General features: G+C 37.4%; 1 protein-coding gene, 1 long non-coding RNA gene and 1 pseudogene across 2 annotated transcripts; 1 reads left to right on the forward strand and 2 right to left on the reverse strand.

Moving 5' to 3' along the window:
• The first annotated feature begins 33,696 nt into the window (after positions 1-33,696).
• CLVS2 (clavesin 2) lies at positions 33,697-93,788 on the forward strand. Its single transcript, XM_036414765.2, has 5 exons — positions 33,697-34,549; positions 46,367-46,541; positions 81,931-82,041; positions 86,444-86,664; positions 93,348-93,788. Exons 1-5 carry the CDS (start codon positions 34,161-34,163, stop codon positions 93,433-93,435), a joined length of 984 nt encoding a protein of 327 aa, XP_036270658.1. The 5' UTR covers positions 33,697-34,160; the 3' UTR covers positions 93,436-93,788.
• LOC118705724 lies at positions 66,356-67,968 on the reverse strand (annotated as a pseudogene).
• A 3,333-nt stretch (positions 93,789-97,121) lies between the features above and the next one.
• Positions 97,122-100,161, reverse strand: LOC123651388. Its single transcript, XR_006740064.1, has 2 exons — positions 97,454-100,161; positions 97,122-97,235 (listed from the first exon to the last, which is right to left on the reverse strand). It is a non-coding gene; the product is annotated as an uncharacterized LOC123651388 (long non-coding RNA).
• Between the last annotated feature and the right edge of the window lie 19,918 nt (positions 100,162-120,079).

A 120,079-nucleotide genomic window follows, 5' to 3' on the forward strand; every position in this document is an offset into this window, starting at 1 on the left:
CCCTTTCATGCTAGCTTTTTACTGTATGTTTCAATGGAAGAAAAAGGATCAGAAGACAGGAAACAAGTGCTGTCATTTTTATTCAATGTGAGGATGTCTATGAAATTAGAGTTGCCTTAGTGAAAAGACTTATGAATATATAACTGTGTGCTAAGAATTTTAAATGACCAATTATCTTGTGACAATACATGTACTACTATGCTCCTGAATACAGTGTGTAATACTTCGATATTAGCTAGTCCAGTGGTTGGCAAACCGTGGCTTGTGAGCCACATGTGGCTCTTTGGCCCCTTGAGTGTGGCTCTTCCACAAGATACCATGGCCTGGGCGAGTCTAGTTTGAAGAAGTGGCATTATAAGAAGTTTAAGTTTAGAAAATTTGGCTCTCAAAAGAAATTTCAATCGTCGTACTGTTGATATTTGGCTCTGTGGACTAATGAGTTTGCCGACCACTGAGCTAGTCTGTCTCTAAAAAAATGTGAGGTACAGCAAGTTGAAACCTTAGCACAAAGAGACAACTGCAACTCAGGAGGGGGAAGGAGCCAAGAGAACAGATGGGCAGAAGCAGCATCAAGGTGAGCAACCATTTCTGTGATGGTGAGGCTTCTGCAAGCGATGCTACCAAGAATGCTTGCCACCGAGAAAGGGCGGCGTTAGGGTATATTAAGGTTAGTTCTTGAGGTTATATGTCACATCACCATAAATGATCTAGTTCTACCATTATTCATTTTACTTGGAATGCCTGAATTTAACTTAAGAAATTTAATACTAGGGAACTTTCTAAGCCATGAACAATACTCAGAGAAATGCTTTATTGAGCGAATTATTCGATTACCCAAGGTGCATGCACGTCCTATGTGAACCTGGCATATGGAAGAGGAATAGTTCTTGTGGTATTCGCTAAAGAGAGTTCAAGATGTCTAGAAGTGAAACAGCAGAGGGAGAGCCTACTTTGAGACCTGGCATCTCTGGCAGAAGCCTCACCGTCACAGAAATGGTGCTCACCTCATTGCCTCGTCTGCCCATCTTCTCTGGGCTCCTTCCCCCTCCAGCTCCTGAGGTGCAGTTGTCTCTTTGTGCTAAGGTTTCAACTTGCTGTACCTCACATTTTCTTAGAGACGGACTAGCTGATACCAAAGCATTACACATTGTATTCAGGATCCTAATAGTACATGCATTGTCACAAGGTAATTGGTCATTTAAAAATCTTAGCACACATTAGTTACATATGCATGATCCTTTTCACTAATGAAACTCTAACTCCATAGGCATCTCATAGACAATCTCACACTGAATAAAAATGACAGTACTCAACACCCAAAAAACAAACAATCCAATTAATGGACAAAGGCCCTAAATAGACAGTTCTCCAATGAGAACGTATAGATGGCCAATGGATGTATGAAAACATCTCAACATCACTCATTATCAGAGAAATTCAAATTAAAAAAACACAGGGAGATGTCACGTCACACCTATCAGAAAGGCTATGGTCAATAACTGAACAAACAGGAAGTGTTGGCTAGGTTTCAAAGAAAAAGGAACCTTGTGCACTATCGGAAATACGGATTGGTGCAGCCATTGTGGAAATCAGTATGGCATTACCTCAGAAAATTAAAAATGGAACTGCCGTTTGTCCTAGCTATTCCACTTCTGGCAATTTATTTGACGAAACCAGAAACACTACTTTGAAAGACTATATGTGCCCCTATGATCATTGCAGCATTATTTATAATAGCCAAGATTTGAAAGCAGACCAAGTGTCCATCAGTAGATGAGCAGATAAAAAAGGAAATTTTACCCTTTGCGACAGCATGGATGGACTTTGAGAGCATTATGTTAAGTTAAATAAGCTAGTCAGAGAAAGACATATGATTTCATTCATATGTGGAATCTAAAGGAGGCATTGCAAATTTAAAGACAGTATCAAATACAAGCAAAACCACATTTAAAGTCATATACTATATGACTTGAAATCATAGGTTTTAGAAAGGAAAAAATCCTAGGGGATCATTTGACCCAACCATTTGTTTAGTGATGGAATTTCCTCTATTTATAATGCTGTTCCTAATCGATGACCACCTGGTCTTAGTGTAAATACTTCTAATAAATTATTCTGTGTAAGGCAGCTTATTCCACATCTGAAGGGCACTGTTTGAAAGTCTTTCTTAACATAAACCAAGATCTATTTCATCATAATTTCTAGTGTCTAGTTCCTGCAATTCTTCCCTGAGAGCTATCTCTAATAATTTGTGTTTTTTGATCACAAAACCTCCCTTTAAAGTATTTGAAGACAAGTAACAATTCTAGATAAAGCAGAGGAAATCTAATGATGTAAAACAAGGAGATGCTTCATATTAATGTTTAGAGGGAAACAAGGGCATTAGTTGACCAACCAAGAGAAAGAAAGGGCCGAAGCCGGTTTGGCTCAGTGGTGGAGCGTCGGTCTGCGGACTGAGGGGTCCTGGGTTCGATTCCGGTCAGGGGCATGTACGTTGGTTGCGGGCGCGTCCCCGGTGGGGGGTGTGCAGGAGCCAGCTGGTTAATGTTTCTCTCTCATCGACGTTTCTGGCTCTCTATCTCTCTCCCTTCCTCTCTGTAAAAAATCAATAAAAATATATATAAAAGAAAGAAAGAAAGAAAGAAAGAAAGAAAGAAAGAAAGAAAGAAAGAAAGAAAGAAATGAATGAAACTCAGCACAAGTAAAGGCAGATATGCTCGGATACCCTGGAACCAGTGAATATGTGGTAGTTCTTAAATTCACAGAATGATACTTGGCCTTTAGGAAGAGCACTTGTGCGGAGCTCCGCAGAGCTAATTGGGATATTGAAGGGGAAGCAAAAGCAATCAGGAGGTTAACAACTAGAGCAGAGTGATATAGAGAGGCGGGGCTGCTGCTTTGGCAATGCAAGACAGTTTTGTTTAACAAGAAGAGATGTGCTGTACTGTAGTCTCCCAAACATGTAGAGGCAATTACATGATCACCCAATGCAACCATAAGGCAGTGTTCCTTCCTCTTTTTAAAGCATGTATTATATGTGACTAGAGGCCCAGTGCATGAATTCATGAACAGGTGGGCTCCCTTGGCCTGGCCGGCAATTGAGGCTTATAAGGGGGGTCTGGCCAACCAGGGGGAGGGGCTGCAGGGACTTTCTTTCTTCCAGCTGGGAAGGGGGAGGGCCCATGGGAAGTTGGCTGTCTTCCCTCCTACCCCCTCCCCCCCTTCCCCCCCCACCAATTGGGGCCAATGGGGAGGGGATGCAGGAGTTTGGCTGGCCATGAGAGGTTGGTTGTGGGAGCGCACTGACCACTAGAGGGCAGCTCCTGTATTGAGTGTCTGCCCCCTTGTGGTCAGTGTGCATCATAGCAACTAGTCAATCAGTCGTTCTGTTGGAAGCCGGCCATTGTCCTCACTAGCAGAAAGATGTGGACAAGGAACCCAGAAGGCTGGTCAACCTTGAAGCTCTGAAAGGTCAGAGCCAAGCACCCACTTTTTAGATGAGACAATGGTAGCTAAAGCCACTTCCACCTTTTAGTTTTATGTAAATCCTTGTTGGTTATTATTGGAATTGCCTGCCTAAAGACTAGGGGTATATCCCATAGTCTTAATAAAAGGGATATGCAAGTATCCTACTACGTTGGGCTGCCAGTTGTGAGTACCCCAGGTTGGGCACCAGTTGCGAGTGTCCCCTTTCTGGTTGTCCCAGTCCTTCAGTCACAATGGTCGCTTAGGCTTTATATATATATATATATATATATATATATATATATATAACTATATATATATATATATAGATGAGAACATATCCTCATAGAGAAAATATACTGGCTGATAGAAGATTGAATAGAATGTTTCCCTTTGCCTGGGATCTGTGGCAAGTATACGTTGGTGATATTGTACATTCTTTATGTCACAACCAAGTTAGCCAGGCAATGTGACAGGCCACACCACTCCATATGTCTACATGTGTGACTTTTTTCTCCCTAAGATATCTTCTTAAGAACACTTTCTCTGTTTCCTTGACTTTGGCAGCCAGCAACTTTGTACAACTGTAGTCTGCTTTATCCCTGGAAGTGGGCTAAGGGCTGGAAGAAACTAAGGACTTCTATTTTAAAAGTGGTCAGAGGTCCCTGAAGGATCAGAGAGTATTTAATTTAGGGTGTACTTAGTAATAGGTGGTCTAGATGCTTAGAGTAGAATGAATAATGGCCCCTCAGAGACGTTCACATCTTAAATGTCAATGGTACCTTATATGTCAAAAGGGACTTAGAAAATGTGGTTGAGAATCTTGAGGTGAGGAGATTATTCTGGATTGTTGTAAAGTAATTACAAAGAGATCAGAGTTAGTAGTAGGAAATGGGAGGAAGGAAGCAAGATATTTAAATGGTGTGGCCACTAGACAAGGGATGCAGACAGCCTCGAGAAATGGGAAGAGGCCAGGAATGGCTTTTTCCCTGGGGCTTCCAGAAGAAATAGAGTCTTTCATCACCTTGGTTTTAGCCCCATAAGACTCCTTTTGAATTGCTATAACATTACCAACTGTAAGAGAATAAATTTGTGTTGTTTTAAGTTACTCTGTTCATGGTAATTTGTTACAGCAGCAATGAGAAACAAACACAGTATCTTGCATGTTTTCTATCAATTTAACTTCCTATTAATACAGAATAAGAGCATGCCCTTCTATCGCCATTCCCTGTGAGAAGAAGGCAGGTTGGTAGAGTAGACACTCAACCAAGCAATATAGTACCAGAAACTAAATTGTATCAGTCAAGGTTCGTTAGTGCAAGGATCAGAAAACAACTCTGACAGATTTAAGCAGAAAATCGATTTACTGAGAGGCTCCTGGGAACATGACTGACTGTAGGTTGGAAAGCTCAGAACAAGGAAGCTAGGCATCAGCTGAGACCAGGCTAATAGTGCACCCCCATGAGTCCTGCTGGGATGCTGCTGCTGCTGCTCCTGGTGCTGACACGGACTCTCCTGGCAGTTATTAAGGCACCAGACCCCAAGCACCACTCTGCTTGGCTGTCCCTGATGTCTCAGGAAACCTAATGTTTTTGCTGCTGTTGCCATTCCCTGCCACGGGAATGGAGTTTGCAAGATTCCCGCATCTTTGAATCACTAACTCTTGTTTATAGTCTAAGTTTGGTAAATCTAATGGATCAATCCTGGACCACATTTGGCACATCCCAGCTGCAAAAGAAGCTGGGAGATAAGCTTTCAGCTTCATCAGAGACATTGCTCTGTCTCTCATTAGGACTGATAAGATATGAATTCCCAAATTGTAAGAGTTGAGCTCCTAAATTAATGTTTGACTTGTATTTTACTCTGGACATATTAATCTTTCTACTTGATTCCTTTTTCTTTTCTTTTTTTTCTAAAACCATACACCATATCCTGGTTGATAAACCCATGCGCAGGTGTTCTTGTAACCTTGAGTTAGCTATCATCTCTTTTTCAGTTCATGTCTTCTGCTCTCCATTTCTCTAAAACACCCTCTTCTTTACCCTTCGTATATTTCTTCTCTTTTTATTTTTTAAACAATTCTCAAATTGTTTGTCCTCAATCCTCTTAATAAATGTTCTAACTCTTATTCCAGTAGCCAGAGCTTTTATTTTATTTATTCATATTTTTAAGAAATAATCCTTATTTTAAAAATATATTTTATTGATTTTTTTACAGAGAGGAAGGGAAAGGGATAGAGAGTTAGAAACATTGATAAGAGAGAAACATCAATCAGTTGCCTTCTGCACACCCAGCACTGGGTATGTGCCTGCAACCAAGGTACATGCCTTTGAGAGGAATCAAACCTGAGACCATTGAGTCCCCAGGCCGACACTCTATCCACTGAGCCAAACTGGTTAGGGCAGTAGCCATAGCTTTTAAATAAAACCATCATGTATGTAGTCAATAAACACATGTTGAATGCATGCTATATGTTGCGTGCTGTTAGGCTCTGGATAACTGAATGCATATAATTTACTTCTTTTCCTCCACCTTCTGGCATCATGATTTTTGGCTCAAAATGAACAACATTATCACTATTATTTCATAGATGAGAAAATAAGCTCGGAGAATTTAAGTAATATTTGTCCAAGGTTCCATGGTTATAAGTGTAGAGACAGGATTCAAATTGAGGTCTGAATCCTCAGAATCCACATCAAATTCTCATGGAAGTCTGCATTCCTTTTGTTTGGTGGAGAATTGGGTTAAACTGGCTTCTAGAAATTATTTGGGCAAAGTGATAAGTAAGATATTTTATTAGATTGGCATGTATATGATAATCACAATGAGAATGTAAGGTAATAATATTTGTTTTGTTCTGTTCTTAGAATTTGTAAAAGGCAATTGTAAGAGAAGTTCTAAAAATATCTTGACTACTGATAGCCTTCCTAGTTTTACAAGGTGAAGGCGATTCTAAATGATCACTTTAAAGTATATATACAAGTTCTTTGGTATCAAACAAGATGTCTTATTACTATACCATTAGTTCTGGAAGGTCTTAAGAAGAAATAAGAATCCATTATCCATCATTACCACCTTTGGCCAATTAGTTCATCATATTAATTTCTATTACTTAGGAGCGTGAGTGGACAAAGAGTTTTCAGATATTAAGCAAAAGCATTCTGAAATATAATAGGTTCTACTATAAGTTGGACATAAATGTGCATTTGTGTACTTGGGCCAGTAAAAAAATTAAGATCTATAGTATTTTGAAATATGTTTTAAATATGTTAAGAATTTAGGAAATACATATTTCAAAATATGTATTTCCTAAATTTTGATTTGGGCTTCAAGTCAACCTTTTTTTTAAAATTTTATTTATTTATTTTTTAGATGGCAATGTTCTCAGTAGAAAGAAAATGTGGCCTTTCCTTTTGTAACTCATAAAATTTACATATCCTCATTGTTTGCTCACCATGCCATTCTCAAGGTGCGTTTCTGTCCTTTCAAAATCTTTCCGGATGATCATTTCAAATAAGATAACTGTGTCTCTCCATTCCTGTTTCAAAACACAGACAAATACCATCTGTTCCCTGGGCTGTTCCAGGTACGGTGGCCTCCTATCGCTCTCCATCTGTCAGATGTACATTCATCTATGTTATCTGAGCTGCCAGTAGATTCTATGCTAGAAGACTGTGGCGACAGTTTCCAGCATCTCATTTTATGTTTGTTAGATGTAAAATTTTTGATTTACAAATAAAATATAAAACTATAAAATGATAAATACAGTTTCCTAAGTTGACTTGAAAGATCATTTCAAAAGTTGATTTCCAAAGACATTCGCAGAACCACTGCTATATGCTTAGCCTTTCAAGGGGAATAAATTGGACAATGGCACTCATTTAAATGTTCAGTTTTCATAAGTCAAGCTTTTAAGAAGTAAATCTTTTAATTTGTCATAACATACAGAATTGGATACTATAATAACTGTATTAGATAAAATTAAAGGTAGGCATTTAGTTAATAAAAAATTAGCATCCCCTTTCCAATACAAAGTAACTTTTATTTTGAATCTAGAGGCTTTTTCACACTCTGGGATGTTTGGTTTATTGCTAAAATAATAATTTATCCCCTTAGTTCCTCATTCTCTTTCTCAAATTTTTATTAATTACATAAATTGATCTTCTAAAGTTTTATACCTCCTTTATTTTCTTTCATATTTTCAACTTATTTTAATTGCTCTGATTTCTGAGAGATGGTCTTCATTTTATCATCTAATTCTCAGCTGAATTTTTATTTCAGCAATCATATTTTTAATTATCATGTTCTTTTAAATTTACTCTTATTGCTCCCTTCTCACTGCAGAGCATTCTCTTTCAGTTACAGATGCAATATCTCCACCAGTCTAAACTGCATTTATACTAAAGCCAACTTTCCTCATTTATTACTAATACACAAATGATGTATTTCCTGTAATTCTGAATTGATAAAAGGATTGAAAGGAAACTTTAATGCCTCTATTTCTAGACAGAGATATTGACTTTGAAAAGCTATTACTCATCAGCTGACAAGACTAATTCGGGCGGAGTGGAGAATGATGTATGCAAGGACCAACAACATATGACAGCTGGGATGTTGATGTCAGCGGTGTGGTCAGGGGGACACCATCGGGATTTGTCACTGTCAAAATTGCAAGGATGCTGTATTTGTGTTGAGTGTTCTCCTAGTTCTCTTTCTCTTTCCTATTCCAAATTTTCTCCATTCCCAAGTAGATCACTGCTTTTACATTGTGGCCCCTCTGAGAACCTACTATGACCTTTCTTTTCCTCAAGTTCATCTATTTTACCATTTTTCTTCTATGAAACCTGCTAACCTATAGCAAAAAACCATAAAAATTAATGGGTTAATTTGTGTTTTGAAGTGAATTATTGATGGTTGAAGAAGGACCTAACAGCTCAGTAAACTTTAATTGGCATAACTGAGAGAGAAGATTGTTTTGAGGCTCTTTCTGGGGCCTTTTGCTTTTTCTAGGCAGACTCTCAGAAGTCTGTGCTGTACAAATTAAGACAGTAATCAGCAATGTACTGTGTTAATTCTGAAAGTGCTTTATTAACCTCTACAGTGATTTGTAAATGCATTCATTTGCTATAAACTTTATATACTATATAGATAATCATAACCATACTCTGTGTTTAGGCAGATGAATAGATCTGTCTTTCCATTTTTTTTTTTTTTTTTTAAGATTCAGGTTCAAATTATATCAGTGTATGTGCAATAGAGTTTGCAGAGAAAAAGAGTTAACAGGGATGCCATATACCTTATTTCTTATTTCCTTCCTAAACACATCTAATGTCATTTTGACTACAACTTGATGTTCTTTCTGATATTGACTAAAGGAACGGATTAGCCAGAAGATAAATGAGGGCATTGCATATGCTGTGATGTACTGATTACTGACCTAGGAATGCATTTTGAAGCATACACCTCATTGCTCAGTCTGTTTATTATAAACAAACTTGCAATATATGGACCAGCGCTGCACTGAAGAAAGCTTGTTATGTAACCAGAACAGAGCTCCATGACCTGCATGATAAACACGTGCATAGACTCCAAAGCCAACAGGTTTCCTTTAGTGAAACTTGCCCTCAGATACTCATTATCATGGAACCACAACATATCCCAGTGGGGGAAATGAACTCAGGCATCTGCCTGACAATTCGAGGTCTCTGCTGTATTGATGTTGAATATGTTCCTTCGCTTGCCATATCTTTTCCTAATTGTCAGCAAAGCCTGGAGCTGGATAAGATGTTTTCAGACAGTCTATTTGATGTTCTCAGCCTGTGATCACATAGTTGGTACAGGTACAAATGTCTATTCACAGTGTCTTTATTATTTTTTATTTTTTATTTTTTTTAATATATTTTTATTGATTTCAGAGAGGGAGAAGGGAGAGAGAGATAAAAACATCAATGATGAAAGAGAATCATTGATTGGTTGCCTCCTGCATGCCCGCCCCCTCCTTGAGGATTGAGCCCGCAACCCAGGCATGTGCCCTTGACTGGAATTGAACTTGGGATCCTTGAGTCCGCAGGCCAACGCTCTATCCAAACCAGCTAGGCTCAGTCTTTAAATAAAAATGTATTCAGACAAACACACATCCCATGCTGTAGTTGAATACAAGCACAAAAGAAAGTAATTATTGTGCAAATTAAAGGATAAGAGCTTGGGAGTTAGACCTCAGCTTGAACCTCATTTTCATAATTAGCTAATGTGTACATTTTAGCAAGTTACTTGAATTTTAGTTTCTTTATCAGCAACAAGCAGACATATTAGCAACCTTAATAGACAATGACATCAAACAAGATAATTTACTGATGGTACTTTAGTCTTATCTAATAGTAGATTTTTAAAATACTGAATTTTCTTCTGTTTATTTCTCATAAGTCACACTTGGGAATAGCCTTTTACAGTACAGCTGTTACAGTGTTGCACATGCACATGTACATAGATATACCTAACTATGCACATTCTGACATAAACATGTGTGCTTACATTTATTGGGAATGATTAGGTGAAAAAAAAATATATATATATATATGTATACACGACTTTCTGTCTGACCAGTAGCTTTGATGTGCACTCACCACCAGGGGGAAGACAACGCAGGAGCTGCTGAGCTGTGGTGACTTAGCAGCTGTGGTTCTCAGGTGATGCACCGGAACCAGAGAAGAGGGAGCTCTCCCAATCCAGGACCCCTTGGGGATGTTGGAGAGCTGGTTTCAGCTCAATCCCTGCAGGATAGGCTGAGAGACCTCACCAGTGCATAAATTTGTGCATTGGGCCTCTAGTAATAATGATAACTGAATAGGTAGAAAGATAGAAAAAGGAAGTTTTCTTTACAATGTGAGAATCAACAATGAGCAGTAAAATCAAGTGTCAAAGGCCGACTATTCAATGACTCAAGATTTTCTATTACAATACAGATGTCACTAGGCATGTGTTTTGAAAAGATAGAAATAGGTTTTCATTTTGGCATTATTTTTTTAAAATATATTTTATTGATTTTGTACAGAGAGGAAGGGAAAAAGATAGAGAGTTAGAAACATCGATGAGAGTTATCGATCAGCTGCCTCTTGCACACCCCCTACTGGGGATATGCCCGCAACCAAGGTACATGCCCTTGACTGGAATCGAACCCGGGACCCTTCAGTCCCCAAAGCCGATGCTCTATCCATTGAGCCAAACCAGTCTCGGCCATTTTGGCATTATTTTAAACCATGCAGTCTATCCATTTCCATACATAGCCTATTTGTAGTTTATATGCTAATCTCATGCCTCTGTCTTTCTCTGTATAACCTGGGACAGCCCAGTGTTTGTAATGAGATTTGAAGTGCCTGTCATACAACTATAGTGTGGAGGTATGGAAAGAAAGAAATGTAATGGTTGCTAGTCACAAGAAAAAGGAAATGTCAGTAAAAGATGGAAAAAGTTTTTGTTGTTGGTATTTTGAGAGTACTGGTGTTATTGATGTTTTTGAGATATATATATATATATAATACATCCGGCCTCTAGTGTGTGTGTGTGTGTGTGTGTGTGTGTGTGTATACATGCGTGCACCTGGTGCATGAATTCGATGGAGTCTCTCAGCCTGGCCTGTGGGATTGGGCTGAAACCAGCTTTCCAACATCCCTCAGGGGTCCCAGATTGTGAGAGGGTACAGGCCAGGCCGAGGGACCCCACAGGTGCATGACTGGGAGTTGGCCAGCTGTGGAGGGACCGTAAGAGGGCTTTAGGGCATGTCTGGCCTGTCTCGCTCAGTCCCAATTGGCTAGACTTTAGCAGGAAACTTACTTACCAGTTGGAGCATCTGCTTCCTCGTAGTCAATGCATATCACAGTGAGCAGTTGATTGGCCTTATAATATCATTATAATATTACGCTTTGATTGGTTGAACAGACAAACAGACAACCGGACACTTAGCATATTAAGCTTTTATTATATAGGGTGTATATATACATTTCTTTTCATGCTTATCTGCCTTCTGTTGTATTATTTCTTTGTATTGCTCTATTACTTTAGACAGTTCAATCTGTTCAGTATTAATTTGGCATTATATATATAATAAACTAAATATATATTAACTATTTCAAACAGCCTCATGAGTTACATACTGTTAGTATGATCTTTTTACAGGTAAAGGAAGATGAGTCATAGAGAGATTAAATAATTGGCCTAAAGTCAGTAAAGAACCAGAATTCAACAGGGGCATTTTTGCTGCAGATCCTATTCTCTTCCCAACCACTGGGCTAGATCAGTGCCATGGATTGTGGTGGCTGCAAATACGGAGTCCTTGTGCCTATGACTAAGCAAGGGTTCAGTGATGACAGTGAGCAAACAAGAGGCCAGGCACATTATAGGAAGGACTGCTGTTTTGTTGGAATCCAGCCATACCCATTTGTTTGTGAATTGCAGAACTATGGTGTAGGGTTCCAACAGAGACTGTATGGCTTTCAAAGCCTAAAACATGTCCTACCTGGCTCTTTACAGAAAAAGTTATCAACTTCTGTTCTATTTCAAAACGTTTGTTGAAAGATAAAACAACTCCTTTTGGTACTGTATCATATAATTGTATTATTATAAACAACAAATATATAAAACATATTGTATATTGTAAATGTATACACGTACTATATATGTTTACATATGTAAACTACATATATAAATATAATATTTATTAGATGTATACTAGATGTATATTTAAAGCATGTGATATAATCCATAAATAATATATAATTTCATAACTATATGTACTATACAATTATGTATAATTATATAATAATATATAACTATAGCTCTTTATAACTACATAATACATACATATATGTATGTTATATAAATACATATATGTCTCTACAACTTTTATTCTCTTTTGTCAACTAAATTGTAAAAATAGGAACTGTGGCTTATAATTTCTTTATTACTTTTTCCCCAACTTAGCCTTGCGTTAAAAAATTTAATTAAAAAATTTAATAAATACTCAAGCTAATATAAAATTATTTAAGCTATATTAATTCTTTACCTTCTAACTTATTATAACCATTTGTTCCCAAGTGGCACGCTTATATGAGAAATCTAGAAGACAGGGGTGATACAGAGTAAAATTAGTGACACAAATATAAATCAGTAATTTATTACAGAAACAGCTTTTGCATGCAGGACAAGTACACAGTCCTTTGTGAGTTGCGATTAAGCAGCCTCACAGAGTTAAACTTCTTAAAGTGCCTTATTAGCAATGCACAGTCATTCACAGGGAGCAGCCAGCTCCATCTACTATTGAATCAGAACTGAGTGTGTTAGATTTGTGCGCTTCTTTTCCCCAGGGATTTGGGTCCATTTTAAAAGCTACGGATGTCCATGGATTAGGAAGGAACGTGGTCAATATTGCTTGAAAGCATGTAATCCCAAACTGCATGCTTCATTGAGCTGCTTAAAGTAGTGTAACTTTTGCTTAAATAGAAAATGTAGGTAGGAGAAGTGAAAACAAGTTGCAGGAAGCTAAATCTACAAGTGAAGGTCAATGACGTGTGTTAAATTGGGGGGGGGGTATCTTTATAATGTGTTATGAGTGCAACAATCTATAGTAGAGCTATATTAGAGCTAGCCATCTCTTCAATAGCAATTTGTCAGTAGCTGTGAGGGAGTTTAAACACTTCCTGACAACACACAAAATTAAAAATCTTCTCTATGTTACACAGTAGACATTGTTTGTATTGGTGTCATTTATCCAATGACACCACAAACTACATAAATGATATACTAGTTCATAAATTCACAAATCTTTCTCAAGGGGACATGAACCACTAAACTTGTATCAGCTTAAGTCTTATCTAGTTCCTAGTTTATTACCTAGCATAGTGTCCATCTGATTGATACTCCAAGGTGTCTATGGAAAAAAGATAAAGGTCTAAATCATAATTTGCAAGGAAAAAGTTACTGAGTCAATTGATTCCTTGAATTAGAAACGGTCATCTGCAGGACCTGAAGTCTCCCACTATTTTTTCATATGCAGTTATACACTGAGTGGCCAGATTATTATGATTTTGAATGCATAATAATCTGGCCACTCAGTGATATCCTATATAATAAAAGGCTAATATGCAAATTGTTCCCTTGATGAGGAGTTTGACAAGCAGGTAGGCCGGCCAACCACCCATGTCCCCTTCCCCTGGCTAGGCTGGCCAGACCCCACCCATGCACGAATTCATGCACAGGGCCTCTAATATATATATATTAATCTGGCCACACACTCAGTGTATATTTTTGGCTGACTTAAACCCAGTGGTCTGATCCAGTGCCTACTATACAGTGCCTACTATGTGAGTAACTTTCTCTCTCCCTCTCTCTCTCCCCCCCCCCTCTCTCTTTATGTAAAAACTACTGCCAAAATATAATCTGTGGTGTTTTGTGGGGGAACACTTTGGTCTTAAACATGAATAGTCAGCTCTGGATCCTGTGTTTTGAGACCCAAGTTTTTAAACAACACAATGTACAATAGTTATTTTAATCATGTAAATTTAAAATTTTACAGAAAAATTGGAACTAGGGCATGAGGGTGGGAATTAATAAGGGATTTAGACTAGTCTTGTTACTGGGAACAAAGAAATAACATTTTCCTGGTGGAGAAATTGTATTCTTTCCTCCTGAGAACCATGTGAAATTTATTTGTTTTTACCTTAAGACATAAGAAACAGCAAGCACTTTCCTTGGTAAGTTTAAGGGTATATGGAGAAAGAAATGCTGAGTCTCAGTATACAAGGACAGAGAGGGAACTAAAACTTGTTGAGAGCTGAATTATGTGTCACTGGGTTGCTATAAGGATGCAAAATATAAAGAATGCAAATTGACTTCATAAACCTCAAATAGAAAGTATTAAAGCATCTTTTATTGAGCCTTCAGCATGGTAAGCACCAAATGACTGTGTTAAATAGAAAGACAAGCATGTAAAAAATGAATTAAAGACATCTGTACAAGATTGTGTAACAAATATAAACTTGAGTCACTTCACCAAATATTTTGCTCAACTGACATTGAACTGGTAGCTAGTTAGAAACATTAATAGCTAGTTAGAAACATTAATACCTACTGCCTGGTCAGATGGTCAAATGGTTGCTTAGCGATATATATCTAAGCAACCATTTGACCATCTGACCAGGCAGTAGGTATGATGTGCACTGACCACCAGGGTGCAGAAGCTCAATGCCCAAGCTGCGAGTGGTGATGACTTGGCAGAGAGGAGGAAGCCCAATTCCTGGATATGTCACCCAAGAACTGTGCTCTCGCAATCCGGGATCCCTCAGGGGATGTTGGACAGCTAGTTTTGGCCTGATCCTCACAGGCCAGTCTGAGGGACCTCACCTGCCAGAGGGACCCCACTCACTCTGCAGATACCCTTCGAGCCACGGTGCTGCCCCAGGTGCAGCCAGCCAAGGAGGGACCATAGGAGGTTGGCTCCAGGGAGAGTGTCCAGTCCATCTCTCCCAGTCCTGCCCCTCTGGCCATCTTCCTTCTAATTAATTCCCTTTCAATGTGTACAAATCTATGCACTTGGGCACTAGTCTCTCTCTCTCTCTCTCTCTCTCTCTCTCTCTCTCTCTCTCTCTCATCAGGCATCTTCAAACTACAGCCCGAGGGCCACATGCGGCCCGCAGAGGAGTCTGATCCAGCCGGCCAGGTTTTTTGGGCAGTGAGCGCAGCCGAGGTGTTACAGTAGGAATTAGTAGTTCATATAGTCTGGCCCTCCAGCTCTCTGAGGGACCATGATCTGGCCCCCACTTTAAAAAGTTTGAGGACCCCTGCGAGTCCATATATATATATATATATATATATATATATATATATATATATATATGAAAGGCTAAGTGATGGTCCAGCCATCTGACTGGCCAGCAGTGAAGTGACCACCAGGGGGCAGAGCAGATGCTCATCCCAGGAGTTGCTGAGCTGCAGTGACTTGGCAGTGGCAGTTCTTGGGTGAGCACCCCAGAACCAGAGAGGTTAATTTCCTTTTGATGTGCACAAATCAGTGCATCAGGCCACTAGTAGTGTATATAAAATATACCTTTAGATCACTTGACATTTTAGTCTTTCATCAGTAGAGCACCACATAATTGACAGATAGTTTTATTTTGTAGTAATAGTAAGAAAAGTTCTATGCTTTGCACACTACTGCTTAGGTGAAAGGTCAAATCTTTGCATCTAGTTTACAGCCTGTGTGTTTAAGACACATTGCTGCCTGACAGGGACTACAAGGATCTTCTCCATGGACTTCTGCTGACTATTGGTTATTGATGGTAACCACAGTGATTGACTATAATCATGTTTTCCCCAAATGATTATTTTAGACTGGTTAAGTTAAACTCAGTTCAATTATGCACAAAATATTGTTTTGTCTTTTGGAGAGTTCCAGTGTTTGTTGTTGTTGCTGTGAGAAACGCAAAGATGAAAACGCCATGGGCACTGCCCGTTAAGAGAGTGCAATCCTGTCATAGGCAAAAGCATGCAAAAATGGTCGCGTTAAGAATAAAACAAGTACTTTGAGAGATAAATAAGTGAGGACAGAGGAAAAGATGAGTGGGAAAGAAACCAAAATATGGAACTAGTGGTCTGTAATTTGTATCAAGAGCCTGAAGAATAGAAAAAAGAAACAAGCATCAAGTCTAAAACAATCAACACAGATTTTCCCTTTCTTTTGTTTATCAGTAAGCTCAAAGGAAGACTGATAATATGTGTAGTATTATTATTAATAATATAAAAAATTACAAATAAAAATAAGAGAAAATAAGGTTAGACAGTTGGCAGTTTTTCTAAATGTGCTATTGTTTAATACCTTCAATAATTTCTGTGGGGAAATGGCATAGAATTAGAGTCAGCCTTTTAGTCAAAACAGCCATTTTCATGATTGGGATCCAGTTTAGTGAGTTCACACGCCCCAGAGAGCTGTGTCAGACACCAGGGTGGTTGCTCATTTCATCACACTGCAATACAATATTCAATTGTCTGTGTAAACCATAAAAGGTTTACAGCATCTAATAAATGGAGCCAGCGAGATTTAAGGCCTTTGCTGTCATCATTCTAATGCTATGAAACACACCATGTAGAACCTGATCATTTTTTGTTTGTTTGTTTGTTTTAAAAATGCTACTGGGGAATCTTTGAGTGCCTCATAGTAGCATTGGGTGGGGATACACCAACACCCAGCCCTTTAAAAGTTTGGAGCTCACCGAAACCGGTTTGGCTCAGTGGATAGAGCAACGGCCTGCGGACTGAAAGGTCCCGGGTTCGATTCCGGTCAAGGGCATGTACATTGGTTGTGGGCACATCCCCAGTGGGGGGTGTGCAAGAGGCAGCTGGTTGATGTCATTGACGTCTCTAACTCTCTATCCCTCTCAATTCTTCTCTGTACAAAATCAATAAAATATATTAAAAAAATAAAGTAAATAAAAGCTTGAAGTTCAATCCTTTACCGGAGGAGCACACTCCACCTTGCAATAGTGGGAGAAGGGACCTTTCTGCCCCTCACCCAGGTGCTCCCCTCAGTGCAGACTTCCTCCTCCTCGGAAAAGCCCTGAAACTCCCTGGGGCCAGCACCACAGTGCTCCCCCTCTAGGTGCCTCTCCAGGAAAGCTGCTAGCTAAGGGGGTGGGATGGGGCCTGCACACAGGCCTGTGCCTGGTGGTTCTTTTGGACCATCCTCAGTTTTCCGGAGTTCTAATACAGCGCTGTCAGACACACGGAGCAGGCCACTCTTCCCAACCATCCTCATAGCTCCATTTCTCAAGAAAGTACGGGGAGGACCATGCTTACACTACAGACAGAGTCAATCGATTTCCATTTAGTGTGAGTCATGTTTGCTTTAATTGGTACCTAATCAATGCCCATTCTGGGACAGTCAGGATGCTCAGGTGATGAATGGCTTTTAATTTGGCCCTGACAGTTGGTGGATAGATTCTCAAAGGTGATAGTACCTTGTTCATCTGAAACTGGGAATTTTAGATCTGCAGCCAGATGGCAACGTGCTGACATTAAATCATACCCATTTGAAGAAGTACAAAAGTAACATTTTAAATTCTCCATGCCAGCCTTCACATTGTTCTAATCAAAGAAAGTAATGCATGAAATGGCACTACTAAGATGCACAGAGCCAGAGAAAAGGACCATTCAATTGATAAGTGAATTTCTATCTAAGGTTGAATCATAGTGATTAGAATTGAATCACTAAGAGTAGATTGAAGGATTAGATTGAGGGAATTGCAAGACACAGTTTACAGTCAAGACAGATCGTCTTTCACTTCAATTTTATTTAAGAATTACATTTTCCATTCGGTAGCAAAAATCACAAAAACAAACCAATTTATCAGAAGAGTATGAAAGATATTTAGTCAAGTCCTGATGCTTTATAGAGATATATATTTTTTCCTTTACTCCATTTTACACAACTGAATAGAAGTAAACAAACCATATTGCTAGTTAAATAATGTAGGGAACATTTGTATTTTACATATATTTGATTTACATTTAATGCTATTATCTGAACAGAGAATTTTAAATGTAAAAAAACTGTTAGAAATCATCTAACAATATTTACAAGTGAAGAAAAGTGGTTAAGAGATGTAAAATAGTCTAACCTAACAGCATAGCATGTAAGAAAGACATAACTAATACCCGTATTTTCTGGTGTATAAGACGACCCCCTAATTTTACAGTTAAAACATAGGTTTAGGCCTATATTCGCTGTATAAGACTACCCCCCATTTCAAAGAAAAGACTTACTTTGCTGTCAAGATTTGCAGGTAATTTTTGTGCAATTTTGGTCTTTTGCCCCCGATTTTCAGTTGACTTTTTTTCGTTTCAAAAGTCGTCTTATACGCCGGGAAATACGGTAACTAATATCTTGTCTATTGATGCCTATAAATGCATTTTCTAACATGTAATTCATAAAGTGATTTCTTACATGTGATAGATTGCTGCTATTATAATATTTCTTGATATATTTATTTGAGCTTTTGAATTACTTGAGAAACATGATATACTCTCTAAACAAGAAAACCAAATGCTGTTGTTCACAAACATATATTTGTCACATTCCTACAAGATAAAGCCCTAACTTTACACAACTATGTACACTAGGAAGCAAGATAAAAAAGGATAAAGCAGAAAATGACACTGGGACATGATATATACAATGAGTTATTACATAGTGTTTTCAGAGCATGAATCAATCTTGGACAGAGGTGGGTGGGTTGTATAATGAAGTTGATTACGAGATGATCCCAGAATGATTAGTAGTGGTTACCACTACAGTGAAGAGGGATAGAATAAGAATGTATCAGGGTTAGGGAACAGAGTGTGGAACAGAGGGTGCCAAGCCTTAGTAAGAAGATTGCATGATATTCTTGCTTTTAAAGATGTGTTAAGAGATTTTCTTTTCTGAAGCTGAGTGGATGATGTGAAAAGTGAGTAGAGAAGTAAGCATATGCTAGATAATACTTGGACTTTAAACGGAGGGAGATAGAGATGTATTGAAAGATCTTAAAAAGGAAATATAAAGTTCACTCAGATTGAAAGACAGGGACTAGCATCACTGGACAGCACAATCATCTTATGTGATTTTCTTGCTTTAAATCATGCAATGGCTTCCATTCTCCTTAGTACAGAGTCTAATCACCTTAAAACAGTTTACAGGAATCTGCCTTTATTTCTTTAACCCTGATACCAAATTTCAGCCACACTAGAGCAGAATGCTTCATGCTAAGAAGACAGTGGTTGACCTTCAGGTTTCTGGCTTGTGCAATGGCTGGATGATGGTACCACTCACTGAGAGAGGGAGCCCAAAGACTGATCCATGCTCTGTGCTGAAAACACTATATAATAACTCGTTGTATTATATATTATGTCCCAGTGTCATTTTCTGCTTTCTCCTTTTTGTTTTTTAATCTTGCTTACTAGTGTGCATGAGTTGTGTAAAGTTAGGGCTTTATCTTGTAGGGATGTGACAAATATATGTTGAATTAATGAACAACAGCATTTGGTTTTCTTGTTTAGAGAGTATATCAGGTTTCTTGAGTAATGCAAAAGCTCAAATAAATATATCAAGAAATTTGTAATAGCAGCAATAGAAGTTCAAGACGATGACTTCAGTTTCACTCATGTTGCGTTTTTGGGCCTGAAGGGTCTACAAGTAAAAATATGCTGGAGACTGAGTTAAAGTTAATATCCCCATCTTTCTTGTCTTATTACCCAGTTATCTGTAAATTTCCATAATCTGATGTTTATGGAGTTTCTTTCTTTTGAGCCATTTTCCCTTGATGTTTTACTCTAGCCTATTTTTGCCCATGTCTAATATCTTTATGAAGAGATTATTCGTTGCAGCAATACTTGGAAGGGGGTCTGGAGCTCCTCGGGGTAACTGGCTAGAGAGGTGCGAGTCACTGGCGTGGGAGGGGGAGGGAGGAAGGTGTGTAAAGTAATAGGAAAGACCCGCACCACAACTTGAGAAACAGAAACATTTTAGAATTGGGAGAAGAATAATGAAGCCACTCAGGTGCAGTGAGGGAGTAATAATAGCTAACATTTGTTTTAGGCTCACACAGACAATGCCAAATGCTATATCTTTTCATCAATCTGACAACACAACCAAGGCTATTTTCCTGTATCTCACTTTCTCTTTCATGTTTCACAGCCATCAAAGCAATGTATATTTGTATAAAATGCACAATGATATAAATACACAATTTAGAAACTAACTGTGCTGTGCTATGTAATCCATTCTATGAAACAACCTTTGGCAAAGATTAGTGCATATTCCTCTATCTTTTCTTACTCTCTGCATATTTATTGCTATTGATAATTCTTAAAAAAAAGAAGAAGATTGGGTTACTTTTGTGCAACTTAATATTTTCAGATGATTGCAACCAATTTTCTTTATATTTTAAAACAGCTGCCTGGTATTCCATTGTACGGATACAATCAGCAGTCCAAGTATTGCTGCAACGAATAATCTCTTCATAAAGATATTAGACATGGGCAAAAATAGGCTAGAGTAAAACATCAAGGGAAAATGGCTCAAAAGAAAGAAACCCCATAAACATCAGATTATGGAAATTTACAGATAACTGGGTAATAAGACAAGAAAGATGGGGATATTAACTTTAACTCTAATGGAGCAAGTCAGAGAGCATGGTAGAGGGTGAACAAGAGAAGATAGTGATTCTACTTATTTGCTTTTTGAAAGTTTACTTTATGTTTTGTTAATCCTCACCTGAGGACATTTTAAGAGAATGGAAAGGAAGAAAGGAGGAAAAGGGAAGAGGAAAAGGAGAAAGAGAGAAACATTGATGTGAGAGAGACATATCAACTGGCTGCCTGACAAAGGCCAGGATCAAACCTGCAGCTCAGGTACATGCCCTTGACCGAGAATCAAATCCACCTTTAATGAATGGATCGGTGCTTTAACTATTGAGCCACTCTGGCCAAGGAGTGAACATTTTATTTGTAATTAAAATTTATTTATTTTTCAATCATAGTTGACATACAATGAATTAATTTCAGGTATAAAGCATAGTGATTACATTTGTATATCTTACAAAGTGATCACCTCAATAAGGCTAGTACCAATTTGACAGAATTGATGATTTTAAACAGCTTTTCCAAAAAATTTAAAGGAGAGAAGAAGAAAGAGGGTGATGAAAGATTTATGAGGATGAAGAACCCTACAAGTGATACCATTTTAAAAATCCAAAGCCAGCCGAAACCAGTTTGGCTCAGTGGTAGAGCGTCGGTCTGCAGACTGAAAGGTCCCAGGTTCAATTCTGGTCAGGGGTACGTACGTTGGTTGCACGCACATCCCCGGTAGGTGTGTACATTGGTGTGGAAGAGGCAGCTGGTTGATGTTTCTCTCTCATCGACGTTTCTAGCTCACTATCTCTCACCCTTCCTCTCTGTAAAAAAATCAATAAAATATATATTTTTTAAAATCCAAAGCCATTTTGATAAGATCAAAACATTTTTCTTTGGTTTGTAATTGAATGAATGTAGAAACATCACAGAAGATGGTGATTGAATAACTAAAGACAATATGTATCACATACCTTAACCTATATATGAAGGTCATCAAAGTATGCATGTGATCGAAGCAACATGATTTCTTCTTTCTTAAAAGCCTATTGTGAAACATTTGGGACATAGCAACAGATAGAATATTAGGAGGAAACCATTATATCTACCATACATACTAAAAAATAAGATTGTGTCAAGTTTCCTAAAACCCCACGATATCCCTCTGATGTATCTCTCTGTTTTCACCTGAATAGTTCCCTATACTATATATTTGGTGACTCCTTGCAACAGGTAACATTTCTTCTAAGAATATAATCCCATTTGGTCATTTTCATGGAAGATGACAACTAATAGGGATTAGTATAATGTTGATCTATTATTTAACTCTACCAGAAATGCTCAATTTTGAAACAATTTAAAACATATTCTCATACAAGTGTAGTAAAATAAATTTTAGAAGATAACTTAAGCTGCATCTGCTAGATTAATATTCATGTAACCCAGACAGTCTGGGCATTGTAGTAAAAGATAAAGCTTATGAAATTAGCTAAAGCTTTTGCTTTGACTAATGCCCATTAGCCATGCCATTTCTTATTCTCAGAATATCTTATGCTGAAAATGATGTTTGGGGCTAATCCTCTTAGGCAGAAGCACCAGTCTTCCTTGTGGATTACGCTGGCCCTTTGGAGGGAAAGATGTGCTATTCACACACATGAGTCTCACGGCCATCCATGCCGAGATTTGAGAAGGAAAAGGTGGGGCACTATTCTAGCAACACAGGACCCATTGTTCCTTCACACGGTATTCCTCTCATCCACGACTATAATTGGGATCACATTAACATGCCACAGAGTATAGCTACACATGTTCTGTAAGCCAGGAATGTCTGGTCTTTCACAGAGATGGTTTTCAGTGTTCAAAGTGAAATATTTCAACTCTATATTATCAAAATATTTTTACCAGATGACTTCCCTACGTGTTTAAATTAACTGAATTACATTTTGATTTATTAATCATTTTCGAAACAAAAATATAGTTTAAGAGGCTCAGAAAGGCCCCCTTTTAGAAAATAATATTTTAGTCTCATAACCACAAAAGGTCCAATCAACATACACAGGTAGCTGCTTTGAGACAGGCTTGTCTCAGGTGTTGGGAAGTCAATACTAGTAAAAGTCAGCCCTTTTGTTCAAAAAGCCCCCCCCTCTCCCTGCAGATGCAGTTATACAGTGGGACCTGCTCTGTTTCCTGGTCCTTTGATCGACAGCACATTTCAAAGTCTGGGCTTACCTCCGAGACACCTTTACCTCAAACATCCACTGAGTTTCTCCGAACTTCAACCCTCTGACACCCTGTTCCCTTGCGTAAGACAGAGGAATGTTCTGGAGCCTCTGCTCTACTTCTGTGGGTCAAAGCTATCACACAAGATAGAACAGATAAATCAAACGATAGGTCTCCCCAGGCTGCAGACACCCTTGGGGGTTCTAGAGCAATCCTTCCTGAATCCACTGCTTATATTCCCCATCCCAACCACCTCACAGCCCTGCACTACCTGGTAGACCTTTGATCACCTGACCTGATGATCACCTGACCATTTGATCACCTTCAGATTGGCCTCACTCTCCAACTCCTCCCCCTAGTTCTTCCGGCTTCCATTCTGGTATTGATAAAATAGGTTCTGTTTCTCTACTGTTCACAGTTCTTTCTTACCATTTTCAACCAGGCCTGTCAGATAAAATATAGGATGTTTAGTTAGATTTGAATTTTAAAAAAACTGTGGTATGTCTCAAGCATTTCATGAAACATGCGTATGGTACAACATTTTTATTTGTTGGTGGTCTGAAATTCAAACTTATTGGAGGTTGCCCACCACTCCAACCCTTACTCCCCTCCGCCCCAATTAGGCAACCCTACTTTCATCTGGCCACACCCCAAGTGACCACTGTGTCACTGTTCCTGGGTCCCGGATGTGAAAGCTCTAGCAAGTTTGTAGCTCCCTCTGCTGGGAAGTCTGACCACACCTTGGACTTGAGTTCCACTAAAGGCTGCTGGCAGGAAGTAATGGGTGCCCCAGGAAAATCACCTACAATGATTATAGGGTGTGGTGAGTAAATCCATTTGCATAAAGCAGGGGGTGTTTTGAAGATTTGGGCTGGGAATTGTTTTTTATCTCAGTTTTTTTTAATATTTTAGGAAATCTTACAGCCTTATGAAGAAGTCACTTATTCTTTAATTTTTTTCTTTGAATTAGTAACACCAGTTTTTTTATTTCTCCTGCTCCACAATTGATGCATATCATATTCTTTTGATATTCACTTGTAGCTTGATTTCCAGAAAATTTGAAACTATTTTTGGAGTCCTGTGTTGTGGCTTTTAGAGAATTAGGGGATCAGAAGGCAGAAGTGGAGTATTATTTTCAGTGATTGGTGTTCTAGCCATAGATATTTTGAAAACCCTAATTGGAGAAAATCGCTACTAACGGGTTTTTCTTATCATGAGGTTGTCTTATTATACAATATTTTGCCTCACTGTGACAGCTGTTCTAATATTTTCCCAAAGTAATTTGATAGATATATGGTGCAAAGTTGCTGAGGTATAGAAAAGTATTTATAGTATGTTTCTTAACCTTTGCAATCAAGTAGTGCAAAAATGGACAGCTTAGCAGAACATCCTGGTATATATTTTATGGATATCTTTCCAGCTCGTGGCCAACACCAAACTTTCCATCATTTTTGTTGTTGTTAATCCTCTCCCAAGGATATTTTTCCAATTGATTTTTAGAGAGAGAGAGAAAGGAGGGAAGGAGAGAACATCGCATGTGAGACACATCAATTGGTTGCCTCCCTCACACAGACAACTGGGGTGGTGATCAGACCTGCAACCCAAGTACTTACCCTTGATCTGGAATGTGACTCTTAAATGCTTGGGTCTGATGCTCTAACCACTGGGAAACACTAGCCAGGACTCTCCATTATTTTTTAAAAATGTGAGGGAACCTGGCATAATCTGATGAGTGGCAAGGTGAAGGCCTATTGGCTTCTTTAAGGTTTATCCTCAACTTAAACTGTAATTTTGGTGTACTCAGAAACAATGTTTGTTGGCTAAAGAAAGAAAGATGGAGCCAGAAATATACCATCTGAGATGCTGTTGGGCTCTGGGTATTAATCTGAAGGACCTTATGGAAGCAGTACATAGGGTTTGAGGCCTGGCTGCATGTTTATGGAGACAAGGTGCAGCCTCTAGTCCTCACCTTGGTGGGAAAATACTTAGAGGTCAGAGAGTTCATGGTCATCTTCTGGAGAAATTGTCATTGAGGTCTGGTGCCTAGTTACAAACACAGGCAAAGTTGGAGCTACAAGGAGAGCCACTAGAACCAGCAAATAGAATACCAGGTGGTGAATGTAAAGGCCTGGGACAGACTTTGTAGCTCAGTCCCATGGACTGGACCTTCCGTGGGTCAGATGGAAGAGAGTCCTAAGATGCTGTGACGTAGGGAGTGTACAGATGCTGGCTAAGTCCAGCTTCCAGCACACCATGTTCCAGGGCCTAGGGTAGCTAAAGTGACAGGTCAGGGGAGGTCAGTGGTATAGCACAACCTGGGCATCAAGAAGCTGTAGAAACTGGTTTGGCTCAGTGGATAGAATGTCAGTCGGCCTGTGGACTGAAGATCCCGGGTTCGATTCTGGTCAGGGACATGTGCCTGGGTTGCGGGCACATCCCCAGTGGGAGGTGTGCAAGAGGCGGCTGATTGATGATTCTCTCTCATCGATGTTTCTGGCTCTCATAGATGTTTCTGGCTCTCTATTCCGCTCTGTAAAAAATCAAATATATATATATATATATATATATATATATATATATATATATATATATATGGAAGCTGTAGGGATCCAAAAAATCTCAGGTTTGCAGCATGATAGAGGAATAGTGTGGACAGAACATACAGTATTAGCCAATGCCAAAGGCCGCACACGGGCAGCCCAGCAGATATTTTGATGGCCTTCACATTGTGCCAAAAAAATAAAATAAAATGTCTGGATGCTGAGTATAGTCTCAAGTTTGCCACAGTTATAACACTCCCTGTGGCCTTACACAAGCTGCTTCAAAAATCCTCACCTGAGCATATATTTTTATTGATTTTAGAGAGAGAGAAAGGGAGAGTGAGAGAAAGAAACATTGGTATGAAGGAGAATCATCGGTAGGTTGCTTCCCATATGCACCCTGACTGGAGATTAAGCCCACATCCTAGGTAGATATGTGCCCTGATAGGGAATTACTAGTAAACCTGCAACCTTTTGGTGTAGGGGACATTGCTCTGAACCAACTGAGCCACCCGGCCATGGCAGATTGCTTCACATTTTAAGACACCATGGTGCTGGGTCCCTAATGGCATTGAATTTAGACGCCCTGGTTGACATGTTACTTTTATTGTGATTGATATGGGAAGCTGAGAAGGGTGGAATCTTCAGAAGCAGCCTACTTTGGATCGTTGAGAGGAACGGGTCAATTAGAGGCAGACAAAGTAAGGTAGCTGCTGACATTGCTAAAGAGAAAACTCATCAGACCGAGAAACTAACAAGCCTTCACTTCAATTGATGAAGCCCAGACTGGGAGCTCTTAATTACAGAGAGCCAGCAGACACGCTCTGTAATAGTCAGGTGTGAGGTGTGTCACATCACATGGATATTACTTTGTTTGGAAATTGTTTACCTTCACAAATATAACTGAATTATGTTCCAGGTTGCATTCTTATAACTCACTCTATCTTTCTGAGACTTTCTTAAATGGACGAATATCAGATAAGGCAAACTTTCCAGGAAATGCCAGAACTCAAAGGCCTATCTTATCTATGGGGTTATGGGGCAGTATCTAAAGCTGGTTAAGAAACATGTTTTGGGTGGTTGAGAAAAACTGAGTTGATCCTAAATGGATGTTAAAAGAATACCTTTTTAGTTACAGCATCAACATGAAAAGCCACAGATAATAACTGGTGTCAGTTATTATCCCAAATATTTAAAAAAATATATAGATCTGTTCCCTTCTTAAATGAAAATATGTGACCTTGACAATATAACCCTAAAAATGAGGCACTTGCAAAATTAATCTAACAGTTCAGATCCTTTATCTACAGTGTATTTTGCAGGAATTAGCTAAAAATGAAGCAATGAGAAGAGTTGGTTTACATCATCATTGGTTCTCCATAAATATTTGGTGAACGAACAGTTAATTAGTAAAGGGCTGAAACCCCATTTGCATCTTTAGACAACATTTTCTTCAAACTTCATGTGAGGCTCAGTCTATGACTTGCTAGAATGATTTTTAAAGCACTCTTTGTATCACCAAGAATGACATCCTAATAATCCATCACCCCACATCCAGCTGAACAGATTCAAGGTATTTTCAGTAAGTCAGAGGGTAAACAGTTGGGAAAGGCACATGTGTGTCTGTAACTGTAGCCTGAGAGAAAGCAAACCAATGAAAACGTCAGGGAAACACCTTCAAAGGGTGATTTAGCTGACCCGTGCAAGTTATCATAGAAAACCAATCTATAACCCATTGAGTAAAATGGCAACAATCTACAATATTCCACTTGTATGTTATGTGGACTATTTCAACAGAACAGGATTTTTTTTTACTTCACAAGTTACACCTTTCTCCCACTTTTTCCTTTTGAGTGCTTAATGTGTGTGCTGAGCACTAAGCCTATAAGGAAACGCAAACATGCATTTGGTTTTCATGTTGTAGAAAATGTACTTCTATTGTGAAGTTGATTCAATTGTGCTCTATTAAAACAAATACCTATTAGATGATAATTAACAGATACAAGGCGATAACAGGGTTGTCAATACTTCTGACAACAAAATTATTCTTGAGGAAATGAAAGAGATTCAAGTTCAAGTGGTTGGTATGAAAAAAAAAGTTACTATGGAAATTATATGCCTCACATCAAGAGCGATGAGGCAGAACTAAACTTGTTCTTATCTACTGAGGAGACATCCATCTGCTAAGACCTTCATCACTCTTTTAACCTACACACACACACACACACACACACACACCCTCAAACCTTTTATGGGGTGTTTTTTTTTTCCCATTAGGGTGGTTGTTGATTATTTTAACCTGGTTTTGTTGTATTGCAAATCAGTGAGCTGGAGAAGACACCTTAATCAGCCAGTTAGTTAGGAGTCATCTTTATTGCACGCAGGTTCAGAGCAGACTGCCTCTATCAAATTCTGAACACACACAGGAGAGAGTATTTCCTTTTTATATCCATCTATTAGTTCTTTGTGTAAGATAGCTTGTAACCTTGAATACATATCATATCTAACCAAACACCTGTCATAGCTATACAGACAACTTGTAACTTTTAGTACATATCATATCTATATAGACACCAGTAACCTTGGATGAATAAACACTTGGCAGACTATGTGAATTAATATCAGTATCAGTGTATCAGCCCCTTTAGATGGCTAGCTTGCAAGGTCAGACAGTTAAATTTATCTTTTCTATTATTCAAGCTAAAAGCAGTGTTATATTTTATAGAATAAGAGATTATCTAAAAATAATAGAGTAGTTTAAACAGCAGTTTCAAACAGCAATTTTTTGCAAAGGAGAGACCACCATGCTTCAGTTTCACCTGTACAACTAACTATATTGGAATTACTAAGACATGGAATAAAGCAACATAGTAGATTGCATCATTTTAGGAAATAATTTTAGCCTTTATTAAAAGTATAATGTAACTTTTAAAAACTAAACAAATTAATATAAAATAAATAAAAATTAATATAGATCTTTGATATGATTTAATGCTAAAAAGTTATATATAATATGTGTTCAGATTTTAAATAAAACTTGTTAGACTAATAAGTTGTAATAGAATCTTCAGGATTGCATTTTCTTTTCAGAAAGAAAGAACAATACAATCACCTCCACTATATTTAATAGGGTCTGGGGAAGTGTTTATGTCATCAGGGGAATAACTCGATCAATTTTCTATTACTGGTGTCTGTGAAGGTGTGATATCACAAGACTAAGATGAAGTGAGAATTTGTCAACCATATCTGTAACACCTAGTCAACACAATGTTTTTAAAGGCAATGCCTTAGTTTTAACTTTTAACTTATAGTACTACCTAGACATAAAAATTAAAAAGGAGGAAAACAAACAAAATAAATATTCTGCACACCCCCTACTGGGGAATGAGCCTGGAACTGAGGCATGTGCCCTGACTGGAATTGAACCAGCGACCTCTTAGTGCATTGGACAACACTCAACCAACTGAGCCACACTAGCCAAGCTACAAAACATTATTAAAAGAGATTGTAGAAGACATAAACTGGAAAAATATTCTGTTTTCATGGATTGTAAGAATCAATATAATTAAAATGGCCATATTACCCAAAGCAATATTAAATTAAATTTTATTAAGCAATATTAAATTAAATATAAAATTAAATCAGATTTAATGCAATCCACATAAAAAACTCAATGTCACTTTTAAAGAAATAGAATCAGATTTTAGAAAATCTGATTAAAGAAATTTCATTAGATTTGTATGGAACCACGAAAGACCTTGAATAGCCAAAGCAATTTTGAGAAAAAAGAATGAAGCCAGAGGCATCACACTACCTGACTTTAAATTATACTACAGAGCTATGATAATCAAAACAGCATGATATTGGCAGAAAAACAGACACACAGATCAATGGAATAGAATTGAGAGCCCAAATATAAAACCATATGAACATGGGCAGATAATTTTTAGTTTAGGTGAAAGAGCCAGAAACACACAATGGAGAAAAGCAAGCCTCTTCAAAAAATAGTGCTGGGGAAATTGGAAAGCCACATGCAAAAGAATGAAACTAGATTATAGTCTTAGCCCATGTACAAAATGAATCAAAATGGGTCAAAGACCTAAATATAAGATCTTAAACAATAAATGACATAGAAGAAAATATAGCTACCAAATGTACGGACCTTGGTTGTAGAGAATATGTTACTTCCCAAAGACAAGGGAAGTAAAGGCAAACATAAATGAATGGGACTATATCAAACTAAAAAGCTTCTGCACAGTAAAAGAAAGCGACAACAAAGAGGCAGCTGATGAATGGGTGGTGATATTTGCAAACAATAGCTCTGACAAAGATTAAACACCTAAAACACACAAAGAACTCATGAAACTCAACACTAAACAAACAAACAACCCAATTTAAAAATGGGCAGAGGACCTAAACAGACACCTCTCCCAAGAAGACATACCGCGCAGCCAACAGATATATGAAAATATGTTAACCTTTTTTCTGCCAAGGGCCACTTGGATATTTATAACATCATTCACGGGCCATATAAAATGATCAACTTAAATATTATGTTGCTATGAAAAAAGCTCCTAGATTTATTGAATTTCGAGTCCCACCTGAAATTGCGTTGGCAGGGCCAGACCAAAAGATATGGTCTGTAGGGCCAGACATTCCCACCCCTGAATTATGGAAATGCAAATCAAAACTACAATGAGTTACCACCTCATACCTGTTAGAATGGCTATAATCAACAGGGCAAGTAGTAACAAGTGTTGGAGAGGTTGTGGAGAAAAGGGTTTTGCTCATTACTGGTGGGAATATAAACTGGTACAGCCACTATGGAAAACAGTCCGGTGATTTCTCAAAACATTGAGAATAGAGGTATATATGACTCAGCAATCCTTCTCCTGGGTATATACCTGACAAGCTCGAAAACATGTATCCCCAATGATAGGCACCACTATGTTCATTGCAGCATTATTCACTGGGGCTAAGACCTGGGGACAACCAAAGTGTCCTTCCATAGAGGACTGGATGAAGAAGACGTGGTACATATAAGCAGTGGAATGTTACTCAACCACAAGGAAGGATGAAATACTGCCATTTGTGACAACATAGATGGACCTTAGAGAATATTATGCTAAGTGAAATAAGTCAGTCGGGAAAAGGTAAGAGCCATATGATTTCACTCATGTGAGGGATATAAAACTGAAACTAGTGGACACAAACAGCAATGAGGTGGTTGCCAGAGCAGGGAAAGGGGTGAGGGTGAAGGGAACCTATTATATGTTGATGAAAGATGTTTTGATTTTGGGTGGTGGGCATCCAGTGGTGGGGATACAGATCTTGTATCATAGGAATATATACTTGAAACCTATCTGATCCAATAAACCTAATAACAAAAATATCAGCACTGAATATAGGGAACACCATACCATGAACCAACGAATTTAATTTCGTTCCTTTCTAAAAATTTAGTCTAATGTTTCCATCTCAAAGAACAAATTTAAGCACCTTGAAAAATTAGATATTTGGCCCTATAAGCTAACAAGGCCGGTTTCATAGATGCTGGTAGAAGATACAAAACTCCTGGGTTAGAGTTAAAGACTGTCACTCAGGTGCAACAAGCAGTCTGAGCATCAGCTTGTTCTGTGCTGGTTTCCTGAGCTCCAATTCCCACAAGTGTAAGCGAAGAGGGTCAGGTACTGTTTGCCCATGCAGCGGGTGTTACAGGAGAGTGGCTCCAAGTTGAGGGAACTCAAATAAGCCTGCTTGCCCTTTGCTCAAGAGAGAGGCACCAGCTCTGTCTTCCAAAGCTCTAAGCAAACCTACCCTTTGTTCAGAGGGAAATACTCTAGCTTCCAAGTCTGTTCGCTCTGCAGCCTTGAAAAGGAGTCTGGGAAAAAGACCAGTTGTGCCTGAGAAACACAAGAGATCCAGGGAGAATTGTCTTTCAGTATTGGTGATGGCTGGAACCCCTTTATATAAACAGTACATCTGAGACACATTTTCTTCAATTTTTAGAATACTGGCCCCAAATGAATTTAAAAACATTGAAATGGGAACCAAATTATTTGCTGCATTCAGAATGTTTTGGAGAGTCATAATCACATCGTTCTAGGAGGACCTTAAATATATTTAATGCATATATAACACACACATATTTATAAAGCTTATTTTTACCTTCCCAATTAAAATGTAAATTTTTAGAATAATGACTGTATATATATGTATATATATCATATATATATGATATGTGTGTGTGTGTATTATTCACTTATTCTGATTTCTACATTACTTTGCATTAACTTAATAAAATTATGTAGGTCTGCCCTCCCATTTCTTCCCCCCCCACATTGCTATGAGAACAACAAAAAGTATGTTCCTGTAATTTGAGGGTTCCCATTGCCATGAAAAATGACAATATTTTCTTATCTTCAAGGTCGTTTACCCATAGGATGTAGGACCATGCCCCGCACCTAGCAGAAGTCAGTGTGTATTTTTGTATTGCATCCACTTGAACTCAGGAGCCCATTCTGCACTTTGTCAGCCCAAAGCTGCGCTTGCTCAGTACCCCATGCTGTGCTTTGAAAACAGAGAACGTTTCCTTTTCCTCAAACCTGTATGTAGACAATCATTTCAAGCTTAAAGATTCCTGTTCTTCATGGTGGTTCTAGCATGTAGGCGCACAAAACGAAGTGAAGAATTGGATATGTCCCCAGGAATATTTGTTTTATTAGGAGAAGAGGGGAGTCCAGGAGTGCCTGTTTTTTTTTTCTTCCTCTAAGAACTATCTTTCCCCCCTCCCCCAACCCTGCCCCTGCTCATTCTCATCCTCTTCAATGGGAAGGTAGCAGCCAGACTTTACTGTGGAAATATACTATCCATGCAAGTCCCACCGGAGGCTGACTCATCATCACACACACAATGCTTTGGAAAACACTGCGATCTTCTTTTCTAAGTCACACATTTCAACCAGAAAGTAAATGTTTCCGTCCTCTTTCCGCAGCCGAATCACCTCCTGCAGGAACGAGCCAACGGGTGCCCACGTGCAGGACCATCTGCCACAGCTGCTCCCCGGCCACTCCAGGGTCCTGCACACAAAGGGGGGGAGGGGGCGGGGGAGGCTGCTGGGGGCCAGGGGACTGGAGAATAACGGAGCCACGGGCTGGGGAGCGGGGAGCAGGAGCAGGCTGAACTTGGGGATCGGGATAGAGGAAGAACACAAAAATCGCCTCCTCCCCAAAGACTCAAATAGAGAAGCTGGGAGTGCGTGCGCGAGCCGAGTGCATGCTGACGTCGCCCGAGCTCGGGGCGGGATGATTAGAGAGGAGTTGGCTGCACCAGGTCCCTCCTGAGCAGCGGCAGCTGGAGCCGCAGCGGCGGCGGCAGCAGCATTAGCGGCCGGAGGAGCGCGCCCGCCGCCCGCCCGGGGGCTCCGGACGCACAAAGGCGGCGGCCGCCCACCACCCGCGTGGCCTTCTCCACCCGGGCGGCGGCGTTCAGTCCCCGCTCCCTCCTTCTCTTAGGAAATCCCCAATGGCAGGGCCGGGCGCGGGCCCGGGACAGCGGGGGCCCTGAGCTCTGCACCCCCCCCCCCCTCCGCCGGGAGAGACCGCGGGGCCCGCGATGTGCCCGCGGCGGCTCCGCTGCGCGTCCTCGGCCCGGGTCCCCGCTCCCGCCCCTCCTCTCGGCCGGATCCATCCCGCCCGGAGGAGCTGATGCTGCCGGAGCCGCGGCTGCCGGTGCCGGGAGTGCCGCATTGCCTGGCGTCCCCGCCCGCCCGCCTGCCTCCGGGGCTGCCGGGAGGAGCCGTCTGCTCTTTCTTCTCTCCTGCTCCGGGGTTCCATAGACAAGGTAGAGGCATTTTGCCGTTATTCTCCACTCCCCTTCTCCACCCTCGCACCCCACCCAGCCTTTGCCCTAAGGTACGTTCCCTGGGAGATCCCCCAGCTCCCCCGCGGCAGGCAAGCCCGTGGACATAAAGGGCCGGAGAGAGAGGCAGAAGTTGGGGGTGGGGGTGGGGAGAGCCCCGCTGGGGCCAGCGCCACCCAAAACCCTTCTGGTGCCTGATGAGATCACGGGTGGATCGGTGTAGAGGGGCGGAGGGAGGGAAGGTGAGCCATCTGCAGTCTCCACCTATTGGGATCTTAAGCATCATTTAAAATAAAACCCCACAAATATATCTTTAAAAAAAAATAGATTCGTTGGAAAGCAGAAAGGGAAATAAGCTCCCTTTCCCCTTTCTCTTTCTGTCTTTTTCTTTCTGGTAAAGACGCTCTTCCCGCTGCCCGGAGCTCAGCACTGAAGAGCCAGCTCATTCTTCATCAGGATCCCCGCCGCTGTCCGTTATCCCTGGCTGGAGCATCCTTCCGGAGGCAGCAGGGACCGCAAGAGCATCCTAGGGCTGAGGCTGGGACGCGCGTGGGGGCTGTTGTGGTCACATCTTGGGAGAGCAGAGGACAGCACCAAGACCTGCTGCCGCCCGTGCTGGTGTGATTAGGGGAAATGAGCTTACTTCTTCGGTGACAGAAAGGACAAGAAGAGGAGTGAGGTCCACATCTCTTTGCAGGAAAGGGAAGAGGGAACCCAAGTGGAGGCGCCTTTATAAGAAGTTTATATCCTTCATTGAAAAGCTGTGGGAAGGCGGGAGCAACAGGGTACTTGATTGGACCCCGGAGACAAACCATTTCCTGTGAAGAAGAGGAAGCAGGCGGCTTCCAGGGCTGGAGGCCAGGCCAGGTGTGCTGTGGGACAGTCTCCACCAGAGACAGGGGAGGCCCGGGACCAGCAGAAACCATGACTCACTTACAAGCCGGGCTGTCTCCGGAGACCCTGGAGAAAGCTCGCCTGGAGCTCAATGAGAACCCGGACACCCTGCACCAGGACATCCAGGAGGTGAGGGACATGGTCATCACCAGGCCGGACATCGGCTTTCTGCGCACGGACGACGCCTTCATCCTACGCTTCTTGCGGGCCAGGAAGTTCCACCACTTCGAGGCCTTCCGCCTCCTGGCCCAGTACTTCGAGTACCGGCAGCAGAACCTGGACATGTTCAAAAGCTTCAAGGCCACGGACCCTGGCATCAAGCAGGCGCTGAAGGATGGCTTCCCCGGGGGCCTGGCCAACCTGGACCACTATGGCAGGAAGATTCTGGTCCTCTTTGCTGCCAACTGGGATCAGAGCAGGTAAATCCTAAGTCCCAACTCCTATGAGGGGACACTTTTATTCTCCCATTTCCCAGAATTTACCCTGAGAAGCCATAGCTTGACAGCTTTCATGCTTTTGTTTATTTGGTTGGGGAAAAAAGGAGAAAACGGAACTAAACAAATAAGTTTTTGGTGGGCACTCCTGGGATGCGGGAGGGGCTTGTTTGAAGTCTTTGTAATTCTTACTTCTCTAGCACCCAGCTTCTACTGCAGCTTGAAGTGCTTCCCGCACCTTATGATGGTGCTGCAGTCAAAATAATGTAACTTCTCAATAAATGTGCTATTTTTTTCCACCTCTTAAATAAGTTCAGTGATCTCTGGAGAAATTAGTGTGAGGACAGAGACAACTTTTTCTTCTTCCTTCTGAATAAATTCTTAAACTAGACTCATCATCATCATTATCATGTTCACCATCATCTACATTATCATCATCATCATCATCTTCTTCTCTGTGACTAGTACATTATCTTTTAAGGGCAGCCTAGCATTCAACCGAGACCAGGTAGTTGTATTGCTTGGGAACTTTTCTGCTTGGTGATGTGCAGATGAAGGACTGATATGATGTGTGTCACTTCAGTGCAAAGGCAGAGTTGTATCCTCCGGCACTGAGCATGCCTACCCACGCTGAAATCAAGGGTGGCTGTTGTGGTGCTCCACACCTGTCACTAATCTAAAGGAGATGCTTCCCGTCTGATGTGATTTTTCATCTTTTGGAAGGAAGAGGAAATGTTTAGGTATGTCAGTTGGTAGACTTTTTGAGCTCTCTTGCTTTTTAATGGAGGAGAACTATGTTTATTGTATCTACAGGTGATAGAAAAAGGGAGAGAGTGACTCCTCTACTTCCTCAATCAGAACGATTTCCTCAGACTTACAGAGATAAGAAATGATAAACACTCCGGTATAAGGTAGTTTCAATGAAGTTTAAACTTAAATGTATTTCATGGAACTTAAACATGTTATCAGAACCATGAATCATAAGAAGCTGGTTGTTAAAATATTGGTGTGTTTTTTTTAGTTCTGTGAGTAGGGACTTTTGATGCATCAAGTTAGTTTAAACCATCTCTGGTTCAATTGTCAAAGACTTTTTTTTTTCAGTTATGAGAAATCTTATAGATTTCTTTCAGAGTCTTGGGATCTTAGAATGTAAATGAATAATTTTAACAGGTTTTTACCCTTTAGTTGGTTAGCTTTTCTCTGTGATTCTAGGTTGAGAACTACTCCAATCATTTTTTTTTTAGACAAATATAAAGACAAACTACTACCTGAGGAATCTTAAAATCATAAAACTAAGAAACTAATAAACAGAATTAGCCATCGAGGGGGAATAGAGTCCTGTTACATACTTTGGTTAGTTACAGAGATCCTATTTTACTTTGTATTGGTAGCAAAGTGTAAAGGACCTTGAAATGCCATTCTTTGACCACAATTTTTCTTTAACTTTTTTTTTTTTTTTAAATCTGATAAGTACATTGTAGGGTTATGCAAACCAGTGATTGTGTATATCAAAATAGAAAACTTTTATTTAAGAAAGAACCTACTATTCCAATTGTCAATTAATTAGAACTTTGTTTATTAAGCTACAGTTAAATTAGGAATTGTGGAAATTTTATGCTTAAATATGTTTTAAAGTCTAAAAGATATTAGGCAGTTCACATTTAGGGAAAGATGAATTTATTTATTATTATTCAATGTATATTAATTTTTATTTTTATTGACTTTATTGGGGTTATACTGGTAAATAAAACTATAAAGGTTTCCCATGTACAACTCAGTAAAACATCTGCATCCTACATTATGCATTCACTGACCAAAGGAAAGTCTCTTTCCATCCCCATTATCCTCTCCTTTACCCACTTCCACCTTTTTTCACCCTGCCTCCCAGTCCCCCTTCCCTCTGACAGCTGTTGGTCTGTTCTATGTATCTATCCTTCTGTTTCTGTCTTGTTTATTAGGTTATTTGTTCATTAGATTCCACAGATAAATGAGGTCATATGGTATCTGTCTTTCTCTGACCGGCTTATTTCACTTAGCATGAGACATGCATTTACTTTAGATCCATTTTAATTTATATCTATAAGTGAACTAATATGCACACTGACTTATTATAAACCTAATTAACATGAACATTGCTTAACAGTTCTCATCTATATGGGAAGTTGATTATTCCAGATTACTAAAGAGACTATGTTTTTGTTGTCTATTTCATACTTTTCTATAAAGGATAGGTTATTAGCAATAAAAAATCTATCTCCCTGGAAATCAACAATAGGAGATTTGTTAGTTGGTATATAGAGCTATTTTTTTTTATTAAATCTACATAAAAACTCTATTAAAAAATTTGTACATGTGAAATTAAAAATGAGAATTTTTTAATTTCACATGTACAAATACCCTATCAGGTTCTAAACTAATAATTGTGACTTCTGCTTCTATGGATGTACATGAGTAGACAAAATCATGAAGTTATAGTGCATCAAAGTCAAAAGGTATACAAATTATTTGGAGCTTCACTGAAATTCAGTTGAGTTTCCTCGTCCTACATTGTAAAAAAAAAGTTATTCCTCTCTTCTCCCTGCCTGCCCTCCTTCCCAAACCTACATGCACCCAATAACAAAAACTAGTGGATAAATAGGCCCATTCTCTTGGCGTCCTCTGTAAACCACTGTCATTGGTACATGTGTATAGCAACTGCCCAGAAACCAGCAGGACAGCTGCCTCTCTGGCAATACCAGCGCAACACCAGCCCTTCTCCTACCTTTGGCCTGACCCCCCTTTCTTCTTTGCTGCAGCTGTAAGTCTTACCCAACTTGGCTCGCTCCTATGGAAATTTCTACCACCTTCCTAGATATTTACCTCACTGTTGCTGTGTTAGGTGGAAGGCCATGTGCCACATCCTCATCACCCCCCACCCTGTTCCATGAGTCTGGTGTTCTCACCTTTCTGCTCTGATCCTGTAGCCCAAACAACCTGGGTCTCTTGAGAAGACTGACTGCTCATTTGAACATAACTCGGACCACCTTCCTTGAGTTGATCAGTGATATACCTGGCTTTCAACACCTTACACAGAAGATAGCATTGTTTTAAAGAAACAGTAGGTGGGAATGTCTACAATTACAGAGGGAAATTCCAGAAACCAGTTAGAAATAATGCCCCCCTTTATTTGGAAAACAGGTTATGTTCAACTTCCCAAAGGGAAACAGAAGATTTTTAAAAAATATATATATTTTATTGATTTTGTACAGAGAGGAAGGGAGAGATAGAGAGTTAGAAACATCAATGAGAGAGAGTCATCAATCAGCTGCCTCTTGCACACCCCCTACTGGGGATGTGCCCTCAACCAAGGTACATGCCCTGGACCGGAATCGAACCCGGGACCCTTCAGTCCCCAAGCCGACGCTCTATCCATTGAGCCAAACCGGTCCCTGCAACAGAAGATTTTTAAAATAAGTTTCCAAGAGCTTTGTAAAGACCTCTGAAATAATTAATTTGTATATAAAAAAGACTAAGCCGTATGTTATTATTTTTATAAGAGCACTTGACTTAGAGTTAATGCTTAATACACATTTGTTTAGTTGAATTTGGTTATACATTGAAAAATTAATCCTAAATAGAGAGTTACCTAATACAAACCTTCTCCTATATTAAATTTGTAGGACAGTTTTCTGTGCTTCTCAGGAGACTGGAAATAGTAACTGTGTGTGAGATGATGACTATAAATAAAACAGTGTCTCTTCCTACTGCAATGTAATGCAGGTCAGTTTCAGCATATTGATTTGGGCCATTTCCAAAGCCTTTACAAGAGACATGAGATTTTCAGGAAGGCCAAGGTAGAATAATATTTACAGTGTACCCAATTTCTAATAAATCTTGAAAAAAAAAAAAAAAAGAAATACTGAAATGTCAAAGTGACTTTCAGTTTGATTCGTGGTTCTTTGAAAAAGAACAGAACAGGTTGAGATGACTTATTACACTTATTGAGCAGGATGTCCTTGGAAAATACTCGTGAAACGTAGCCTTCTTTCTTTCAGATCATCTGACCTAATTTCTGAAAGCGAGAGTGAATTCTGCACCTTTAAAAACAATTGAATTATTTCACTGCATCCCTCGGATGTAGTAGCCCTCCATATATTACATTCTGTGTGTCTTTCATGAGTGATAGTGCCCTGCTTAGGACTCAGCAAATCCTTCAAATTTCCACCTGACTTCAACAACAGAATGTGAGGATGATGTACCCTGAAGTTAGAAGAGATTGCAAAGGAAGCTAGAAAACAAAGTTTGGAATAAAACTAGGTCATGATCTACACGTTAGGACGGTGATCGGCAAACTCATTGGTCAACAGAGCGAAATATCAACAGTACAACGATTGAAATTGCTTTTGAGAGCCAAATTTTTTAAACTTAAACTTCTTCTAACGCCACTTCTTCAAAATAGTCTTGCCCAGGCCATGGTATTTTATGGAAGACCCACACTCAAGGGGCCAAAGAGCCGCATGTGGCTCTCGAGCCGCAGTTTGCCGACTACTGCCCTAGGACATGAGAGCAGGTATCTGAGGAGTCATATGTACGTACTGGGAATATTCATGAGTAAATTGTGTCACCTGAAATATAATGATGACACATATTCTGATAGTTGAGTTGTAATTTTCAGCCTTCAAGTTGTACTTTACCTCATTACTGACAAAGTAGTTCTCTATACTTTAGTGCTGCAAACAGTGATTTATTTGGAATCTGGTTAATAATGGCATGAAAACCATTAAGAACAGTTAAATGAAAATAATTCTTAACATAGTGGCAATTCAGAGAGCACTGACCATCTTGCACTCTGTTTGGCTTGTCATAATGAATATTGATCATCGCTTAGAGTATCGAAGCTCTGGAAGGGGTAGATGCCTGACTGGTCAGACCTGCTATGATCCTGAAACTTATCCAGGAATTTGCCTAAACACTGTATTATTGTCAGTTTGTTTAGTTTGTGTGGCTTTTCATTAAAAAATTACAAATGGCAGCTTCAGATTGAATTATGATTATGCTTCCATTTATTAAAATAATGTGACCAACCTCCAAGTTGAAAGATTTATGATGACAATGGATTAAAATTTAAAAAGTAACTATAGACGACACAGATAACTTTTTGGCTTGATTTTTCAACACCTCAACTCAACTGTGTTAAAATATTAAAATATTTCTCTCCTTTGGCTTCACGGTATCATAGATCATGGACAGGGTCAGGAATTTTTACCTTCAAAATCCTGGAAGCACTGCTGTGCTCTATTCTGGGTGGACTTTGAGATTAGGTCAAAGCTGGAAATGGCAGGCGTGGATTCCGTGGGGTTTCTGCCCCAGCAGAGTTTCCGCATCGCTTTCTTATAAAGATGCTCTTTTAACAAAGCTCTGGAAATGGTGGCTTATTCTAAACTATGCCCTTGGTCCATAGCATGGAAAATGGGAAAGAGAAAGATTGTTCTGAAAAATGTTAGTAGAATATTGGAACAAATCTCTAAAAAAAAAAAAAAAAAAATAGGACAGTCTCCAAAAACTAGAGCAATTATGAAGTAATTAGTAAAACAATTCTGAAATAACAGCAAAGACCAAGGGCTAACTCCAGTAGGAAGTTGATTGGGTCTGGACTGAGCCAGGCATGTTTCATCTATGCAACTTTAAACAGAGGTGGAGAGAAGAAAAGGATTTGAGCTTTCTATAGTGTATAGAGAGTGTGACTCAAAAGAAATGTTGAAAGCTATTTCAAAGCATGAGCCAAGTTAATAAAGTAGTAAGTTACTCTTTGTAAATTAATACAATTCCTCCATTCTGGGGAAAAGTTGGAGCACTTTTACCTCACTAGGACAGGTGTGCAGTTCATTAACATAGTAAGTGACACTACTGACATGAGGGAAGGATGTCCTTGTATTTTGGGTCCTTGCAACATCAAGCTGAGCGAATAGTACTCAAGTCAATTAAAAAAGAGAATAGTCTAATGTTTGTTACCTACATAGAAATTTAGCAGTTGCAGGAGGCAAACAAACACACATCACACGTTATTTGTACTAACAAGGGACATACAACATCTGTGGGAAGAAAACACACGAAAAGCTAAATATCCACCAGAGAGTTGTAAGTGCTTAGTGAGGGTACTCTTTGCCAGTGGAGAAGTTCAGGGCAGAGGGGCAGCTGTGAGCTACTGAGTATTTTATGGAGAAAGCATTGCCTACTTGGTTAGCTAAATTCAACCTTTTAGTATTTAATTTTAATTAATTAATTAACTTATTTGTTCATTTTAAATCACTTTTATAGTATGTGTCAGGCACTCTTTTAAGCACTTAAACATGTACTTAATAAAATCTTTAATAGAATCATACAAGGTAGGTCCATTTTGTAGATGAAGAAACTGAGGCACAGAGCAGTGAAGTATTTCACCCATAGCCAGTGAATTGGACAAACTTTTTTTTGCATGTAAAGATAGCCACATAAATCTAGATAAACACACAGAATTTGATGCAATTATATAAAAAAAGGCAATCTATAATCAGTTAAGATTAATCTGTGGCAGTGGTCGGCAAACTCATTAGTCAACAGAGCCAAATAGCAGCAGTACAACGATTGAAATTGCTTTTGAGAGCCAAATTTTTAAACTTCTTTTAACACTACTTCTTCAAAGTAGACTCGCCCAGGCTGTGGTATTTTGTGGAAGAGCCACATTAAAGGGGCCAAAGAGCCGTATGTGGCTCGAGAGCTGCAGTTTGCCAACCACAGATCTATGGTTTAGAAAGTCTTGATTAACTATCCTAATATTGATGATTAGACACAGAAAGTTAAGTTGCTGCAATGAGTATTCTGAGGGATAGACTGCACTAAGCAGGCACTGGCTTGGTGTATCCTGTCCTGACAAGAAGAATTGCCTCTCTGATGTGTTTGCATATTTCCAGCTCAATTCTGTTTTATTTTATTTTGGTGGCAGCGGTGTACACTCTTTAAACCTTTTTTTCAAGGAAAGACATTTTTTTTCTCTGGATGTTTTATTTCCAACAAAACATCTTTTGTTCTCACCTGCATTCCCCTAGCAGCAAGGCCCACACAGATAATCTTCTGTGCTTAGCGATACAAGCCAGACACATCAATATTTCAGAGTTCCTGTTTTTTCCTGGGTTTGTAGACTGAGCCTCTTCTCATCCCAGTTCTTTTGAATGTCTAGTTTCCCTTCCTACACCAAAGCCCCCTGTGGGGGCCAGGTTGGAACATGTCCTGGTACCTGGCATGGCACCATGTTGGTATTGACTTTCTGATCCATCTTCTGACGCATTATGCCACTGAGACATAAAAAACTCTGTTCTAGGTATGAGACAGCTCAGGGAGGGGAGAGAACTGAGGTGTCAGAGCTGGCTTCACTTCTGGGCTGCTGTTTTCCTCCCACGGGGATTCTGGGCAGACTATTGTCATTCTCCGAGACTTCTGTTTTCATCTCTATATTTTGTTGAGACCTCTTCAGCGTCCTCATCTCCAAAATAATAGGATCAAAGCCAGTCCTGAGACTTCGGGCTCATTTTGAGATTAAGATAATGCATTTGAAATTCCTTTGGAAATCTGAAACTATTACATGGATAGAGGCATTATTATTATTCCCCCTCAGTCATATAAAACATGCAGATGGGCTCAACTTTGGCACTAATGACACCTGGAGGCATTAATAAAGGTAATTCTTCTCCTTTGTCTCTCCCCTAGCACCTCTCTAACAGGAAGCGCTTCAGATCTGGCTTAATGAACACTGATGGGCGGGGGCAGCCTTGATGAAGAATTTAATAATGGCTGATTGATGTAGTAACAAAGGGAAATTGCTTGCTGTTGTGATGCCAAGATGCCAGTTCCCCCTGTCAGGCTGAAAGAATGGGTTGAGAAGGAGGAAGGAAATGACCTGTTTGTGATTTAGGTTGCCCTTTGCACCGATTGTATAAACTGGGGGAGAGGATGAGGTGCTTGCTGTGAACTCCAGGAGAGAAGCACAGGACCAGTGGGCACCCAAAGCCTTTCATGATGGAGACAGAAGAACAAGCCCTCTCCCCTGTTCTTTTTAAAAAAATATATATATTTTATTGATTTTTTACAGAGAGGAAGGGAGAAGGATAGAGAGTTAGAAACATGGATGAGAGAGAAATGTTATCGATCAGCTGCCTCCTACACACCTCCCACTTGGGATGTGCCTGCAACCAAGGCACATGACCCTGATCGGAATCGAACCTGGGACCCCTCAGTTCGCAGGCCGAGGGTTTATCCACTGAGTCAAACCAGGTAGGGCGTCCCCCTGTTCTTGATTGCACTGGTAGTAAATAGGAAAAGTGGGTGGCAAAGTCTCCATCTAATGTTTGTGTATTATAGCAACTTTGATCTATTTCAAGAGCATGGCCCACCTAGACTGGTGTCTCACTTAACTGGCGGCATTATTTCTTCTCACTCCATGCTACTCATCTTCCTTTCCAAGTAGATTTCAGATTCAGGCTTTCCTTATGCTGTTTAGGAAGCACAATCAGGGGCCAAGAGCTGTGTAGAGGTGCTAGTCTGTTATCACTGGCCTTTTCCCAGGCTACAAGGGAAGAATAGCCATGGTGGAGCTGCTACAAATTGGGGTATCAACCCCACACAGGGGCTTGTGGACTACTTACTGCACTGGCACTTGATAAATTGTAACAGTACAAAATAATTCCAAAGAGTAGAATCATGGTGGGATTCCTGAAGAGAGAAAATACATAAAATGCTCCATTTCTCTGGAAGATATTTTACAGACTTTAGGATCTCTCTCTTAATAATGCTCTGCTTTGGAGTAGCCTGCTGAGCTGCTAATGGCAGTGAGGTGACATGTTTGACAACAGAGGACTGGAATGTCAAGAGGGGTTTTGACCTGCCCTTTGGATGCAGTCAGCCAGGATGTTTTTTTACAATTCTTTTTTAAAAACTTATACATCGACATTATTTATATAAATATCATTTAATTCTTTTTTTTTTTTTTGGAGCAGGATATAAAATTTTAAAACTCGGTGAGATTTACTCTTGAAAACTTTGCAAACCTGCTTTTGTTCCATTACTGATCCCGAGATCTGTCATATTTTAGTTCTGTTGGAATCATAATGTACATATACATTTCTCTTGAGTTAGACACAGTTTTATAGAACCGTATTTAAAGTGGGTTACTTAAAACAAATTGCCTCTTATTTTCAGCCCTTCCTGGTGTCATGATTTATTCTTTCTATGTACAATGCATCATCCTCCCAAAACTTATTTTCGATTCAAATTTTACTTAATGCTACTTTGGTATTAATGCTCTTTGGTATTTTTATAGGTGACACAGAATGATCATAATGAGAGTAAAGTTCTAAGTTGAACTTTTCTAATTTCTAATTTTTATTACTGTGATATTATTATAAACTTCAGGAATCAAAATGAATATTGCTTAAAGGAGGGTCTATATTTTAACCAGAAATATAGCTTTCTTGTTCCAACTTCCCACCGGCTTTTGGTCATAACATTGTGATAGGTCATTTTATTTAAAAAGAAGGTAGGCCAACCATGAAGTGACAGATTAGGTATTCAGCCACACATGTTTCACAGTTTTATTACAATTTCAGAGAGGAAGGAAGAGAGAGAGAGAGAGAGAGAGAGAGAGAGAGAGAGAGAGAGAGAGAGAGAGAGAACCATCAATGATGAGAGAGAATCATTGATTGGCTGCCTTCTGCATGCTCCCCACTAGGGATTGAGCCTGCAACCCAAGGCATGTGCTCTTGATCAGAATTGAACCGTGGACCCTCAGTCCACAGACTGACGCTTTATCCACTGAGACAAACTAGCTAGGGCCATATTTCACAGTTTTAAAGATGAATTAGTAATAGAGCTCTACAAAGATTTTATTATATATTTAGAAAGTGTTTTAGGATGCCATATCCTTAGGACTATAAATAGTCTATATACCACCCAGAGATTTAAAGAGAACCCACTGATCCTTGCCTTTTACAATAGTAATGAGCTATCTAAAGATCATCATTAAATTTTAAAGTAAAAGATTAAAACAAATATTCTTCAGTTCTGATTATATCCTGCCAAGTATGTCCAGGCTCACACAGCTAATGAGGGACAGGGAAGCAATTCATATTGAAATCTTCTGACACCATGCTGAATGCTTGCTTAAAGCTGAGACCCAAGAGATCATATACCATACTACTGCACTCATTTTTCAGATGAAGAAGGAGGCCCAGAGACAGTGAGAAGTCATCTGAACTTTTGTTGTCAATGATTCCTTCCTTTCTGCAATACTATGCTTTCTCCATTCTCCTCCAAACGTTGTTAGAAGTAAAAATACAACTATTCTCTCATATGTGCTCACTATCTCATACTGTGAGTGAACATTTAGTGAAAGTCAGCTTATCACTTCCACTAAATACCTGTGATTTCACTCCTAATCCATCCCATCTCCTCCTGAGGTCAAGATTTCTTTCTGTAAATTTTATTGAACACCTGAATGTTTGAGGAGAAACACATACACACACACACACACAAAACAAAAAACCTCAAGATGCAGGGTGTTCAAAAATGGAAATGATTAACACATTCCATAATTTTGTTGCTTCCTCTTAAAGTGCTAGAATTCTTTTTTTTTTAGAATAATTATCTCATTTTTCTCTCAGCTCTGGTTGCATTACCTCCTTCTCTTTCTTGAGTTTAGGGATCTGTATGTTTTTGATCCTGGGGATTTTCAACATTGAGCCCTCGAGTTTAGAATCTACTTCTTCAGGTATTTACTTGCTTCATTAAATCTCTGGGTGGTATATAGACTATTTATAGTCCCAAGGATATGGCATCCTTATAGTGTACTACAGGTTCTATTCCAAACTCTTCATTTTCAGCCATCACTACTGCATCTTTTTTTCTTTCTTTCTTTTTTTTTTTTTGCATTATTTATTCAGGCCCTGAAGCTAGAATCTGTGTATCATCCTTTACTTTTCCATCATATTAGTCTCCATATTTAATTGTCAAATTTTTACAAGTTTACTTCTGAAATACTTCTCAAATCTGGCTTCTAATCTCCATCCTTACCTCCACCACCTTCATCAGTCCACAGTACTAGCAGAGTCAACATAAAGAGCATTTATTGGATTTTTACAATGTGCCAGACACAGTACTAAGGTGCAAGTCAGAAAAAGTTAGAGACCCACTCCCTAAATTCGGAAGGCCTGCGTTATCATAGACAGTTAAATTTGTATTCATTGATGTTCCCCCCCCCCCTTTTTTTGTCTATATACCTCTTCTTCTTTCTTTTATTTTTATGAAGCAAACTCAATACAAGTAATTAAAATATGCTGACAATTTTACCCATAGTTGTTCAAATACTAGTACTATTCTTGTTTCTTTTTGAGACTCCTCAAATCTCATTCAGAAAAATTTCAAATATGCACATATGAGATGTCAGTATTACTGAGAGCATCCCTGAGCTATTTAAAAAGGTACCATGTCTAATTCTCAGAGTAGTTAAAATGAAATTTTAGAAAATTATAGGAAGGCCTAGAGGTAAAGTAAATGGCTGTGAAATATGAAGAGAACCGTAGTATATCTCAAAGCATGATCGTTTGTTTTAGTAGAATACATGCTAAATTCGAACATGTTGCCTGAGTGCCACAAAACAAGTTGCTCTGAAAATAAAACTTTTGAACAAAATAATCTCCTTAAGGTTTCTTAGGTATTTTCAGTGTAGTTTTTAGTGTGCTAAAATCTTCCCACAGTGGTTATCCGATGTAATGAGGACTTTTCTGTTGCTTACAGGTACACGCTGGTGGACATTTTGCGTGCCATTTTGCTGTCTTTAGAAGCCATGATTGAAGATCCTGAGCTTCAAGTGAATGGATTTGTTTTGATCATAGACTGGAGTAACTTCACCTTCAAGCAAGCCTCTAAACTTACACCCAGCATGCTGCGATTGGCTATTGAAGGCCTTCAGGTAAAACTTGACAAATTACCCACTTTCTTGGTCTCCCATGTTTGACTTTAATCTGTTAGAATAGCAAAATGTCCTAATAAGGGATAAAAAAAAAATTTATATAGTTTTCAAGCACAGACATTAAAACACTAACTGGACCAAGGATTTTAGGAGAAAAAGGAGTGGGCCTTTTAATAGGTGAGAATTTGTAATACTTGGCATAAGCGCTCACTATGCCTAAACATAAATATGATAACCTAAGATTTTTATCTTGATAATCATAACAAGCAACATCTTTTGGATTTTAATTGTTAACTCTTTAGGCTTGGTTTTTTTTTCCTTTTCTTTTTTCTGTCCTGTGTATATTAATTAATTTGCTTCCTCATTTTGTTTAACCTGGTGAATTTGGAATATGATGGTATATTGCCTAAAAACTGTTGGAAAGTCAATCAACATGTTTTTGATCTCTAAGCTCTGGAACCACTGTTTTGAATTACTTTTCTAGACTTAATTGGGGTTTTGTTCTTTTTTGTGTGTGCAAGGGCTATCGCATTTACATAGGAATAGTGCATCTTCCAGCAAATGACATTGGGAATTATAAGATGGAAAATTAGTTGTTATTTAGTGGTATGTGATAATTAGCTGATGGCGGATTACTCCCTAAAAACGAGCCACTTCTCCAGGTAGCAGAGCAGCTTAACCTGTTTAAATTCACAGTTTGAGTTTTGTCTCTGGAGTGAATAAGGCTCCCTGTTCCCTTTTCTCTGCGGAGGCTTTTTCTGGTACATGTTTCCTTACTTGCTTTTGGTGAGTCACCCTTGCTCCTGTCTTTACCTTGAACGGAACTTTTCTTTTTTTAAAAACTTCATAGAGATAATTAATAAGCTTGGGAGAGGGCACAGGATAATGCCCATTTGAAAATGTGCAGAATGTGCCCTAATGCACATGTGGAATGTGCCCTGTTGCCTGCGGTGTATAAAGTGGTTTTTATCTTATAAAGAAAATTGGTCACCACCAACCATGTTACTTAACACAGGATGGTATCCTAGCCTTTTAGACTTGTTACCACTGTTTAACCTGCATCTTCTCTTTGCACTAGCAGTAGAGTAGACTTTCCACTGCATGAGGGACTGGGGAACTCCTACCATTCCTATGAAACTTAAAAAAAAACACAAAACACTTTAAAGATAGACTCTGCGCTTTGCTATTTGCCAACTTACACACTGTATGAAGCCATTTAGTAGTAAGGCGAGAAGTCCTTGCAGAAGAAACATGGAAAATTCAGACGTGTTTGGGAGCTTCCCCGCTGGCCATGGCCACTCTTGGAACTTCGGTATGTGCCCCGTGGCAGCATGACGGGAGCTGTAGTCAGATGGCACCTCTGTGCTTGTGCTGGAGAGGGAAGCAGCCTCATCTCCATTCCCCATAAATGTTTCCATCTCTTTTCCTTTCTCCCAGGACTGGGATCGAGGAAGCAGGGGTCGTGCTTTCTGGTTGTTGGTTGGGAAGCCACTTACAATAAGTGAACTCTACCTGTCAATGAATTTGACAAGTTATTCACATTTAAACTCAATGTTTTCTTCAGTTCAGATTGGTTTTTTAAAATGCTCTGTATCTATGTCTATATGCATCTCTGTCTCTGTCTGTACTGCATCTAAAATTATAGTGGTAATTCTGAACAGGATGATAAGATGTGCTAAAAATGCCCCATTGTAACATGCATGATTTCATATTTAGTTTTATACAGAAGTTACATTTCCTGACTTTTTTAATCAAGTCTCTGTTTCTTTTGCATTTACCATGTGAGAAATATTATCGTCCATTGAAAGATACTTCACGCAGAGCATGGATAAATTTATTTTTGAGATTGACATAAGATCATAAAACATTTGAATTAAAGATATATACACAATTTTGGTCACTAAACATTACTAATACCATCATCAAGTCAAACAACACCACCACAGCCGAAACCGGTTTGGCTCAGTGGTAGAGCATCGGTCTGTGGACTGAAAGGTCCCAGGTTCGATTCCGGTCAAGGGTATGTACCCGTGTTGCGGGCACATCCCCAGTGGGGGGGGGGTGCAGGAGGCAGCTGGTCGATGTTTCTCTCTCATTGACGTTTCTAGCTCTCTATCTCTCTCCTTCCTCTCTGTAAAAAAATCAATAAAATATATTTAAAACAAAACAAAACAACAACAAAAAAACAAACAAACGACACCACCACAGCAATAAATAACCTCCAATCCCCATGCCAGGGAAATTGAGAGGTGATAATATTTTTATTTATTTTTCCTTTTATGTGTGAGACTATTTTTAACAACTCAGTGATGGCTTATGCCATGTCATAATTCTACTATAATATGTTATTTTTACTTAGGTACACGTAAAATATATTCTAGGAAATTGAACTCAAAATAAGAAAGGCTAAAGATGAACATGCCAGAGAAGAAAGTTACTTGAATGAAGTGCATTATTAATGGGATGTAACCATGTTTTGAAGAGGTCCCATCTCTCTTTCTCTTGAGGTTACTGCACACACAAATTCCTTTGCCTGAAGTGAAAGGGTATTTTGAGTGATTTGGCTAGTGATGGCACTTGATACCTTGGATATGGACACAAACTAGTAGACTGTTGCTAGAAGATTCACCTGTGATCACAGTACCAGTCAACAGAGAGACAGTGTGGAAGGGTGAAAATAAAATGGGCTTTAGGGGCAGACAGACCTGGGTTTGGATGACAACCCTGTCACATATCAAATATTGGGTGAATTCCTAAACTTGTTTGAATCTTTGACCATTTATAGCAAATTTGAAGTATTATGTTTGAAATCATACATCTTGCACCCAGCGGGTGATATCAATGAGCAAAGTAATCAGTGTGCATGAGCTAATTATTTCAGGTGCCATATTGTTCTGCATATGTGCTGATTTTCTCACAATTCAGTGACTACCTAGACTGTGAAGACCTAAAGCTAATTGACTTTGGGAATCTGAATGATCTCATATTTTGCTTTTAATGCTCAGATTGTAGATACACAGATTGCATTTTAAAAAATTACTTCACTGTGTGGTTAAATAGCGTCTAGATATGTTCATGTTAGATGCCAAGTAAAATAATTTTTCATGTTGGAAGCCAAGTAAAATTGAAATGGTTTCATCTAGTGAAAAATCAATCTTTGTTTCTTTTCAGAGAAGCTTCAGGCCCAGTTGAAAAGGGGATGAGTGTGGAGATATCCTTGGTCTTGAGAGTTGAGCTAGAGTTTGCTAAGTTGACTAGGACAGGAAAAGCATTTTGGGCAGGGAAGCTTTTGGGAAGTGCTTTGGAAGGAACATGCAGCTATAAGGGATTGAAAGTACATGATAAATCTGTATTGATCTGGTTAGAGTAACACATGAATTGAGGTGAATGGCCAGAACTGAGTGGGTAAAGCAGGCTGAGCCTTGGATAGACAATGGCATGCTATGTGGATTGGCCCAGGTTCTCAGAAACGAGGAAATTATGGACAAGACAGTGACTTGGACAATCCTCTGCTTTAGGAAGATCTTTTGGGTAGAAGAATGGGCTTGTATTAAAAAAAAAAAAGGTGGGGGGAAGGGGCTAGATCTAGTTTGAGAACCCCCAAACTGTCCTGGCAGCAATTATATTGATTCCATTTTTGTAGGACAGGAAATGAAGCTTCAGAGAGTTTGACACTCAGATTTTCTCAACTGACATCAAGGCTTGAGTCCAGGTTGGCTGACTCCAAAGACCAATGCCTTTCCTGAATCTTGTTTCAATTGTTTCCAGGGCTGTGTTTTTAAAAAAACACACAGATATGCTCAGTTTATTTTTATATTTTAAATACATATATTTTTATTGATTTCAGAGAGAAAGGGAGAGGGAGAGAGAGCTAGAATGATGAGAAAGAATCCTTGATTGGCTGCCTCCTCCTGCACATACCTCAATGGGGATCAAGCCTGCAACCTGGACATATGCCCTGACCGGAAATTGAACTCTGACCTCCTGATTCATAGATCGATGCTCAACCACTGAGCCACCATAGCTAGGTGATAAGCTCAGCTTAGAGAAAACATGTGAAACTCACAACCTGAGGCCTGTATGCCTTGTTTATTTGGCCCATGTCAGCCTTTGAGTTTGAAGTGCTTGGTTTAGAGTAACTTCCTGCCCACATGACAAACTCTCACATGTTAATACAGGTGGAATTTGTTTATTGGGATAAACAAAGCAATGCTAACTGGCCTTGCATATATTTTTGAGACTAAGTCACAGAACCATTTCTTTCCCCTTCATTTTTTTTGGAATAAAATATTCAGGCTTCAATGGAAAGAAAAGAGAAAGAGAAAATTGTCCTGCTAATTACAGAAAGTTAATTGATTAGGGTAGTTATAGTAATAGAAAACATCTTAGAAAATCAATACAAGATTAAGTGGATGTAACACATAGACTCTAAGATATCTGCCTGGGAAACCAATTAAAACATGAAATGTTTGGAAATATCTGGAAAAGTGTAGACTTTTTGGATTTACAGAGAACTGATGTGGTTACAGTTGCTCTATTTTTAAAAATCCTGTAATAATGAAAAACTCAAACTCTCGTATGAATCCAGGATCTCTTATTTGTGAATTTTAAAAAAGTTACTTAAGCCCTATATGTATATACCGTATTTTTCGGACCATAAGACGCTCCGGACCATAAGACACACCAGTTTTTAGAGAAGGGAAATGAAGAAAAAAAGATTCTGAAACAAATAGTGTCCTAAAATATTTTATGTGCATTAAAACCCAACATCACAGTCATAAACACATGTAATCAACCCTGTAAAGTAAACAGCAGCATTTAGAACCATTTTAGAGCCGGGCAAGCACAGAGACCACACAGAGCCGGGCAAGTAAAAAAACTTTTTTTAAAAAGTATATGTGTAGGCTATATTTGGACCATAAGACGCAGGGACTTTCCCCCCCCCCTTCTGGGGGAAAAAAAGTGCGTCTTATGGTCCGAAAAAATACGGTATTTACTATCATTCCCCCTCAGCTCTGTCCTGCCTTGTTTGTGCTTTTGCTTTCACAATCTCACAGGAATCTCCAAACTCTATAAGCTGAAAGGTACACAATGTCGTCAAGATGTGGGTCTGTTGGCAAGGAGTTCAGCTGAAACAGAGATTTGAATAGTTGTTTGAATTGCTACATTGAGACTCAGATGTAGGGCCATCACAAAGTGCCTAAATCCGTGCCAGATATTGTAAGGGCCCTTCATAAAACCAGGACTTGTGAGAGCACAAAGAATATGTAATTAATTCACAGTACTTAATGGGGTCCTTTCTTTTGACTCAAGCAAGGGTTCAGTGTTACAAGCAGCCACCAATCTGCTAGACCTAAGAGCTCTGGTCATTCATGTGGAAGGCAGAAAGTGCTGCTGCTAAAATTCTGGGCTCTGACTGTTCGGAAGCTCAGTCCTTCGTAGGGGATCTTGCCAAAAAACAGAGAACAGACTAATGACTTGGAACATCATTCTCCAAGGCTAGCGGGTGAGGAGCTTCATTAACTTCTCTAGCATTAGCTTTTCAGTCCTCCAAATCCTACTCATAATCTCTGGCAGCTTTGAAATTGCACTCGTGGTGTGTGTGTGTGTGTGTGTGTAGGATGGTTAAGGGAGAATATTAAAGAAGAAGTGTGAGATATTAAGTAAATTGGGGATTCATAATACAACAGAAGGACTCTGTATTCTGCAGCAGTTGTTCTTTGCAATGGTCGTTAACCTGCCAGGAGTTTGCAGACTTAACAATGCTCTGGACAATGTAGTAGAAAGCTTTTGCAAGCAAGCTACATGGTAAACTTAGGGCAGCGTTATGGTGCACTGGTGGGGGAGGGTTGAAACAATGCCTATCTTTTTGGAAAATGAACACACAGACTCAGGAGCTTTAGTCAGTCAGACAGCCTGGAGGTTGGAGCGTTTTAGTCCCACATTTTGTATGCACAGGCAGAACCATATTGAGAAACAGTGACAAAGACAGTGTGTAAAAAAAGTGACATTTTGTTCATCACATGCATAGCTGTCTGAGCTAAGTGTGCTTCCTTTCAGTTGCTACCTAACCTAAAACAAAATGAGTGAAGACTAGAGGATTGCTTTGTTTTATAATGTGAAAATGTGATAGTTTGGAAGTCCTTTAAAAAAATTATTCTTGTTAATCCTTACCCAAGGATATTTTCCCACTGATTTTTAGGGATAGTGGAAGAGAGAGGGAAAGACAGAGAGAAACATCGGGTGAGAGAAACACATTGATTAGTTGCCTCCTGCGTGAGCCTGGACCAGGGCCCCGCCCACGGAAAAGCCTGTAACTGAGGTATGTGTCCTTGACTGGAATTGAACCCCGAACTCTTTGGTTTTCAGGCTGATGCTCTATTCACTGAGCCAAACAACTAGGGCAATTTGGAGATCATTTTAAAAGCTGACAATAGGTATGTAAAAATTATTTCTAATATTTATCAATAGTTTACCAAGCAGGTTAAGGATTGACCTTTGCTAACAGGCTATACTAATATATATATAGGTGTGTGTGTGTGTGTGTGTGTGTGATATAGATACATATGTATGTATATGTCACTATTTTTTCTTAGAATTGTTGTTTATTTCCTTTGATTAGCTGCTAAATGTGTTTAAAATGTCTAGTTATTGGAAGTAGGTGTCAGCCTTGAGAAAACAAAGAGATGAGTGCTTTAGAGTTATTTAACGCATACTCAATTAGAGAATATCAATAATTAGCAATAACATGATATACCGCTACACTTTCAACCACTGTAAAAGAGACTAGTTATCATTTTGCTTCCAGTATCCAGATAATTGAAGCAACAAATGGCAAGAAGCAAATAATCTTTTGGTTTGAGTCATTGAGATAACGACAAATGGATAGAATATAATTATCCATAATGAAAAACCAAGGAATAATATGAGCTATTCTGAATTTCATTTTATTGGCCATGTTTAGACATGTCCTTAACTAAAGAACAACAAAAAAAGGTGAATAATTGCAAGTTCTTTCTCATTCTTTTTAGTAACAATGCAAATGCATTTGACATATTATTTGTTCCCAGCAGAACATCACGGTCTTTGTAATTTGTGGTCTTAATTCTCCATGTATCATAAAGTTGAATGGCCACAAGTACTTTTCATTAAACTTTTCACTTCTACTCGGAGATTATAGTACATTCATATACAGTTGTAAGAAATGAAACACAAATATCTCATATATGTTTTCCTCCATGGTAAAATTTTGCAAAAATATTGTACAATCTTGTAACCAGAATGTTAACATCACTATAACCACAATAAAGCCCTGACTGCCAACTCGGCCTTCTCTGACACCACACATTACAGCATGGTGAGAATGGTACTCTCAGCTCACTTTTTTTTTTTTTTAAAATCCTTACCCAAGGATATTTTCTCATTGATTTTTAGAGAGAGTGGAAGAGAGAGGGAAAGACACACAGATAGAAACATTAATTTGAGAGAGAGAGAGAGAGAGAGAGAGAGAGAGAGAGAGAGAGAGAGAGAGAGAAAGAGAGAGAGATTGATTGATTGATTGATTGGTTGGTTGCCTCCTGCACGCACCCTGACCAGGGCTGGGGCTGGGAAGGAGCCTGCGACCTAGGTATATGCCCTTGACAGGAGTCGAACCCAGGACTCCTCAGTCCTCAGGCCAAAGCTCTATCCACTGAGGCAAATGGGCTAGGGCTCTCAACTCACTTCTTGCTTTTTGTTGAAGTCACATTTTTATTTTTCTTGTGATACGTAGCCAGAGTGTAGTAGTTATTGTCTAGATTTTTTTATATGTTGCTAGTATGCACCTTTTCTGATTCTTTGCCCAGGAGAGAAAGCTTTTGTAGAGGCTTATTTTTTTTTTTTTTAAATTTTTTATTTGTGCTTATTGGAGTTTTCATTTGCCAGTTTCCTGAGTTCTAAATCTGGGATATGTGAGGCAAAATCAAACCCAGGCAACTTGCCATCATGTTATTCTTTGGATCCAAAGGTCCTTACCTGATTTATCATTTTCTCTTCATTTTTCATAGTCTTCTTGTGTCTATTTTATATACTACTGGAGTGGGGGGAGGGTCACTCAGCTTGGCCTGCCCCCTCTCACAATCCAGGAGCCCTCATGGGTGGGAGGTGGCCTGGTGATCAGGGCAAGGGTTTGCCCCCATCACACCTCTGCTGCTGCCAGTGCAAGACTCTGCTGCCCCTGGTTAAGGCAGCCCCTGGTTATGTGAGCCTTTGGTGGCCCTGGGTAGCTGGGCAGCCAACATTCAGGGCTTGCCTGTGCCCCTGGTCAGCCCTGGGCATCTAAAGGGTTAAGGGAACTCTGGAGGCAGGCAGGCAGACTGGCCAGACCAGCCTGGGGGTGGATCCAGTTGTGCTGCATACCTGCTGCTCTGGCAGGGCTCAGAGGACTGGGCATCTTGTAGCTGTGGGCACCATCTCTGAAGGCGTGGCAGTCAATTAGCATATTTCCTCCTTATTAGATAGGATAATGCTCAGGTTTTTAAGTTGTACTTAATGAGAAAAATAGGGGAAAGCAAGACTATGTCATCTTGTTGGAAATGGAAATCAAAAGCACATTTTTCATCTCCCAATATTTTATCAAATGTCTGACATAAGGTTACTCCACCTCATTCAGTTTTCAATGCTGTTGTAAATTTATTATAGGTTTACTGTTTACTGTCACTTACATTTGTGGAAAAAGGTGAGGAAATTGTGCTTATTCAGTCCACCATATTGACTGGGAAGCTCCTTAACACCTTAAAGCCAATCATTATCTACTTTATGATAACAGGACAATAGAAATGAAGATAGAAATGAAGTCATGTATTATCATTTTACTTTTATATGAGACTAAAAAAGAAATTCTTAGGCTCCTATATGGTGATAGTTCTTTAATCTAAATCTCCAGAGATTTTTTTTCTGGAGTGAAATATGAAAAAAGGTATTTCTAAGAAGCAAAATTCCAATGGATATACTCTTTTTTTTTTTTTTTTTTTTTTTTTTTTACCAGAGATCAGCATGAATACTTTTATATACCTGCGGGGAAATAAGCCACAAACTTTAAAGATGAAGTCACTGAGAATATAATAGTAATTTTTAAAAATATATTTTATTGATTTTGTACAGAGAGGAAGGGAGAGAGATAGAGAGCTAGAAACATCGATGAGAGAGAGTCATCGATCAGCTGCCTCTTGCACACCTCCCACTGGGGATATGCCCGCAACCAAAGTACATGCCCTTGACCGGAATCGAACCCAGGACCCTTCAGTCCGCAGGCCGACGCTCTATCCACTGAGCCAAACCAGTTTTGGCATATAATAGGAATTTTAACAAGGATATTTTTATAATTATATCACCATTCCATTTACTTTAAAACACTCATAATTGCAGTGTACAAAGAGCTAGCATTGTTTGTGTGTTTATGACCCACTTAAGAAAGTTCACTTAGGCCAACTTAATGGAGCCTGTATCCTTTGCATACTGATGGACACTATTGGCAAATACTGAGGCCATATTTCCAGATCAAATTGAGCTGGTTTCAGCAGTCATGGAAAGAATGAAAACCCTGGGCAAATTTTCTCTGATGGCTCCAGTAGAGTTGCTGGTGACCCATCTTGTATTCTTTTATACAACAAAGCAAGATGGGGGGCTGATGGGAGGGAGGTATTCTTGCAAATCAGTCTATGAAGATATAACTTAAGTCTAAAAGTATTAGAAGGCCAAGTTTATTTGCAAATGGGTAGTGATTCAGTCACCTTCATTGCCTGGTTTCAGAAGAAGACCTCAAAGAGATGCCTCTGCTCAGCCCATTGTCTCTCCTAAGGTGGCTAAGGAAAGCACATTTTACTCCACTAGGAAAATAGGCTTCCTACAACTGGTAGACATTCAGTGGTGACTGAAGCCTGCTTTTTCAACCTGGGGTAGATGGTCAACATTGTAGTGGGATACTTCTACATGCAGAAATTAGAGATATAATTTAGTCAGTGTAAGGAGAATAAAAACATTCCTTCATAAATAATAAGAGGCTGTCTTCTATTTTCATAAGTAGTTAGATCTGGAAAGGACCTTAACTCAAAGGAGAGCTAACAGGACTTCAACACTGTGGAAACTATCCAAGGAGGCTTTGGCTGACTTGAGCAGCACCATGGAGAGCTCCGCAAATTCCATTGTTGTGGTTTATCTTTGCAGCTTGAGTTTTCTAGTCTAGCCTAAAGTAAGCCCCTCTACTTCTTAAAATAGGTCGCAGTCCTCACAGAAGTCCAAGTTTCCTTCATTATCTCTGAGTCCCATAGCTTATGTGTTTAACTCCCTGCTACATTTTTCACGTGGCCCAAGATTCTCTTTTTGGGACTTCTTTTTTCTCTATTATTAGCTCCTGCTTTGGAATTGTTTACTGGCAGCTCATGTATCAGCACTGAAATTAAAACTGTCCTCTCCCTTTTCTTTCCTCTTGGAGGCATCTCCAAATGAGATTTATAATCTAATTTTAAAACACGAAATGTTCTTAAGGTGAGGGAAGGGACATTGATTTGTATCTCGAGGCCATGTAAGGAAGAAGGAGATCATCTTCTTTGCCCAAACAAACTTCTGGGGAAGAAATGTCTTGATGACCTGTTTTCTTCATAGAGAGTTGTTTGGAGAACAATTATAAAGGATATAGTTGAAAGCAAAATGAGCTTTCCTCTTGACAATTGCAAGATTAGGTCAACGTTTAGATTCAAGCATTCCTGGGTTTACAGCTTGCATCTGCCACATCCAGATTTCAATTTTAGATAAATTACTTCATCGACCCCACTGTTTGTCATCACATCTAAAAACTGGGATTAACACCTTCCACCTGGCATTATTATGAGGATTAAACAAGATAACATACATGGAAGAGATTGGCATGATACATAGAGAAAGCACTTCCCATGCACTTCTTTCCTGCCCTGTGATCAAGAATAGAACCTAAGTAAATGTATAAAGCAAGATCATTCTTTTAGACCAAAATATGATTATTATACAATGCACTGTAATTAATCAGCCTAACTTGGCAGCTCATACAAAACCGACTGACTGAAGCTATGTGGGATGAGAGCTTCCCCCACACACTTTTTGTAAATTATGAAAATATGTAGGCAATTTTCTACTGGAAGTTTGTAGTCCCTGCCTTTGTTCTTCCAGGTTGTAAGATAGTGATTAAATATGGCTATAACAAGTATAGGTGCTCTAAACCATACAGAACGCATTTGTTTAGTCCTAGTATAAGGCTCCTGGGATTTTCACTCTTTGGAATATCACAAATATTTTCTGTTGAAACCGGATTTATAAAGACATGATTCAGGTACACATCTCTCCTCACTGTTCTCAGCTAGATAATAAGCTCCTCAATGGCAAGGACAATATTCACTTCCGCTAAGTAAGTCACCAGCTGGCTGGCAAGGAGGATCATATCACTGGTTGTGGGTGGACTACAGGCATGTCATAGAACTGCAATTCTTATAACTCTCACCTGTGGTGAAATAGGAAGGGTACTCTTGGGAGAGCATACACTGGAGGGTGCAATGTCTCAGGTATTTGAGAGATTCAAGGGAAATAGCCAGTCAGATAAAAACAAGTATCCCATGATCTCACTCTTATGTGGAATCTAATAGACTGATGAATTGCAGAGGGAAGGGGATAGGGAGTACAGGAAGATATTAACCAAAGAATTTATGTGCAAATATGCATAGCATATGGATATAGACAGTAGTGGGGTAGACCTGGGGATATGTGGATGTGTGACGGAGGGAGGTCAAAGGGGGGGGGGAACACATGTAATACTTTCAGTAATAAAGATAAAATTTATAAAAAGGATTATGGGAAAGAGAGGATGTATTAGAAAAAGTCAGTGAAAGGACTTCCTGAGCAATGAGTATGATAAGATTCAGAAATAATGGTCAGGTATGGCATTTAAAAATATGAAATATGTTAAATACAGTTGTTATAATGAGTAGCAATGTAGGAGTGACAGTCATATGGACCTGATTTTCAGGGAGCTATGGATGTCATAATTAAATGGTGTTTCTTTGGGGAAGTTGGATAGGGAAACAATAAGTATTGCTCCAAATATTCAATCTAAAGAAATGAAAAGGATTAGAGGCAGCTATCCCAGTATTGTTAGACTGCCATGCTTGGTTTCCTAATCTGGGCCAGTTCTCAGCCTCAGAATCCGTGAACCATTGGAAAATATAGATCTCCATGAAGCAAAATCTGCAATACCAAATTGTTTCCATGATGGATGATCTTTCAACTGTTAGGAGTAATGTTTGCAAAGAGTTTGTAATAATATGGATAATGGTTATTTATAATGTTAAGTGAAATATGTGTGATATAAATGTAAATGTTACCACATTTATGTTAAAACATGTTAAAAATGAGAAGAGAATACATTGGAGCATAAATAGTGATTTTATGAGAGCAGTTGGGCTATGGTGAAATTTTCTTTTTTCTACTTTTTGCAGTATATGCATTTTACCTTTGGAAACATGATATCCTATATAATAAAAGACTAATATGCAAACTGACCAAACAATGGAATTTCCTGTCGCTATGATGTGCACTGACCACCAGGAGCAGACGCTCAATGTAGGAGCTGCCCCCTGGTGATCAGTGCACTCCCATAGGGGGAGTGCCCATCAGCCAGAAGCCCAGAAGCTAGGCCCATGGCTGGCGAGAGCAGCGGTGGTGGCGGCAGCCTCTCCCACCTCTGCGTCAGTCTGACATCACCTGAGGGCTCCTGTACTGGGAGAGGGCACAGGCTTGGTGGGCTGAGGGACCCCCGAGTGCATGAATTTTGTGCACTAGGGCTCTAGATTTTCTAATCAATAACTTTATTTAAAACATTCATATTATACTGCAGAACATAAAGCCAATTATTTGACAATTAAATATACAATGCACCACATTATAAATGTTAGTGTCTATTTTAAAATAATATTAACATAGTTTGATGAGTAAATTAATAGAATCTGACAGCTGCAGCTGCTCATCTTAAGAAAATTATGCAGTGCTAACACATATAGCTGTGATGGGTCACATTTGGGGACCACAAAGGAAATTTACAGCAAGACCCAGGAAAGCAGAGCCAGTTGAAATGTAAATATGCTTTGGAATAATAAAGCATATAATCCAAAATATTATGCTAATATACTTGGCATGTACTAAACAGTTTTTGGTAGGAGGAAGGAAGTTAAATTCAGTCAGGCAGCCATCAATAAGCCCTATTTAAAAACACATTCTTATGCAAATCTAAATAAAATAGTGATAGATGAATTAAGTAAAAGACAAAGTAGACACAATTGATACCTTGTAAAGACAGTTATGCTTTTAAACAATACATGTTCTGCCTGCCAATTATACCCTTATATTATTAAAATCAATTCAATAAATGACAAAGTAAATTTTACAGAAGGAAATTCAGAAGTTCAGAGGAGGGCTTTATGGTGTATGGAATAAAATGATAGAATGGCTTTATGGGAGAGTTGAATATGTAAAGAGATAAAGGAAAGAGCAGAGCTAAAGATAGAGGTGAAGATTAATAGATGTGAAGTTTTTATATATGGTGACAAGAAAAGTTGAAGAAAACTGACAGGTTGGGGTCAAAATGGAATGAATTTTAAATTTATTCTTTTTTGTTTTTTAAAAATATATTTTACTGATTTTTTACAGAGAGGAAGGGAGAGAGTTAGAGAGCTAGAAACGTCCATGAGAGAGAAACATGGACCAGCTGCCTCCTGCACACCCCCGACCCCCGACCAGGGATGTGCCTGCAACCAATGTACATGCCCTTGACCGGAATCGAACCTGGGACCTCTCAGTCCGCAGACGGACGCTCTACTGCTGAGCCAAACTGGTTTCAGCAGAATGAATTTTAAATTTAAATTACATATTATAAAGAATGGAGATCAATTTATATTTTGAGTAGGAGAACAAATCATAAAAAATGAATGTGATGTTGTTCATCTGTTCATGATTTCATCCTACCAATATCTGTTCAGTGGGATAATTTTAAAGGAAGAAATTGGAAAAATGGGAAGTTAGGAGAGATTTTTATAGCAACCAAGCTCTGAGACTCAGAAAGTCCACATTAGTGGCAGGCTAAGTGATGATAAAAAATATTTTTTTCTACCACATTTTTTTTTCATTTAAATTTTTGCGATCTTTCAATTTGGTTATTTCAAAAGACAAATCAGTGGCCTTGCCTCCAACTGGTACCTTGGACATGGTGGTCACATTGTTTTTCTAAAACATGATCTTGTCACTGACCCATGTCTTTGCTCTCATTGTTTGCTTGTATAGATAGCAAGTAAGGATTCTGTCATGCCACGTAGAACAAAACTCATCATGCTTATTTTAAAAAAACAAGCATGCTTATTTAAAAAAAAAAACAAGTTTTGGAAAGACAATAATTTGAAACCTAAATTAGAATGACATTAAATATATTCTTGAAAAAAATATGTTGTTATGGATGGTAAAATCTCTCTGGAAAAGGTTTTGTTGAAAAGGTTTATGTATTTTCATTTGGTCAAGATCTAATGATAAATTGTATTTATGATATTAATGTACTGTGCATTTATAGATGTTCAGAGGAGGGTTTTATGGTGTATGGACAAAAATGACAGAATGGTCCATACCAGTCTGTTTTAATGAAGTTAATTTTCTTCTAAAATCTGATCAAATGTTGGTAAGTTACAAATGATTAGTTGTATACTATAAATATTTGAGGGTTACAGATATCTGATTTTTTTCTCCTATAGATTTTCTAGACTATTAACCAAGTCCAAGTGAATGGAAAGCTGTATATTAAAATATCAGACAGCATCTTAATATGAACTGTCTAATCTAACAAGGAGGCTGTTTCTTGGTATTTTATGTGATTCTGTATTGAGCTATTGGCCTCAAACAGATATAATCAGTTTTAGCAGCTGCACAATACAGGAGCATATGTTATGTCACATGGTATAATGCAGTGGTCAGCAAACCCATTAGTCAACAGAGCCAAATATCAACAGTACAACAATTGAAATTGCTTTTGAGAGATGAAAACCGACTTTTGCTTATGGGCCACGAAGTTTCAATTGCACTGTATTTGCACGCGTGCATGTGGTATTTCGTGGAAGAGCCACACTCAAGGGGCTAAAGAGCCACATGTGGCTCAAGAGCCGCAGTTTGCTGACCACTGCTATAATCCAAAGCTTAGTGTATACATGGACTCAGAATCTTAGCATTTGAAGGAAACTTAGAGTTTACACACACCATCTTACATAATGCTATTACTATGGTCGCCTTTAGAGATGATAATGTAGTGTCTATCTGTACTCATTCAAAGCCTGCCAGTGCAAGGCTTTATCAGGCAGCCCAGTTAAATCTGAGAGTTTAGCCACAAAGATCTTGCTTAAATTAAGCTAAATTCTGACTTTTGCACCCATCGGTCCTTATACCAACTCTTGAACACAGGATTAATGACATTCCACCAAATACACTGTCTTTCACACAACAGCATTTCAGAAACATAGAATATCTGTTTCCCTGAAAATTGAAGCACTTGGATATAGATATTTTTCATCTTATAGTTTTCTTTTCCATATACCTATGGACTGTCCCTCCATCCTTTTCTCTAAATAGTGTGTCATTTTGGATATCTTCTTCTAAATTCAAAACATTCTGTAAGTTTATCCCCAAGTTAAAAAAAAACAAAAACTTCACATGTGTTTTATTAGTGTGGCAAATATACCCCACTATAAGAAAAGAATATTATTAAATAGCCAAAGGTGATGTTAATTAAAAATTACAAATGCTCTCTAAAAGAGAAAATAAGATACCAAAGGGGAAGAAAGGAGAGAGCAATTATATTTTACCTAGGGAAAGGATTAAGAAAAAATATTCATAGAAGATCATAGGAGGATTTTGAAAGAAGGAAAAGGCATTGTTAAAAGCATTCTAGGTTGGGGAATACTTGGGGAAATATACAGAGATGAATATGAACATGATGCATTTGAGAATTGGCAAATATATTAATTTAGTTATACTTAACACTCATAAAGAAATAAAGTAGGAAGTAAGGTTGCAAAAGTTAGTTGTTGCCTAATAGCAGAAGGCCATGAATGCCCCTCTAACACTGGAATTTGTTCTGTAGGTAATCAGTCAAGTTTTCAGGATAAGTGTATTTTAATAGATAAATCTGGTGGTTCTGTTAGATGGATGAGACAGAGGCAAACATAGCAATACTTGCAACATGCCGTTTGTTTACTTTAAACATGTCATCAACTAAATATAATTCTTTTTTGAAAAATTGAATTTATTGGGGTGACATCTATATTATAAAAGACTAAGTGACCCTGAGGCCGAAAGACCAGAATGACTGGTCACTGTGATGCACACTGACCACCAGGGGGCAGATGCCCAATGCAGGATCAGTGTGCTCCCACAGGGGGAGCACTGCTCAGCCAGATGTCGGCTCACAGCTGCTGAGTGCAGTGGCCATGGCAGGAGCCTCTCCCGCCTCCGCAGCAGCGCTAAGGAGCAGTGAGCTGAGTTGTAAGAAGCAGTGGACAGGCAGGTGGTAAATAGTGAGGGTCCCGGATTGTAAAAGGGCTCAGGCTCAGGCCAAGGGACCCCTCCACCCCAGTGCACAAGTGTGCACTGGGCCTCTAGTTGCTTAATAGAATTATATAGGTTTAAGGTATACAATTCTACAGTACATCATCTGTATATTATATTGTGTGTTTACCACCTTAAGTCAAGTCTCCTTCCATCATTATTTCCCCCTCTTCACCCACTTCTACCTCCCCAACTCCTTCCCTCTGCCTGATGATGGAATTCATAGGTAGCTAGGAAGCTGGTAATGAAACACAGATTGATGAGGTGGCTCTTGTAAAAAAGCACTCTGAGAATACTTTTCATGAATCACCTCACATGGAGACTGTTGTTAGACTTGAAGATGCATTACTCTTCCTTAGTGAGATGCCCATGACCTCTGCACACTGGACGTTTAGCAAGCCATTACAGAGAGAACAGAGTGGAAGCTCTGCCAGACTCTGCAAATGCCAGCTGTCATAAAGGCAGGCAGTTACAGTTAATCACCATCACAGTGTTGTCTTATAATATCCCTATGTCTCCTTTATGTCATTTTCTTCTTATTTCTTTGACATAGGCTTATACATAGGCTGTTAATAATAAAAAAAAAGTGTGCAAGTTTAGTTCTTTTGTAGTTCTGTTCTATCTTCCTGATCTTTGATCTTATCTCTGATCCTATGGAGCTATTATAAGAGACAGATAAGAGACTGGATTCTTTAATTCATTGTGTAATGTTTAATCTGCGGAGTCTCAGTTATCTAAGAACCTTATCTCATATTCTGTTCTAATGTTCTCAATACTATCTAGCAGCCAGAAGCAAGGATGAGTCATTTTAAAGTCAAGCTTTTTTTGGCCTAAAACTACTAGTTCAGACTTATTTACAAATGCTTGAGAACTGCTCACTTCCTGCTGGCTAAGCAATAAGGTCAGCCCTATCTTCAGTAACAAGTTCTCCAGCTCTGCTTCCCTTGTCTCTTTTCATAGCTCCAAAGTGGACTTTGCTGTCCAGGTAATGAATGTTGGAGTGGAGTCAAGCTACGCAGATCCAAATAACAGTCCGTTATTTCTTCTTTAATAGCTGAGATTAAAACTTGCTCTGCTAAGCTACCTGGAGTAAGTCCTAGGGACTTAAATCTTATTTTATTTGCTACATGTTAGGAAGGGGTTGAATATTTTTTGTAAGGAGCCTCTTAATCTTGCCAGAAATGTTATTGTTCAGTTCACAGAGCCAAGGAACGGTGAATTTATGCCGTGTTGGGTGTCTCTCTGAGGCCACCTCTGTTTTCACAAGCAAATAGCAGTTCTAACTCTAGCTCACATATCTGCTAAAGAATCTGATGAACTTATAAGTGACTATTTCCAGGAGAGTGTCAGAGAGCACAACTTCAAATTCTGCTAAAACATCCAAGGATATATTTGCAATCCACTAGTGCCGTGGTCGGCAAACTGAGGCTTGTGAGACACCTGCGGCTTTTTGGCTCCTTGAGTGTGGCTCTTCCACAGAATACCACGGCCTGGGCAGTTGATTTTGAAGAAGTGGCTTTAGAAGAAGTTTAATTTTTAAAAATTTGGCTCTAAAAAGAAATTTCAATCGTTGTACTGTTGATATTTGGCTCTGTTGACTAATGAGTTTGCCGACCACTTCACTAGTACTACATGGTTTTATTGTATTGATCTTATTATTGAGTCTTTTTTTTTTATTTTTATACTGCTCATGCTTCGGAATTTCTTTATTTAGATTGTTGGCTTCTAGGTAGAAGTAACTTAGTTTTATTCCCACAGATTAAGAAGGATAAATGAATATTGGAAATTGATAAGCACTTAAAGAGTATCTTCCAATACATTATGAACACACACAAACTATGGTCAGTAATCAATGCAAGGTGCAAATTTCAGCTCAAGTATATTTTTAATTTATCAAGTTTAAAGTTTGGGGTGAGGAAATACATGCCTGAAAGAAATGGTAGGTGCTCTGTGCACAGTTTCCATCCCATTAAAAAAATACTTCTTGCTTTGTGCCTCTTCTCCCCATTAGTTCACCTACATACTTTTCTTCATCAAATATAAGATGCCATTACTAGACCAATATTTTAGATACTACTAAAAGGCAAAATATTACTGAATAAACTATGACATGCCCTTGATCATAAAATACACCCAGATTACCAAAATGTTAACGTGTCCAAAAAATGCATCTTAGAATCAATGGTATACAAATACACACAATTATGTGGGGCACAATAAAAATCACACCTTCCATTGCATTATACTTTTTCAAAAGCAAACAATGCTCAAATTTGTGAATATAGTTAAACAACATGTTTTTATTTTTACTCAGATTTACTAACAGTGTGGCTTAGAAAATCATAAACACACTCTGATTAACTAATTGATATAGAACATAATTTTCCTCATGACACAATTAAAATATTTTTTCCTGTCACCATTATCCCCTCTATGCCCTCTTCCACTTCCTCCCATCCCCCTCCACCCCTCCAAACCCCCATACCCTGAGCTGTCTGCCTGCTCTCTATGCTCATAACACAATTTTTATATTCTATATCTTGCTTGTAGCTATTTCCTTTAGGGGGGATATAAAGTAAGACCTTAAAAACACCATTTAAAGGAATTTGTTGGGGAGGGGAAAAAAGTAATTTGTTGAAATGCCAACTTTGTACATAGTTTTGCATCAAATTGTCCAGTGGTCAGAAATGTAATAAAAGAATTTTATTTTGCCTTTTATTAGGCTTATTTTCTAACATGGGTGTACTTGGTAAACCTATCATGGCATTAGAGACAGTTCAGTTCATCCATGTAGGTCATCAGTGGGTAAATAGTTCACACTCTATTGGTGAAGGGCTTCTATGGTTTCATTCATTCATTCATTTATTAAATATGTTTTTATTGATTTTAGAGAGGGTGAGAAAGAGAAAGATCAATATTAGAGAGAAACATCAGTTGGTTGCCTCCCTTACACAACCCAACCAGGGGATCAAACCTGAAACCTGGGTATGTGCCCTGGATGGGAAAGGAACCAGTAATCTTTCAGTGCATTGGATGACTCTCAACCAATTGAGCAACACCAGCCAGGGCTGGGTTTCTATGGTTTTATTATAGAAACCAATTTTAATTACTGCATGGAGAGAAAGCCAAAATCCAGTTGAGGTAGGTCTGAACCAACGGATGAGAAACAAGTGATCTTTGCTTTCCAAATTCATTTTATAAAGAGTACACAAAACTAATGTTATGAACCATGACTTGACATAATAGTTCAAAAGAAGACTCAAGAAAAGCTGACATTAGGATTCTAACAAAAGACTATTCACCATATGAACAGGTTTAATGATGTAACATGGAATGCAAAAGATTAGAACCATTAATAACATATCTACTAATATCTGCTTCAACTTAAAAACAAACAAAAAAGGATAGTGAGCAGAATAATATTGATAGTTCTTTTATATGCCAGGATTTGCTAACTCATTGTTTTAAAGTACCTTATATTTGCTCTTACTTTAAATAAATACTATATTTTACACATAACACAGGTGGCACTTTGCCTACATTAGAATTATATAAACATTTAGATGTACATTTACATTGTTTTAATTTGAGTCATCACATTTTATAAGTTAATTTTCATTTCTATTTTAAAAGGTTGGCCAGATTATTTGTCAATACAGCATTAGGATCAACAAAAGTACTGAACTACATGTAGTTATGTCTAATGTATCCAATTTCAAGTAATATATGGGAAATTACATACATTCATTCATATTTAAATGTTTCTTTGAACCAAAAATACTAATTTTAAGAATGTGGTAAATAGCCTTATTCATTGAATGCGTTTCTTAAAATGAGCAGTACAGATAGCAAACTCCTCTCCTATAGTCTACCAAGAAATAAAGCCAAATTTTAGAAAAATACAATGCAAGAAAGATTCAAGTTAAAAATATATTCCTTTGGTTAAAAATTATCCTCTATAATATTTATTTGTAACCTAAATTTACAGCATGTTCCACCAGCCCAAAGTAATCTTCTAAATGTCACATCTGTTGTACTACAATGGTTTTTCAACCCACTATTTGTGGAGGTCACTGGGTTGAAGCAAACTATTTTAACTTTAGGAAGGGTATACAATCTTGTTGCATTAACTCCTTAGACAAATGTCTTTTTAAAAAGATTTTTACTTTAGGAACCTTTGATACATGTAGTTTTCTTCAGATACTGTATATCCAAACTTTTTATAGAAACCAACGTTTTTTGGTAGACATTCAAGGGTAATCTTATAACAGTTCAATTTCTTGCTTAGCAAAGTAAGGGTTGATAATAACAATTTGCCAAGCTGCTTTCCTCTGCATTCATCACTAACGACAACATCTTCTACTCTTCCTCTCTTAGCACAGGAATGGGTGAATTTATGTTCTATTATCAGAGTTGCTGTAGCAACAATCTGCCCTAAAGTCACATCTTCCACCACTGTAACATAATAATCCCCAGATTTCTTCATGTGCTCAAAAGATTTCATAAATTGTTCAGGATTGACAACTCCAGTCTCTGTCAGCTGACCTAGTACCTTAAAAAAAACCTCTATTTAAATCAGTAGTACAAAGAAGCCTCAAAACCAAACCTTCTCCAGGATAAGTTGGGGAAATGGCTGGAGAAAATGTAGCTGTATTTTGGCTCCAGTCCACTTCTTGGAGTAGACGTGGGTCAAACATAGGTGTTTCATCAGGTTTCATTTTTGCAGTAAGATCTGGAGGCCCCGCACTCCGCGCTCCGCTCCGGCTCCGAAGGGCTCTCACCACCTGGGTACACACTTATTATTGAGTCTTTTGGTCTTATTTTTTCTTACTTACAGTTCCATTTGTAAATATTATATCATGTAAGATTTTTATCTCTTCAAAAAATAAGGGCTTATAAATAAAAGTAAAATACCTTGCATGGTTGATGTGGTTCAGTGGCTGAGCATCAACCTATGAACCAGGAGGTCATGGTTTGATTCCCACTCAGGGCACATGCCCAGGTTGTGGGCTCAATTCCCGATGGAGGGCATCCTGGAGGCAGCTGATCAATTATTTTCTTATCATTGATGTTTCTATCTCTCCCTCTTTCTTCCTCTTTGAAATAAATATATATATATTTACAAAAAGCAAAAGGCCCACTAATTACTGTCAATATCTTATAGTTATTTTTCTATAGTATTTACTCATGTTATTCATTCTATTAAAAAAAAAATAAAGCTCATTTATTTTTTAGCCCAGTACTTTCTCTTCTAATTTGTTTAACTGTTTCCATGGCTATCATCCTGTATTGTTTGAAATCTATAGTCTCTTGTTTAATATCTCTACTTCTTTCCCCTATTTTTCATGCTATATTGCTTCTGTTTGACCCATTAGACTTTTATCTTCTCCTAGTCTAAAAATGCTTAAAAAAAAACTTATGTGATGGTGTGTTATTTTTTTCTCTACATCTTTTATTAGTTAGATTTCATTTTCTTTTAAAAAATATTCATTTCCCATTACTTTCAATGAGGCCTGAGGAACAAGGAAGATGAATACATTTGCTTAGTCTGTCATTTTAAATCAGAAAATACTCATCTGCTTATAGATAATTTTATATATAATTGTAAGACACCAAAGTGCTCGCTGGTAAAATACAGAGTATAAAAATTTTATTTCAACTAATTAGCAAAATCTATGGGAGGCAGGGATGTTGTTTTACTCACTCACCTAAGAGGGTGGCAAAAAATGGGGCTTAACAAATGTTTTTTAAGTAAATATATCAACAATGAAATGTGTGTCTAAACTAAGAATGAAGAAAGTGTTACTGCAGTAGGAGAACTGTAGTATTTTCTTAGTTTGATACTTAGCTCTTGTCTAATATACAAATTTTGATCTCTTTCTCAGTAATGAATAAAAAAGTTACACCAAAGTGGACTGAGAGGTAGCTTTGAAACTATAATAGAGTTCATACTCAGCTTGACTAACAATAGCTTGAATTGAGCTTTAATATTTTAAATCCTTACATTTCCTGTGCTCCAGTTTTCTTAGTTATAAAATTATGATCATGCATTAACAGGCTTGTCCAAGAGGTTATGGGCATTCTGTAAATTAAAAACACCAAAGGTCTACTTGTTGAATATTGTTTCTTTATTTATGTCAGAGTGTTTAAAAATTATTTTTAGTTGTATTTTTTCTTACTAATTTTTCTCAATTTTCAGACATGTGTCTTTGACTCATGATTGTGCTTTATCTTTATCATGCTGAAAGAATAATCATTTGTTTTGTTTTGTTTTGAAGGAAACATTTTAAATAACATTTGGCTCATGAAATTGAAAGATTTAAAATGACAGTTAATCATTATACTTTTTTTCTGGGGAAGGAATTGTTTCCTTAAAAATTTTAGCAACTTTTATTTATCGTTCAAAGAGTAACATAGGGTTATGTCTGGGAAACATTTTAAATTTGTATTATTAAAAGAAATATGTTTCTTTTTATGTCAAATCTATTTAGGAACAACAACATTAGAGAGGTAAATATTAGAATGTTGAACTAATAGACAGACAGGCACATAGATCAATGGAAAAGAAGAGAAAACCCAGATATAGCCTTACACAAATATGCCCAAATTATTTTTGACAAAAGTACAAAGCATGTCAATGGAGAAAGTATAGGTTTGTTGTTGTGTTTTTTTTTTTTTTTTTTAACAAATAGGCAAAAAAAAAAAATTAATTCTGCCTTCAAACCTTACTTAATATGGATTATGGAATTAAATTTCCAACACAAAACTATAAAACTTTAGGAAAAAAAAAAAAGGAAGAAAATCTTTAGGGTCTAGGGCCAAAAGCACAATGTATAAAAGAAAATAAGTAAATGGAACCTTATAAAAACAAACAAACAAACAAACAAACAAAAACCCAAAATGCTCTGTGAGACACTTCTTTTAAAGAATGAAAAGAAAGACAGCTACATATATATAATATTATACTTCAGTGTTTAAAATGATGTGCATTGAGCCAGTCAGGTTCAAGGTTATGTAAAACAGATATCTACCAGTTTTGTCACTGGTTCACAATCGCATTCACTAAGGTTTCAAGGGAAGTTGGAGGGTGAGGATATCCAATTGCAAGGAAGAGGGTGAATCTAGGAAGCTCTTAGCTACACAATCACACATCCTTTCATACAGCAGTAGATGAAAACAATATTTATTTATTCAGAAAATCTGAACTTTGTTAATGATTTTATGCAACTTTATGTAGCTGGGCTGGAAATTTTCTATTTGCTGATTGATACGTCATGGTTGAGATTATGGAAAGAAAGACTGCAGATGTGTGTGGTTGCTCTGATTTGAATGCTTGGATAAATAGGGATGCTTGCATATCTTGCTCATGCAAGTTGGCAGACCAAAGGTTAATATGAACTCCCCAATTCCACTTCAAGATTAAGAGTGAATAGAGAACTTGCAAGCATAGTAATGCCACGGAGAGACAGTAAGTGCTGTCATTGACATCCCTTCTCCAGTGAAGGGCATCATGGTCCAACTATTTGTTGACTATGACTTCCTAAGTAGCCTTATTTGTAAGGAGGACTTTGCAGCCATGTGAAGGGAAACTTTTAGGGAATAGGTTTGGGTGATTAATTCTTGCCAATAAAGTGACAAGGGGCAGATTTAAAAAAGGAAAAAAGAATCCGCCCTAGCTGGTTTGGCTCAGTGGATAGAATGCCAACCTGAGGACTGAAGGGTCCCAGGTTAGATTCCAGTGAAGCGTATGTACCTTGGTTGTGGGCACATCCCGAGTAGGGGGTATGCAGGAGGCAGCTGATTGATGTTTCTCTTTCATTGATGTTTCTAACTCTCTCACTTCCTCTCTGTAAAAAATCAACAAAATATATTAAAAAAAAAAAAAAAGAATCCTATATAAGCCACATGAATTTCCTGGTGGTTTAATTAAAATCTTCTGAAGTTAACCAAGATTAATAAATATCTATAAGATTTTACAATAAGCACAAGAAAAGCACAGTCAAGTCTTTGAAGCGTTGAAGTTGAAGTTCTGTTTGTATTCAGAGGTACATTCATTAAGTGTTTTTGGATTTTGGAAAAGAGTGAAAACCCCTCGTTGAACCTTTGCTTCCTTTCTGTTGTCAAACTAACAAGCAAGAGAAAGTAAATATCCCCCGATTAGCTGAACCAAAGCATCCTCCTTCTTACCTCTGTCTTGCAGGAGATGTTCAGAGACTGTGTCAAGTTGGGGCTGCCTGCACCCTGAGCTTAAGTTGTGTTCTTCTTCATGTGTGCTTCTTTGAAGGACACGTGGCTGAACATCTTTAAATCTTCTCAAGCTATCTTTATAACCCACTGCCTCACAACCCATATGGACACCACACAGTCTTGGAAGGAGTTGGGAGAGCTAAAAGGGTTCTGGCAAATGGTGGGAAAACATCACTCTGGCTTCAGTGATCTCTTATCTCCAACTTCTTACTGGAGCCAGATCTTCTCTTCACCTCCTTTCTGGTTAAGAACTTAAATTAAGGAGAAATCTGTGTATTATTATTATTATTTTGAAATATACAGGCATTTTAAAAGTCCTTTCAAGGGATTCATGAATTTTAATTTTTGCACTTTCTGTTTTCCGTGTCTGAACTACTCCAGTCTGAACTATCTAAACATGCACACATCTCCACACAGCCTATAGACACTTGAAATTTAAGATATTGCACTTCCCCTCACTCTCCTCTTTCAATTTCTAGTCTCTCAACTAAGATGAATGAAATGACCTGTTTTCTGCTAGTTTCTTATAAGCCTCCACTTCACCCAATCATTTATTAAATTGTGTATAGCCTCTATGTTCCTCATATTTCTAAAATGTTTGTTTTCCTCCTATTTTTAGCTAACATCTTGATATGACTCAAAGTCAGGCTCTAATTACCTGTATGGTGCTTATAGCTTTAACCACACGTGTCCATCTTTGCTTTCTCTCTACTTGAAATCAAATAAAGTAGTGCATTTTGTAAGGCTTTAGGTAAAAACATAAAATTACTGTTTTTTATTCCAACAAATGTGCACCAGAGATACCTTTGACCCTTTTTTCATCCTATCTCTATCCATTCCCAAGTATGACTTCAGTCCGGCCCCATCCTTAACCGTCACTATTTCATACCTCTTGGCCAGTGATGGGTGGTCAGAATAATAGGCCCTGGTGGGTGGATGTGTGTGTCACACATTACTTGGGTGTCTAAAACAAACAAACAAACAAACAAACAAAAAATTAAGTTAAAACTCTAGTTGTTTTTTATTTTTAAAAAATATTTTATTGATTTTTTACAGAGAGGAAGAGAGAGGGATAGAGAGTTAGAAACATCGATGAGAGAGAATCATCAGTCAGCTGCTTCTTGCACACCCCCTACTGGGGATGTGCCCGCAACCAAGGTACATGCCCTTGACCGGAATCGAACCTGGGACCTTTCAGTCCGCAGGCCGATGCTCTATCTGCTGAGCCAAACCGGTTTTGGCTGTTTTTATTTTTTTATTTTTAATAGAATGTCTCTGCCTTAAAGGGGTTGCACTGAAACGCATATTAAAATGTAAAAATTCCATAATAAACTTCATATCCCTGCCAGATTTACTGCAATATGCCACTCTCAAGGATGCCCAGTACTAAGAACACACAGACTCTTCTACAAGATGACTGGGATGGTGCAGGTAGACTCCAAAATCATCTCTTCAGCCATGCTGCCAACATTCCCTCACCCCTAGCTCCAACTCCAGACAAATAGGCTTGGCAGTTGCATTTTAGAGGTGGCCGTTTCCCCATCTCTGGTCCTATTGCACTTTCTCTCTGGGACACTTTCATCTTCTCACTCATTTGTTTCTTCCACAACTACCCAAATCTTATTGACACCCCAAGTTTTAATTCTAAATACTACTTCGTTTGGGAGTTCTTTCCTCATCATTACCACCTCTCCAGTCTTTTATTCCTTCTTTAAACCTCATAAAAACTTTGAAAATGATCTTTCCTTGTTTTATGTTATGATTTTTTTAACAGATTATAAATTCCCCGTACAGTTCCCAAGCTTCAGCAGTTTTTAGTAAATATTTGTTAAACTTAATCAAATGCGTACAGTGCTATATTGTTGTCTCTGTGTTATTTTTTTATTTCTATTTTTTCCAAGTATATTTTTATTGATTTCAGAGAGCAAGGGAGAGGGAGAGGGAGAGATTGATGAGAAATAATCATTTATCAGCTGCCTCCTGCATGACCTACATTGGATCAATCCCACAACCTCCGGCATGTGCCCTGATTGGGAATCAAACCATGACCTCCTGGTTTATAGGTCAATGCTCAACCACTGGGCTACTCTGGCTGGGCAACAATATCTGTATAACTGATTTCTAGAATTAGTGTTAGGGAACATAAGGGGTGGTTTCTTTCAGGAATGTTTTACTACTTACATTCTCTCTCTCTCTCTCTTTCTCTCTCTCTCTCTCTCTCTCTCTCTTTTTAAAAAATATATTTTATTGATTTTGTACAGAGTGGAAGGGAGAGAGATAGAGAGTTAGAAACATCGATGAGAGTGAGTCATCGACCAGCTGCCTCTTGCACACCCCCTACTGGGGGTATGCCCGCAACCAAGGTACATGCCCTTGACCGGAATCGAACCTGGGACCCTTCAGTCCCCAAGCCGACGCTCTATCCACTGAGCCAAATCGGTCTCGGATACTTACATTCTCTTAATAGAATATGATGGGTCCTGTCTTGCTAACGTCTAGCAGCATTGAGTCTCTTCATTAAATACATTCTTAGCTAGTTTCACATGCCTGATGTAGGCAGGAGTGTCCTTAAATATCCACTTAACTCCTGCCTAATTCTTTTTATACTTTGCTTTTCTCAATTCCTCTAGCAGAAGTTCTGCTGCTTAACTCCCCTTTGGCTATTGTGAACATGAGAACATCAGCACTTTGGAATGTGTGTTACTAAAGTCATTTAAAAGTCAAGTGAGAGATTTAATCCATTATTGATATAATGGCTGGGTTAACAGTCAGGCCTTCCTGATGTAGCTGGCATATAGATTGGTGCTCTAAGCCTCAAGATACTAGTCACAGACAATTAGTACACATTCTATTTGTGAAATGGCACCATTAAGTTACCCTTGCTATGTATCCAGGTTTAAGAAAAGAGCTTTCCTTAGAAGCATAAGTAACATTTTTATAAGAGGTTTTGCTTTGGATTGTTCTCCTGCTGATATACTTGATTGAAATGGGCACTTCATGGATTGTGAAGATGTGTGAGAATAACTTTGTGTCATGTTCTCTGTGAGATTGGTTTGTGTTCTCACCCCCCACAGGTACCAGGCACACACCAGCAGCGACTAACTTACATAAGCTTTGTGCCTTCACGTTAAGTCTCTATGGCATGATTTGCTATCAGTCTTATCTGACAGAAAAAGTAGCCCAGCAGAATACCACACTTATTTTTCTCACAAAGAGACTTTCTTGCCTATTCAGTGATACAATGACTAAACATATTATATACAGGGTGGGGCAAAAGAAGGTTTACAGTTGTTCACATGGAAAAAAATGCAATAATTAAAAAATAGTATAAGAATAAAAATCTGTGTTTCACATACTCACCACTCTAAACCTACTTTGCCCCACCCTGTAATAGTTTTCAGTATTGGTTTTATTTCAAGAAATATTTTTAGCTAGGCAGAGCTCTTTTGAGGAGGAGTATTTTATGTAATAACCCTCTTTAAGTTGTCTATATTTTACTGGGTTCAAGATTAAGGCATTCCCCTCCCTTTGCAAGGTTGATGCAGTTGAGTCACCAGTAATAGTGGAGAGGTTTGGTTTTTCCAGGTGTGGAGATTTGTCCATATTAACACACCAACATCGTGTTTCTGGGTCCTTCCCAGGACAGGAGGGTTTATTTGAAGCAACGTTAGCCAGCACCAAGTGATCAACTATAGGCGCATTCACAAAAACCAATGAGAAAATAATTTGGCTGGAATTAGTGTGATTTTTGAGATAGATTGCTCAGTTCTCACCCACAAATTTCAGTAGCCCTTACCATATAGTAATAGCTACTGTGGTAGGCCTGCTCTCTGTATTAACCCTTCTGATCTACTTAGTACAATAATTTTGAGTATGTGGCTGGGAGGAGGCTCAGAGATACTTCATAATACATAAGTGAATTTATCATGGGAACCTGGGAGCCAAGAGTATTAAGGATTATTCCAATACCTGTGTTCAAAACATAGTAGGAAAAGAAAAGAGGAATCACAATGTGTATGTGTGTGTGTGTGTGTGTTTTCCCCCCGTTAAATTAGTACATAACTTATTTACAAGTGATAAAATCTTGGTGAAAGAGGAAATTTAGATTATATTTTATAGATTTAGGCGAGCCAACTCTGATGTTATTTAGGATTTAAAAACAAAATTAAAAATGTGGAAATGATGGTCTACATTAAGATTGCGACAATGGTAAGAACATCACAAATCTCTTGGAGGAGGAGGGGGTAAGTCCTTGCCTTCCTCTGGGCCTGGAGCCTGGCGCACTGTGACAGTCCTCAGCCACCACTGTGTTCTGAATTCCCCAAGAAGATTCCTCCTGGTCTTCTGAATGGAGGTTGTCAGTCCAAACACTACATGCTGATGACAGAGTCACAGAAGCAATGTAGACACACCTCTCTGCCTTCAAAGTGTTGGCTTGAGACTTGCTCTCCCTACTGCACATGTCCATTCACAATTTAAAGGACATGATTATGTAATACCTTAGTTTTCTAGTAATTTGCTGTATTTACAGCTCTCCAGTAAGCCCCTCTAAGCTTTCTTTTTTGGACTCTATAAACAGAGTATCAGGTAACATCATTGTTCTTGGGCATCATTTCTAATTAATGTAAACAAATAAAACCAGAGACCACCCTCAGAAAAAAGCTGAGAAAGAGCAAAGTTAGCACACCCTGCAATGGGAACTGGATTTCACCAATGGAGAGTGACAGGGCAGAGAGGGATTTATTAGCAGTCACAGTGTCATGAAGATTGCCTTAGCCAATTATGAATGCATATAAAATGAGGAAACTGGCTATTTTTTAAAAATAGAAATGTCAAAATTAATATGCATTTGCCTTTGGGTAGAGTTGTTGACCACCCTTAAGAGAAATACATGTTGACACACTTGTATTCATGGTGGAGAATTTAAACAATAGTTGTCATTTTGCTAAAGGTCTTAAACAGACACTGTAAAATATGCAAATGTAAATCTAAGTTAATCAATTTCCAAATTTAAAAAGTCAACCTAAAACGTTATGTATATTTTAGTGCATATTTTAATTTAGGACTTTAACATTTGGGAGGGTAAAATTATTTCAAAATATATTCATATCCACCAAATTTTAAATTTTATAAAGAATTTTACTTATACCACAAAGTAATGGGACATTAATGTATTCTATAATCACTCTTTTAAATGATCCATCATGATTAATCTGGGCTTCTTAAACACCTATTAAAATGAAGACACTGTTTTCTGAGGGAAAAAAATGATAATTTAAATCTGTAATTCAATGCATTTCATTTCAGAAATTGCTCATCAAATAGAAAGATTTGCTATATTCATGTTTTGAAATACAATGTGATATGTCTTTGAAGGCTGATTTCTTTTCTGTAACAGAAATTGGCTGACTATTTTTAACCATATAATTAATTTTTTTCTGGTAAAAATTTTTCCAAGTGTTAAACAAACTGATGTAGAATATGTTAATCATTATTATTTCCCTACATATCAGAGCAATTACTTTTTAAAAAAATCTTCATTGGAATATATGTTTTTATTGATTTTTTAGTGAGACAGGAAGGGGGAGAGAGAAAAGAGAGGGAGAGAGAGAAGAGAAACATTGATTGGTTGTCTTCCATATGAGCCCTGACCAGGATGGAACCCATAATCTAGGCATGTGCCCTGACCAGGAATCAAACCTGCAACCTGTTGGTGCATGGAATGATGCTTTAACTAACTGAGCCACCTGGCCAAGGCAGAGCAATTACTTTTTGGATGAAATTTTACTTCTATAAGATTCTTTGCATTGAACCAAGTTTCTTTTCTTTTCTTTTTTCTTTTTTTTTAAAAAAATATATATTTTATTGAGTTTTTACAGAGAGGAAGAGAGAGAGGGATAGAGAGTTAGAAACATTGATGAGAGAGAAACATCGATCAGCTGCCTCTTGCACATCCCCTGCAACCAAGGTACATGCCCTTGACAGGAATGGAACCCAGGACACTTTAGATCGCAGGCTGACACTATCCACTGAGCCAAACCGGTTTCGGCGAACCAAGTTTCTTTATTGTAGGTCTTTTAATGGGCAGTTAGAGAGGTTAAGAGGATGGAGGTCAAACATCTCCAGGCATGTGTACAATCCCAATTTTCTATCTCCGCAGCAGGAACAAGATCCTTTGTTTTCAATCTGTTATTTGCATTTATTTACATATGGTTCATTACCAGTTATGAGAGACAGGGACAGAAAAGACATTCCAATTAGCTGGTGATTAAACAGTTTTCTGGCTGTTTCCTCTCAATTTGGCAGAAGACACTGGTTATAATGTGTTGGTAAATTCTTTGTTTCCCTCATGAAAGCGATTGAGTGACTTTCCTGGATCTGCCTGCCCACTGTTGATAAAACTGAATATATGGGATCACAAGGATAATTTTATTCTTTTCAGTATTAGACACTGCACAGGATGTAAGTGGTAGGGAATGGAGCAGGGCATTGGAAGCAGGATAAACATGACTTCTTTAGGAACCTTTGCCTTTTAGAAGATAAGTAGGAAGTGTATAAAGATAGTTAATGCATTGTAAAAGATGGATATGAGGCATACAAATAATATTATACAATCTAGAAAGGATACTGCCAAAAGACATATTTAGAAAAACATTGCGTGGATAGCATGCCAAAGCAAACCAATCTTAGTAAGTGTATATGTGAAAGAAGCTAATATTGATGCTACTTAAGGAACCAGTGGTACCAATTGGACAATAAGCACCTTGTATTCTCTATGCATATACACACTTTTAGAGTAATATTATATATTGTATAGCTATGAGCTATTATAGAAGCATTATAATAATTCCAGACTGTTAGATTTTCATGTCAGATACATAAAATTTAATTGAAAAAAAAAGAAGCATACTCCAAGATGCTTAGAGTAGTATTTTTTCCTTTGGTAAGATTATGAGTGAGTTTTTATAACTTACTCAATTATTTGTATAATAAGCATATTTTATATTTATACTAAAAGCATCATAAAAGAATGGTGCAATATTTTAATACTAGTATAACTTTAGGGGTAGAGTTATGGAATTAAAACTGTAATTTCTACAATTCCAAATTTTTTACTACTAGAGGCCCAATGCACAAAATTTGTGCAAAGGGGTTGGCCCTCGAAGCCCTGGCTTCATCCAGAAGGTTGTCCAGAAGGATGTCTGGAAGGTCATTCAGCTGTTTGGTCTAATTAGCATATTTCGCCTTATTATTATAGATATGCACTTATGAGAAGCTAAAAGATAAAAGCTCCAGGTGGTGCTTAGTCATGGGGTGGGAGAGGGGGGGGGAAGGGGGAGCGGAGCAGAAGGAAGTCCTCTGTACCTCTAGGAGCCAACAATGTTCTGACAGTAAATATTTGCTGCATTTCTGTCAGGGAAAGAGTCAAAGGAAACAATTTGAAATATGCAAGAGCATTCTTTTTCAATGTTTGCCCTCAGGAGAAACTGATTAGCAGAGCCTAACCTGCTGGGGTATTTTAGAGCTTTGAGGGTATTGGGGGGTAGGGGAATACTCTCTCCAGGCTACCTGCTCCACCTAAGGGGAGAGAAAAATCCCAAACAACTTTGTGTGTTCCAGGTGTAGAGGCACAGGCTCGCTAACAGAGTAAGACCCCATCTTAGACTATCAAACGCTTTCCATTCTTCCCACACCTTATCACCACCTTACTAACGGCCTCTTTACAACAGTTCCTTCAGGCCCGGTGCATCATGCCCAGCTAATAAGGAAAAAATTACAAGGCATACTAAAAAACAGGCAAAATAACACATTTTGAATAGAGAGTGAAAATGTCAGAACCAGACATGGCAGGGATGTTGGAACTGTCAGGCCAGGAATTAAAAACAACCTTGATTACTATGCCAAAGGCTCTAATGGATAAAGAAGACAGCACGCAAGAGCAGATGGAAAATGTAAGCAAAGATGGAAGTCCTAAAAAGAAATGCTCGAGACCACACACCGTGTAACAGAAATGAGAAATGCCTTTGATGGCCTTATCAATCCACTAGTCATGGCTGAGCATAGATCAGTGGAAATCCCCTACACTGAAAAGCAAAGATAATAAAAGCTGAGAAAGCAAAACAAAACAAAAAAAACTCAGAAGAAAGTATCCAAGGACTGTGGGACAGTGATAAAAGGTATAATATACGTATGTGGTAATACCACCGGAGGAGAGAGAAAGGAAATGAGAGGTCACAGTGAAGGGAAGGAAATAAGGATTATGTCCTTGTTTTGGCCTCTGATGCCCAAGAGGTGGCATTAAGTCAGAATTTTAACCAAAGGTGTACTTGCTTTCAAATCAATGTTTTTTCTTCTCTTTCACCCTATCCCAAATATTATCTGATCATGTTGTTCTATTCTTAAAGATGTATTCAGGAAACCCATGACCTGTTGTGTGAGTTATGTGAACATGTGTGCATATTCATTTTTTTCAGGATAGAAGAAAAATGACCCGGACATGATTCTCAAAGTTTAAAAGCCACTGAGCTAAGACTTTTGGCTTAATAACTTGACAGTTGATATTCATTCAGTTCTGCTCAGGAAATCAAATGCCCATTCAGGAGTAGGTTTTAGAAGCATACTGCTTTAGGGATTGCAGTGAGGTGGACATTCTGAAGGGAATCTGTTGGACAGCATTTCTAGTAATGGCAGAAATTTGGAAAATAATTTTCATGGAGAGTAAAAATATCATATAATGGTATACTATGCAACAGTGACAATGAAATCTAGCTTTGCACAACATGTACAACCATCAATACAATGAACCTCAAAACCAATGAGATATGACAACAGGAGAATACATCCACTATGATGATGATTTTATGAAGTTTAAGTACTTAGTATGTTTTAGGAAGGAGTATATATATATATATATATATATATATATATATATATATATGTAGGAAAATATTAAAATACATAAAATATAGAATAAATATAATATTTATGTTTTTATAATATTTATAAAATATAAGCCAGGGAAATTCTTATATTTGAAATACAATGTGAAATTAAAAAATGTGGGGGAGGGTGAAAGAATATGAACACAGTGAACTTTAAGGATACCAATGATTTGCTAAGTAGAGGGCACATGGGTGTTTATCTCGGCATTCTTTTTATTTTACATACGTTAATTATCTTCTTTTCCTATATAAAAATGTCATAAGTTCGAAACATACTTGTCTTCATTTCTACCTCATTCATTACCTCTTAATAAATGAAACTACATATTTATGAAAGAAGTAATGACATTGACATAAAAGGAATCACATTTTACCTTTAGCTATTCTAATTTATTGTTTGAAGTAATGTGGGTTTTTTATAGTGTGTTATTCTCAGAGACGGAAATTAGTTTGCAAAAATGCTCATGGGCTCTGAAAATTAGTATTCAAAACACTAATTAATTACTAATGCTCATAAGTGTCCCCCCAAACAAAATATATAAGTGAGGTTATATTCATGTTTTTTTTTTAATCTTTTGAATCTTATTCAAGCATCATTTAATTTTAAAAAATACATGTACAATTATTTCAGTAACTTTTGTTTCTGTTAATGCTCTAAGTAGAATCCAGAAGAATGCCAATGATGATGATGTCACTTGAGGGACATTTGTAGCAGTATAGTTTTTCTTAGGCATCAATAGTCAATTCAGTGTGGCGTTTTGAACTAGTAGCAAGAATCAGGCCTGTTTATGTGGGATCCATAGCACTGTCAAATGTTTCAATTATTTCACTTATCCCTCCCTGTTGTGGAATGGCTTTGGGATGAACCTTTGTACATCACTTCAGATGCAAACCTTACACAGGCGACCTCTTGCCAAAGCAGAGGCTGGCCTTATGAGAGCCCTGTTCCCACCTGTGGGGAGAGCTCAGAGGGTTTTGACTTTTATCTAACCTGGCAGAATCCATCTTTAAATGCCTTACACTACAATTCCAGGTTTTTATTTTGCTTAAGTGCATTTCCTTTTGTTAATGGTTGAAATAGGAAAGGAGAATGTTTATTATGAAGTTGATAAGAGAAAGAGGATAAAATGAGTTTTGATATCTGACAGTGTTCACATTATAGATGACTACAGTGAAATGTAATAAAACATTTTAATTTAAATGCACTTGAATATAAAAATTTAATTAAGACACTTATCTATCATAGGTTCATTTGACAAATTTCTAATATCTTTTATTTATGTTTCTTGACAATGGCTGTTGGCAGTTTTCAGGCTTAATATATGACAGTCTTAAACATACTGAAGTTCTTATATCTATTCTTGCAAAGGATTTTCTTTATTACAAATTGTTTTTGTTTTTGTATGAAAGTTAGTGTTTAATGCAATAAATATCTTCCCTTCTTCTCCTAACTACAGATACTCTAAGTGTGTGGAATAAAAAATTTGTCTATCGTATGACCTTCCCTAAACCTTTGCCATATATTAAGTACGTTGGATTTTCTTTCCCTCGTGTTCCTCTAGGACAGTTTCCCAGCCCGATTCGGAGGAATTCATTTTGTCAACCAGCCGTGGTATATCCATGCCCTGTATACTGTAATCCGGCCTTTCCTAAAGGAGAAGACTCGGAAAAGGGTATTTGTTTCTATCTTCATTCATATCATTTCACTTCCTCCATTCAATGAATTATGTTGCACACTGTGTGCATATTAGCATGATAAATGTACATTTTCTAATTATTAAATACATGTGTTTAATTCAGAACAGTGTATCTATCAGAAAAATATTTAAAACCAGCTCTCTTATTTTTCCACAAATTTCGAGAACATTTTGGCACATTCATTATATATTAATGCCTTAGTTTAAAAGTAAAGAAAAAAAAGCTATATTACTATATAGTTATTGGTATACTTAATATTAAGTAGGCCTAGACAAAGCTATAACTTTAGAAATTGGTAAGTGGAGTTAGTTATTTCACAATATACCTAAATTTCATTGCATATAGTGAATTTTGGGGTAGTTAATATGATTTTGTGGTAATTGTCATGATCAATCACACACTTTGGAAAGATTGCTAATTTGTAAAAAATGAATATCCCTTTAAATTATAAGTCACTTGAGTTCTTAGATTTGGTTTCATGAGGATATTGAGTGTACATACAACAAAATGTTTTCTCTGAGAATGAGTTAATTTATAGAAAGCATTTAGCACAATTCATGGCACATGGTAAAAGCTGAACACATTTTATTATCCTATATAATAAAAGGCTAATATGCAAATTGTCCCTTTGACCAGGAGTTCTACTGGGAGTTCAACCAGGGGATGGGGGTGGCCAGCCAACTGCCCATGGCCCTGCCCCCAATCAGCTCCCCTCTACCCCCCTCCTGTGCATGAACTTATGCACCAGGCCTCTAGTTTTCTATATATATAAAAGCCCAGAGACCCAACAGCACAATGACCCAAATGACCAGTTGATCAGTTGCTATGATGTGAACTTACCACCAGGGGGCAGGCACTCAATGCAGGAGCTGCCTCCTGGTGGTCAATGTGCTCCCACAGTGCAGGCGCTGCTCAGCTGACTGGGATGAGTGGTACTCCCACAGTGGGGCCGATCCCTGCAGGCCACACCTCCCACCAGTGCACTGGGCCTTTAATTAATAATATTGATTTAAAAAATGCATTTTAATGGACATAATTTTATTTTATCTTCCAAACATCTCTGAAAGTAAGCTTATTAAGCATTATGCCCTATTTCAGAGCAGAGGAAAATAAGTCTTAGGATGGATAAGTAACTAGCTTAGTCATTTATACAGCTGTGAAGTGGTACAGCAATATTTGAATCAAAATAGCTCCATAGTTGGAGCTATTTTTACCATTGTGCTATGACCAACTTTCAAATAATTAGTTCCATAATAAAATATAGAGCTCTAAATCCACATGGAAGATAATTTTCCATGTTCCTCGGTGAACGAAAAGGCACTTCAGTGACTTCAGTGTCATAAAAGTGAAAAATGTGTCAAAAATGTGAAAAAAATTGTTAAATATGTTTGTATCAAACATTAGTGATAGAGTATTTTCTGACTATGAATTTGTTGAAAATTCAGTAAACAATTATAATGGATATTGGGAATTATTTCTACCATTGAGTCTCAAATTAATTTACATTTTAGAATTTAGAAAAATGGATTGATGGGTCTCACAAATAACACTTGCAAATGTTGTTGTATGAAAGGATGATCAGGTGATCCAAACCACCTGCTGGAGCTTTCAGTACACATTATACTAGTGAAGGCTTTTGTAGCAGTCACTCTGCACAGGTTGTTCTAAATTCCTTGCATATGTTAACTCATTTAATCCTAAAAGCAAGGCTTATTGCTTTTTTTCTTTTACAGAGAAAAAACTAGGCTAGATGGTTAAGCAATTTGCTCTGAATATGGTTTGCCCAGAATGCTGTCTCATGTAGAGGGAATAGCAAATACAAAGGTCCTTAGGTAGAAATACTCCTGGTGTATATGACAAACAGTGTGTGGACAATACTTAAAGCCATGAGTGTGAATAAAACCACCAAGGAGTGAGAATAGTTAGAGAAGAGAATAAATTCAAGAACTGAACCTTGGAGCTCTCTGGCATTAAGATGTTGGGGTAATTGAGGAAGAATCAGCAAAAGAGAATGAAATAAACATCGATCGATGTAGGAGAAAATCAAAAGATCTAGAGTACAAATGTTTTCATGAGGTGCATCATCTACTATATCCAGTGCTGAGAGTTCAAGAAAAATAAGGACTGAGAATTGAACAATGAACTTAGCAATGAGAAGGACTTTCATAAGAGCAATTTACTGTGTTGGAAGGCAAAATCTGTTTTCATTGGATTTAGGAAAAATGAGAGAATATTTGAACAATAAATATAGACAATTTTTATGAGTTTTGTAATAAATGGGAGGAGAGAAATCAGATACTAACTGGAGGCTGAAGGAGGTCCAAGAGAGGTTTATGTATCTGTATAGGGGAACAGAAGAGTAGAGTTGGCATGTTTGTTCTCTGGTGGGAAAGAGCCAGCAGAGTGAGGACATTTGATGATGTGGAAGAGACAGAGAGAATTGCTTAGGAAGTATAACTGAGTAGAAAAGAAAGGATGAATTCTAGTACACAGGTGGAGAAGTTGGCCTTTGTAACGTTTCTCCTTTATAGGAACAATGGCAAAGAATATGGACACAGATGCTGGTGGGTGGTGAGCATCTGATTGGCCTATTTTTTCAGTGAAAGAGGAAATGAGGCCAAAGCTGAAAGTGATGTTGAGAGGAGGTAGCAGAGTGTTAGTGTAAGAGATGAGGTAGTGTGCTGGATCGCATTTATTTCCCCAAGGATTTCTTACCAGACATCTTGCATGACTTGAAAGAGAAGGTTTCTTACACTAAGTAATGCATCTGTGATAAACCAAAGGTTATATTTCTAATAAAATAAGGGTTTCAGATGCTAGAGCTTAACTTTCCAAGGAAAAAATCCTTTAATTTCCTATGAGAAGAACCTAGCAGAATGTGTGTGTGTGTGTGTGTGTATGTGTGTGTGTTTCCTGGGCCATTGTGCTCTGCAAATAGGAGTGGGAAAGTATAAAGTTTGGAATTAATCTGATGAACTCTGGGACAGATGACATCTTCCCTTCATAGGTCCGGCATCACATATTCCAGGTCGCTGTTTTTTTCTGCCTGTTTTGGCCAGTGACTTGTTCTCATCTGCTTTCACTGTTGAAATCACTTGTTGATTGGTGACAGCCATTCTTTTACTTTAGCTGATGTTATAGACTAGAATTCCTTAGTTTTCCTATATATTAACTTCGGTAGATTCTAAAAGTATGAAAAACAAAGACAAATGTGTTAGCCTGTTCATCATGAACCTGAAGTATGAAATCATTTCTGTAATTTATAAATTATACTTCTTAAATAAATATTATGTAACTTTATATGAGACTGCAAACTGTGCTTTATCTGAGAAGACTGATTTGCAGTTTTGAGATTGAAATGAAAGAAAAGAGGTAGCAATTTATGGGGAAACAGATCTTGAGTCTGTAGCTTGAATAGTTTTTGAGTTTAACAAAAAAAAAGCTCTATGTAGATAGTATTATCCATAATTACTATATGCATACATCTTTACATTTTGAATCTATTACTTCATTTGCTACTTGAACAGTAAACATGGAAATCTTGAGAAGAGAAGATGATGAAATACTATAGAACTGTGGTCAGCAAACTGCGGCTCTTGAGCCACATGTGGCTTGTTGGCTCCTTGAGTGTGGCTCTTCCACAAAATAGCACGGCCTGGGCGAGTCAATTTTGAAGAAGTGGCATTAGAAGAAGTTTAAGTTTTAAAAACTTGGCTCTCAAAAGAAAATTCAATCGTTGTACTGTTGATGTTTGGCTCTGTTGACTAATGAGTTTGCTGACCACTGCTATAGAACCTAAGTCCCTTGGGACATGAACCTTCACTTAACCTTTTATTATGACAATGCTAATGCTAATCTACTTTTATTTACATCGCATAGTTTGCATTATAAAGTGGTAATTTAGTAGTTACAGTATTCGCATTTTACGGATGATAAAGAGAAGGCCATGCCAGTGACAGCTTTGGGGCTCAATAACTTCGATGGGCTTTGTAGTTGATGAGTCCCTTATGGGAAGAATCTGTTTTAATAGCATTCATTATGCACATCATCAGCCTTGTACAACTAACATCAGAATTATGTACACATCAACATGCACATTAGATTCTCCTAATGAACCTGGCTATGAAGCAGAAAACCAAATTCTGGTTCCAGCTCTTTAACCCAATAACTAGCAGACCTTAAAGTTCCCTAACCTCAGAATTTTTATATGCAATACCAGCCTGCCTGTTTCACAGAGTGGAGAAGGGGCTTAACTATTTTAATGGACATAGAAAATTCTTTCTTCTGCTCTTGCTATTGTTACTCTCTCCCACAGTATTTGGGTAATATTGATTCTCCTCTGGGTGTTTCCCCCCACCTCTCTTCTTGTATTTGTAGATATTTTTGCATGGTAACAACCTAAATAGCCTACACCAACTAATTCATCCTGAGATCCTGCCCTCTGAGTTTGGAGGAATGCTGCCCCCTTATGACATGGGAACCTGGGCAAGAACACTGCTCGACCACGAGTACGATGACGACAGTGAATACAATGTGGACTCCTACAGCATGCCTGTGAAAGAAGTAGAAAAGGAGCTCTCCCCCAAGTCCATGAAGAGGTATGCGGGAGGTACCTGGGAAGTGGGCTAGGGTCAGGGCAGAGGCTGCCCAGGTCTAACCTCAGGTTTTATATTGTTGAAGGTGATGTTTGGTGAGATTCTAAAGCATTTTACGCCCCCATGATTGGGTGTCTTGGAAGTTTGAGTCAAAGAGAGTCATTTGAGCTAACCTGAACTCAGTGTTGTTGAAGATTCACAGATAATCTAGCAGGGCCCTTAGAAGTCACTAAATCCAGCGATTTTTCAAACTACGCTTCAGAGTTCTAAGTTGGGTTTCGCAGGCAGGAGGGATGGGGATGGTGCCCATCTCCATTGCAATGAAAATGACTTTTTTCCTAAGCAGTTTATTAGATTTCAGAGTAATATTTCATTTGAAGAAAGGGATTCATAGCAAACACGCAAACACACACACACACACACACACACACACACACACACAGCCCTTTCAAACACTAATATCAAAGCTTATGTTCTCTTTACAATATTTCTGCCAAGTTTTTGTTTTAAGGTTTAGACATTTCTGGGGTAAAGCATTCTACTTCCTTACAGCTTTAATCTTTATAAAATTCACTGCTGAGTCAAACTCCCTGCTTTGACTCTCACAGTATTCTTATGACTGTTTTCTTTCAATCAGTGCATATTTATTGAAGATATGATCTGTGATAGGCATGTTCCTAGGTGTTTTGTATTCAGTGTGGATACAAGGTACACCCAGCCATCATCCAGCTATAGAGGGTGAGGAGTTGCCAGACATGCACAGACGTATAACTGAGTTTGCATTCCGTAGCTCATAGACAATATCTAATTCCCAGGTTCTCGCAGGCCACACCAGCCCAGGGTTCATGTGAAAAATGTAACAATTATTATTATTGGTTCATGTCCCATCACAGAAAAAAAAACACCCTATAGCTCTTGCAAGTCTCTCCTCCCCTAGCTCAGGCAGGACCCAACAGCATCTTACATGTCATCCCAAACACTGTCTTGCATCCTTCCCTGATGAAAGCCTTATGGCCTGTCACTGCTCTGACTCATGCAGTGACATTGCAGTTCTCTGAGCTGGCCTCTCTCTTTGCTGTTACTACTGTGTGTGTGTGTGTGTGTGTGTGTGTGTGTGTGTGTGTGTGTGTGTGTGTGATGTCTTCCTCTCTCTAGGCTGCTCTACCTCTCCTTGGAGAGAAAGAAAAGGCCAATGACATCTCCTGCTTTAATTTCTCCACTAAGCATAAAGCTGATTATACAATATGAAATCAACTCGATATTGGGGCTTACATTGTGCTACATGATCTGATCCTGCCTACCTCTCTTTTCTGTTTGTTTACCTTTTCTTTTCTCTCCTACCTTTCAGACAAAACATCCTTTATTATCCTCCTTCAGCCTCTGCATCTTGTTCCTATCTAAGGGTCTTTATACTTGTCACCTCTGGTTGGAATGGTCTTTTCCTACAGTGTCCAATGGTTGGCCCTGGCAAAGGTCATCTACTGAAGAGGTCTTTTGACCTTTCTCAATCACCAGGTCCTAATCAGTTCTACTTCTTCCTCATTTACCAGTCAATGAAGTGCCTTATTTTATTTAATTTTATACCCAACTTCCCAGTGTAAGCTGCATGGAGACTTCAGTGACTTTGTCTACCCTGTTCCCTTCTGCATCCCTAGTACGTGGAGTAGGGCCTGGCACCTAGGGTGCTCACTAGGTATACTAGCTGAGACATAAAGGCGTCCTCTGCTATCTGTCAGTGGCCCCTTTAAGTGCCATGTTGAGAACTGAACAGGTTACACCTGACACTGTTACTGCTTGCACTGAGGTTCCAGAATTCTGGCTTTACAGTGTAGGTGTCATTGGCCTCTTGTTTCTGTTGTTGTTTTGTTCAGGAAGCCAGAGCACATTGCTGACTCATATTGTACTGCCTAAAACTAGTACGTCTCTTTCTAAATTCTCATAATTCTCTATTTCTAAGTATAGCTTTTTCCTCCAAGCACATTACTTTAATCGATTATACCATCTTGTTAGATTTGGCTCAGTCTATCCACCTTTTGAAGTCTTTATGGATCGAGGTTTCTTTCCTTCAATTAATTAGGCCATTTTGTTCCCTGCACACTTGGCTCACAGCACATGGAACTCCCTGCCCTGAGTTTCTTGCTTCTGATGTGGGCTGCTTATGTTTTAAGACCTCCTTTGTTTGGTGTAGGCTTTGTATCACATGAAGCTCTTATTCTATTTGAAAACTTCTCTAAGAATGAGATTAAGAAAGTTATTTTACTGACTCTCATCTTCTCCATCTCAGGAAATGGCAGTTCCCCACTTCTCTATTTTCTTTTTCAGATTTATGTCATACTCAGAGAAAGAAAAATCATTCCTTTACAAAACAGTTGTAGATAATTCTTCTGTTGGGTGAACTTAGCTAGATGTGTAGGAAGAAGACTCTCTCCCCCTGTGTAAAATTGTGGAGGAATAGCATAGTCACGTGATAAGACACAAAGTTCAGTAGATTGAGGGTGCCTTAAACTGGGCAAGTGTCTTTGACCTCGTATCTCTAATACCTAGGATAGTGCCTGCCTTGAGCACCAATACTATTATACAAATACGACTTTCAGTTTTATTGAACAATATTTAACATCTATTGCTACTACCTTCCAAAACTTAACTAATGTTATTTATTTATATGTATATACTCCTTTGCTTCTTTAAACAACTAATAAGGTAGTACTAGCCCAAACTTATTAATGAGGAGACCCAATACAGAGAAGGTAAGTAACTTCCCATGTCACATAGCTACAAAGTAGTGAAACTAATATGGGAACACAAGCAATAGTATTCCATACATAATTTCCTTAACTGCTACCATGTGCTATCTGCCAGAATTTGTGCTTGTGCTTATGAATGAATTATTGCATTTGATCCTCAATATATCTCTATGATGTGGGTGCTATGTTTCCCATTTTATAGATAATGAGAACAAACTTTTAGGAAGTTTAAGTAGCCTTCCCACAGTCACAGAGATAGCAAATAGCAGAACTGGAATCTTGTTTGTCTAAAATCTAGCCTCTTAAAACTCTAAGATGTAGTACAATATTGCTATAATAGATGCATAATAAATGAACTAGTAATACCTGGACAGTTAAATTTAAATTATTTGTTTTAGTAAAAAATAAAAGTTATGGCAAAGACAACAGAGGCTGTGTGTGGGCTGTTGAGATATCCTATGACTTCAGGACGGACAACGCCCTCTATTGCAGCTGAAATAGACCAATTCATTATCTTATGATCCTGCACTAATAACCCTTTGTTTTGTATAAGAGAACTAAAATAATAGCAATTTCGTTGGATTAAAATAATAGTACACTTGGGCCAATTAAACTCCCCCCCTCCCCCAAAATCTTAATCATCTGAACTGGAAATGGTTTTTGCCTGGCTTGTTTTATTAAGGAATGGTTGCACAAGTGGGGCCATTCTTACATCTGCAGTGCATGATGAAAGCAAAGTAGGAACTTACCGTATTTTTCGGACCATAAGACGCTCCGGACCATAAGACGCACCAGTTTTTAGAGAAGGGAAATGAAGAAAAAAAGATTCTGAAACAAATAGTGTCCTAAAATATTTTATGTGCATTAAAACCCAACATCACAGTCATAAACACATGTAATCAACCCTGTAAAGTAAACAGCAGCATTTAGAACCATTTTAGAGCCGGGCAAGCACACAGAGACCACACAGAGCCGGGCAAGTAAAAAAACTTTTTTTTAAAAGTATATGTGTAGGCTATATTTGGACCATAAGACACAGGGACTTTTCCCCCCCCACTTCTGGGGGGAAAAAAGTGCGTCTTATGGTCCGAAAAATACGGTAATCCCAGATGGTATAGCCCACTATAATTTCAAATGTTATTAAAGTTACCATATCCTCTGATACTTTTAACAAATAGTCAAGGAACATAAAGATTTAAAAGATTGTGTGTGTGTGTGTGTGTGTGTGTGTGTGTGTGAGATATATGTTTTCACAAAACATTTTTTTTTTTTTTTTTTTTTTTTTTTTAAATATATTTTATTGATTTTGTACAGAGAGGAAGGGAGAGAGATAGAGAGCTAGAAACATCGGTGAGAGAGAGTCATCGATCAGCTGCCTCTTGCACACCCCCTACTGGGGATACACCCGCAGCCAAGGTACATGCCCTTGACCGGAATCGAACCCGGGTCCCTCAGTCCCCAAGCCGACGCTCTATCCATTGAGCCAAACCGGTCTCGGCCACAAAACATTTTGGCAAATGCTTGTGTCCTTTGTACTTTCTGAAGAGCTTTGGTGTGTATCCCTTGAATGTTGTTAGGATTTATATAATAGACTTAACTTTATGAGAATTTAAAAATACATTTTCTGTTAAGAATTTCTCCACAGGATAAATTGCTATTCATTTTGAATGCTTAAGACCGATTTTTTCCCCCCACTATGGAAACAATTTATTGATTAGAAGTTAAAATATTGAGATCCTACTGTATAACAGCCTAGGGAACACATTGTATTTGCAGCAGGAAAGACACTGATAAAGTCCCTGCTCATGGAATGTATAGTGCAGTGGGTAACAGTATCAAGCCAGTACTTTAGTGCAGGGCAGTAAATAAAACTATGCATGTTTTAGTATGGAGTAATCTTGGGAAATCAATTTTTTAATTGTCTAAGAAAAACAGTTTTAAAGGTCTGATGACTAAATATTTTGAGCAATACTAAAATGTATTTCCAAGGTAAATTATTATTGTTACCCTTCCTCCCTCTGGGTCCCCTTCTATCCTGCTCTCTCTACACACACACACACACACACACACACACACACACGTTCAACTCTGGTCAATTTCCTTCCTGACCTAGGCATCTAATACCTAGCATTGAGATAAAATGGTAAAAATGAGTTAGGAACTAAGACCTCCCTGTTTCAGCATTCCCACCTTCCTTTCTCTTTTTGGAAAGGAATTTAAGTTTGTTTAAGTGAAGGACTGACTTTATCAGTTAATCTCGTAATTATTTTTGCTTTGACAATTAGTTCCATTGCTTTTCTTTTTCATTAGCATGTGCAGTTGTAGTTTAGCTGATAGTCTTTCTGTATGAAAGTTAATGAGGTCTGCTAAGAGGCACAGCGATAGCCAATTGGCTGGAATGCAGCAGCGGGGGGAAAATTCATTGCCGCGGAGAATTGTAGAAGGGCAGCTGCTTCCTTAATGCTGCAGCTATTAGGACGGCAGCTTCCTGCCCCCACAGTAGCATGTCTCATTAACTCTCCTCCTTGCCCGCTTTATGTTGTTTCCTAATATATAATTCCCACCTGCTATCAAAGGCATGTGGAAGGGGTTTTCACAGTATTTGCTTTCCTGGTCATAAAGAGCTGCTGTTGAAACAAGAGGGGTTTTAACATAACTTTAATTTTTTTAAGTGCTTTATGTACTATATAAGCAAGTTAGACACTTGTATAACTTATAAAGCACCCCCCCAATAAATGTTGCACCCACCTGACACCACATATATTGACTATATATGAACTATAATTGATTATATATTGACTATTATTGACTATATTTTCTTTTTTAAAATATATTTTATTGATTTTGTACAGAGAGGAAGGGAGATAGAGAGTTAGAAACATAGATGAGAGAGAGTCATCAATCAGCTGCCTCTTGCATACCCCCTACTGGGGATATGCCCGTAACCAAGGTACATGCCCTTGACCGGAATCGAACCCAGGACGTTTCAGTCCCCAAGCCGACACTCTATCCATTGAGCCAAACCGGTTTCGGCTATTGACTATATTTTCAATGCTGTACTTGACATCCTTGTGACTCTGTTCTAACAGCCAATTTGTACTTCCTAATACCTTTGTCATTTTCACCAAGCCTCTTGTGTTTTAACTCTTTAAAAGTCTTAAAACATTTCACAAAATTTTAAGAATAATTATTTATTCAAGTTATCTAATGGGAAATTGAACAAAACTCACATTTGAATTTTGACTTTTTTCCTAATGTGATCATGAAAAATAAAAAGTGTTGGTTCAAACATGCACATTTACATTAAATGTGTTTCAAAGATCTCTTTAAAACAGAACTCAAGGCTCCTATCATTTTTAGTTTAGATCTCATAACAATAATTTTACTGTAATAATTTCCCATTTGGAATACATCTGTCTTACAGTAGAAAGTCCCCATCTCAAAGAACTTGAACTTATTGCCTGGCTGGCCAGTGTGGCTCAAGAGGTTGAGCATTGACCTATGAGCCAGGAGGTCACAGTTTGACTCCTGGTCAGGACACTTGCTTGGTTTGTGGGCTTAATCCCCAGTGTGGGGCATGCAGGAGGCAGCTGAAAAATAATTCTGTCTTATCATTGATATTTCTTTCTCTCTCCCCCTTTCCCTTCCTCTCTGAATTCAATAATTATATATATATTTAAAGAACTTAAGCCTATTCTGTGTATTTAGGACCCTTTGCTGTTGAGTATTCCATTTAGAGGCCAGAGGGGATTGTTTCCTCGGATCCAAAAACCCATCGAAAGTGTCTCTCTCCCTCTGAATGTGTAGCATTCTCAGTTTATAAATCCCTTGATGAAAAGGGAGATAATCTGCTTCAGTGAGAGCAGCAATAATGGAGAAAAGAGAGAGAAGGAATGTGATCATTTGGTGATAGCTCACTAACATTGGCTTTAACATTTCCAGGTCCCAATCAGTAGTGGATCCTACAGTCCTCAAACGCATGGATAAAAATGAAGAAGAAAACATGCAACCTTTGCTCTCTCTGGACTGATACCTGCTCTCCACTCCCCATGGATGAGAAATGAAAGGTACTTGTTTTCAGCAGCAGGGACAGCACTATGGAGGAATTATCAGCTGGAAACTTATTTATTCTTGTCCATGTAGCATACTATATTATAAGGCACCAGGAGTCTTTCCCATTTGCCTGAACCCTGGGGGCCCTAGTCTGGATTAAAAAGTGAATAATTTATCCTGTAAGTGCCAAGTTCTTTGTAAATACAATGTAAACTTTATGTCAAGTTTGTACATTTTGGTAATAACTGAAATTGGAAAAGTTTGGCCCATGAGTTCATGCCAGTGATGTGAACTATTACAAAAATAAAAGACTTACATAATCAAAGCTAATTGAATGAAGCCCTGTTTCCTATGAAGCCATATTTCAGCTCTCATTGTGATGTTTCATTGTTTTTCTCTGAACCGCTGTCATATTTAAATGTACTTTTAATGGGCACTATAGGAAATTATGATAAATGTATTTCCTGTCTAGTGATTTTCAGTTTACAGAAAATGTGTTCTAGTGACTATCACTGGCCTTACATTTTGGAGACAGGAATGGCAGATAATCTGGTAAATTGAACACTTAAACTCTTACATATTGTTTAATTCCTGGAGTCTTGTAAAATAATATATTCCCCAAAGTAAGATGTGAAATTCTGAGAGTAGATTTAAAAAAAAAAAAATGCTGTCTTCACAATATACCCTTTATTCAAGACACTCCCCCTCCCCCCACTGAATCCCTGTCTGATTTATTTTAAGAACATTCTCCCCTCAAAACTCTGACCAGGAGAAAGAGAACTCATACACAGTGTTTTGACTGCTAATTTTCAATTATTTTTCACTGGGTCAAAAATGTATATTCACAAACACATATTTTTACTGAGCTCTAATAAATCATTGATATGACAGGCTTAGGAAACAAATCATCCATATTCAATGGTCTTAGAGATGATAGAGATATTACATGAGATGCTAACTCTGGAAAACCACTTCTTCTAAAGGTAATGAAAATGAGGCATAGTGAAACAGACTTTTAGTGAACCTATTTAAGGGAATTCTAAATTTGTAGTGTACTCTTGAATCTGTGCCCATTTTAGTGAAATATGTTTTTTCAAAGCAATAGGTCTCAACTTAGTGTGGGCAGTATGAAGTGATCAACAGTGATTCATAGTTTTTCTCAATTTCAAGTTAATTATCCTAATGATCCTATAAAAAGTACACATTTTCTTTTCAGAAAAGATAGAACACATTGCATCCAGGAGACATACTGGAAGCATCTGAGGGCATCTGAGATAGCATATTATACGTTAAATATAGACTTGGAATCCTTATGTTACTGAAATTTTTTATTTTGTAAAAATTCTGCAATTATAGCACATTTTTAAAAAAATCTTACTTTAAATTTCAAATTCCAGTGTGAAGAAAGCAAAATTTTTACCACCTCTTCAGAGTGGTAATTTTTGAGATTGAGAACTCACCATTAAAATATTTTTTTGAAAGAAAACTATTTCAAGGAACTTTTGGAAACCAACAGAAATAAAGTCATGTAGCAGCCTTTACATTCTTTTTTGCTAAAAACTTAAAAATTTTCAGTGATAATTCTACAGTCAATAATCTCAAGATTATTGATAAGTACATCAATTGCAGTATCACCAGTGGACAGTCTAATATTTGTAAACATACATAAATATACATAAATGAAAGATCCCTTACAAATGCCAACTTCCAGTCAAGTGTGGAAAAAGAATGACTCAAAGGTATTCTGCTCCACCTATAAATATCATAGAGATGGGAATGAACTGGGAATAGAAAGCCACAGCAACTCTTATCTTTATAAGATCCCTGACCATTGGTGTGTTTACCGCTTTCTAACCTAACATACATTTTACAGCCTTGAACTTTATATGCTAGAGAAGCAAGTGTTAGGCAACATGATGCATTGGAATAAAGTAGAAACTATTGTAAGTACAGAAGGCAGTGAGCTTTTCATTCTCATTCATTTTTTTTTCATTTATTGCCAATTTGTAGAATTCTACCAGCTTCAGATGTCAATTGGCATAGCCAGATTCTTTCCCCTATCATTAGACTGGTGTCATATGAAAATTAAGTCAGAAGGCATATTGTTTAGGTCTATACTTATCAAATTATAAGTATCATTCACACTGTCTCCCTGCCCTATGTTTGGAAATTCTGCAGAGGCAAGGCTGCTTACCTGTTCTTCAAATAAGCAATTTAGGATTGGCTGGAATGTATAATATATTTTAAAATGAATGAACAAAATTATAACAATGATGCCTTTTTTTTTCTTCAATGATGCCTTTTGAACTAGCTAGATCTAGATCAGTCTGTAACTCATTTTCCAGGAATGTGTTAGAAGCTGCATAGTCCAGGGATATTTGGCCAACTTCATAAAATTTCCCCTCAGCTTACTAACATTGTTTAGGATTTTCCCTCTCCTGCCATGTCTTGTATCGATAGTTGTGTCTGTTTGTTACATAACTTAGCAAATAAGCAACCCTATATTTCAATTTAATTGTGATAGTACACTTCCACTCACACACACGGACACACAAACACTAGACTATTTGCCCTAATGAATTTGTCTCTATTTTTAAGTGCTATGCTTCTTTTCTTTTCTTTTTTTTTTTTTTTCTTTTCTTTCTTTCTTTCTTTCTTTCTTTCTTTCTTTCTTTCTTTCTTTATTTTTTTTTTTTTTTTTTTTAAAGTATTTTCTTCCTAAAAATATGTTGACATCAACATCAAAGAATTATCACATTTTATTTGGAATAGGCCAGTAGTTCATTTCTCCTACCCACCCTGCTCTATCTTGTATTCTTTTTTCTTCTTTTTTTAATATATCCCATTGATTTTTTACAGAGAGGAAGGGAGAGAGACAGAAAGCTAGAAATGTCGATGAGAGAGAAACATCGACCAGCTGCCTCCTACACACCCCCTACCAGGGATGTGCCCGCAACCAACGTACATGCCCCTGACTGGAATCGAACCTGGGACCCTTCAGTCCGCAGACGCTCCACCGCTGAGCCAAACTGGCTTCGGCTCTATCTTGTATTCTTGTATATTCTTTTTTGTTTGTTTTGATATTTCAGGAGCAGCTACTTTCAAAGCTCCTTTAAGAATAAATAACGTCTCTTATGTTATCAGTGATAGTTGCACACATTTTTGACTGACATTTTAAAGAGATTACCATGAAGATATACTCTAGGAAATATGAAAAAATGCCTCTTTAAAAATGGGATAAAGCAGTGATACTAGAATATGGGTTCTATTTGTACTCTCTTCCAAAAAGTAAGGGCGAAATATAGATATCATTTGAAGAAGGATATTTGAGGCCTTGCTGTGAGCATTCCCATATAGTGTAAGTCTTCATTGTATAAATCCAATGTGGTAACTTGAACACATTGACAAACCTGGCACTATGCTAACATAATGTACAAGTATTAAATAGAGTTTTGCAAGCAAGTTTTTGAAGTGGGCATGCATTAGTTCTTCTATTTCAGTAATAGTTTGCATAATTGTAGGCACAGCCATTCTTTAAGTCTTTTCATATAAAGTGCTTGTTTACTTTACAATACTGAAAATTCATATATTCATAAGCAGAAAAACCAAACAGCTAGGTTCTCAATATTGTAAACTAGGTCGCATTGTTAAATATTTGAAGTATCTGTAATATTCTTGAGGGAACAGAAATGTCTCTCATGCATCAAGAAAATTGAAAGTTGTTTCAGATATCCAGGAACATATTTCTTTTCACAAAAAGAAACCCTTATTCCTGGCCTGCTTGGCTCAGTGGATAGAGCATCGGCCTGTGGATTGAAGGGTCCTGGGTTCGATTCCGGCCAAGGGTACATGCCTGGGTTGTGGGCTTGATCCTCAGTGGGGTGTGTAGGAGGAGGCAGCCGATCAATGATTCTCTTCATCATTGATGTTTCTATCTCTCCTTCTCCCTTCCTCTCTGAAATCAATAAAGAAATATATATTTTAAAATAAGAAACCCTTAGACTTCAGGGACAGACTGCATTTTCTTCTAGAAACAACATAAAGGTTTATGGACATGTCCATGGCCCTTTAGAAAAGTTGTATCAGGAAAACCTGCTGAGAGACTATGCACTCTTCTATTGTTTTATCTAAATGTCTAATTGGTCTGGTTAATAATTTATCTCTTTGCTTCTTATTTTGTGTGTATTAATGTAATTACTTGAAAAATTGCCATCATACATGAGGATATTTCAGAATGATTTTCAACACACAAAATAAAATGAGCAGAGCTCTGGCATGGTATTTGTATTTTAGGATATAGTATTTATATTTGTTTACATCAATAAGATAATAGGCATATATTCCATGTTATATGTACTAAATAGAGATAAAGCCTGAAAATGGTGGTGTATTTTAAATTTATGAGGCCATTAGACTATGTAAGAATCAGCAGGTAATATAAAATACATTGGAACAAAAGTAGGAAATTGACTAAATATTCATGGTGTATAATTATGTTTAGGAGTGAAAAATATTTGGTTTTGGTTGAAAAATCTGCTTTCTAATCTGTTATTGAAACTATTCAGCACTACTTACTTTTTGAAATGGGGCAAATAAGTGAAAATATAAAAGGACATTTGGCCTTGAAACATTATTATATTATGATCTTAATGGAATAGAGAATATAATTTTCTTTCATGAAATCAAGTTATTTTGTAAACATCCATAAATTAATCCCACACGTGGAGATAATACTATGAAGTGTCTTCTGTGTTCAGTGTAGGAATTTATTCTCCTGGGGTGTAGGAAACAATATAAAACAGCAATTCTGTGGATTTAAACATGCAAAGTTGTGAATTTTTCTTAGAAGGAGGAGTGCAAGTGGTACTGTTGAAATTAAAAAAAAATATTTAGGAACCAAATAAGTATAGGACTTAAAATGCACTTTTATAGTACATAAAGGGCATTGTTACAATTTAGAAGGTGTTTGGTCAGTATTTGACTTAGTTTCAATTCAAATATTTTTTGTCCTTAATGATTTCAATTCATTTATTCTGTCAAAATTATTTCTTGTGGTAAATGAGAGGGGCATAGATGAATAATGAAATAAATTTTAAAAGTTTCAAGAGTGAAATCAGTCCTCAACTATTTTGAAAAAATTGCAATAGAGTATATGTAATGGGTTTACAGATAACAGGTGCAAAGCATTTTGTTTCTAATCCAGTTCTTCAGTTTCAAGATAAGCAAAATTCAAAGATCAAGTCGTTTTTGTTTTCAAAACTTTCAGAAAAAAACAAGATGTCTAAGAAGTAATTATACAAGTCTTTCTTTGATAAGAATACTGAGCACAGTACTATTTAGCTCAAATATGTTTGACCTTTTGAGGAACATATTTATTTCCATACATTATCATAAATAGTGTAATAGCATTTTTAAATAAGTACACATTTCTGTTTTAAAAAATAATTTATTTTGCATATGGTGAATGCTCAGTTTGGTAGTACTGAATCTGTTGCATCTGTGAAATGGATATTTCTCAAACAGACAATAACTTTGTTCTGAGAGAAAATGTAGTTAGCTTTTTAGGTGAGGATATACTACATTTTTTGATGTTTGAATGCATGGCGGTTAAATGTGAAAGCACAGTTCATTTTATCAAGATGATATTTACAGTATTCTAGACAAGCTTTCAAAGCTGGTTAGACAAGGGAAATAAGTTAACTTTTAAGTTGCATATAGCAACGAGAATGGCCAGTAGACAAAATATTATTTCCTCACATCGCATAAAATTATTGGATGAGACAAGTGACTACACTCAGAAATTTGAATTACATAAAGCATTGGTTTCAATAAATCTTGTTCAAAATAACCCCGGTTCAAAATATGAAGGAAAATAAAAATATGCACTTGACTGGAAGAAAGAATGCTCACTCAATAAATATGTATTGTATCTGCTGCGAGCTTTTTCTCACTTATCTTACCTGTGGGTGAGAAAAATATCATCTAACAAGGGTAAAGAGTCACTTAACGAGGACCCTCTACAATAGACCTTCTTCGGCTCAGACGCAGATGGTTTTCCCATTCAAAGTGTTTGAGGGAAACAAGAATCATTATGGCCACCTCTTCCTAAAGCCATACAGGAGGAGCCCACATTCCTAGCAGAGACTACATAAGCATCCTGAGGGGAAATCAACGCAGGACAACCCGAGGTTGCGTGAGAAGCCACAGATAGGGCTTTCACTTCTTTTCACAAAAAAGGGCATTATAGAGTACTATATGTTTAAGTTATCTTTATTGTAGAGAGTATTACAGGTGTTCCCCTTTTTCCTCCATTGACCCCTTACAGCTCCCCCTTCTTCCTAGTACTTCCCTGCACTATTATCTGTGTCCATGGGTTATGCATATATGCATACACATTCTTTGGTTGATCTCTTCCCGCTCCCCTCCCCTCTGAAATGGCATTATTAATTATAAATATAGAAAAATATTCTTAAAAACCATGGTTTCTATTATCAGGAGTTAAATACTTGGCCAACGAGAAGAGGACGTGAGGATGTGATGGTCTGTCTTTGCACAGCAGCATCACAAACCCTTGCATCGCCTCTAAAAATAAAACAAGCTTGCTCCCCCCCCTCCTTTTTTTTCCTAATTGGAACCATAAAGGTACCAGACAGAAACCATAAACACTTTGTTGCTTTTTAAGAAATACTACATTATATGGATATAAACACAATAAATACTTTATAAAAAAAAAAAAAAAAAAAAAAAAAAAGAAATACTACATTATGTGGATATAAACACAATTCACTCTGTTGGATAGTATTAAAATATTTGCATGCTGATTTATAAATTCTAACCTAAAAATTTAAAAATACATCATGACAAGATTTAGTACCAGACACTTATTAAATGTTTTTGTTTTTGTATATGGGATTCATAGAAAAGACTGGTAATTATCTTTGCATTTGAATTCATATATCAAAACATTTTTATTTTGATGTCTAATGGACATTTCACATTCAACATTTACAAAACCAAACTTTTTTTCCTTTATCTTCAACCTGCTTCCTCTTTAGCTTTCTTATCTCACTGTTAAACTCTAACTTTCAAGTGTCTAGGTTTAAATCTTTGTAGTCATCTTCTCCTTCTGATCTTAAAAATTACATCCAATCAACTAGCTGATACTGTTGGCTCTTCTTCAAAGCATGTATATCCTTATTCAGACCATTTCTTTCACACTATCTTTTGAACCAAGACTTTAACATTCTCTATCTGGAATATTTTAATTTGAAAACTAGTCTCCTTGCTTTGACCTGGGGCCCCTTGAGTCAAGTTACAATATGTTAACAAGAGTAAACTTAGATGATTTCACTCCTCAAAATCTGTAGCCAGAGTACCAACCAAAGCCTTATAATGGAGTACGAAGAGGGATAATATGAAGTTAGTAAGCACCATATAACAGAATAACATTTTTTTAATTGAGTTGGCACTTTTGCCTCTACAATGCAAATGTAATTATTTAATACTTTAATTTATTGCTTCTAAAGTCCTAAATAATACACCCTCTCACCCCTGACTCTTCTTAGATCTCACTTTTTAAAAATATTTATTGTTGGAAGAATTACATATGTCCCCTTTTCCCTCCATTGACCCCTTCTAGGCCACCCCTACAGCAGGCCTTCACTACCCTATTTAGATAATATCTTAAAAAACATTTTCCTTTTATTCTCTTGCCAAATTGTCATCCTTGCTATTCTCAGAACTCACTGAGCATCCCTCTACATCAGAACTTGCACTTTGTTCCTTCTGTCTCTTTCCCCAGATATTCTCTTGACTTATTTCTTCATCTCCTTTAGATCTTTGCTCAAATATCACCTTCTTAGAACTCTCTAGATCTGCCTATTATAAATACATGGCTATATCTTTTTTTTTTTTTTTTAATATATTTTCCTTTTCTGTCCTATTTTTCCTCCACAGCTTTAATATATATATATATATGTGTATATATGTATATATGTATATATATATATATATATATATATATATATATATATATATATATATTGTTGATTTTTTACAGAGAGGAAGAGAGAGGGATAGAGAGTTAGAAACATCCATGAGAGAATCATCGATCAACTGCTTCTTGCACACCCCCTACTAGGGATTTGCCTGCAACCAAGGTACATGCCCTCGACAGGAATCGAACCTGGGACCTTTCAGTCTGCAGGCCGACTCTCTATCCAATGAGCCAAACCAGTTTCAGCTCCTCTACAGATTTTATCACCTTCTAATATACCACATAGATTACCTATTTTATTTTATACCTTTTCCCTAATAGAATGTGAACTTTACACAGGCAGGGTAGTTTGTCTATCTTGTTTACTATTGTGTTATTGGTGCCTTGAATCATGCCTAGAATTTAGTAGCATATCCAAAAAGATTGCACGAAGATCTTAATTTATTTCTGCAAGTTATATAGTAGCCAAGCAGTATGCATTTTTTCTTAATGGGAACATCATTTTGTTATTTATCTTAAAAGGGGGAATTTTTCTCTCAATGATGATGATGATATAATCATGAATCAAGAAGTATGTCCTCCTCTTCCTCAAATTGAATCTCTATCTCATCAATTTTGAGCTTTATCTTTGGAAGTTACTCTAAGATGATTAGGCCCTATATCATACAAAAGGTTTATACTTACTTTTGGAGAGACTCTAAGATTCTTCTGATGAAAAGTTAGTTTGAGCTGGAAACCATAGTAAATTGTTTTTCATTGATTACCCTAGTTAATTCCAATGCTAAAAAATTACAGGAAGTTAAAAGACAATTATTTTTCTAATATTGGAAGTCAAATTAGGAGAACCTGCCTGTGTAGTCGCTTTTACTAGAAAAGCAAAGGAAAAGAAGAGGATGAGGAAAGAAATGATAATTGCTTTTGATTAGAAGATGAATGAGAAAGCCTTTTGATAATGGATCTTAATCAGTTAATCTAAGTAAACAAAAGTATTTAATTCAACTCAGAAGGGAGTAAAAGGACTGACTCTGCTTCAGATTATGCCTGAGGCTATCTCAGCATGGCTATTGTTGAATTTGGGCAAGAATGGCTTTGAAGTTATTTAGCCATTATCATTTGACCTGTTTTAACTGCTTTTTCATGGCTTTTAAAATAATGTGTGAAAATACTGTATTAGGCCCATACTGAGAATATAAATGTTACAAAGAATCTTACTCTCTTAAAATAATGCACTGTCTTAAAACAATAGTATTATTGTATTCTAAATTGAGAGTAATCTACTTTAAATATTATTTCTCTAGGAGAAAATAAATTAGGATTAAAAACAGTATAGCTCCATATGTCATACTGTATAGTATGATAAATTTCAAATGCATTAAAAGTTCAAATAAAAACCAGTAAACTATTGAAGAATCAGTAGAAAGCATGAAGGAATGCTTTGATAATTTTGGAACAGAGGCTTTTATATCTATGATTTAAATTCCAAAAAGAAAAAAAAAAGATAAATTTGAATAACTAAAATTCAAAAATTTCTGCATGGAAAAAATTATAAGCTAAGTCAAAAGACAAGTGAAAAATTGGGGAACATAAAATTTTTATTACTTTTAAAGGTTTCTAGAAATTGGTCAGAAAAAAGAAAAAAGAAAAAAAGAAAAATTAGCAGCTGATATAAGCAAATGGTTCATAGGAAAGAAAATATAGTTTCTCTAAAAATATGAAAAGATGCTACCCCATACTCCAAATGAGGGAAGTAGAAACTCAAACTATGAAGTAGGGTGATGGCATAATCTCTTTCCAGGAGGCAAAAGGGAAATAAGTGCTGCTTTACATTGCTTTTGAGACAGATGGCAATTTGGCAGTATCAATATCTATCAAAACTATAAAAGGAAGTGGACTTTGACCTAGCCACTCCACTTTTGAAAATTTATCCTTGAAATGTACTCACACACATGAGAAATATTGCATAGAATATATTTAAATATACTTCCAAGGGTATTCAAAGGATAATTGCATGAACAAAAATTGGAAAATAATGTAAAAAAATATGACATACACATGGAAAAGATACTACACAGATCTGATAACTTAAACCAGAATACTATACAAATCTAAAAAAACTGAGGGAACACTTATATACTGAAATAAGATCTCTAAGATATATTCAGAAAGAAAAAAAGGTATAGAATATTGTATAGAATATGTTATATTTAATGTAAAAACATGGAAAAGGAACTAAAAATAAATGTTCACATTTGCTTGTATATGCAGAAGAATGTAAAGGGCTTAATACATTGGTTGTTGGGAGAGTTAGAAATTGAGTGGATTTAAACAAGAATGGGAAAGAAATGTTCACTTCTCATCTTTCTACATTTTTTAATTGGTGAACTTTGTGAATGTATAATTTATTGAAAAATCAAATAAAAAATTTAAGTACTTTGGTCTTAAACTATTTTGACATTGCTAATAGTTAAGAATTTTGTAGTATACATGTATAGAGAGAATATATATATAGAGAGAAGTACCCATGTATCCACTATTCAGCCTAAGAAAAAAAGGATTTAAAACCACTATTGAGTCAAAAAAAAAAAAAAAAAAAAAAAAAAAAAAAAAAAAAAGAAGAAGAAAAAGAACTCATGGACAGGGATTACATGGGGGAAGGGTGGAAGAGAGTAAAGAGGAGATTAGTTGAAACTCTATTGTACCTTTCTTTCCTATTTCACTATGTTTTATTTGCCTCTTTCTTCATATTAAATTTTGTGGATATTGTTTTATTAATATAAATTCCTAATTTGTGTTCCAACCTAATAATTTTAAGTCTTTCCTATTTTCTAATATTAAAATTTGTGAAATTTATGCATATTTTTCTTTAGAAAATGAGTTTTTTCTTTATTTTCCAAAGTATTTTGCAGTTTTATTTCTGACATTTAATCCTTGACCTCCACAAAATTGATGTTTGCAGTAGTGAATGATGGAGATCAAATATTGCCCTTCCCCATCAACCAAGTGTCTAACCTTGGTTTTAGGTAGTCCTGAATTTATTCATTGCTCTGAGTTTCAGAGTCCTGCTTTGTTTCCTATACTTTTAGTAGCTATTCTAACCAAACCTTTAGGTGTAACAGGAGTAGCAAAAGAAGATTAATGTCTGCCATTAATATTTGATATCTTGTTTTGGATTTTTTATATCTGTCTTGTACTTATCATTTGAGTATTTCCTTTATTTTTGCTAGGTTAGTATTATTATTATTATTTTTTAAATATAACATTTCTACTTGCTTTATAGATGAATAAATTGTCAATACTACCAGAAGTCTTTTCAATTGATTGACATTATAGGCACTTTGAATTCTGACAGAATAAAATAATTGAAATCAGAAGCCCAATTTAGTTTTTAAGAAATGTATATTGTAGGAACTTTGCTACTGTGATGTTTATCACCAACAATTTTGACACATGCCTCAATGCAATGTGTCCCAGTTATTATAAATTAAAAGAAATAAAAGAAAATCTGATGAGTGTAGGAAGCTGAATACCTACTGACTCATGAATAAATGCTCTAGAGATTTTTGTTGCACATTAAAAAGATATTTCATATTGGTTGGAATTGATATTAAGTGGTGTTTTCTTTTTGAAACCACAATTGCTTAGTCATTTATTTTTCTCTTACAGTTAATTTCTGTATTGGTATAGGCAAAAAGCTCTCAGATTTCACCTGCTGCCTATGCACTCTTCTAAAATGTTGGGCCGGATCTTCTGAGGTCATGGATATACAGAATGTTCTTATTTTATTCCTTTTAAAATGGATGGGTGGTCTAGAACCAAGAGTGGGCTGAGATTCATCATTTGTGGGCCAACACAAAACTTATCACAAGTTACTCAGAACCTACGGTGACTTTTAGATGCTTAAATAGCTGTGTATAATTGTCTGGAATTAAAGGATAAAAAATGGGTATTAACAATATAGATTAGAATGACTCATTCATATTTAAAAATCAAGACAAATGAGAGTGAATATCGAAGCCACAATACTCTAGACTACTGGTTTAGCACTGTGTCCTCTCTGGTCAGACTCTTGAGTTGAAGTCCTTTGTATTAGTTTGCTAAGGCTGCCTTAACAAAATACATCAGACTGGGTAGCTTAAATAACAGAAATTTATTTTATTGACATTCTGGAAGCTAGCCTCTCTCTTTTTCAGATGGCTGCCTTCTTGCTATGTTCCCACATGATCTTTCATCTGTGTTACCGTAGTGGGTTTATAACATTTATGTATTTTTTTTGTTATTTTTCTACCTAGTTATTTTATTTATTATTTTATAATATTAAATACTCCAACTAATATTGTTGAATTGTGTTTCTTCCTTCAATTCTGTCAGTTTTTACCTTATGTATTTTGAAGCTCTAATATTATGTACATAAAGGTTTATAATTGGTATGTCTTATTGATGGGTATTATCATTATAAAGAAAATCATAAACTTGATGCTGCTTTGGTTCCAAATTCCCTCATCTTTCATATTTATATGTGTAGTAGCTCTCTTCCAGGCCTTCAGTACTCATTGAAGAAAGGGAAAAGTACTTTTGACCAATGTCTTCTGCCTTATAGACCATCCGTCCTTATGTGCTCTTACAACAAAGTGACTCACACCCCACAAATGGAGAATGAAGCTGACCAAGGGCAAATGAGGAGCTGGAAAATAACAGCAGTGTCATGAAACTGAACTAGAAGCCAGAGGAGACTAAAGTTTTTGAGTTTTGGATAACAGTTATTAAGCAACATTGAAAATAATGACACAGGAAAGTCTCAATGTACTGATAAATGTTGAAATAATATTGGTCATTATGTTCACTCCCAGTATCATTATCAGTACAATGAAAGGATTAGTGATCATTTATTAAAGTCACTAAAGAACTTGAATTATATACCTTACTTATTATAAAATATATAGCTTAATCTACTTTTTAAATGTTCTTAGTAAACATGGAAGAAGAGAGACTATTTGTGCCCAGTACTTTTTAATAGAAAGAAGGTATTTTTAACTCATGCATCACTTTGATGAAAGAAAAGATTTTGTAAAGATGATTTCAGAGCAGTAAGTGGAAGAAGCAGGATTTTAAAATGTGGTTATCTAACACTAAAGTTCTTTCTACTACCATTTTCTGCTACTTAAAGACATCTTGAGACTACCAGAAATGAATGAAAGACATTCTGCTTTTCAAATAATTCTAATGAACAGAAAATGCATAACATGTGTTACAATGTGCAGCATATCAGGCATGTCATATATAACTTGTATTGTACAATCTAAACAAATTGTTTATCTGTTATTGAAATTGATCTTGTTACTTTATAGTAATAAAAGCCTTCTCTGTTAAGTTTATTTAGTGCAATATGATTTTCACCATTGACATGTTGGCAAAATGTTTCACTAAAAGGAAGATATAAGTCAAAGATCTACCTCATAAAGCAATACCATCTGCATATGTTGACATATTTTTAAAAAAATATATTTTATTGATTTTTTTACAAAGAGGAAGGGAGAGAGATAGAGAGCTAGAAACATTGATGAGAGAGAAACATCGACCAGCTGCCTCCTGCACACACCCTACTGGGCATGTGCCCACAACCAAGGTACATGCCCTTGCCCAGAGTCGAACCTGGGACCTTTCAGTTCACAGGCCAATGCTCTATTCACTGAGCCAAACCGGTTTTTGCTGTTGACATATTCTTAGGGCAATTAGTGATTGATGATATGAAAGATCAAGTGAGAAAATCTTACTATTTCTTTGTCAAAGGCAAAGCTAAGTGAAAAATATGAGTTGAAAATAAGGATGAATATTCTTAAAAGTATTCACATTGGAAACACGTATATTATCTCAAGCTACTTAGAAATTATTGTCAAGAAATGGCTCCACTGTTTCTTATAACTGAAAAATAAATGTAGCATTGTGTTACATATGTTAGAGATTTTAAGATTCACTTAGACGCAAAACATTTTCTAAAAGATGAAAAATGTGGGAAACCTATTCTCTGATGAGTTACTCTTCATGAACAAGGGAGTTTGCCAAGATACATATCAACTTACCTGGCCAGCAGGGCTCAGTGGCTGAGTCTTTATCTATGAACCACAGGAGGTTATGGTTTAATTTTGGAGATGTGGGCTCAATCCCCAGTGGTGGTGGTGGGCAGGGGAAGGGAGGGCATGCAGTCAGCGGCTGATCAACTATTCTCTCTCATCACTGATGTTTCTATTTCTTTCCCTCTCCCTTACTCTCTGAAATCAATAAAAAATCTTTTAAACACACACACACATACACACACACACACACACACACACACACACACACACACACATATATATATCACTCCACTGAGTGGAGAATAGAGACCCTGGAATGGCCTCTTGGTCTCACAAGCCAGGTCTGTTGACTGAAAAGAAAGACATAATTTGAGAAGCACATACATGCTTTACTCTCATTCTTACCTCCTTTAATTTTAGAAACTCTCTTACACTGGCTCTATTTGTCTGATTCTGCCGTATGACTCATTCTTTGAGATGACACAGCAAAAACTAAAAGATGTTGAATATATTTCTGGTAATACTAACAATTGAAGCAGAACTTTACTTGGTTGATATATTTAGCCATATGGCATCTACCCATTGCCCAACAGCAAATAAAAAGAGGAGTTTTGAAATGAAAAAGAAGCAAAAAATAGAGATATGTAAAATGAATTTTGGTTGATTTTTATTTTTTTCCTGAATGTTCTCTCTGGAATGAAATAAAATTACATAGGCATTATATATATTAAATCATTTAATTCTGTCTATAGATAGATAGATGGTATTAGGAATAGATCAGCTGGGAAACTGCCAAGTGAGATGATATGCATGTGACACCAAAACATTATTGGCATAAAGTGGAAAATTTCAAATTATCCCGATCCTCTTCCAAGTAGTGGAGAGATCGGGGACATTGTCTTTCCTTCCTTCCTTCCTTCCTTCCTGTCTTCCTTCCTGTCTTCCTTCCTATCTTCCTTCCTTCTTTCCTTCCTTCCTTCCTTCCTTCCTTCCTTCCTTCCTTCCTTCCTCCCTCCCTCCCTCCCTCCCTCCCTCCCTTCCTTCCTTCCTTCCTTCCTTCCTTCCTTCCTTCCTTCCTTCCTTCCTTTTTCTTTCTTTCTTTCTTTCTTATTGCTATTTATATGACAGAAGAAATTTGGCAGCCAGTCATAGTCAATTGAAATTCTGAAAATAAAAAATTCATGATGTAGTACTGTTTATGGAAAATTAATCTGAATTTTATACCATTTGCTCTATCACGTAAGTGATATCTGGATAGAAAAAAAAATGCTGAATAGGAAATAGAAACTATAGCACAGTTATTTATTAATATACTTTAGAGTATAAATCCAGTTTTGCTCAATTAAAGTGAATCGGTAAGCGATTTTATTTGATATATAATATTTATAAACAGAAAAGCAAGGCATTCATTTATAACATATTTATAAGCAGAAAAATAACTGGAATGTTCACAGTATTTTAAATTATTTTTATTTTTTTAAATCATTTTTAATGTATAGCTGAGCAAGCAAGAAAAGACAGGAAATATTTAAGACAAGAATGTAAAAGTTTTGAAGCACTTATACTGTTCAGGGAGGTGGGATGGTGAAATGGAGAGGTGAGAGGTTGATAGTGGAGGTTGCTATTCTACTTTTTTTTTTTTTAAGTTTAATAAGGATTTGGGTCCAGGAAAGCAATGTGAATTGGAAATAAGATCTTAGACTAAGCTGGGCACCCCACACGGGCTATTCCATCATAAAAAGAGTAAAATGACATCACCACCAGGAAAACCCACCCCCCTGAGGACCCTGGTACGCATTAGTCTGGACCTTGGCAGAAAAAAGTAAGTCTTGAGAATTCATAAGTAGGTGTTCTCAGGATGATGAGGCCTGAAAACCACACTCAGAAATGACAATCTGAAAGAAGTCTTAGATAGCAGTATGTGCCCGATGGAACCCAAGCATAGCCATTCTGGAGAAACGTGCCAAATCCACATTTCTTAGGACTTCCACTCACACAGCAATCTTGAGTGTAAGTTTATAATACAAAATTTTAAATCCATAAGGAACAAATTAAGTTTTAAAGTTATGAGATAAAGTTATCGGATAAAACAAATGGTAGAAAGAATAGCATCTTTCTTAAAATTTCAGATATCAAAACTATCATATAAAGATTATAAAATAAGCATGCCTACCAATCTATTTATTCAGTATTGATAGAGTCACACCATTTTTTTTTTGCATTAAGTGAATTAGAAAATTAAGTGTGAAAACACAACTTTAAAATTTCAGAAGAAAATAGAGATGAAGATCTTGATGCCAGGATAGGGAAGGCTTTCTTAAATATCTCCCTGAAATTTTTTAAAGAAAAGAGAGATACATTTGATTATATTCAAATTCTCTGTATAGCAAAAGATAAACTTATTTAACCATAAAGAATAAGCTGATTTATGATGAACCAGCAAAACCTATTTGAAAGTATATATTCATCAAATTACTTGAATATAGAATATATGAATAACTTCTGAACATCAGTAAAAAAAAAAAGCAGATAATATCATAGAAAATTCAACAATGGATTTAAGACAAAAGCAAGAAAACTGAATTGCTATTAAAAACATAAAAGATACTCTCCAGAGATCAGAGAAATGTGATTTAAAAGTAGCATGATGCTAAATAACCCACAATTTGAGAGAACTAAAAATATTTTATAATACCAGGTTTACCTATAATATAATGCTACTTATGTGAAATTTAACAATTAAAAAGAACAATAATCTATTCATATGAAGCAAAGTATAAAAACATCATACCTGCGTGTGAAAATTCAAAAATTATGATTACCCGTGAGGAAGGAAGGGAAGCAATATGACCAAGCAGGGATTCTCAGGGGCTTTGCATATATCTGATATACTTCCATTATATTTCTTTAAAAAGAACTATGTTTCTTTTAAAACAATTATTTTAAAAGAATTTTAAGTTTGATAAAGTTGGAAAAATATGCATTTATTTTATTACTTATAAATTTCTTTATGTTTGAAACAGTTCACTATAAAAAATAAAAGTATTTTTCATTCCATTCACTAAATAAATATTAATCTTATCATTAAATAATTTCAGTGAAAAATCTGTAGTTTGTTAACCTGCCCAAAGTGCCATTGGGTCTCAGTGTCTTCCAGGGCCTGTGTAATTTGATTACATTTGGCCCAGGCCCCACCTCAGGGTGAACAGCATACTCCTTGGACACTGCCTGTAGACTGAAGTATAGCTGTCCCAGTGTTCTCTTAAACAGGATCAGAGAGCTTGACCCTCATTGTATGATTAGTTTGCAAGGCTGTAATGGACTGACCTGCATTCCCCAAATGTCAATATGGTGAAGCCCTAACTTCCACTATAACTGTATTTGGGTATAGGGCTTTTAAAGAATTAATCGAGGTTAATAAGTGGTTATAAGCCTGGGGCCCTGATCCAGTAGGACTGTTGTCCTTGTAAGAGGAGGAAAGAGTGCCAGAGGAAAGGCCACGTGAGGACACAGTGACAAGGAAGCTGTTTGCAAGCCAAGGAGAGAGACCTTATGAGAAACCAGATCTACCAACATCTGTTTTTTCTCTTGGTCAATTTAGAGAGAGTTGAGAGAGACATCAATATGAGAGAGACATCAATGTGAGAGAGACACATGGATTGGTTGCCCACTACAAGCAGCCAACCCGGCTGGAGATCGAGTCTGCAACCCAAGTAAATGCCCTTGACAGGAATCAAACCCTTGGCCCTTCAGTCCTTGAGCTGATGCTCTCTCTACTGAGCCAAACTAGCTAGGGCAAAACCTACCAACATCTTGATCTTAGACTTCTAGCCTCCAGATCTCTGGGAAAATAAAATTCTGTTGTTTAAGTCATCCAACCTGTGATATTTTGTTATGGTATTCCTAATAAATTAATATAACTGTAAAGATATGAGATTGAAAGCCCAGAAATCATTGAAAGACCAGATGTAGTAAAGTTGCTTAATCAATAAGACTGAGTGGCCCAAAGAACAGCAAATAGAGGCTCTACAAAAGTCATTGCATTGGTTAAAACAGAGATCTCTCAGAGGCATCACAGTGAGCCATGACCTCATTCAAGTAGCAGGAGGTTGACAATATGGCTGAAAACCCATGTGTAAATCCCATCTCCTGGTAGAAATAGTTTCAGCTATAGTATGAATAAGGGCTTTCTTTGCTTTGAGTTTTACACTGTATTTGTATTATTTTTAAGACCATATGAATTCTGCAGATAAATACTCTTATGACTCAGTGCCCAACCACCCAGTTTCAAGTCCATTCAAATTTTTTAGAAATCACAAAGAATTGAAAATACAAATGAATAAACTAGAATAAGCAAATACCACAACCAGATTTTAGGTAGGTTTTTGGGTTCATTTAATTTTAAATAAGTTAGTGTTCAAGTTTCAAAGTAATACTTGTGTTGTCCAGTACTGCCTTTTCTCAGACATGATAAATTATTTGTCTTTATTACTTTTTTATGAATATATATATTTTTAGCTGAAAGGAAATATATGATATAAAGGGTGATGTTAAAGAGATTTAAGCCAAGAGAATGACTAAATCAAGAAAAATGATTAAAGGTAGTAACAGCTATAAGAACATCAGATTATTACGGAAAAAGACTATGAATGTAATACCCTTAAATAATATTTACTAATTTTTGAACCCCTTTCCTGCACCTGGTTCTATGTTCTGCCTTTTATATATTATATTTACTTTAATCCTTAAAACCACCCTATAGGGTAAATACTTACATTAGTCAAAGTCCTGAGATGAGGAAAGTTTGACTGACATCAAATCATTTGCTCAAGGACACATACTAGTATGTGTCAGAAACCAATTTCAGTTCAGGCTAATTCATAAACCTAGGTCTTTAGAAACTGCAACATGCTGTGTCACAAAGGACGAACTTTTAAGGCATTACAAAGGTCAATGTGAAGCTTTATATTCTAAATCTCTTCTACATTATCAGTTGTCAGAGAGAACAAAGCTGGAGACCGATTCTGTTTTGTCCCATGTCCTTTCAGGACACTTTGTACTCTGAGTCCTATTTATGGATGATCAGAGTTTGCCCATGATCAGTGGCTGAGCTCTCCATAGCACACCATAGCTGGCCTCCCAGGAAGTGCACACCAATTAGACCCACCCTCAGAGGACTCCATCATCAGGTTTGGAAGGCCTGGGAGAAGGCCAGGCTGGCTCTCGAACAGGAGCGGCTGAGGTTCGGATGTAAATAGAAGAGAAAGCCAGCTGTGGCAGTGGAAAATAACTGTGTAGCCTCAGATTGCCCATTGAGCATAAATGCTGCAATGATTCATCTCTGAGTTGATAAACGGATTTTTCAAAGTGGGAGGCAGCCAGGATGCAGTTCCCAGCTAGAAGGGCTTCATTACTGAAAGGTTCCTGGAGAGAAACCACTCAACCCACACCCCAACATGCCTGAAAGGAACTGGCGTTAGGGGCACAGTTTTCCCTTTTGATGACACACAGACAAGGGGAGATTCTAGCAGTTTACTTCTTAGAGAAGGATTTGAGGTGAGCCTTTAGCCTTACTTTTCTTGGAGTTCATGTAATGATCATGTCATATTCAGAGCTCGCACTGATAGTAGGCATGTAGGAAATGCTCACTGACTCATGGACATGGTCACCAATGTATTCCCAATCTTCAGAGAGAAAACTATTTTAGAACCATAGATTCAGAATTCAAAAATACGGCTGGCATTGCTTACCTAGGCACATAGCTACCAGGTATGTGCATGGAAACTCCCAGACCTCAGTTATAAACATATCCAGTTTATTTTGTATGTTGTCTTTCCCATATTACTGTAACCCACATTCACCACTACTACCACACCCAGGCTTTCAAGAACTGCTTTATATTCACAGGGGCTAAAGAATCTTGTGCTCACTAGTAAACAAATGTCCAAGGTAGAGGAATTATGTTCTGAATTTTATAATTCTACTTTTTCCAGAAATAGTTATTAAGTATCCTATATAATAAAAGGCTAACATGCAAATAGACCAAAAAGCAGAACAATCAGTCATTATGACATGCACTGACCACCAGAGGGCAGAAGTTCAATTCAGGAGCTCTCCCCTGGTGGTCAGTGTGCCAGAATCTGGGCTTACAGCTGGCGAGTGCAACAACGGTGGTGGGAGCCTCTCCTGCCTCCAAGGCAGCGCTAAGGATGTCTGACTGCCGGCTTAGGCCCACTCCCCCAAGGGCCCCAGCTTTAGGCTCTTGGAAAACCCCCAACGGCTCCCGGACTGTGAGAGGGCACAGGCTTGGCTGAGGAACCCCTCTCCCCTCCTTCCCCTTCCCTCCCCCCAGTGTATGAATGTTGTGCACAGAGCCTCTAGGTTATTTTTTTATTTTATTTTTTTATTTTTATAAATAGACAATTATAGATAACTTATAACTCATTAAACAATGATAAAATGGAAAAACCTGTGTCCTCTTTTAAAAAATTTTTTTTGTTGATTTCAGAGAGGGAGGATGAAGAAGAGAGAGATTGAAACATCATTGATAAGAGAGAAACATTGACTGGCTACCTCCTGCATGGCCCCCTGTGGATAGAGACCACAATTCAGACAGAAATGGAACCATGACCTCCTGGTTCCTGGCTCAATGCTCAACCACTGAGCCACACTGGCTGGGACTACGTCCTCCTTTGAAATAACAAATACTTAGTTTAAATAACCAGATAAAGTAATATTAACTAAGGGGGAAAAAAAGCTACAAGAAGAAGTCCTGCAGAAAGATTATTCCAGCATTTTATAAATATCCAGTATTATTTTCACCTCATTTTAGAGTTTCTATTGTGTTTAGAATGAAAGCTATTTTGTCAGATATCAGAAGGAGATGAGAATGTGCTTGAAGGAATCTGATCCAATTAGCATTACATTGGTGACCTTTAAAAGTGAAGAATACACCAGAAGAATTCAAGAGTAGGATTGCCAATAGATTATACATTGCATGTATTCTAAAGGTTCAAAAGTGTGAAAATTTTTGCTTTGTGATTACAAGCAAGTGCATTTTAAGATGTTATAATCTGAATTTTCATGGCTGTAGGGCATCATTTCAAACAAACGATTCTTAGGGGAGAAATACAGTCAAATGAAGCTGAACCGTATAAGCAAGCTAACAATGTGCACTTGGTAAATTACTTCCTTCTGAATGTATTAATATCATCAAGGCTGATCTCATCTGCGGAAGCCGTTAAAAGCTGGAAGAGTAAATTATTGCCACAGTTGTCTAATTTGTGTTATTACAAAACTTGTGAAATTATTTTACAGATCACCTCATAAGACATTATCTTTACAGTCATTAAAACTGTTACGTTGCTCTCTGGTGTACTGTTATAAATGAAATTTTAAGTGTAGAAGTAAGCAAAAAAAAAAAAATTATATCTAGCTGCTAAATAGAACCAAATAAATTGCTGCTTTTTACTTTTCTCTGGATCATGACCATTCAATTGTCACCCCTCGGGAGTCCTGCGCTAGAACTAGGCCAGGAAGAATATTAGTGAGTACATTAAGTAGGGCAGATTTGGAATTAAGAGATGCAGACTTTAACACTGGTAGACATTATGTTACATGGTAAATGGGTTTCCAAAATGATATACTTATGTGAACCAAGTAGGGACTGATTTATGCATGCAGTCTAAGTGGTAGCTAAACTTTTATAAGTGAATGATATCGCTTGGGGGATAGTCTTATTCATCCCAGCTCTAAGCAAGCAGCTATAGCTGCCCTGCTTCACTCACAATGGGGATTAGAAAATATATTGGTCCTGGGGAGGGAGAGGGAGCGAGGTGGAGGAGGTACATGGGTGAGGAGGAGGGATATCTGTAATATTTTCAACAATAAAGATAATTTAAAAATAATAAAATAGATTAAAAATATGTTTGGCTGCTGTAAACTCACTATTAGGGCTTCAAACTCAGCCGGATAGTTTCTGAGGTTATTTCTGTGGGATGTCATATCTGACCCTCACTGCTGTTTCAGTGGCTTGAAAATCTGACATTTACTAATTTCCCAGGGTCTTTGGATCAGGTTTTTAGAATAAAAAATAATTATCCCAAATTAGCATATTTTAAAACAAAGTCTTAATAATTCCCTTTTAAATGCATTCCCTCTTATTTTTGAAACAGTGGCTTGCAACGGAGGATAATTTCGTCCCTAAGGGGATATTTGACAATGTCTGGAGATATTTTTGCTTGTCACCACTAGGGGATGTATGTGACTGGCATCTATGATCCTCAGGACAGTCTTCCACAACAGAGTCATCGGCTTAACGTATCAACCTTCATCCTTTTTTTCCACTTGTCCTCTATCCAACACCTCAGTACACCTAGTCAATTCTGCTTGCAAAATATATCTGGAATTTCTCATCAGTTTCAGTGCAGCTTCTCCAGCCTGTGCCACCTTTGCCTCTCACCTGGAGTAACTGACCTGCCTCAGCTCATCTCTTTTTTCTACTATTGCATTAGCCATAGGAATGCAAAGACTTCCTATCTAACTCAGAATAAAATTCAAAGCTTTTACTTTCATCCATAGCCTATTCTATGTTTGTTTCTTATTCATTTGTCTCATTTTGCTAAAACATAAACTCCAAAGCAGCAGTGACACTGTTTATAGCAGCATTCTGGAGCTTAGAAGACTGTAATGTACACAGTAGATACGCAATACCAACTTATGGGTTGAATGAATGACCTCAAGGTTCATTTATCCAAATGCCTGTAAGGATCTTTTAAATACCTCATGTGGACAATATTAACTGCAGATCAGGTCATGAAGTTATGTCATAATATACTTTTAAAATATATATTTTCATTGATTTCAGAGAGGGAGAGAGAGATGAAAACATCAATAATGAAAGAGAATCATTTGGCAGTCTGAGGCTCTAACCACTGAGGCACCAGCCAGGGCTACACACCACTCTTAGAATCTCTGGTTCTGACTTGCTCTCCCCTTCCTTTCATGGCCACAATTTTAAATATTCCAGTGTCACTTCCCCAGTATTCCTCAAACCAAGGCATTCTGACTTTGAACTCTGTGACTGTTAGTATTGTGTGTCAATTTGGCTAGGCCATAGTTTCCAGAAGGATGATAAAACATTATTCTAGTTATTTTCTGTGAAGATATTTTTTTTTTAGATGAGAATAACATTTAAATCAATAAACTTTGAATATAGCAAATTATCCTTCATAGTATGGGTGAGTCTTCTCCAATCAGTTTAAGGCCTCAATAGAAAACAGAATAACCTCCCAGGGTAAAAAGGGAATTCTGACAACTCACTGCCTTCACACACAACTGCAGCTGTTCCCTGGCTCTCCAGCTTGTCAGTTTACCCTGCAGATTTTTAACTTGCTAGCCTCCACAACTACGTGAGCCAATTCCTTAAATCAATCAAAACTCCCTCTGTCTCTCCCCCATACACACACATGTATGTGTATATGTAAGCATACACACATGCACACACACATATCTTATTGTTTCTGTTTCCCTGGAGTTCCCTACTATAGTTCCCACCTTGCTCCACTATGGCCATCAGTTAGTTCCATCGACTCTACCTACTCTTTTCAGATTATTTTGAACTTCTCTCACCCTTTAAATATTTCTAGACCCTGTTATTCTTTGACATTATACATTTTCTATCAAGTCTCATGACTTCAACTGCCACATGCATATGGACAGTTCCAAGATCCATCTTAGAACTCTTTCCTCAAGCATCTATTTACACGTCCCCCTCTTTTTGTCCTTTCTACTTTAAGAAATGCTGTCACCATCCACTCCAAAATTAAAGTGGGAAACCTGCTAGAGTGGGAAACTCTTCATCAATTTCCATCTCTAAACAGATAAAAACTTCACTCAGTTTTTTTAGTTTGTGTGTTTATTGGTAGAATTCCAGATTTGCAGTTATTTTCCCTTCTTGTTCCACTATTTCCTGGTTCTCATTATTTATCTGGAGAGGGCAATTGTGATTCATATTATTTCTTTTTAAATATTTGATAATTCTAGGCTACTTTGAAGGTATTTTTTTTCTTTGCCTTTGGTTTTTAAATATTTATACTCCAATTCTTTCAAGTATAGGTTCTTTGATTTAAAAAAAAATACTGTATATTTTGGAAAATGTTAGGTCATGAGTTTAAGTGATTTATCTGCCCCATTATCTCTCTCCAAAGTTAATGTGTAACCTTGATTGTTTCATGAAATCACCTATATCTGTTAGGCTCTTTTGTACAGATTTTCATTGTTTCCTTTACATGCTTCAGTTTGAATATTTTACATTTTCCTATTTTCCAATTTGTTATTCCATGACTAACAATCTATACAATTTATCTACTCACTTCTTAATTTTTATGTACTATATATTTTTAGAATTTTATTGCATCTTTTTATAGATTTTAGGTTTCTGATAAAATTTTCCATTTTATCTCCTAGCTACCTGAATATGTTGGCCATATTTATTTCAAAGTTTGTGTCTGATAACTCTAAATATTTATCATTTGTGGTCATTGTTCTGTTGTCTAGTCTTTTCTCTGTTTTTCTTGACTTGGTTTTCCTGATAAATTTTATTGTTAGTAATTATATATAAAAATTAGGGTCTATGAATGATTTCCAGGTGATTTTATTTTAATTCTGGCACTCAGGGAGGATAGATCACATTAACCCAATCTTAGATTAAATTAATCAAGTTTTAGGCGTTTTTATTTTTAGATTGATCTATTTCTAGTTTGCTCTTGCTCCTATAGTGCATCTTTCTAGGTGATACTACTGATAGTATAAGTTTCATAGTTTACCCCCCAGGAAAATCTCTTATATTTTTTTAAATAACTCCTTAGAAGAGTGGTAGTAGAAGAAGGCTTTCAGAATAAGTTGAAATTGGCAGTAATGGCTATGAACGCCTTCTCTGAAGAAGACAACAGTGAATGCAAAAAGTAATGTTAGCTAAAAAATTAGAGTTATTAAATCCAAATACTTTTTTAAAATTTCTCCTGAATGTATTGTAAGAAAAGTTATGTGGCATCATGAGCAAAAGAAGAAAGACTCAGGGGGAAAGCTTTGATAAAAAAATTTAAGTATAGGTTAAAGATAAACTGGACAATCACCGTGTCTTCTCAAGACATCAAGAAGGGAAGAAAACCTCCAAAGAGTTTCCTCTTCCTTTGACACTAGGCATTCCCAGAAAAACAAATCTGCTTCATTGCACTATTTTAGAAGCAAAACGGACATATCTCTAGGTCTTATAGAGCAAGTGGCAGCTTGCATATAGGGTATTTCTTTGTCTCAAAATGGGCCTCTTACTCTTTGTTTCATAAAAATTGTGTGTGTGTGTGTGTGTGTGTGTGTGTGTGTGTGTGTGTGTGTGTTATCTGTTTAGGGTGAAAAGTAAGCTAAATATATGAAAAATGATATTGTTAGATTTGGCTTTATCAGTTTAGTGATACTAAAAGTTTCTCTGCTCAAAAATATGTGTGTAAGCACTCATGATAATGCTAACTTGCACTTCTAGAAATGTTTTTCTTTGGGAACTGAACATTCTTTTGGTCAGCAAGAATCCATATAATACTCCTGGGAGATGTTACGATTGAACAGTTGACATTTTGAGGGGAACTATCTTCTTTCTCAATTAGTTGCAAGTTCTCTACTGGGACTGGAAAGAGATATGCCCTCAGTAGGGAGCTAAATTATGAGCAAGGAGGGGAAAATGGCAAAGATAACTTGATCTATTTCCCAATTTTGCTTAGGGTTGGCTCTGAAAATAGCCTGTCATTGACACACTGTAATTCTTCAACTTCAAACTACAGTTTTGGAAAGAAGACCATCATACATCTAAGAAGACACCACTCCTTTATTTACACAGCAGAGGTGGAGGACAGATTCTGTCCTTTCTTCTATAATGGGTTTTAGCTCCTATCCTTCAATTCCTTGACTCTCTATTACTCACACTTCTCACAACAGGAAATGATTCCATGGCTCAGTGGTTGAGCATCAACCTATGAACCAGGAGGTCACGGTTCAATACCTGGTCAGGGTCCATGTCAGGTTGTGGGCTCAATCCCCAGTGTGGGAGATACAGGAGAAAGTTTATCTCAGATTAAAATGATCTTTTCTGGTAAGATCACATTTTCATATGATCATCTGAAAATAGAAAGCATCAGTGTAACGAGGCACAGGTTAATCACACTTGATCAATGATGGGCACTGAAATTTGTATGATGACTCAGACATCATGAAAATGACTCTAAGGCTAGAAAATTGTTAGTTCCAGAAAAATGCACTATTGAGGGATAGATGTAATATGAGGATGGTAAAATCTTTGTAGCACTGTGTAAATAAGTCTACTAAATTGAATAAGACGAAAGCACTTCTTCCTACCATCATGAGCTGAAAAATTAATTTAATCCTTTCTGCATTCAGCCAACTTCTTAATATCAACATACTTTGAAATTCTGTAGTCCTTTTTAAACAGAGGATGTTTATATTGATTTGCTTGGATGAATTTTAGAATTTTACACATATTTATT

The sequence above is a fragment of the Pipistrellus kuhlii genome, unplaced genomic scaffold, assembly GCF_014108245.1.
Source record: "Pipistrellus kuhlii isolate mPipKuh1 unplaced genomic scaffold, mPipKuh1.p scaffold_m20_p_5, whole genome shotgun sequence".
NCBI lineage: Eukaryota > Metazoa > Chordata > Mammalia > Chiroptera > Vespertilionidae > Pipistrellus > Pipistrellus kuhlii.

What these genes read in the sequence shown, in the direction of transcription:
- CLVS2 (XM_036414765.2), top strand. Translation starts at nt 34,161, where the DNA reads ATGACTCACTTACAAGCCGGGCTGTCTCCGGAGACCCTGGAGAAAGCT. An exon ending in TGGCTATTGAAGGCCTTCAG is followed by an intron (nt 46,542 to 81,930) that starts GTAAAACTTGAC and finishes GTGTTCCTCTAG; the next exon opens with GACAGTTTCCCAGCCCGATT. An exon ending in TCCCCCAAGTCCATGAAGAG is followed by an intron (nt 86,665 to 93,347) that starts GTATGCGGGAGG and finishes TAACATTTCCAG; the next exon opens with GTCCCAATCAGTAGTGGATC.